Genomic DNA, 144179 nt, shown 5'->3' with positions numbered 1-144179 from the left:
CATGCCAGAAATACAAAACACAAAACTTTGGTCATTAAACTCTGTATTGTGCCTAGCTGATGAACATAAGTAATTTCTAGACATTTACACATTTACACTGCAAAAATCTATTTTTATAACGGTTACATCCATTATCTAGACATTTGTTGTATTAAAGTCTGAATTCATTCCACTGTTTATTCAAGTCTACCTTTAAAAAAATCACTTTTCTTCTATGCATTAATTCTTGATATTTTGATTCTGGTCTTCTGACTTTTTTTTTCTGAATTAATAACATTTTCAAAAATGTGAGTGCAACTTGTCAGTCATTTTCTTTCTAATGCTGTATATAGTTTTGTGAAAGCATTTGTACTCCTCTGTCTGCCTATGATACTGATACCAAGTTTAACTAAGTAGTTGGTGTGCTTGTATGGTAAGTCACAGATACCAAGTATAAATCAGTTTTTGAAGAATTATGGAGGATTTACTTTAAAACAGCAAGAACAAAATTCTCTGGAATTCTTTTAAGCATACAATACAGATTTTCTAGTAGAACAAAAAACATGGTACATACATGGTGCTGGAATCTTTCTACTGAACCTACAGAAAATATGCCGCCTTACTCCTCTAAAGATTTAAAGAAAGAAGTTTTCATTTGCCATAAATAACTTAGGTAGGATAAAATAAAAATCTATTGCCTTCTTTTCTCCCTCATCCAGTCAGTTACTGAACAGAAAATACTTTCTTTTCATTAGTCACAGAATCACAGAATCACCGAATCTCAGAATAGCTGAATTTGGCAGGGACCTCTGGAGATAATTCAGTCCAAACTTCCTGTCTAAACAGGGTTCACTACAACAGATTGAACAGGATTGTGCCCAGCCAGGTTTTGGGTAACTCCAGAGAAGAAGATATTATAACCTCTCTGGGCAGCCTGTTTTGGTGCCCTGCCACTCTCAAAGTAAACAAGTTTGCCCTCACATTCCGATGAAACTTCCTGTGTTTCAGTTTGTGCCTGCTGTCCCTTATTCTGTTGCTGAACACTACTGAAAAGAGACCCCATCCTCTTGACACCCACTCTTAAGATATTTGTATGCATTCATTAAATTCCTTCCAAATTTTCTCTTCTCTGGGGTAAACAGGCCCAGCTCTCTCAGCTTTTCCTCATTGCATCCCTGCAACTCAGACAATGCTTTTATATTCTTTCCAAGTTACCTGTCTCTTTTCCCCAGTCCATACACTTTATTCTTCTCTTTCAGTTTTGCTTGTCCACGCAGGTATCCTTCCCTTTTTTTTATTTTTTGGAGTAAGTGATGTTTGAATATTAAACAGCTTCCTTGGACTCCCCTGCTTTCTAGAACTCTAACCCAAGGGATTCCTCCAAATAGGTCTCTGAGAAGGCCAAAGTTACCTCTCCTAAAATCCAGGGTAGTAATTCTACATATTGCTTTGTTTCTTCCAAGCAGAACCCCCCAAACTCCATCATTTCACAGTCACTATAACCAAGGTTGTTCCCCCAAACTGCACATCCCCAACCAGTCCTTCTTTGTCAGTACAAGGTCCAACAGCACATTTCTCCTTGTTGACTCCTTCAACACCCATATCGATGCTCTTCAGGAGCCTCCTGGACCATGTGTGCCCAGGTGCTCTGTCTTTCCTGCAGATATCAGGGTGGTTGAAGTGCTCTATGAGAACCAGGGCCTGTGATCATAAGATTACATCCAGATATCTGTAAATGGCCTCATTGACTTCTTCCTGATCAGCTTGCCTGTAGTAAACACAGCAGTGTCACCCATGTTAGTCTGCCCCTTAATTCATTCAGTCAGGCCTATCAAATCAAACAGACTTCACAGTCAATTATCTTCAGTCTGCATCAAATTTATTTTTCATGGAATATAAATCATATTCAAAATATCTTCTCAAGTTTAATGTTTCTGTAGTTTTATATATGTTCTAGAAATTACAAAAATATACCGGTGAGTGACTACCCAGGGTCTAACAACTTTACTTGAACTACTTAGTTAAAAAAAAAGCTCTCGGTAATTTCAAGGGATGTTTGACTCATTTATTTTGGCCATCATGATCAAAGAATGGCATAAAGAATGTTAGAAATTGTGTGGTTCATTTGTGGATCAAGCCATTGAATTCCAGAATCAATTTGGTTGGAGAAGACCACTGAGATCATTGAGTCCAACCTATGACTGAACATCACCCTGTCAACCAGATCATGGCATTAAGTGACACATTAAGTCTTCTCTTAAACATCTCCAGGGATGGTGAGTCAACCAATTACTCATTGAGTAATGAATATCTCTCCAGTGTCACACTTTCTCATAGCTATTTAATTACGTTACAGAGGACGGATCATCTTCCCAAGCAGTCTAAGGTAACCTGCACCACTATAGTTAGGTCAGGCTTCTGTTGGGTAGGGGATGTGACTTTGATTTCATCAGGGTGTTGTTGTCACCTGCATCCATGTCTTGGGTGAGTGTTCAGATACTGGATATAAGGGTGCAGCAAAGGATATAGTGCCAATTTAGCCACCATTCTGTTGTAAAATAAGGTCTTCTGCACCTTGTTCCAATATGAGAGAAGGTATATTTCTGTAGCACAAGCTGAAGAGATCTGGATCTGGCCTGGTTCTCAGAACATTTCCTGGCTTCTTCAGGCATCTTCCATTCAGTATGGCCTTTATGGCAGTTCAGTTTTCCTAATGCATTTATGTACTTCTGGGCTTTACACGTGGATTTTTCATGGGCAATCCAGGTAGTGGATTAAATTTAGGAGGGAATTATCTGTGACAAAGCAAAACGCAAAGAGTATTTTTATCTCTTTCCCGAATCCAAACCCATGACCTTATCATGGTTAGCTCTTACTTTTAACCCTACACTGGAAATGGCAGAGAAGCTAGAATATGAGAGGTCCGACTAGTTTAGTGTGCTTGCAATTGGAAATTACGCTGTGAAGGGTTGACCCTCTCTGGATGCCAGGTACCCATCAGTGACACTCTATCACTCCTCTCCTCAGCTGGATGGAGGAGAGAAGGCATAATGAAAGGCTTATGGGTCCATAAAAGGGCAGGGAGAGATCACTCAGCAATTTCTGTCACAAGAAAAACAGACTTGACTTAGGGAAATTATCTTATTACAAAACAAAAATCAGAGCAGGATAAAGAGAAAAAAAGTCCAAATCTCCAGACACTTTCTGCCAACCTTTACCTTCTTCCTGAGCTTTAGCTTCAAATTCCCTACATCCTTTTGGCATAGCAGCATATGGGAAGAGGGAATTCATTATGTTCTATCTCTGCCACTCCTTCCTCCTCAGCAGAAGGGCTCCTTAACGTTATTCCCCTGCTCCAGTGTAGGGGCCCTCCCATGGAAGACAGTCTTCCAAAAACTTCTCCAATGTGAGTCCTTGTCATGGAATGCAGTTCTTCACAAACTGCTCCAGCCTGGGCCCCCTCACAGGGTGCAGTTCTTCAGGAACAGGCTGCTACAGTGTGAGTCCCCCACTGGGTGCAGTCCTTCAGGAACAGGCTGTTCCTGTGTGATTCCCCCAAAGGGTCACAAGTCCTGTCAGGAACCTGCCTCAGTGTAGGCTCCCCTCTCCACAGGTCCACAGGTCCTATCCGCAGTCTCAGAAGGTTGCAGCCTCCTTTGGGCATATTCACCTGCTCCAGTGTGGGGTCCTCCACTGCCATCTGCTCTATCTTAACCTCCAAGACCATAGTCTTCATGATGGACTGGAGGGGAATCTGCTCTAACAACTGGAGCATGTCCTCCCCTTCTTCACCTGTACTGGTGTCTGCAGAATTGTTTCTCTCACATATTCTCCCTCCTCTTTCTGGCTGAAAATGCTTTGGTGCAGGTTTACTTCTGTTTGGAGTTTTTGTTTGTTTTCCCTCTTATTAAATACACTATCCCAGAGGCACTCCCACTGTAGGCAATTGGCTGAGTGGCCAATGGCCAGTGGTTCTTGGAGCCAGCTGACATTGGCCCTGTCAGATACAAGGGAGGCTTCTAGCAGCTTCTCACAGAAGTGACCCCTTGAATCCCCCTGCTATCAAAACCTTGCCATGCATACCCAGTACATATGGTAACATTTTTCGAAGTTAATAAGCTGTCATAATTATTTGATCAACTTTTGATATCAATGAAATAGTGAAATAGTTCGGGTTTTTCTTTTTTCTTTTTTTTTTCCCCACCAAGTAGGATACATTGATAATTTCATCAAAAAGAACTGATTTGAACTAGGCTTGATTTAGTTTTACAGAGAACATATTTAATGAGTTTGCAAAGACCATATCATACTGCAGATTTTGGCTTTGGACAAGAATATTTCTACTAGAAATATCATTTTGACCAGGAAGGAAATGAAAATTTATCAGAAGAACAGAAAATGTGAAATTATAGTAAAAAGTGATAACTGAACATTTTAGTCTACCCTAAAAAGAACTTTCTAAATTTCTGTAAAAAAGACTGTACTCATCTAAAGATTCTGTAAAAAAAAAAAGACAAAGCCTTTGCATACAGACATTTAGTTTACAGCTTCACCATTTTATAGAATGAATGGTTCTGTATTAATCTGACAACTGTATCAATCTGGCAAATGATGAGTAATAACCTAGATTCAGGAATTTTTTACACTTTTACAGTACATAAGTATAAACAAGAAAGGACCACAGCTATATATAATGGAACACATAAACCCAACTCAGGTGAAAAGGGACGGAAAAGAGTTCAGAACTGACTTTTATTTTCTCTCAGTGGAATAGATGCTGTGGCAGGATCAGGAATCAACAGTCACACAATTTATACAGAGTTGTACAGGACTTGCAAGCAAGACATTCGATGCAGAATGTGAGGAAGCAAGAGATGAATGTTTATCAGTTAGTCACTTGCAGTGAATGAGAATCTACACCAAAAAATCTGTTTTGTGATTGTTTCTTTTTTTTCTTTGTGTATCACTTTGGATTATCTTTTGGAGCCCAAGAATTAAGCATTAAAGAAGTGAATTAGGCTAATATTATTTAAGAATTTATTAAGATGTAGGAAGGGAGTTAGGCATGCACTAGTTTAGGAACCTATCCCAAGAACAAAGGCACCATGGAAAAATGACAAAAAGAATAAAAGTAAATTTTACGCACTAAATCAGTCCATTTTTTACTAATCAAACTGTTCTGTACTAATATGTACCTCCACAGTGTTGTGAGTAAATGTATGTATACATACATACACTTTTATTTGTATAACAGTTAAAAAAGGAGTAATTTGGACGGGAATGACTAAAAAATTAGGCCAGTTTATAACTAAATCTTATTCAATCAATTCTTTAGCAGTGCAGTTAGTTCATAGTTCTTCTACTGAACATCATCACTATTGGTACAAAAGTATTACTCTTTAACAATTATATACTATTTTACCTGTGGTAGTGAAATCCCACAACTGAAGCCATTCATTGAGAATTGATTACTCTGGTTCTTGGTGACTCTTAGTCACTGGTCAAGGAGGAAATGTGTGGCAGATCTCTGATGATAAAAATCAGAACTAAAGCAGCATTGTATTCTCTGTTTTTCTTCCTAGTGATGTTTTTCTTCCTAGTGATGTAATTTTTTGCTTTCCTAGTGATCACCTTGATCTGCTTTTTTTGTTTGTTTTGTTGATTTTTGTTTTGTTTTGTTTTGAAGGGGGGCTGTTTTGGGGTTTTATTTGTTTTGTATTTTTATTTTGGTATAGTATGGTGGGTTTGATTTGGTTTTGGTTTTTTTTGTGTTAGATTGTTTGTTATGGTCTGAACAGTCTTTCATTTTGTGCATTAGATAGAACACTTATCCAATTCTATGAATTTATGATGAATACATTTTAAAAGAAAAAATCATCTGACATGAAAATTTGCTAAATTTCATTTTACTAAGCTTCAAATAAATAATACAATAGTTTTTGTTATAAACATGATTGTGTGTATATATATATATATAGATATTGTATATGTGAATTTCATTATGTACATTATTTTGGTCTACGGAGCGTTTCAACTGCAAAGACTTGACCTTTACCAGTAGAGTAAAGTTCTACTGGAGATTTTATCTTTTATTCCAATACAAACGATTGCTAAAAAAAAATAGTTTTAGAAGTACTGACAGAAGTACTTTTATCTGCATTAGCTGGAAATGGAAACCCTTTTCCAGATACTGCCTTTGACTGCAGTTTTTCTTTCTACTTTGAAGCCTAGTGAGAGAGAAAGACTGAATACCTCTAAGCTTAAAGACATCTAGGACGAAAAACTAGAAATCGAGATCAAAGGATTTCATTATAGTTTTCTGATCAATACAGTTACTAGAGGTAATACTTCCAAATGTTTCAAAGAAACACTGAAAAATAAATTTATTGTATTTATTTTAGAGAAACATCTGCCCCATATGCAGGCTTGAGAAAATTAAAAAAAAAATAATTGAAGAAAAAACCAATGATGATGCACAAATGTGTGAATAAACTTTGAATTTTTTTCACAAGTAAATGAAAAGCATTAACATTATACTGCCTGTATGACAAACTCCAGTCTTCTCAGACTAAGGCTAAATGGAGAGTTTCCACACCAGTTTTATAGAATTGGTGGAGATGTTTACAAACATATTTCAAGCTCAGAACACCAATACTTCTCATATATTACTAGGAAGAGTTTTAAAAATAAGCTCTTTGTATAAGGATTCATGACAGGAAATCTGAATTGAAATATTTTTATATCTTACTTCCATTTTCCACTTTTAAAAGAAGCATATCAGATATTTTGCTTTGCAAATGTGAATGCTCCACATATAAGCTGTTGACCTGTGTTCACTGTGCTCTAATGTCACACATTATTACCTGTCACACCCCAAAATCTGCCATTTACCCGAGCCAAAATCATGTATTATAATGAGCTGAATTCCCCATGCTACCTATGGAGAAGAATGGGAATAAAAGATGTATTAAAGAAAAAGGCAACTTTGGTATTTGCAGAGAATTACTTTCATCTACATATTCACTTGTATTTCTAAGATTTCATGGTGACAGTAGACAAAACTTCAGAAAATAGCTATGTCACTCACAGAATAGCATGTGAACAGTCTATGAATCAGAAAACAGACAAATTTGGAATAGTAGGTACACCATGTTAAAACATTCCAGTCTTCAGGCTGGAGAGGTAGGAGAGAGAGAGGGTTTTTTAATCTGATCTGTGTTAGCATAGAAGTTATTATCATAATTATTGGTCTAAATCCTGTTCTTTGGAGGTCTAGTACTGTAACTCAGCTAGCAAATACAATAGTATGACAAATATTTTCATGCATATTTAGTTATTTGATTTTTTGCATTTTTTAGAGATATCTCAAGATTTTTTTTTTTTTTGAGGGAGAAATCAGTAGTTTATATATGTCAACTCAAAGAATGAAACTTGTTCAAATTTATTCTTTCTGAAAATTTCAGTTGATATTATTGCAAGAATTATTACAATTATTTTTGGAAGGTTCATTTTATCTTGAGTGAACTTTCAGAACAGTTGTTTACCACTTGCTGGTTCATTTGACTTATTTTTCATATAACTTTTCTACATCTGTTTGGTTTTTTTTGGTTTACTTTGTAAGTTTTTTGGGGGGGTTTTTTGTCGTCGTTCCCCCCACCCAGACTATCCTTTTCACCTCCCTCATTTTTTCCTCTTTCCAGGCAAACTTGAGCTGTACTTCTGCTTCCCAGTGGTTTCTTTGTGAAATCCTATAAAGTTTGAATTAAACAAATGGGATTTGTACTCCAAAATTCATTAAGCATCAGTTTTCTAGGTATTAATTTGGCCATAAGACTAAAGTCTATTTCACTGTTACATTTCTGTAACTTTATTTTCTGGAAAGTAGGTTTTGTCTAAAAGACAAAATTATATGTGCTACCTGAGCTTAGGCCTTAAAAACCCACAAATACATCTGTATGTATATATATGCATGTGCATGCATGTGTGCATAATTAAATATATATGCTCGGAAGTGGTTAACATAGGGGAAGTTATTTGGCTTCCAGCTATCATGAACATTTCAAGCTATGTAGAGCTTTGCTATAGCCATGTTTCAAGTCATTTCTCTGTAACAAGTACTGAGAAGTCTAGCCAAAGTTTTTGACATAAAACATTATTCTTATTGTCACTTTATTTAATGTCTATCTTAATGAATCAAGACCTAATTGTTCCCAACAAGTTTCTCTGTGAGCATTCAGCCTTTCTGCAGCATGTCTCAATACTCTGCAGGTGGCTTACATCTTTAAATACCAAAGATTCAAAGATTTCAATGGATATGGTCATGTCAGTGACAGCTGTCTCTGTGTGGCATAAAAGAGGTTTATTTCTTTCAATAATGACTTTAAAGTGGAAGAAAACTAGATTTTCTGTCATTGCATTTTTATTTAGCAAATATGTCTGTTTATATCATATAATTACCTCAGTGCATGTGGTAAACTGTGAACGTCACAGCTGTTTACTCTCATTTAGCCCATTTTCTATTGTCATTTAGGTTTTCTGGTGGTCAGTTAGAACAACACCAGGTTCAAACATTTCTACAGAAAAGAAATTATTTTGATTTCCATTAGGAACAAAAAACGTTGGTCCAACTATGTTATAACCCAATTACCTATTCTGGAACTATTCTGAGTTTGGACCTACTAGATTGGAGAAGGATGGAGAGGTGGATAAAGATGAAAGTAGCTGCCCTTGTGACATTTTCAGAGATAGACTTGTGAACCTTTCTCCTTGTGCTGGCAACCTCACATGCTTTTTTAAATTTTTTTTCTATTTTTTCAAAGTAACAAACGATTGATTTCTGTAAATGATGAGTAAATGGCTGTTCCATGACTTCAAGAGCTGCTGATGTAGGCACCAAGGTGCAGATAGAATCAGAATGTAAGATCTGTCCCTGCCTGCAGAGTTTCCATATATAGATTCAAGAGTATAAATATATTGATACAGTCATAAAAATCCAGGAAGGTTTAGAAAGACAGTTTACAGGATGACTGAATTACTGGAAATGTAATGTCAAGAGTGCCACAAACTATGTACACATTGTTTTACTGTGGAAGTAAACATTACTTTCATCTCTTGGGAAGGATTACATGGAGATAGATAAATGTGAGTAGGATTTTGGCATAACAAAGAACGGTTGACCTCTTTGAAGAGAGTACACACAAAGATATCAGGAAATTGTCTTACATGGTGTCCTTCTGTGATGAATAAAAGGAACAGAAACTGAGGGTCCTGTACGTTGAGGGCTTATATACATACTTTTGAGACTTTTACTGAAGTTAGTATTCAATCTTTGTTATGAAAATGATCTTTGCCGTGTGAATAGTTTTCCACTATCATGCAATAAATATATATATATATAGTCCAAAAGTACTTGCAACAACTTCAAATTTTAAAGCCAAAGCAGAATCTTTGCTAAAGGGAAAAGTGAATACTGTCTGTATAGCTAGCTAGTATATTCTCCTGGAGTCAGTACTCAATGATCATTACAGAAAAAATATGTTCATAAATCCCTTCTTTACTCTCTGATTCTGAAAGACTTGCTTCTGCATTTAAAAAAATAGCTTGTGCTTATACAGCACCTACTGAACCTTTGAAGATGAAGATTTGTACTGCAACCATGTATCTGGGAGTGAACATCACGATGAATTGAAATCTGTAAAATATTTCCATTATATTGAGCTATTTTCTTTATTTTTCTTTGTTTATCTCTGCTGAAATTTGGAACTCATAAAGCTCTTTTTAATGCCATTTTCCTTATAATGTTAAGTTCTTTATCTCCTGATTTATCCCACATAAGTTCTCTTTTGACTTCCTAGTCCTGGGAAAATAAAAGCAAATTATGTAGAACGAGAAACTCTGTGAACTCTTGATGCACTAGGCATTTATGTGCATTTAGCTATTTACTTCACTGGCAGATCTGGGACCTCAAATAAATGTATTTAATAAATGTAGTACAAAACTTCTTTTCCAGTGTGTCATCCTTCGCACATGAAGAAAGGCTTCCATTAGGAATTATGATCTAATTTGAAACATGCTCTTTGAATACAGCAGACAGGAAGGAAAGAGAGCAGATGACAGTGACTGTAGTACTATTAGTTACCCTGATTAGCTGTGTGCAAAATTCAATTGTTTTGAATAGTTTGAAAACATTTTTCACATTTGTGAATTATTAAAAAGCCAAACTCAATTAGTTTTATTACTAAAAGTTGATAGCTTTTAGTTGAGTATCGCAGTGAAAAGACCAGAGGTCAAAATGTGAGAAATCCTGGCACAGGCAAACCTAGTTCTGGTAGGTCATTCCATGTATCAGAGTCTGCTTGGGAAAAAAGAATAAAACATCAGAAATGGGGATAACAAAGAGCATAAACTGAAATACAATTTCTGGCTAAAGCTTGCATTTATAAATTGTTGACTTACTTGCTGTATGTGTTTGCCGCTTCTTGCAGCGGGAAAAGGTAGAACAGAACACAATTTTTCCTGCCTACCTATGTCCTTCCAGGTGGGCTTGCCATCTCCAAGTCATCTCAGCTTCAGTAACTTTTCTGACTAGCAGAAAGGTTGGTCAGATCTTCCACCTTTTCAGACATTGGCTTCAGCACTCTAGGACTCTCCCTTACCTAATCATGTCCTCCAGTTTCCAGAGCTTCCCCCAGTTCTCATGTACCTCTTCAAGAATTATGAACATGTATAAATATAGCCTTATACAGTGATAAACCAGAGATCCAAAACAATTTTGCAACACTTCAGATTAAGTTTAATCTTTAATAGACTTGAAGTGTTACTGCTGTAGGACTTAATCCTTACTGTGCAGGTTTATGAAGAGAGGATCTGGCTACTTAGACATGTTCATGTCACAGATTTATAGACTTTACTCCTGTTGTATAAACTTGCCATTATTTCCCTCAATGTCCTTTGATATACTTTTTATTTTGGTTGGGGCAGACCCGTGGTGTAATGGAGAGCACTTCGGACTCTGAATCCCAAGGTCATGAGTTTGAGTCTCAATAGCGACCGTCCCTGGCAGTTCAATGCCTCCCTGCCATCTGATCCCGTCAGATCTCGAATGCTCAGCAGTGTCAGTCCTGGTTAGTACTGGGGGCTGCAGACAGTCCTGAGGACTTCACTGTCACTGTCCAAGCTCGCTTGGCCGTGGCAGATGGACCTTAGGACTTAAACTGTGGTGGCAGTTCTGCACATGCTGTGCCTCACCTGAAAAATCCACTGTGCAGGCTGGAAGGGCACACCCACGTGGGGAGAGCCCTTCCCAAATCTTCACTCGCAAAGCCTGGCCATACAATACAATATACAATATTTTGGTTACTTTAACTAAATAGTGAACTTAAAATAAATCTTTCATGAAAAAATAAAAGTATGAAATTAAACATTGTGAAAGTCCTGGTTACAGAAATAATAATGATGATAGTAGCATAAGAAAGGTCAAAACTACTAGATAAGTATTACAAGGTTATGTTCTGAATCAGAAAAAAATAGTATTTTAGTATTCTGATCATTTCTCATTTGCTTGTCTTGTGATATATATAATTTTTTTCTCCTCGCATCTAAAAGTGATGTTAAATATTGACAATGGACAATATCCAAAGGCAAGAAAGTTAAGAGCTGCATCTGATAAATGCAAACTTCAGGTGAAATCCTCAGAGACTAATTCGACATTCTCATCTGAGTAATGCTCCAAGAAAGTCAGAGTTAGACCTCTGTGCTCTTCACACAATCATTTAGAAGCATCTGTCGCTTCCAAAGTGCAACCCAAAAAGATGAATATACTGTGAAAGGGCTGACCTAGCATTAATCAATAGGAAAGGCCAAGTGCAAGGCTATCTATATCAATACTGTTGAATCCAATTTTAGAACTTAAAGGTTGGCTTCCTTGAAGGTTTATGGTGTTTTCAGGATGAATATGCTCATCCCTTTGGAACATACTGCTGCAAGTGCATATATTGAGCAGGATTTAAGTATGGTTTCCAAGAGATAACACTTCTGTACATTCAAATGTCATTTAATGAAGACTAGTTATAGGCTTGTCTCATTTTAAAAGGAACCAAACCATCTTTCTAGAGTGTTACCTAAATAATAGGTTGTCAAGTAACCATTGAGAGTTCAACTATCATGGAAAGAGAAGAAAAATATCTAGGCAGAGGCTGAAATCAGTGTAAAAAAAAATCAAAAAAGGATAGACCCGAGCTCTGCATCCAAGTTTCTTTCTTGATTTGTATTTTTGTATTTGGTCAGGGTTTTATTGGAAAACATGAGACTATCTGAGGAAGGAGAAATGCTGGTATAAATCACTTTGAGTTGAAAAGGTCAAGAGACCAGACCTCCCCATTTTCTGGGTGATTACTGAAATCTCCAGACTAATACAAAAGTCAGCTTTTTTTTTAGCAGGCTTGTTCTTGCCCCCCACAATGTCTTTGAACACAGATGAAGCTCTGCTTTATGCTAGGCTCAGTAATGTTGGTTTGAGTTAGAGGGAGTTTAGACCTTCTACATACAGACAGAGACATTGAATAAGATGGAAAAAAAATTTAAGCATTGCAACATAGATTATTGCCTGGGACTCAGAGTCCAAAAACTTGACTATCTTCCAAGTAAGGCAACTAGTAATGTCTCAGAGATGTGTCCCTTAAATCCCAGAGATCTAAAAAGTGAGATAAGTTGTATATATGGTAACACCAGAAGGTTATGCTGCCATTCACAAGGATTTGGACAGGCTGGAGAAATAGAACAACAGGAATCTCATGAACTTCAGCAAAGGGAAAAGTAATATCCTGCACCTGAGAAGGCATAACCCCACACACCAATACACATTTTACGCTGCCTGTAAAGCAGATTTGTAGAGATGAAACTTGGGGTCCTGGTGGACAACAAGGTGACCTTGAGCCAGCAATATTCCCATGAAGTAAAAAAGGCTGAGAGCCACTTGGGCTGTTGTCACCAATTGAGGAAGGTCATCCTTTTCCTCTGCTTAGTCCTGATGAAACACATCTGGAATGCCATGCCACTTCTGAACTGCTCAGTACAAGAAAAACATGGAGTTTCATGGAGTTCTTCTAGGAAAAGGCAACAGAAATGATTAGGATACTGGAGTGGACAGGTTGAGAGAGGTGCGACTCTGACTTGGTTATCACCCATGCATATAATCAGCTAATGAAAGAATTGCAGATATGGCAGGCAGACTCCTCTCAGTATTACACAGTGACAGAAGAGACAATGACCACAAACTGAACAATAGGCAGTTCAATCTGAATCCAAGAAAACCCATTTTTTTTCCTTTGAGATTGAGAAAACACCAGCACATGTTGACTAGAATGGTTGTGAAGTCTCTACTTGTGGAGGTATTCAAAACCTGGCTGAACATGTTCTCAGGCAATAACTGACTCTGCTTGAGCAGGTGGGTTCATCTAGGTTAACTCAGGAGGTTGTTCTCAACAGAAATTATACTGTAATTTCAAAGTTATTTTGCAATTCTATTGCCTCTTCCATGACCTGAATACTTCACAACTATCAGTAATTCAGTAAATCAGCACTTATTTCTGCAGATGCATTTTAAACAGCTTTCTGAAGAATGTGCACCCACATATAACACAGCAGAAATTAAATTCATGCACTGACTCACAGTACAGTTGCATTACCTAGTCTCAGCTTCAGAATGCCCATTTAGTAAGCACAGGTTTACAAAATCTGTATGTATTGTCTTAATAAAAATCAGACTAAAAAACTTTGCATCTGCTTTCTACACAGTAGTTATATTTATTTGTCTACATGAACATTTTTTATATTCCTCTCCAAATCCCAAAGTAGTAATTCCTTTTGATTTAAACAGACATTCATTAAAGAGGAAGGAGGTCACATTATGGAAATGCTTTCTAGAGTTTATATAGGAAAAATGATAAATGGAATTCTTCAAAAATAAATTTTATTACTGCTTTGATATTCCAAGAATTAGTGTTTAAAAATCAAACATGTACTTCTTCAAGAAATTCAATGAAAAAAAAATTATGATTATGCACAACTGTTTTTATGCTTTCTGATTAATTTCCCATAATGTTTACTCATAAATAAGATTTTAAATAATTTTAAATTCTGAGCAATACTGTCGACAGTATTTAATGTTCATTTAAATCAGTGATCCTTTTAAACTGGTGATCTCTAGTCCCTGATCTTTTTTCTTGGTGTTTTGTCATACGTGACCAAGAAGCATAAGGTCATATATGTTCTTTGATAGCCCCTTGTCTTGGTTTGAGATAAGCAACTGCCAACCCCCCCAAGCACAGAGAGAAAAGCCTCCCACTAGGGTTACCATCCTCTCTTCAGGAGTCTCTAGTTTCCCACTGGGGTTGGGGTTAGAATAGTGTTCACAGTCAAATCCACCCCTTGGTCTCATCCACCTACAGGTGGTCTGAGGCATCATAGGCCCATTGAGCCAGGAACAACCCTCCCCCAGCCAGTCCAGGGTGTGATGTTCTTCATCGGCTCGGCTCTTGGGCACATCAGCACTCACACGACGGGTTTTCAAAGATTCAACGGCAGTGTCCCACCACACATCAACAGCTTACACAGGCTTCTCTTCATGTCTTTCTCCTCGGTCACACAGAAGTACTACAGTTCACCATGTGACCCATCCCCCTTAGCAGCAGTCCTAACAGCTTTGGCAGCCTCAGAAGCAGCCCTGACAGCAGCACAAGCAAGCAGCAGAGGCAGGAACAGCCCCGGCGGCTCGCCAGCCCTGGCTCGCTCACAGCCCTGGCTCAGCTTGCAGCCTCTCACGGCTCACAGCCTCTCACAGCTCACAGCCTCTCATGGCTTGCAGCCTCTCACGGCTCACAGCCTCTCACGGCTCGCAGTCTCCCCTGGCTCGTTTGCAGCCCTGGCGGCAGCCCCGCCAGCGACAGCTCTGGCTCCTGCGGGTCACTCAGCACTGCAGGCGCTGGTTCCAGGCGCCGCATCTGTAGGGTTCTCTGCAGGGGGTTTCGCAGCTCCTCTTTTCCCCGTTCACTGGGGTCTCACAATGACAATCACGCTTCACAACTGTGGATAACCTTAAGAATAGTGTTCATGGTTAAATCCACCCCTCGACTTTATCCACCTACAGGTGACCTGAGGCACCATGGGCCCATTGAGCCAGGAACAACTCCTCCTCATGCCAGTCCAGGTGAGATGCTCCTCATCAGCTCGGCTCCCGGGCACATCAGCATTCACATGATGAGTCCTCAGGGATTCAAATCAAACAGCCATGTCTTGCCACACACGAACAGCTTACATGGGCCTCTCTTTTCTGCAGTGGCTACATTTACAGCAGGCACCAGTCGAGCTGTTTGAACTCACAAAGACAGTGAAACAGTGAAAACGAGCATTCAACAATAAGGGAGAGTTGTTTACATTTTCTGTTCTGGATGTACCTAAACAAGGCAGTTATCAATCTATGTTTCTACAACAATCCTCCCGGGAAGCCTGCCAAGATTCTGAGACACCCGCCAAGGTCCTCCGTCGCTCCCAGGTTTGGGCACCATTAACTGTCTTGGTTTGAGATAAGCAACTGCCAACCCCCCCAAGAACAGAGAGAAAAGCCTTCCTCCTAACACCAGGGAAAGGGAGGAAAAGAGAGGGGAAAGAAAAAAACCACTTCAAACCACGTTTATACTAAAACTACATATATTTTTACAGAAAGGAAGAGACAATTAGAAGAGAGTACAAATATACACTCACACAAGTCTGCAATAACAAATTTCCCACTTCTTAACGAACACACAAATTCTACTGTCCTAACTACACATTACTTAAGAAAAACCTTATTCCCCAGGGAGACAAACTCAAGCAGAAAGGAGAGACCCAGAAGAACACATTGTACTTTCCTGAGATACCCTGTGAGCCAGTGGTGGGCCTGGTCCTCTCCATCCCCCCTGGGGCAGCATCGTGTGTCCTCCCAAGAGGAAGGCTGAGAAGCGACTGCCTTAACCACTCCCACACTGGTTCCTACTTCCCTGGAGATGATGTCATAATGTGGTATGGAATACAAAGTTACTGGCTAGAAGAGGTCAGCTGTTAGCTCAGCCCAGCTCAAGTCAGCTGACAGCTTCGGCCTAGTCCAGACTTCAGAGCCCAAATTTAGGCCCACCTAGGTGAACCCATAACACCCCTATTTAGAGTTCCTTAAGTTGTTTTCCCATCTCTGTTGAAAACTTAAAAAATTGCTGTGGCAGTGTTTCCCATATATCTGATACTGAAAGAAGCTGGACATGCTGGCAAGGTTCCAGGACTGCCACTAAACACCTTGGTAAATTTAAATGTGAATATTCCCAGCAGAAAGTGATTCTATTGTCTATTAAAAAAGGTCAGCATGTTTTCTCCTGATTTCTTTTACAACAAAATGTAAATTATTTGTTAACAACTGCAAGATATGTTACAACATCTGTGATAAGAACAAGTATTTGCACTGTGCCATTTGATTCCACTTTATGTCAGATTAACATACAAGGTACCCTGCAGCTTGATATTTTCAGACTGTTGCACATACACTGCTTCACTGTATATGTTGCTGTTTACAGAACTGAGAAAACAGATTTACAATTTATATGTTGGATGTCGAGTATTTTGAGAAGAAAGAATGTTCGCTCTTTTATTTCTTTATAAACCAGAAAGCAAAATAGTACTCTACAATTACAACCTTCAATATGTAAACAACACATATAAAATTGTATGTTTAATTTATTTTTTTTCACATGTAAATCTGCAGAATGTAGAAAGACATAAAAGAATGGAAACAGGAGGGGGAAAGCTCTTAATCTGCTCTCTTCCAAATACTGTAGAGAGAGGAGATTACAGACATGGCTAGTTTATGTTTGGGGATGTTTGGAGGTTTTTTTTCTTCTTTCAAAATTTATTGAAAAGCTAGTGACAGCTTATTTAGAAATTGGAAGATTTTTAGAAATCAGAAGATCCTGGAATCAGAGAACACAATGAGCCAAAAGATGTATCTTGGATGACAGATATAATGAATGGGGCCTTCTAATCTCTTGAGCAGCACCAAAGCTGAGATTAGCTCAGCTGGTTAAAGCTTGGTTGTAATAATGCCAAGGTCATGGGTTCCGACCCCTGTATGGGCCACTGACTTAAGAGTTGGACTCGATGATCCTTGAGGGTCCCTTCCAACTCAGAATAGTCTGTGATTCTGTGAAAAAAAAATCAGGTTTAAAGTACTAGAAGGTGCTAGATAAGGCTGCTCCAGACTGGTAAACCCAAATACATTTGCCTCCTGTGTATGTATTCTCAAACATAGAGAGGATTTATCTATATTGAAAACTGGATTTCTATGAACCAGGATATTCAACCTGATCAATCACCATTTGAAACTGAACAATTTGCAGCACAATTGTGAAAATTCTTAGAACTGAGATTTCACCAGATCGTCCAGCTGCCTGATAAACATGTTCAAATGGCTTTGAATATTCATTTTGGTGGATGCAGTTTTAAAGAAAACAACTGCAAACAGATAAAACTATGTTTTGCTTTTTCTAAGATATGCATTTAAAGAATTTTTAGAATTTCATGGAAATGTGAGATGTGAAGGTTATTGACATGGGAGGCTATTACTTTAGGTGTCCAATATAAGGGTCCACAGAGCATGAATTTAGTATATTTCAAATGTACAGGGATTCCTGCTGTGATAGTTTTGATCCAGGCCTTCTTTAGTAACCAGTTGTAACTAAGAAAATGTCCATTTCCCAGGTATTCCGCACTGGTTTTTTATGTTGCAGGAACTGCCATTGTCTGCCACACGGGAGATCAGAGAGAGTGCTGGCCTTCTCTTGAGGGAAGTTGGTGAGATTGTACTGTGCTAGTTTTTTGGGGGTTTTGATTGTACTTGTCTGTTCTGGGTTTTTTGTCCCTCCTTTGTCCCTGTTTCTCTCTCCTTTTTCCCTTTTCCCCTCGAGAGCTCCCTATTGTATGTACAAATTGTATATATAATTGTAAATATCTGAAAATATATACATATTATGATATAATTCATTTTTATTCAGGCTTCTTTCAGGCTTTCAGGGGTTTTTTTGTTTGTTTTTTTTCCCCCTCACTTAAAAGAAGGAGAGAGGGGGAAAGGGACGGGACAGCTTGGCCTCAGCAAGGGACTCAGGCAAAACCAATACACCTGCTCTTCCGGATTTCTGGGAGGAGAAGTACAAATAGGTGGAAATGGTCATGTGTAAGAGACACTGTGTACTCTGACAAAACAACTCGAGTGTAAAGGAAGCCCTGGAAACAGAAGAAACACTGAAATTGAACAGTTATCCTAGTACTCCACTTCTCATCTGTGTTATATTAAAACAGGATGCAGCTGAATGTTTACAAATGCTTTTGAAGAGTTCACACAAGGAACACAATAGCTTCCAGAGGGACAGAGATTTCTGCTGAATTGTTTGTGTATCATTGTGACAGAAACAAAAGTATGATACACAGCCATATTGCTGAATGAAAGACAGATTGTTCTTTTAGAAGAGGTCCCCCCTCTGGCCTCACCCTCACTGTAGAAAGAACAAAGCTTTCATTCAAAGCATTTGATTAAAAATATAACTTGAAAAAAACAGGTCTAGAAATGAGAATGTTACTATGAATACTACCCAATAAAAGACCATGGCTAATCTTCTTTACATTATTTTCATTTCACTGCTGAATTATTAAACAGCAATTTTTCTACTGCTTTGAACTCTGAAATAGCATTTTCTGCAATACTTATGCTCTCTGATACACTGCATCAATCAAATCTAGCTGCCAGAGTTTTCAAAAACTTGTTGGGAAAAATGTGGTGATTTAACATGCTGCCTGTGCTGAACGACTTGACAAAACTGTAAACTAGTGAGAACATTTCCATTACAATTAATTGTCTACTATTAGCTTCCTAATGGAGTTTTGGTTAATTAACAATTATTTACATGTGAAATATTAAGGTATTTTAAACCAGTCTTTAACCCTCTCCCATTCTTCATTTGCCATAAAGCCATATGAAAATCTGTAAGTGAAGCTGTTGCTGAGTCCAGGATTTTAGCACTGCTTCTGCTCAATAATAAAAGCTAGTTGTAGCAGTGATCAGTACACTGGCATGAGATCACATACAGAGGAATGCTTCAAGGTACCATCAATCAGGCTGACATTTATCAAGTTGCAGAGGGAGTCTCCTTCCTTCAGTCAGGGTAATATGTTCCCTTCTGCATCATACAACATAGCTGCAGGCATGTGGCTGGTGTCCATGTCTCTACAATCAATCTTTCCTTCACAGGAATAGAAAAAGTTTCATTTCTAGGTAGGTTACTTGGTATTTTTTTCACTGGGAAGGATTTTTCCTCTTAATTCTGTTTCATCATGAAGAAGTTACTGCTAAGAGTCTAAATGTAGTTTTCACGGTCATACAATAAGTGAAAGTGATTTATCCTGCTATTAAATATGAAGTAGTTTGGATTAAAAATTATCTGAGAATCCCAGTTAAAATAAGAACAAACAAAGAAATCATGATTGGACATCTAGAACGCAGAAATCTAGTAAATGCAAAACCTTTGTATTCAGAAGTGTTGCAAACCAAATGAAAAATAACAGACTGAAAAATTGCTATTGACACCCCACTAGGAACTGAAGCTGTTGTATGGCTGTTTTCAGAGAATAACACTTGTGACTGATGTGAACCTGACAATAGGGCTGAGCAACTTGTGCATATAGGGCTATTTCAGCAGGCATGCTTCTTGGATCAGGAGAACTGGAAGCTGTGAGGAAAACAGAGCAAGACAAAAAAGGGATTGACAGGGCTGCTGTGAGGCTGGCAAGCTCATATATAACCTGCTGCCCAGAAATAAGGTTGTGCCAGTGGAATTAGAATCTTGCACAGTCTTAAACCCACTCTGAGGCTGTGTGGGGGTTGTAGGAGGGGATTGGGGGTGGTGAGAAAGGAGGTCAGATGGCTGCAGGCTGAGCAGGTGCCACCGAAGCCCTTGGCAGTCAATGGCCACAATTGCTGTTTTGCCAGCAGGACATGCGATACCTCGGCTGGGCAGGAGGACACATGGCAGAGTTGCCAGATGAATGAGGCTTGGAAGCCTGAAGGTGGGGATGAAAATCTGGAGCCTCCAGCCAAATGTAGGAAATTAGTCAGGTCCAGTCTGCATATAGAACATTGAAAGCAGAATTGAAGTTCACTCAATTTTTCTACCTAATCTTGTCTTTCATAGGCTATTTCATAGATATGCATTTTTTTCTTTAATGTGCTTTATTATTTTTATTTAGACAAACACAATAATTTTAACATAGTTGTGAAGATTGTTTAAGTTCATGTTAAAAATTTGTAGAAGAGAAGACAGCTGTATATCTTCAAAACATTCTTATTTTGCACAGGAAAAAAGCTTTCAATTTCTTTATAGGCAAAGCATACATTTTTCCTATATTAACACAAAGAAGCAAAAATGAGAGACCCAATCTTTTAAAAACAGCATGCATAAAATTTTCTTATTGTTTACTAGTGTTAATGTGAGTTGAGTTAAACAACAGCTGAAAACAGATATCTAAGCAAAACCTTAGTCAGCTAGCTTTGGAAATCTTGGCTTTAAGAAGAGCATAACATATGCATTCATCCACCATTAACGATTCTGGCTTACTGAATTGGCTGGACACAGTGATGGATTCCTGCCTTGTCAGCACTTGTTTCTGGAGGAGGAATTGCTAGAGATTTAGTTATACATAATCTGGAAACAAAAGACACTTTAACAGGATTTCATATCTTGTTTGTACTGCTTCAGTTAAAGCAAATTTTCAATCTTTTACTTGATTAATGTTAATCAGTCTGCTGGACTACTTTATCTGACTATACTTTGCTCTGACAACTGTATAAATATCGACTTTTGTGGAACATTCAAGAGTTTTGGATTTGATTCTCAAAGTTTGAGTTTCATGGTTCATCAGTATTTTCATGTAAGTATGAGCTATTGTATTCACACAATATAATAATAATGTAGTACGTTAGCTGTAGAGATACTTTTTTGAGCTCAAATCAGCTCATAAATTTATATATGTAAACAGATCATCAAAAATATATAAAAAAATGTAGTCATTATTGTAATGTAAGTCCATGAATAGAGCTGTTCATTGAATACATTCTGTGCACATTTTGTACAGAGTCCAGCCCAGTGACCTGAATAATGCCTCTGGATGGTGTTGTAATAAAATGTTCTAAAAAATTCCTGACTCTTTACAGGATTCTTCTATTTTCTTATTGCATATCCACTTCTGTGGCCAAATGTATAATGCGCAGTGAGCAACTGTGCTGGTTTAAAGGTAAACCAGCAGGAGAAACGAACCCAACTCAAAAAGAGATTACAAGTCAGAGTTACAATAAATAGATTTAATAGAAATATTACAATAAATGCAATGATACAGGAAAGATTGGTTTTAACCCACAAATCCCAGATGCATAGCCCAGCACCCTGAGGCATGAACAAGTGTTCATTAGCCCCTGTGCTGAGGCCCACATGGTCCCCCAATACAAGAGGAAAGGAAAACCCGGTAGTTAGGATGATGGTTGCAGTCTGGTCGAGAGTGGCAGTCACAGTCTTGTCAAGGTTCTGGTCCTCATCTGGATTGAATGAGTAGTACCAGAACTTCTCAAACTCCAAGATTATATATGTTTACGTTCAGATGGGAATGCTCAGTACCTCCCCTAGGACGAGGAGTTTCACAGTAGGTGATTTACTCTGAGTCTTGGGATGTTTTTGGAATCCTTGATGGCCCATTAACAGACATGACCCCTCAGGCTGGGTGTGAGGTGCTAATGGCTCCCCCCCTCCCCCCTCTCTCCCCCTCCTCCCCCGAGGAATTAACACTCCTGAGTCATTGGTGTGAAGAGAGGAACACTCCACTATCTCACAGGGTTCTCTAACACCCAGCCTGTAGCCTGAGGTGTCACGTGGCCCTGGGCAGCTGCTGCAAATTCCACATTGTTAACAGCTTGTTAGAAATGATATAGTGGGTGTAGAATACACAGTTTTGTTACACTCACACAATAAGAAGCCGGTCCTGGCTGCTCTAACAAGGACAGCAACATAAACAATAGCATATGTTCATAAATGACTGGCAAATAAAGTTGGAATTGTATTTAAACAGAGGTCACAAAGCCAGAAATCCTACACTGTATCTAGGCCTAGTTGGTTTGCTTTGAAAATTTCATTGTCTCATCTTTTGTTATTGTTCACTGAAAAGCGTCACAGGAAGTTTGCATATTGATGTGATCTAGGAATCATTTAGTGGTTTTTGAAGTTTCATTTTGCAAAAATTAACTTTGTCTACTTGGCGTATGAAGAAAAGTACAGAGACAAAAGCAATTTATGAAAGGGGTTAAGAAGAAAAGAGAAAGGCAAATATCACATTCTTTCTTTTTTCCATGAAGATCACATTTTTGAGAAGGCTAGTATATCATTTTCTCTCAGATGAGAAACTTAATTTTCTTTCTTTTGTTAATACAATGTATTCTCTTGAATACTCCCCTGAAAACTCACTCTTTCCTTCTCTCTATTGGGAAGTTAATCTACAACCTAATCCATTTTCTACATTAGAAAGGATGAAAGAATCACAGATTTTATTTACATTTTGCTCTCAAGTGGATGATATGTTCAGTCAAGGAGTTATTAACTGTTAATCAATAGTTATTAGTGTGGCCAGCAGAGTTAGGGCAGTGATCATCCCTTGTACTCAGAACTGATGAGGCTGCACTTTGAATCCTGCATTCAATTTTGGGCCCACAAGAAGGACATTGGGGTGCTGGAGCATGTCCAGAAAAGGGCAATGAAGTTGGTGAGGAGTCTGAAGCACAAGTCTTACGAGGAGCTGCAAGAGGAGCAGCTAAAAGAACTGTGGCTGCTTAACCTGGAGGAAAGGAGTCTCAGGGGTGACCTTAACACTTTCTACAACTACCTCAAAGGTAGGGAGGTGAGGGTTGGTATCTTCTCCCAAATAACAGGTGATAGAACAAGAGGAAATTACCTCAAGTTGGGCCAGGGGAGATTTAAATTGGATATTAGGAAAAGTTTCTTCCTTGAAGGGGTTGTAAAACATTGGAACAGGCTGCCCAGGGAAGTGTTGAAGTCACCACTCCTGGTGGTATTTCAAAGTTGTGTAGATGTGGCACTTAGAGACATGGTTTAGTGGTTGACTTGGCAGTGCTGGGTTAACAGTTGCACTCAATGGTTTTTTCCAACCCAAATGATTCTGTGATTCTATGATTTTTTTTCCCACAAGTAAAACCAAACTTTGAAGACCCCTTCAGCACTCCTGCATATAGGGTCCTTGCTGTGATCCAGCCTCATGACATTTATCTCTGTCCATGGCAGGAGGTGTTGGAATTAGAAGATCTTTTCGCTCCTTCCAAACCATGATTCTATGGTTCTATAGAGCAATCTTTTCAACTAGATATCACATTTGCTTTGAGCAGCTGTCCTCATGGAGTTTACCTTGATGGCAGATCCTTCAGAAGCACCCCACTTCTCTTTTCTTGCCTTCATCACTGCAAGTCCTTATGGAAAATCATATCAGGAAATAAACATATTGAAAAGAAGGAGACATAATGTACTCTTTCTTGTTAATTACTAAGCAGACAGATTTTTTTTTGCTTCCTTTACAGTAATTTTTCTTTGAATACAATCTTTTTTTGTCTCTCTACGAATTTCTAAAATAAAACTGAAAAACAGCTACCACCTGCTTAAAATTGGGTAGTTTCTTTGCTAGTGACTTTAAAGAGGGAGTGGGGAAATCTACTTCAAGACTCTATTGATCAAACAGCTGTTATCTCCTCTAGAAACTGTGATTCTGAAATGTTTGATTCTCTTTTCTCTCCTGTCCATTGGGTTAAATCTGGTCTTGCTTTGAGACCCAGTGTAAGATCTCTCAGGTTCTGCCTCCAGATTCTTACTCTCCTTCTGTCTTTTTTCTTCATTTGTAAAAGGCTTCATGCTTTAGAATTTACACATCTTATAAGTCGGTCCTCTCTAGGTAAAGTTTAATACATTTGAGCATGGCTAACTCATTAGTTAAAGAGTTAAAGTAACAATCTGAGCATAAATTGCACATAAACAAACTTGCTAAGTGTTATATTACACAGCTCATATCCACATACTAAACAATGCCTTGTATCGTGTTGGCATTTATTTTATTTTTTCCCTTCTGTAATTTTATGTAAAAGTCCCACACTTTTTTATCCCTTTCTCTTTCCATCTTTCCTTCTTGCTTTTATTCCCCTTCTCACCACTCCTTTATTTCTTTCTCCTTCCTTTCTCTTCCATTCTTCCTCACCACCTCTTTCCCCTTCCATTTCTTTCCTTGTGGGCAAATACACAGGTTCCACCGTGACACCTAGTTCTTTCAACAGGAATTCTCTGCAGCTTTGACAAACCCCTGTTCAGCTGACTGATTTACCATACTGCTTTGGATGTGTCTGTTCAAGAGTTAAACATGAAATAACCACTGGATTACATAGGCATGACAAAGACTGTTAGGGAATATGTGAGCTCAGTGTTTATCTGGAGAACAGAAGAATATAACAGTAGCAGCACTAGGTCCAATCACAGCTGGCAATTTGATTTCCAACACAAGCTTTTCTCACCATAACCTGCTCTGGTTACATCATTCTTGGTAGACCAACTCGAAGTTTAAGGACAGGGTAGGTATGCTGAGAAAAGCCAATACACTTGGATAACTTCATTCTGTCATAGCCCTTGAAATGGAATGACTGGACTGTTTTTCACTGATGATAGTGTAGACCATATGCAAGTGTTACCCATCTTGACTTTCTGAGCTCTTCTGTTTTGTATTTATAGTATCTACAAATGATTTCTATGTGAAATAATGTGGCAAGTAGAGCCTCTAAGAGTGGAAACATGGTTAATATTAACATTTTCTAATTTGTATTTTTTCTGATTATCTAAAACTTAGAGATAGAAGCTATTTTTTAATTATTGTTATTAAATATGATTTACAATGGACTAAATTACTCTTATTTCACTTTCCACCTCCTTTTTAAAAAGTAGAATACCCTAGGGCTCACACGTACAGAAATATCTTCCCTGTTCTAAAAGTTGTATCTGTATCCATTTTATTCATCTCCATATTTATCTCCATTCTCACCACCTCTTCTAGTGGGCACACTGCATTGTCCGCTGGATGGAAATAAAAGATAAGAAAGTAACAAAAACTCTTGCTCAGAAAATAAAAATAGTTATTTAGGGCTCAATATTTCAAGGGGATTGCTTGTGGGTCCGCACGACCTTGTGTTTGACAAGTTTGAATTTTGCATTACAAAATGTTTTGCTGAGAAAAGGATGTTTTTCAGCTCTGTTCTAGAGGAAAATGAAGTGCAAAGGACCTTACACACTCTGCTATAGTTCATTCTCACACTCGTATGAACACACCACAATTTTAATCTCACTCAGTTCTCTCCCTAATTCTTCATCTGCAAGAAGCCAGTTTTTATTCAGAAGTTGTTTTTTGGGAGCCTGTCTATAAATTTGACTGACTGAGTTTCATATCTCTGTAGTGTAATGACTGCACTAAATAAGAGATTCTAAGAGAATTATAGAGGCATCAACAATGTTAAAAATGGAATGTTAAGAATAATAACATACATGTAATTTCTGGAGGAAAGATTTCTATGTATCCTTCTGGAGTAGGCTCCGGACATTATTTTCTTTTACTCTCCCCATGTGGATCTGCTGATTCAATGTCTCCTAAAGGATGCTTTTCCTGCTAAGAATGCACCAACACATCTAAGACAAATTGAAATAGAAGTGGTAGTGAGCAAAGGTAAATGAGAGCTATAGTACAGTATGTAAAGGTATGTGGGGAGAGATGAGTTATTTTCTATACAAGTGGAATAAGGATACATGTGCAGGGTCTCAATATACAGACGGATGACAAAGTCAGGAAATATGTTGTACTTAAGTCTGTCATCACAGACGAGGAGGCAGTGAATGCTTTCTTCTTCCTCCATGTGTGTGGGAGAGCTACAGCTGGGTCTGGCACCTACAGATATCAAGTATTGTACAATTTTTCATAGCTGAAGCTGCAGACTAGAACTGTTCTCCCAACTGTCCTCAGAGGGATATGATAGTTTAAATATTGTTGTGGGACAGTAAATTTTTGTATGACAGGAAGGGATTTACCTGGATAGTCAGAAGGTCTTTCAATTAGCACCAGCTACCAGTGCTTCAACTAGCTTGGATCAATTATATCACCATGGTTGTATAGTCTTGATATCGTTACTGTAACTGCATCTGGCCTTGCTTTGATTATCCGACAAGAGTCATGAATCAAACCGCAGTCTCTCTTTCAGTTGGTTTATAGCCATAATTATGTTCCATGTATTTGTTGTAATCTACATGCCTGTCAGCTGGGAAGAAGAACGCTTTATAGAATTATTCTAGTTTTATCAGTTGTAGCAAGTGATCTTATCTCTACTGCCTTTCACTATCTGTGAAATTGAATCTATCTTTATACTTCTTATTTTCCTTTTTTAAGTTCAATCTAGTTAAAAGGAGCATCTTTATAGTCTCGGTAGTAAAATAAAAATTGCACGATAACTCAAAATATGAAGTAGGCTCCTAACTCACTTAACCTTTGTAAAATAAACCTTACATTACTTGCTAAATCAATCACCTGATACAGATAACTCTTTAAAAGCTCATCACTGTGTTTAAACCAGTTTATATACTACTCTTTACATTATGTTGCCATGAAAACATGCTAAGAAATAGTCTATTAAAAAATGAAAGATAAATTTTCATAACCTCTTTTTTTATCAGCATTTTAAGTCTTTGACCTGTAGTTGGTTTAGTTACACATTCATTATTTTCATTTATATGTGTACTTTCAAACTTATTAATTTTCTCCCAAACAAATTATGAGGCTATATATGTGCAAATTAAACTTATATCATGTATTATGTTTCTTGACACAATCAAAGGTGTGAGGGATTTTGAGACCTCCTATAAATGCCTTGTCCTAGAGTCTAAAATCAAATATAAACTTACATGTTCAGAGTTAAATGTTCATAGAGAACTACTGTGCCATGGACTTCATCTTTAGTTGATAGAAGTAGCCTGCAGGATGTGGCAAATTTCTGTAGTAAATTTTTTATCCACAGTTCACAGGAGATAAAAATTTACTTTTGGTCATTCCCAACTCTGGAGATGCCTTTTTTTACAGTCATACTTGCAGAACAGACCACACAGACAATCTGTGCCTTACTAACACCAAGGTAGGCAGTTAAATGCCACTCTGACTCCCAATCCCGTCAGATCTCAGAAACTAAGCAGGGTTCAGCCTGTCACCATCTTCACTGTCACAACTTCACTGTCACCATCCAAGCTCGCTCGGCCATGGCAGATGAACCCTAGGAGTTAAAGTGTGGGGCCAGTTTTGTGCATGCTGTGCCTCACCTGAAAAATCCACTCTGCAGTCTTGAAGGACACAGCCACGTGGGTAGAGGCCTTCCCAAATCTTCATTCGCAAAGCCTAGCCATGATGATGATGATGACCACCAAGGTCCAAAGTACAGGTAAAGGGACCAGGATAAAAAGTCTAAATCTAATATTCAGAGATGAGGATTATACTGAAAAAGAACATTTTACTTTAGTATTTTCCCTTAATGGGGCTTCTTGGAATTTTACCAAAATGTCTGTGAGTCTGAAGTCACAGTTTCCAAACTACAATGTCATCTTCTCACTAAGAAATCTCCACTTAAAGATTAAAATCTTTCCTGCTGTTTCTAGTAATTAAGATTCAAAAACATGATGCAATGTACAAAATAACCAGAAAACAGAAAAAATCACAATTCAGGAAATAATATTAAAAACCTAATAAATGTAAGCATTCATTGCGTTCTAGAGACATGATTTTCAAAGCCTTGTATTTGGTGTGACAATAATTACAAGTTCCTCCAAACCTTCTGCTGCTGATTGTCTGGTGCAACGAGAACTGACTGGAGAATCAATGCCATTCTGAAGTAAGTTTTCATGTTTTGAATTTTTTTTTCCTATAGTAGAACAGTGAAGATACCTTCCTGGAAACAGTGTTCTGAGAAAAATGGAATTTTAAGAAAAATTTTGGCTGAACTGTGAGCTGTTGGATTTGGAAACTGTAAGTGGCCTGGTGTTCAGCTTGAGGCTGGGGGATACTTTTCTGTATCTAGAATTGTATACTTCTATTTCAGTTACCTTTCCTGACTTACCAAGGGCATACTGTCTCATCCCAGATTAGGCTGAACTGGGAAAATAGAAGTCTTTGACACAGTGCTTTGCCCTCATTCCATTTACAGGAACTAACTTTTATGTGCTCTCTAAAAACCCTCCCAAAGAAAACAACTTGATACTTTTTGCATTTTATGGAAGCTTTTTAAACTTAAAAAAACTAAAAAAGGAAATATAAATAGCTACATCTACATGGCAGTGCAGATTGCAAGGCATTTTTAGGCTATGCTGTCAAATTAAACTCTTCTCACCAATATAAGTTACATTTTCATGTAAACAAATCTCTCTGTGTCTTGGGGCCAATCATGGCACAACAGCAAGCTTAAAAGTATTTACAGGATCAGCTGCCATTAAGCTTCAGACCAAAAGTAACAAAACCGGCAACAGACATCTTGGCAAAATAATGGCATAATTTTAAATAGATGCAAATATGCAAGGATTAAGAATATTCTGCAACTGTTGCTGAAATGGGAAGGAATTGCATTTTATTGTGGGTTTTGTTTCCAGTAACTTATGATCTCAACTGTTTTCCACTACCTGCTCCAACTACATATAAAAAATATCTTTTTTGACTTATGGTCAATTAAACAAATAAATGTTAGAGAAAATAAAATGAGAATCATTGTTCTGAGCACAAAATTCTTTGCTAGAGGATAGAGAAATGTTTTAAGCATTTGAAGTGTATAAGATACTATTTGTTGTTCTTGTGGCTATTAATACAAAGATAGTCAAAGAACATTTTTGACATAAGAGAGATAAACCATATCTGTGAACTCATCTCTACTTGTTGCTTATCCTTTTTGTTCTTCACTAGTCCATAGTGAAGAATATGCCAATATGAGAGATGCTCAAATTAGAAAATTACTTACAGAATGTGTCTAACCTGTTGTATTAAGGCAATTAGGAGGTGATAAAGGATAGTCTTTCTTCAGGTGCTCATTTATTTGGCAGAGAAGTAGAAAAATTACTAATATATAATTCAGAAAAATAGGGAGGATAAATAAATTAATTTAGCCCTCAAAAAAATCCAACTCCCAAAAATAATTTAGAAGGATCACTGCAACATGATAAAGAAGATGGTGACAATAGAGTCTACCAATACATGCACTAACATCTCTATGATAACTGCCACTTTACTCAGTAGAAAAATTCTAGTTTGCTATATATTTGAAACTCTTCCCTGTAACTTTTTTTCTGTATCCCACTGTAATACAGAAAACTCAATGGATTTCCATCAGCTGCACAGTAAAAAGCTTTAAACTTTAGGACCCTGCCCTTATTGTTACTCACTATAAGGTTACCAAAAGTATGCAAGAATAAGGGAACAGAAAATTAAAATTACAATGTCAAAAAAAACCCAACAATTTTTCTTCATCTGGGAAACAAAGAAAACATGAATATGTCTAAGTTACACTTGAGAGCTTACACTAATCTGCAGATATAAAGTCATAGAATCATCAAGGTTGGAAGAGACCACTGTGATCATTCAGTCCAACTGTCAATCCAGCACTGCCACTGTTAACCCCTAAACTACTGAACCATGTCAGATCCAGAGGGCTGTTAAACATGTCCAGGGATGGTGAATCCACCAACCTATCCCAGTGCAGCCTATCCCAATGCCTGGCCACCCAAACAGTGAAAATCTTTTTCTAATGTTTAATCTGAATCTTTCTTCTCAGCTCAAGGTCATTTCCTCTGGTCCCCCACTGTAGACAAGATAGAAAAGACTGGTCCCTACCTTACTGCAACCTCCTTTCAGGTAGTTATAGAGAGTGATGAGGTCTGCCCTGACCTTCCTCTTCTCAAGACTAAACAAACCCAGATCATCAACCATTTCTCATAAGAAATGTTTTCTAGTCCCTTCATGAGTTGACTTTGTTGCCTTTCACTGGACATGCTACAGGACCGCAATGTTCTTTTTAAAGTGAGGGACCCAGAACTGGATACAGCACTCAAGGTGCAACCTCACCAATGCCAAATACAGGGAGATGATTCTTGGCCTAGTCCTGCTGGCCACACCATTCTTGATAAGATGCCATTGGCCTTCTTGGCCACCTAGACACACAGCTGGCTCAGTATTCCCAAGTCCCTTTCTACAGCACAGCTTTTGAGCCACTCCTCCCCAGCCTGTAGTGCTGTATGGGGTTGTTGTAACCCAAGTGCAGGACCCATCACTTCACTCTATTGAACCTCATGCAGTTGTCCTTAGCCCAGTAATGGAGTCTGTGTAGATCTCTCTGCAGAGCTTTTCTACCGTTGAGCAGCTCAACCCTACTACCCAATTTAGACCCCTCTGCAAGTTTACTAAGGGTACACTTGATCCCCATGTCCAACTAGGTTTAGACCCTTTAATCACAACTCTCTAGGCCTGGATATCCAGCCGGTTTTTTACCCAATGAAGAGTCCACCCTTCTAGGCCATGAGCAGCTAGTTTTTATAGGAAGACATTGTGAAAGATGGTGTCAAACACTTTACTGAAGTCTTAGACGACATCCACAGCCTTTCCCTCATATCCTAAGTGGGTCACTTTGTTGTAGAAAGAGATCAGGCTGGTCAAGCAGGACCTGACTTTCGTAAATCCATGTTGTCTGGGGTTGATCACCTGGGTGTCCTGCATATGCTATGTAATCATACTCAGGATGATCTCTTCCATAACCTTGCCTCAAACCAGGTTTAAGTTGACAGGCCTGTAACTCCCCAGATCATCCTTCTAAACTTTCTTGTAGATCTGTTGTACATTTGCTCATTTTCAGTCAGCTGGAACTTCTCCAGTTAACCAGGACTGCTGGTAGATGATTGATAGTGCTTTGTCAAATTATTTTTCCAGTTCCCTCATTACTCTGGGATGGATCCTATCAGTGCCCATAGACTTCTGAGGGTCTAATTGGCCTAGGAGGTCACCAAATATCTCCTCCTGGATTGTGGGGGCTTCACTCAGCTCCCTGTTCCTAACTTCCAGCACTGGAAGCTGAATATCCTAAGGACAACTGGTCTTGAAATTAAAGACTGAGGCAAAGGAAATGCCTCAGTCTATAAAGAATCACATAGGTTTATTTATTCTAGTTTAAGAAATATTCTTACAAAAAGGTATCTTACAAATTAACAATTTTCTCCAATTATGTTTGCTCTAGTTGCAGTACAAGTTTGTCATTTTAGTAGTACAATTGCCAGTCTGGAATCCAGAAAATCTGAAGTCATATCCTTGTTTGCTATTGTCTTGCTGAAAAATCCTGTGAAGTTTCTTGCCCTTTTCTGTGACTCAATTGGTAATAAAAAACATTTCTGTAGTGAAGTTTGCAGTACAGATGTTATTGTATTAAATCCTACTCTTGTGCCATATTCAAAACAATTTCTACAAGTTTTTTCTGACAATACTTGGAAAGAACAAAGTATTTATGATGACCATATTTACCTCAGTCATAGCAATTACATCTTTGAAATGTTCTACTGGACTTCACAAGACTTTCTTTTACTGATCCATGTTCACAGTAAATATTCTCTGAATTCAATCATTGAAGTCAACATAGCTAAACCAATATACATCATTTTTTAATATTTTAGATAGGAGATTTCACTTGCCCCTCAGCAGTTTTGATGACTAATACATCATCATGGGCTGAACAAATTATTATTAAGGCACACATTTCTGGTTTATACTTTTGCATTCTACACTTATTAAAGCTCCTACTTCAACTGGAAAATGCTAATACAGTGAAGCATATGCATGTGTACTTTTGCACATACACATATTTTTTAATATTAGAATACTCAGTCATGCATTAAATATTTTTAATGTGTTCTTTGAGTGGTTAAGAAATACATTTTGCATTTGTCTTTTTCAGCTTTGTCCCTCTGAAGCCTCAAATAAAACATTTCTATTAACATATCTACTATACCTTGAGGCTAAAACTTCTAAATATTACATTAGATATGCAAGACTTTTTTAAAGGTTTTTAAATGCTTTTATTTAGTATTGCATTATAAACATTTGTGCAGCATAATTTTTTTTGCTAAAAGAAAACCATATAACCGAACGTGTATGTTGATTTGATATTAATGTTCTTTATAATTTGATATATTTTTTGTAACACAAAGGACAAAAAACCCCCCACATAATTTCTATTGTAGAATATTGTTTCTGTTTTAACTCCCATTATCCCACAGTGTTGAAGGACCTGAGCACATGTCTTGAACCCAGAAGGAACTGATTCAGCCTAAATTAACTCTGTGTTAAGATCATATCCTCTTTTAAGCTGATTATGCCAATATGAGAGATGCCCAAAGTAGAAAGTTGCTTGCAGAATGTGCCTAACCTGTTGTATTAAAGCAAATAGGTGATGAAAGATAGTCTTTTGTCAGGTGCTCATTTACTTGGCAAAGTAGGAAAATTACTAAGACTTTAGCTTTCAAAGTAATAATCATTGACTACCCCAAAATCGTGTTTCTTTAAAAAAACCCCAAATATTATCAGTGTTCTACAAAAAGGCTAAGCCAAAATTCAGTATCATAATCTGCATCCTGCAGGTAGGCTTCATTCTACTGCTCTTGGATCTCAATAGTGACTTGAGCTAAGTTATTCTTCCTATAGTCCCTTAAAATCAGTAGAGAGAAATATATAAACTCACACAGTACTCTTACCTGACATGTTTTGGACAGCATTTTTAAAAGGAGAGAAATTGTTCATGTCCTTCCCTGACTAACCTACTGTGATACAGGCAGATATAAGTATTATAAAAACTCTGAAATATGCAAGTCTGTTGGGTAAAAGCATGATAAGCAGTAAGTACAAAATATATACCTAACACTGAACACCAGCTGCAACAGCAACAGTTTACACTGTAACACTTTAGTAATTATTCAATATAATTGGCATGAAATTTGCAAACTTGGCTCTAAAGATCTGGTAAACTGGATGTAAGAAATGAAACAGCTGATGGAGATAGAGAAACAATAAAGCAATATATGCCATTTAGACAGACTCCTAGGGTATCAGGAGTTATAATGCTGTAAAATTTTTAAAAATCGCAAATGTTTGTTATTTACCATGTCTTAGCTCATCCCAGAATTAATTTTTTAACTAACAGGGAGTGTGTTGTCAACAACACTGGCCCCAAACTTCTTGTGAGAAGGCAAGAAAGAAAATAAGTTTCTGGACTGTCTCAATTTAGATCATCTTTTGATAGTTCTCTATCTAATAAGTTAGGAACAGTGGTTGTCTTTCCCAGGACAATGGACTCTAGGTTTGTCTTCTTATTTATTCAAACTGTCTTTGTCTTGTTGATGTCTGCTAGTTTTGAGAGGGGGCTAAGAGAGCAAGACTTTGCTTTTTCCCTTTCCAAAGCCTTCAAGCAGAGATACCATTATGCAATGACCCAATCTTCTGAGATATCCTTTGAAGTAACAGGTCCTTTGTATTCGTCTTCTCTAGACAAACAAAAAAAATACCCTTTCTTATTCTGTGGAAAGTAACTCTTGTATATGAAAGCTTCACATCTTGTTTTATAAATCAAAATGGCCTGTACTTGTCAGAGTCAATAAGTTGAGTAGTTTCTGTAAAATACTTTCTGTTGTCAACTTGATGAGTTGTCTTCATCTGTTGCCTGACTCCATAATAAAAGGTCTAGGATCCAGGACAAGAGCAGAACTAATGTAGAAGTCAGAGGCTTTTTTTTTTTTTTGCCATTTAGTCTGTTTACAAGATTCATATGCCAAAATAATTCCCTCATAATTTTCAACATACTATATATACCCATATACATTATTTTACTTCTCATATAGATGCTAATCCCCTTTAAATGGAGTTTCTGGTCTGCTACTCAGAAAGTCTACATCTTCACGTAAGTTGTAGCATGGAAGAGTTCCCTGTTATTTGTGGGAGACAACAATAAAATAAGTTCAGGTGTGTGAAGTTATATAGTGGCATTCCTTTATTTGAAATTCAGCCAATAAAAATTTGCTATCAAAATATTTTTTGATTATTATGACACTTAACCTAATCATGTCTAATCAACTATTTTTCCAAATCTGTGATTTAGGATCCAAATACATGACCATCCCAGATCACAGATTCCAGAGGTGGAATAGGTAATGTTCTGTAAAACATAAAAAATATTCCAGGTTTTCTGAAATTTCTTCATTTAGGCTTGGTTTCTTGATTGCTTGGGATTTTTTTTAAATTTTGTTTTCTGTTTTGATTTGGGCTTTTTGTGGACCTTTTAGTTTTGGTCTGTCTTTCTTTTCACTTATTTGCTCCTGATGTTAAGGTTTTTATCTATTTTCCAGAAGCCGGAAATCATGTCTTTATTTTGGTGTGATTTTCACTGAAATGTAAAAATAATAAATCATAATTCTGTATTTTTTTCATCAGTTCTAATATGAAAAATCAATACCCCAAAGTCATAAATACACGAGACTACTCATTTTCTCTATGTACTTATTCATGCAAAAATGTCTTTAATCAAATCTAAATAAAGAGTATAAGAGAAACAATATATGCCAATGCAGATCTGTTTGAAAGGCCAAGAACACAATGTGATTTATCATTTGGAAGGTAATGAGAACTTTAAAATGCAAATGAAAAATGTGTGAAGAGAATCGTGGTAGCAAATATATAACACTGCAAAATCTTGTTTGGTTTAGGACACAAACAACTTTGCTAGTTCAGAACAAATATCTACATAAATTTTGAAGAGATATTTGAACATTGTTAGCTGTGTACTGAGAATACATAATTTGAAACTGAAGATTAAACTACAAAAAATTTCCTTGGCACACTTGCATTTAAATAAGAGCTTATAATTTACATAAAACATAACTACATTTTTAATATGTAAAAGGCACATTAATCATGCAAGTGCTAGAGAATCCTTAGAAGAGTCACATTACTACATGTCAATGTAAGAACTATTTATAGACACACTGATTGTTTTAATTTCACAGTAAACATAAACTGTCCCAATTTAACCAAGTATTTAATAATTTAGATGATCACATGCCAATGGAAATTAATGTTTTTATTTCCCTGACAAACACACTGATCTTTAAAATGAGAAGCAATCTCTCTCCTTTATTGGCACTGGATGAGGAGATTTTAGCATTTGATTGTGTGTCAAAATTTTCATTTAATTATTTTTCCTGTTTTATTGAAGAACCCTGCCATGTTCCTGCTACTTTACATTTGACACAGACAATAAATTCTAATTCAACTCATAAATTTCTTAATCTTAAACAATCCTAAACTAATCATAATATGTTTAAAGTAACATACGAGCTTATAATGGTTGTCATAGATCTGAACTGGGACAGTTCCGTTAAAGAATGCTATTTGCAGTCTCATGTGCCATCAAGGGATGCCACAATATGTGCACTTCTGGGATTCCTCCAGAAACTTTTTAGATTGTTCACTGAATAGTGCAAATAACTCATAGTTTATGTTTCTTGTGAGAAAGTCTAGGAATGAGGACACCTCAAGAACTGAGGCACAGGAATCATTAACAAAAACCTCCTCAAAATTTAATTTCTGAATTGGATAGATATACTAGGTGGGATTTGATTGCTGTTCTACAAAACAAATGCATGTGTGTCACACAGACATCCACAGTCACACTCACTGTACAGAGCAAACACATCTGTCAAGGTTTCTTGTCCAACTCTGACCAGTAATTTCAATTCAGGAGAATAACACTTGCTACAGCTGGCAAGGTATTTAAGAGTGCACAGAATTAAAGAATGGTTTGGCTTAGAAGGCACCTTAAAGATCATGTAATTCACACACCCCTGTCACGAGCAAAGACATCTCCCACTAGATCAGGTTGCTCAAGGTCCCATCTAACCTGGCCCTGAAAAATTCCAGCGAGGGAGCATCCATAACTTCTCTGAGTAGACTGTTCCAGTGCCTCAACAGACTCATGTCATTTTACTACTATATGCCCTTGTAAACAGTCCCTCTTCACCTCTCTTCTAGCCCCCGTTTAGATACTGGAAGGTATAAGGTCTGACTAGCTTTATACATAGTATTTCTACTCTGGACTCAGTTTTCAGCATGGTTTTGAATGTGTTCCCCTAAGGTGGAGAGGGAATAAAAAAGGCTATTTTGCATGAAGGTGTTTGAGACTTACAGTTCTTTGAGGATGAGTTTTTTAACTCTAATAATTTAAATTTGAGCTTTGCTAAGTGTGAGACTTCTATGTAGAACAAAACTGTCATGTACCAGTCTAGAATTTAGTTTTTTTCTACGAAGAGTCTTTGAAATATATAATTTTAATAATGATTTACACATTTTAATTATGATTAAGATCATTAATTTTCATTGTAAGTTTCCTCTGTTTTCTCCCCCAAACTAGTTTCAATCTCATTAATTTTCATAAATATTAAACCAAATGCTTCATTTGTAGTAAACTTAGATTTTCTTTTAGTAACCTAAAAATAGAACATAATAATATCCTGAAAAGGGAAGAAACAAAGAAATATGCAGAAGATACATACATTGGGACAGATTTCTATTATATGTTTTAGAAATAACTTTACTCAAAGGGTATTCAGTCTACCCCCTTAGAAAATCATCTGATTTCTTACCTGAAAGTGAGAAGGAATAAGATGTTTACAGTTTAGAGATTAGCAGGAAGTCAGTTGTGGAAAAAGATGAAATTTTGCAGTAGGATCCTGAATAGGTGTGTTATGGGTTATACTTCCTTTCTGCCTTAGAGAGGTAAAGGGGAAACCTTTGGAGCCCTGGACAGTGATGTGCAAGAGAAAGGATTTTGGTGCTCTTAATAAGCATAGTCTAGGGAAATGATCCAAATTTAATTAAATTAAACTACTGAATTTGAGACCTTCTGTGAAAACTCAGAACACGTTTAATACATGGAAAGACTTTTTTTCCATAGTAGTCAATAATTACATCTTTAGCAATTATTTATGTCAAGCCTCATTACCATGAAAATTAAAACTCATTTAAGACATGTGAAAGCTGTGGCTTTAAATTGTTTCTTATTAGTCACATAAAGCTACAAGTTCTGTAGTGTTTTCAGTTTTTGAGGCTTCTATTTATTACTTTAGAAATGTATGCTTCAAAGCATCACTGTTATAAATGCTGCATGATTGATGAGTAGATTGCAAAAATAAGACTATAGTATCTCTGCTAAAAGTAAAATGAAACATTGCCATTTAAAAAGAAATTAAGTATGAATGGAAAAAGTAGGTAAGAATTTATCATTTAAATAAAATATAATTTTCTATGAAATTAAGATACTTTATAAAACTTGAATTTTATTATTTTTTTCTTTTTTGCTTCCCTTTTAAGTGGTTCAAACCCAGCAGAAACACTGATGAATAAAATGTCTAATTTTTTCCTATCCATGTTCTAGGAATCATAGTGACGGTCTTACTTTTAAAGCTGAATTTTGTTTAAAAACCAAGAAAATGCACATGCCTGGGTTTTTTCCTGATATGAATTTGATAGGCTACATGATCCTTGGTCTAATTTCAGATTGAGGTGGAGTCAAATTTATTTTGAGACTATTTTTTTTTTTATTTTTAGACATTTCCATAAAAAAAAGACAAAAACCTCTTAAAAAGAAAAAAAATATTTCAGGACCTATGTCATTGTCCCTCTCTGTTATTTGCTGGAAACATCTGTCTGATGGTACCAATGTGTGGCAGATAGGCCATGCATTCTTCTTAGACACCTTCTCCCTTACTAATGTAAATGCATAACTCTTCAAGATAACAACTTCCAAATTATAGAGACATCAATTTGACAGTTTGGCTATTCAGTGGATAAGGAATCAGCTGGATGGATGCTGCAAGAGATCCGTGGTCAATGGCTCTACATCCAGATGGAGGCTGATGATGAGTGTTGTCCCTCAGAGCTCTGTCTTGGGACTGACATTTTTTAATATCTTCATAAATGGCATAGACAGAGGGATCAAGTGCACTCTCAGCAAGTTTGCAGATGATATGCAGCTGAGCAGTGAAGTTGACACAACAGAAGAATGGGATGTGCTCTAAAGGGACCTGAACAAAATTGAGAAGTTGGAAAATAAGAACCTCATGAAGTTCAATAAATACAAGTGCAAAGTGATCCACTTGGCTTTGGGCAATCTCAGACACAAGTACAGACTGGAAGACGTTGTTGAGAGCAGCCCTGCAGAGAAGAACTTGGGGACTCTCATGGACGAAGTGCCAGACATGAGCCAACAGTGTGAGCTTGCACCTCAGAAAGCCAAGACATTCTGGCCTGCATCAAAAATATGTGCCAAGCAGGTCAAGGGAGGTGATTCTGCCCCTCTCCTCTGCACCTCTGAGACCCCACCTGCAGTACTGCATCCTGGGGTGCTCAGCACAAGAAACTGTGCCAATCTGCTAGAGCAAGTCTAGACAAGGGCCACAAAAATGATCAGAAGGCTGGAGAACCTCTCCTATAAAGACAGGCTGAGAGAGTTGGAAGTTTCAGCTGGGAGAAGAGAAGGCTTTGAGGAGACCACATTGCGGCCTTCCAGCACTTAAAGATGGCATATAAAAATAAGGGAGGGGGACATTTTTTGGGCAGAAAGTGACAGGAGAAGAGGCAACAGTTTTAACCTGAATAAAGCTAAGTTTATATTAGATATTAGAAGGACATTCTTCACTGTGTGGTTGGTGAAACACTGGAATACGTTATCCAGAGAAGTTATAGATGCTCCACCTTTAGAGGAGTTCAAGGTCAAATTGGATGTGGCCTTGCACAATCTGATCTAATGAAAGGCATCTCTGCTCATGGCAAGGGGGTTGAGACTAGATGATCTTTGATGTCCCTTTCAACCATAACCATCCTATAATTCTATGGCTCTCCTCTTGAAAGCAGTGAAAAGTTGTATGGAAATAGAATTGAAGGGATAGAAAACAGTAATGCTAGTAATTCTACCAACAGGAAGCAAATGCGTTGCAACCTTTTCTAGTGATATGTTGATTGCTAAAAACCTTGAGAATTAAATGATCCCATATGCAATGGGACATCAAAATATCATTAAAACATGTATTCTATCAAAATATTTTGAAAAGAAATTAAAAGGAAAAAAAGGAAAAATATTTTGTGACAGAGTACAATACATCTTCTGACTTACAAGACTCTTCAAAGTGTAGTGGTTATCTCTGAAAGTTTTTTTAGTGTATGTTGGAGACATCAATTTTTTCCATGGGAGGGCTAGCTGTGTTCAGGTGGGTTTTAAGCAATCAGTACTTTTATATTAAGAGAAGTTCAAGCTTTGTCATAAGATTAGTTTGAAGAAGAAGAATTATTACTATTTTTTGCCTCTTTTAAAAAAATAAAAACTACAAAAGTAATTCCAGAGCTCAGATCCACAGTTTTAGTTTATGAGCTGAAGTGAATCCATTGATCTGTAACATTTTTATTTAGTAGTTATATGGTACATTCTGATATGCTCATGAAGACAAAAAAGGTCAAAATTTGTTATTATATCCATATCCAATTTCAATAAAATTATAATAAAGGATGAGTGAAGAAATAATTTCATTTTCTTATATTCTAACATTGTGATTGTTAGGATAAGAAAATATGATTCTTTGTACCCAAAATTGCTTGACTAGTTCTTAATTAAAAATGTGGATGTTCTCTTGGATGCTGTAATGAACAGATGCTCTCAACCTGGTATTTCAGATGATTCCATTAAATATAGTCATGAGTACATACATATAATACAAACAAAACATAAAACGGATGCAGAAAATAAACTGAATATTAATGTGTTTTTGAATATGTAGATCAACATAATAGGGTGAGAGAGTAGAAAATGAAGAGAGACTAATTCAGTTGAGAAATACAGTGTAAACTTTAGCAGAGAGTATAATTAACCTTTGGGAAGTATACCTATAGAGCTAGAGGACTTTTCGTTAAGTGAAATTTTAAAACTGAAATTGGTTGAAGATTAGCTGTGTTCTTAAGTACTGTACTATAACTGTACTAGAAATTAGGGTCATGGCGCAAGAATTAATGAGTGTAATTATTTTGTCTGCTTTATGCCACAGATCAGAATTCAGAGTATAGTTCTACCTGATTCTGACTAAAGACTAAGGTAGCTGATGACTGTTTCATAAGTATCTGCAATTGCATTATTCTGAACAGTCTTTGCAAGTCTCTCACTTGAATTTGAGACATTCAGGTTCCATAGAAAGGTGTCAGTACCCTGTAGCATCAAATATGCCATAGTTTGGGTTTGACTTTTTAAAATAACATTCTCCTAATGATGTAGATCTACATTTTGGTGTAAACTCAGCCTAATAAAGCTATCAGTCTTTCAATGCATAGAATACTTGTCAAGGATTTGTATTTTATTGTTAAAAGGAACCTTGTTTCAAAGCTGAGATTATCTTCTGTTGCTTTTTAAGCCTTAGGAAGTTTTCAGATCTTTAACTACCATGCTGGTAGCACTGCAATGCACAAGAACAACTAGGAGACCATCATCTTCTGCTCAGTATTTTGAACATCAAACCCTGGAATAACTAGTGTTTTATGATTGTGTAAGACACTTTTACAGAACATCAGCTTTGATTCATTATTTCTCTAGAATAGAAGAGAAATTCCAGATGCCAACTTTAATTTTACTTTTCAAAATGTTGATCAAACCACAAACTACTAAGAAGCATTTGATTATGCCAAGCAAATGCTTTGTTTAATAGCTGACGATATAAAACTAAACATCATTAAATAAGAAGGCAAGATTTTCAAATAGAACTACTGGAGAACATTAATTGCAAGAATGATATATTACAGGGATCAATAGTAGCAAGGCACAAGAAGAATGATAATGGAAAATATCAATATAGAAATATTAGATCCTTTTTAAAGTCCATGAGGAGAGGTAATTGTACTTGGTGTTAGACAAGTACATTTGGCAGCTTTGGTTTTTGTTGTTTTTTTTTAATGGTGAGGGAAGACACCATAAGAGACACCACATTTCAGATACCTTATTAAAGAGATTATACTCAGCAGCAAACACAAATAATTTGTTATAAGATTACATGTGTGATGTTATTAGCTGAAAATTACAAAGAAATATTTTATTTATTATTTATTAGTGTCTAGAGTAGCAAACTATAATTAGGACCAAATTCTCAAGATTAATTTAGTAACTTGTTCATTGATATGTTGTTCAGAAATTTTACAGGTCAGGAGTTGCAGTGTTACAGGTAAACAGCAACTACTTTTTCTCAATGTAGCTGGAGCTGTACTAAGCTCTTGTAGTTGGATTCTTAGGCTTAGTCTTACAAGAATAACATCAGTTGACAAAAGTAAAAAGGAAAAGCTATTATACAACAACACACAATAAATTCTTCCTGAATATATTTGAAGAATGGAAGGAAATATATTTAAAGAACTGTGACTACATACAATGGCAGTAGTGATAATTGCAAAAAGGAAGTAATATTGCTAATGTATTCCTTATGAGATCAGTGGTGCCAACTTTTCAACTACTCTCCTTAATTATGTCTCAGATTAATATGGTCCATACTCACAGTTAACCAAAAGAAATAATAAAAGTAGACAATATTATTTACTAGCAATTCCTAAGCATTAAGCTAAAAGATTTCATTTGTTTGCAATGGGGAAAAAAAAGAAAATTTTAATCATTTTTGGTTCAGAACGTGGTTTCAATATACATTCAAGCTGATTTTTATGTTCAATTGCATGTTTCTTTTTATCACGAGTAGAAATATGCTAGAATTTATATTTTTGTATTTATTTTCCTCAGGACCAGGCTAAAGATATGGAATTCAAAAGAATGAACAAAATACTTTTATTTTCATTGAATCCTATAGATAACACTTAGTGCAGAAAGACTTAGAAGAAACTTTGTTTTACCAACATTCCAGTTAGCCCTTGGAAAATCTTGACTTTGCAATGTATTCTAGCAAAAAATTATAATTTAAAATGTTGTTTGATAGTTGCTATGGTATTTCAGGTGTTTAGGGCTTTTTAATATGGTCCAAAACCTGATCACCAAAGTCTATAAAATAATAGAAAATAAAGAAAGTTTTGTGTGCTACTTAATGTTTATCCACAATCAAATGAAAGGTCAGAATCCTAGTTGTGGTAACCTCTTAATTTCTAAACCACGAGACATAAATTGATTTTATATTTTTCATGTGTGTATTTTGATTTGCTTGGTTTTTCTTAAATTGCCTGTAAGTATCCCCTGACAGCTCTACATATTCAGATGAGAACATTGATATTCCATACTGTTTATGAAGGGAGCTGGTAATTGTTTTCCGTGTCTATGGTTTTCAATTACTTTCTATAACTATAGGCTGAAATGTGACTAAATAGCTGACCAGATCTTAGTGGCTTTTCAAAAACAGGGCTTAGCTTTTGCAAGAAAATATATACTTTATTCTTTATTAAGCTCTTCTCAAAACCTGGCAGATATTTTTCCCTACTTCATTACTCTTAGCAGTCTGTTTTAAAGCCCAGACCATTCATACAACTGCTTGTAGCTCTGCCAATCTCTAATCATTTGTCTGATGTTTCATGTGGTTTAGGTTTCCCTCAGGTTAACTGTTTTTTGGAGATGTTTCAGATAAAATAGTTAAGCTGCTTCCAAAATGGGCTAGCAAAAAATTTATTGCTTTGCCCATACATAATTATAACAGGCAACTCTGGCTACTTCTCTCCACATTCTGGATTGGAAGCATAAACCATTCAGATCATACTATCCACCATTAGTAAACACTATTTTATTTGAGAATTTTTGAAGTGAAGCATCAAGGACGTACCTTCATGATATTAAAGAATATTATTTCATACAGAGCAGTAAAACAAAAATTCTTCTCTTTTTCTTTCACTTTTCTTTTTCTTCTACCTTTTTCCTCTACCTTTTTCTTCTACCTTTTTCTTCTACCTTTTTCTTTTTCTTTTTTCCTTTTTCTTTTACCTTTTTCTTTTTATTTCTTTTTCTTTTTTTCCTTTTTCTTTTTCCTTTCGTTTTCTTTTTCCTTTTCTTTTACCTTTTTTCCCCTTTCCCTTTCCCTTTTTCCAGGTATCGTTAGTTATAGTAAAACACAAAATATTTGAGGACCAATATTTCTGATGACATATTTGTTCTGTGTGGCACATCTTTGCAAAACATTTGTATTTACTGTACTCTCTCATTGCCACTCACTCTCAACATGTTGTGTACCAGGACCCTCAGACCTCCTTTATGCAAAACTCTTTCCTAACCAGTTATCCCCCAGCAGGTACTGCCACATGAGATAGTTTTTTCCCAGATCTTAGTATTTGCTTTTGCAGGAATTCATTAATATTTTGCCAGAAACTTTTCCAACCTGTTAAGATCACAGCCTTATCCTAAAGCAGATCAAATGTTACCTAGTTTGGTATCAGCTATGAGCTTGCCTTCTGTAACATCATGGTGATCGATATTGCAGAGGTTTAACAGAACCAGCACCCTAAACAATACCAATGATAATTGGGCATTAGCTTATCTTCCTTCCCCCTGCTGATTACAATCTTCTCAGTTCAGATGTAGAGTCAGTTTTTTACACACCATTCTTAGTATTACTCTCAAAATCATCTCTCTATAATTTGATTGTAAGGATACTCCAAGACACTAAGTGGAAACATTCTAATATCAAGATAAATAACATCACAGTACTTCCCTCTTCCGTTCAGGTAGTTGTCTCATCAGAGAAGCCGAAATGCTTGATCAGTTCTGTGGATGTAATTTGTTAGAAGGGCAGCAAAATTGACGTACATTTCATATATCTAATCTAATTATAGGTTATGGCTTCAGAGTTTCCCTTGAATAACCAGAAAAAGAAAATACTCTTGTAATATTCTTTTATTATGGTTATTATAGTCTGTAATCTGGTATGGGGAAATTAATTTGGCTACCAAAACTGAGTTCAAGACAGTGTAAGGAACCTGCTCCAAAATAAAGGTAAAGTAATTCATACAACTAATTTTAAAAGCACTTTGTCAAAAACATTCAGATAGAGCTCCTAAGATTAATTAAAAAGTATAGCTATTACCTGAAAGGAAATATAACTAACATCTCATATATTTAATAGAAATAAAAGATTCTTAATACTCATGTTTTTGTAAATTTTACAATGCTAGTAAAATACATTTTTTTCTCAGTTCATAATTCGTTGTAAATATCACTTAAAATGCTAATTAATTCTAGTCAAAACCATGCTAGAGAAAGGACTGTAAAATTAAGCATCATGAGTCTAAAATTAAATGCATTCTCTAAGTCACAGTGTGTATGTTTAATAATATTACTTTTGAATATCAGGTATTATAAATATTATGCTGTTATGTATTATAAATTTTACTTATGTTAAATATTAATTTTATTTATAGGATTTTGATTAATATTAATATCACAGCACAAGTGTTTCTGCTGATTAATCTCCCTATTACTATATACTGATGTTGATACTGATAGATGTTTACAGGTATTTTAAAAAAACACTATACTTAATCAGATATTATAGGTTTGCAAGTTTTTTGGGCAAAGATTGGCAAAAAAAATGTAGAGACATCCAAGGGAAAATAAATAAAACAAATTTTCACAAGTAAGAGTCTGCAGAAACAATAAATTCCTGGAACTGATAAATTCCTCACTGTCGTGGGTTGAGCTGACAAAATGCCAACTACCCAATACAGAGAGAAAGCCTCCCTCCCCCTGCTGAGAAAAGGGAGAAAGGAAAAAAAACTTGGAGGCTCTAAGATTTAAACTTAAGCTAATTATATATATTTATACAGAAAGGAGAAAATTAAAAGAGAACTACAATATAATACACACTTACACAAGTTAGCTATAACAACAATTTTCTACCTCCCACCAAAACCAGATTTCATTAGTCTAGATTCATAAAGCACTTCAAAAGACACTTAGAAAGGAACAGAAAGAAAGAATAACAATAAAACACTTACTTTCCTGAACTAAAGCAAAATATGAAGTAGCGGTGGCAGGAGCAAGGCCCAGCACAGCAGGACAGATGTAGCATGTCCTGCCTCTACAGAAGCCATGATGCCTACAAAGAAACCCCTCCTACTCCACGGTATTTATATCTCAGCTTTGCATCATCTGGTGTGAAATATTTCTGTGGTTATTAGAGTCAGGTGATACCTTTCTCTCCTAATCTGCACAGATTCTCTGAGACTGTTAAATTGAGGCCTAGCTAAAATTAAAGCCAAAACTTCCACACTCACCCATGAGATTAATCAACACATCAAATGTAGACATAATGCTGTTACCTACAAAAATAGTCCAGTGCTTTGCTTGAGAGTGTAGCTGGGAGTTTAGGTTGTCCCATGTGAGTCCCTTGTCCCAAGTCAGTTCATTGTTTCATCTAGTCAGAGACAAGGTGAGGAGTTTGTAGACCATGGAGGGAATTAAGTGTACTGTGTGCACGCAGTCTGACATCCATGATACTCTCATACTGAATGACACTGTAATTATAGGACAAACTTGAATCTTACATGTGCATCTCACTTATTAATTTACTAGAGTTCTAAAATTTACAAAAATATGAAGATTTAAGTGATGGTTTCAATGTAGTGTTGGGGACATTCTGTCACGGACTGTTTCCAGAACATTGTAGGGACAGGACTGGACTTGGTTTGGCTATTCAGGGTCAAATGCTACCCTAATGAGCCTCGTATCCTGCAAAAGTTCTCCATTGTTTGTCTCTGGATTATGCAACACCATTATCTCCATTCTGTGAAAATATCTTTTACTTCAGACTTTTTGAACCAAGAGTTTCTTGGGTTACAATTGTGTCAGTCATGACATAGGAGTGGCCTAGGGAAAAACACTGTTGAATATTTGCCACAACACTGTTGTAGTGGATGCCATTCAGCCTCAGGGACAGACAGCTGCTCCAATCCCTACTTTATTTGGTAAAAGAGCAGTTGCATCCTTTCATTTCTGGAGGACAAGACTTTTGGTTACTGACAGGATGGTTTTTCAGTAGATTGTGGTAAATGACACTGTTAAGGAACTGTTAACCTTCAAATTTTGTTATGCATTTGCTGTTGTCCTGGGTTTAAGTAGGTGTAGGCCTAAATTTGTGCTTCAGTTTTAGAGTAGGCCTTAGATAACCTGCTGACAGATGGCTTCTACTGGCCAAAGGTATTCCATACAATATTCCAACATCACCTCAAATATAAAAGCAGGTGTATGAGGGGCTTAGTTCAGTTCCTCATGGCTGCTTGTCTGGGAAAGACATATTGTGTTTTTCTCCTGGACCAGGGCCTGCCATCACTTGCTGCCATGGTATCTTAGGAGAATAAAATGTTTGTAATTAGTCCTCTCTCTGCTTGGGTCTGTCCCTCAGGGGATTGAGCTCTATTGGGTGATTTGTAGCTAGAATAGTGGGATTTGTGTTTGATAGGGAGTGGGGAGCTGTTATTTGTTATATCTAACTTGTGTAGGTGTGTGTTATATTGTAGTTTTCTTTTAATTTTTCTGTATAAATATGTAAATCAGTTTTAAGTTTTAGAATTTTTTTTCTCCCTTTTCTTGATGGGGGAAGAGGCTTTGACTCTGTATTGGACAGCTGGCGTTTTGCCAGCTCAACCAAATACAGCTGTGCAAATAGATCTTTGTTCCCTGTATGAGAAAGTTGTATATGCTGCTGATTTCTTCTTTATCCATCAATTGTTGTTACTATGAATCAAATGTTTTGAGCTTTCAACCTGTATTCAGTCAAGAATATACATTTTTAGCTATTTTTTGATAATACTGGATAAAAGCTTCAGGAATCATTTGAATGAAAAGTGTTATGTGAATGTGAGGTCAGTCTTAGTCTTGTATAGGAATATTAGAAACTATGAGAAATTGCATTTTCCTCACTGTCTTTCATTATTATTTTATTTAGGTGGCTATACCTTTGCAAAAATTAAATACTGAGCATTATTGTAAAAATTAATTAATTAGTCAGCAGTGCTAGTACTTGGCTTGCCTCATGATGTCCTTCTGATCTTCTCTGAGTCTCTTCTAGAATTTTGTGGAAATTCACTGTTATATTTCTAATTTTAAAGTATTGTTGTGCAAAATAATGTTTTCCTACTAAAATTACAGGCGAAATTTCTCATATTTCTTAAAAGGGTCCATGACTTTTTTATGCCTTGTTTATTGAGGTATTGAACTGAAGTGTTCTTGATGACAGCTTGAATTAACTGAAGTGGAACTGTTGCCCAAAACAATTGACCTCAACATTTCTCAGAGGATTTTTTTTGTTTTGTTTTTGACTGTATTGATAGGTTGGTTGGAAACCGGAGACATTTCCATATCAAATACTGCATGAGTCTGAAATACTGCATGGCTTCTGAAAGCCAGTGACTAGCACAAAGTGCTTTGCATGTTACAATTATCAAATAGCACTGTGATCAACAAATTTTGAACTGTTGGCTTTTCAAGGACAAGTTTCTCTGAAGACAAGCATTTGAAGTTGAAATTACTTGTAATGCATCTGACCCTTTGCCTAAACTACAGTTGTAGCAAATAAAAAAATAAAGATCTATAATTTCCCTGTGTTTATCATTTATTTCATGAACACAGAATGTTTATATCTAAAGTTACTGCCTGGTAGCTAAACAGTCATTCAAGAGAGGTTTTATTCATTCTCAGCAGATTTTTGACTGCTGGTGATTCTGCTGATAGTCAAGGTATTTAGAATTATCTTGTTTAGCATCTCTCACATTCTCATGTAGTAGACTCAGTGTTCTGGATAATGAAGATAAGATTGCTATATCAAGATTTTTAAAAGTGGCTAGTTATTTTGTATGAGCCTGTAGTAACTCCACACACCTGGTTTGGTTCTTTGTTTGGTGGGGTTTTTGTTTGTTTGCTTTTTTGTTTTGTTTTGTTTTAAATTATTTATTTTTGCTAGCTTATTTTTTGGGAACTGTTGAGCAAACCTCTTTCTCTGAATGTCAAGAGAGACCTTCAAAGTTTCAGATCAGAGCATATAAATTTGCTAGTAGATTCTCGGGATAGTGGTTCAAAAGTTACAACTAATTTAATGTTAAAAGAACAAGTGAGAAAAAAGAATTTTAAGATCCCCTGGGGAAATCAACAGCTTTTCACATAGAATAAAAAAGTAAAAGGAAATCAATATAAAAAGTACACTAAAAGAAGAAAAAAGTATAATGCAAATTAGATAGTAAATTGCAGACCTGTTGATAGCTTGGACATACTTATAGGTTGGCTAGTGCAAGCAGAGAGTGAGATTAAATTATATTAGGAAAATCATTAAAAAATGAATGATTTTGATTATATTGAGTTTCAGTATTTAGATGGGAATTTACCATGGTCTATGTAAATGCTGAAGAAATGTCTGGATCTATATATTGTTCTAGCTCTCAGTGAACCTCTGAATGAAGAAGCACTGACATATTTTTAATCTAGAAAATTACCTCTGTTATTAAGTAAAAATATAAATGAGTATTCCTCATATTTTGAGGAACTTTATAGGAAAATTGAAGGAAAAATAGTAATAAAAATATTGAGTGATTAGCAATTCTTTAAGTGAATCATAGAATCACAGACTATTCTGATTTGGAAGGGACCCGCAAGGATCATTGAGTCCAACTCAAGTCAATGGCCCATACAGGGGACTGAACTCATGACCTTGGCATTATACAACCAAGTTTTAACCAACTGAGCTAATCTCAGAGTCAACAAACTATAATATTTAAAATATTGCTGAAAAAAAGTCTGTTGTTCAGTTTTGTGTGAATGGTGATTTCTTACAAAATTTATTGTTTTCAAAAAGTTCCTCAAATGTGGCTCAATCCCACTGCTCAAAAAATTCTAGGAAATAAAGTGTCCTATCTCTACCTGTATTGTCACTGGGTCATTTCTTCACTTTGAGGGGGAGAGAAGCTAAACAAGCTAGATAAAAAACACTGTTCAAAAAAGCATCTTAAGTCACAGCACATAAAGAGTTTTACCACTGTCATTTCTGTTTAGCAATATGTTAATACATTACAAAGTGTTTACATTATGCAGTCCAGACTCTTAGGGTCCCAATTTAAGCCATTGGACACAGAAAGAAACAAAGGAGAAAGCAGCTCACAGGAATGCCTTATACTGGTCCAGTCTTTTTCTCCTCATCATTTTGGGAAGTTGTAGGTTAAAAGAAAAAAGGAATTGTTATACTATTTTTGACCTAACATCTCACAAAAATTCAACAGGAAAAAAATATATGCAAAATTATTTCAGGAGTTGCAAAATATTGTGATTTTCTTCTAGAGTTGGAATCATGGTGTTCACAGAATCTATTTTTAGCCTAAAAGAGTTGAACTGCAAGACAATAGAAAGAGTTAGTTATTTAAGGGTGATTCAAAATGGAAAACTGATGTGGGGCCTTCAAGTTTTTCTCTGAGGAATTGTCTCTCTAAGAAGCATAGAAAGCCTTGGAAGACTTATCTTCTTAAACCAAAAGTTTTGGTTTCTTTCATCTGGGAATGTTCTTAATATCAACAAAATTATGAATTATTGATCAAACTTCCATCATTATCAGTGTATTCCAATACCTGTCTTCCAACCTTTGACACTGAAAAATAATTTACAGAGAACACTATCTTTTGAGGCACTAGGGGTTTAGTTTACTGCAGTAGATCACATAAATATAAACCTTTTACTAAGCCTTTCAGTAAACATTACCTATTTGTTAGGACTAGCACAATATTGAATTGTGCATCACTTACTCCCTTGGATTTAAAAGATATGCATTTGGAACTTTCTAGAAAAGAGTCTTATAAAATGGTAACAAATAAATATATGTTTAAATAAATATATGTTTAAATGTTTACTTGGGAAAAAATTTTTCATTGCATCAAGAAACTCAATTTGGACAGACAATTATCATACTCTTCAATAAATCTTTGAAATTTTATGTAAATGTAAGAAGGAAGTACTATTTCATGTTATAGCATGTATTATCCCACTGACATACAAAAAACCCCCAGATATGAGGTACAAGCATTCAAAATACTCTGCATGTTTGGGATTATCACTTTTAATCCAGTTTGATAAAGCCAAATCTGTATATTACATATTTGATATGGATAATAATTTTGGGGGAAAAGCTTTTCTTAAGTGTATGACTTTATTATCAAACTGTTCACATTATCCTTTGTAAATATCTGAAGGCAGAGAGAAATTACAGCAGTTTCAGACTTCAATAGCAATTTAATCACAAATGAATCAAGAACAGTTTAAGACCTTATGGTAATGAGATTTTACTGATGGAATTTTATTGTTCATTTTGCATAAAATCCATGTTCACTGCATCTACAAGTGACACTTCATTGTCCTAGTATCATCCAGAACAGGATTAATTTTTTTACAATAACTGGGAGGGGGCATGGCAAGAACTGTAATGTTATTTGATACCACAATATATCATTGCTTGGGGTGGGTGAAAGGGACTCTCTCTCCTTCCAGGAAGAGAGGTGTTCCTTCCTGTGGACAAAGACAGTAGGCACAATGTTCCAGTATTTATTTTTATTGAATTACAGGATATTCTAAGTTGGAAATGATTCACAAGGATCATCAAATCCAAATCTTAAAAGAATGGCCTATATGGGGGTTGAACCCACAACCTTGACATCATGCTCTACCTCACTTAGCACTATGGTCTGACCAACTGACCTAATGTCAAGGGTCAAGTTGACAAGGTTTTTTCTGTGTAAATTGTTCCTTTGTCTTATACGTTTTGTTATTACTATTGGTGCTGTTCCTGTTTTCTTAACTCATTGCTGTTTCCAGTACATTTTTCTTATCTCAATCCACGATCTTCACCTTTTGGACCATCCATTGGAGAGTGGATGGGAGTCATTTTAGTGGTCTTTTCAGCAATGAATACTAAATGGGAGAATACCATTCCTAAGCCATGACACTTACAAGATCCATTTTAAAAGGTGACAACTGGGAAATTTAAGAATTATCCATCTTGCCTGAGATTCCACTGAAAAGAGACTGAATTGTTTGTCCAAAAACTAATATTTGTGTGGGTTGAGCTTGGGGTGTGTTTTGTTCTTGGTTTTGGTTTTTTTCCCTTTAATATCAGTATTTCAGGTAGGTAAGGTAAGTGAAGGTGAAATTTGGAGTTTGGGTAGTGGAAGGAGCAGAAATTTTAGAAGGCATTTGAAAGCATTGCTGAAAAGAGTAAAATAAAGTACAACTAAAACACACACAAAAAAATCCCAACTATTCAATTCATCTAATAAAGTACAGTGTTTCTGAACAGCTCAGACTTCAAGTGACTCAGTACTGAAAGGAATGTTCAGAAGTATTTTTCTTACACAAAATTACTTTGGGGGCGAGGCTGTTAGGTTAGAGCTTTGAGAGAAGTTTAACACAGAACTTTAATCTTTCATTGCTGTATGTTTGATATGTTAGGAGAATTTCAAGTCAGTGTTTTATTAATATGTGGGAGTCATTGCCCTGATATGCTTCTGGAGATAAATATTACAGTTAATGTGTGTCACTGTTGTCCTCATTCTTACAATTAGGATGTGTGATTTTTGGGGAATGCAGTTTGTTTTAGGGGCCTGAGAAAGAAAGTTAAAAGAACAAAATAAATTTTGAGTACCACTAAGAACAAAAAGAAATACTAAGGCACTAGATGAGGGAATCTTCCCAAAATGAACCAGTTTCATAACTAAATTTTTCTAATTCATCTTTATTTTTTCTCCTTTCTCAGAAGAGAATCAGTATTTTCAAAATAACTGGCTATTTTGCTAATATGAAGAGTTCCTTTACTCTTCTTAGATCTGTTGAACAATACATTAGCAACTGGATTTTCTCTGGAGCAGGGAGTTATATCACATATCTGAACACGAGGTCACCTAATAAATTTCCCTGGCTCTTTCTATCTTTACATATTTAGGAACTGCAGCAGGACATTCATAGTGGTACAGCACATGACCATGACTTCCAGTATCTCTGTGAAAACTAAATGTAAAATATTCAAAGGAATTAAAGAAGGAACTTTCTCACTTCCAAATTAACAGTTCAGTCTTACACTACAGTTTCATTTTAGTACTTTTCAGTATCTATAAAGATCTATCAAGCTAGCAACAAAGTACATGCAGTGTGGCAAAGAACATCACCCTTTGAAGGTACCATTAATATGAGCAGTTCTTTTCTAATTTCAGTAGCATGTATAGGTGTACTTAGACTGAAGGATTTGGATGACTTCTTGAGTTCCAGTGTCATTCAAAACATCAAAAGAGGCTTTGCCTCCAACACAGAAAAGGATCAAACATATCTGTTGTTTCTAAATGATGTTTGTTTAATGTGTTCTTAAAGATCTCCCATAATGAGGACTCTACAACCTCTCAGGCAATCCTTTTTTAAGCCTCACCAGCATTACCACTAAAAAGTTTTTTTCCCCTAATGTTTAATTTATAAGGATTTTTCTGCAGTTTAAATCTGCATTTTTTATCTTTTCCACTATAAATATGAAAAAACCCACACCCAAATATTCACAGGTGCCTTTTACATGCTTCAGAACAGTTATATCCCTTCTTGATCTTCCTTAGAATAAAAATTTTCAGACAGTATGTTTTGATAATTTTAAACAATCTCTTGTGCAATTTGCTTAAGAAGTCCACGTCTTTCTATATTACTTTATTTGAGTCTTACTAATGTTGAATAAAGCAAAGTATTACTTTATGATCCTGCTTGCTGCACTGTTGTTTACAAAGCCCAGCATAGCTTTTCAGTAACATAATTTCATTTGTCAGCTTGTTGACAGATACGATCTGCTCTAACCATTGGATTAAATTTAGCTCATTTTTTACAATCTTGTGTTTGTTTAGTCTTCCCTCCTACATGGGGTATCTTACATTTTTCTTTCTTTTGAATAAAATAGTCTAGTACATGCATCATTGTGTTTGGTCTTGGTTTTGTTTTCTTTCTCCTGCCCTGCACGTGTCCTCCCATCTAAAGCTATTAGTCTCCCATGTAAATCTATTAGTATTTATTCAGCCTTTTTCTTAATAAATCTCTATTTTCTTTCCTTTGTTCTTTGTCACATTCAAAATATTTAAAGCTGGATGTTCTTTTATTTTGCTTATTTGTTTGTTTGTTAATTTGTTTCTAATTAAAAAATTGCAATCGAGCATTTATTTCAAAATTTAAATTAATAACAGTAGTCGACTCAAAATCCCACATAACCTTTTCAAAAAGACATTCATTTATGACTTTTTTCCAAGTCTTCTGAAAATTCACCCGTCCTTCCTAAGTTTGTAAAGAAAATCACTGCTAAACTTAGATTCATAGGACCATAGATTCAAAGAATCATAGAACAGACCAGGTGGGAAGTAACCTCAAAATATTTTCTGATTAAACCTTTCATGGGAAAGGAAGCCTAGATAAGATGATTAGCACTTTGTTCAATGATATCTTGTAAACCCCAGTGATAGTGACTCTATGCCATTTCAACAAATGATTGTTCTTATCATAATTTTTTTTTTTTTTATGTAGGGATGAAACCTCTCCCAGTGCAACTTTCACCTATTGCCCCTACTCACCTCAATATGACTCCTCTGGAAGAGGGAGCCTCCATCCTCATTTTAGCTGCTCTTTAAAAACTGAAATACTGTGATTAGGTCTGTCCTGAGCTTTCTATTCTCTAGGAAGAAAAGATCTAACCCTTTCAACTATTTCTCACAGGACACGTTCTCAAGGTGTTGAACCATCTGTGTGGTCCTCCTTTGGACTTTCTTTAGTCTGGCTATGCCTTTCTCAGTTTCTTCAGCCAGATGCATAAATGTCACACAATTAAGTGGCTAGCCAACTTGAATACATTGAATTTATCTAAATAACCTGTCTTACCTGTTCTGGTTTTATAATTTTTTTTCTGGTCTTCTTCTGCAACTAAGAATAATTGCCGTATCTCATTTCAGTCAGCTTTTAAATAAAAAATAATGGAAAATTTTAGTTCATATCTTTGGCAGCAACTATCAATAGCTTTCCTTCTCCACTGAGTGGCACATGAGCCTAATTCTAGCTTTCCTCCTGCAACTAATTGGTTTCTGGTTATTGTTGCATTTTTTTTGCCTCATTTGATTTTGTATCTGAGCTTGCAGTAAACATTTGCAATCATATTTCTAATCTTTGTGACTGAATTGCATAGTGAACTCAACTTTTGGCTGAATGTTCTTTTATTATACTTTCAAAATTTATTCCAGATTTGTTTTAGAGTCATCCATTTTAACAATTTTCAAAGAAATGTATTCTTTATTAAGCATATAATCAGACTTTTAAGAATTATTATTTTTATAGAGTTCTTCTTTCTATATTAAATTCCATGGAAGCCCTCATTTTACTGTCACCATAACCCAAATAACAATTCACTCTGAAATTTGAAATTATGTCCTCCCGATTGGTAAATTTGCTTTGTAGAAACAATTCAAACCCAGTTGTCCTAACCAGACTGAAGATTAAAATTCTTTCAAAAGTGCATTCCCAGACCTTACTGGATAATCCATTCTCTTCTCAAAACATAATTAAGTAAACCTTTTTCTCTTTCCATAACCCCACTGTCATCAGTGACTTCTGCCTTAGAGTTTAGAACTCACAAAGCTGGACATTGTACAGTAGTTTGGCTGACTGCCCTTTTTAGGGAAATTTGATATATGATATACTAGGTATTTGGAATAAGATGTATGTTATATTTCCATCAAAGTTGTCAGAACTCATCTCCAAGATGTATAGATCAGTAATATACAAGGCATGCCAACCAGAGATTGAAATGCCCAGATAGTCAGGCAGGAAAATTGGAAAGCTTTGTATTTTGGGATAGCTTATACTTGGTCTAATTCCAGTATAATTGCTTTCATAAGTGCTAAAAATACTGACAAGTCTACAAAAATATTAAAAATGAAAAATCTTTTCTCTAAATTTTGTCTATTTCAGCAAAATCAGATGGACTGAAACAGGGTATTAATTTTTATACATATTACCTGTTAATTTTTGGGTGTTGAAATTATTAATACTGGTAATATTATTCGGCCATTGACTATTACATAAGTGATATATATAGGTGAAAAACATTTTGCGTATAAATATATATTTCATGTAAACACAACCACTTTGTTTAGCTCAGACCTCTGTAATGCATTTTTCTCGCTCAGCAATGAGCACAGTCATAGTATCAGTAAACACAAGTGGAAAAGGGAAAGAATGTGAGAGGATAATCTCTTAACTATAGGGGTATTCTAAAAGATTGTAAGACTTCAGGCTGTTATTCACCATAGCTGCTAGATATTATCTGTCATAGCTTGTTAACCAACAACAACAATCATGTATTCCTGATTAAGATCTGAATAAAATTGTGAACAGAAAGTTGGTACAGAAAGGGAACAGAAAAAACTGCCAGCAATGCTGGGACAAATGTATTTCCTATGGAGAGAAAAACTAGTTTCTCAGGGACAGATAATCTATGTGCCAGACAAACAGTTCACAAAAATAGGTTGTTTTTCATCCCTCTGAATCTCCCAGCTTAGAGGTGAGTACTGGGTTCCAGGTGTATTATTCTATGCTTATGTGTTTCCACACTGAATGGTTATTCCGGCAATAGGGTGTGACCTCATTTGACAGTGTGTTAGCCATGCATAATCTGTTTTCATGCAATCTATGCCTTAGCAGAAGCAGTCATTGAAGCAGTTAAAACTAAAGTAGACCCATTGTTTCCTTTTATAGCTGAAGGAGACAAATCATATGTATTGGAAAATGGAACCTAGAACAAAAATTGTGGCTTAATTCCCTTTCTACAGAGAGACACATAGGTAATTTATGGCAGTGCTTCCATTGCTCAATATTCCTCACTAAAAGCCAACAAAAACATTTCACTGAGAGGTAAGAGATCCAAATTCCAATTTCTATTACAGTCTAATTCATATATCAAAATGTAGTTGCAGAAACAACTGGACTTGTTGGTATACCAGTTTGAGGTCTACTGTTCTGGTATGTACTCTTTGCTCCTTAATTTTTCTTTCTTTTTCCCTGGTGAAAAAGGATAAATGTCTCTGCTTTATTCCAAGTGACATAAAAATAAATTGCAGTACTTCAGTATTTTTTATGAAATAGAACTCTTGTCCTCTGATCAGCTGGGTAAGTTTCTCAAGTTGATTGTTGTGCTTGGTCTTGCCTCTCTCATCATAGTTTTGGAAAGGTTTATTTTCTTCATTATTGTCCTAGGATGAAAAAACAGAAAATTTAAATAAATAAAATCAAGAAAAGGACATGGACTGCTCCCTGGCAAATTGTTCTGGCACTAAATTTTTTCAAGAAATCTTGACAAGAGGCATTCTTTACTATGGTAGCCAGTGCCAAGTCCTATCTCTTCTCAGGTCTGTGGCTGCAGTTAGAGGTAAGCCTTGGCAAGCTGACAAATAAAAATTAAAGTAGTAGAAGAACAAATTAATTTCTTAGACCCTTATCACTTCCAGCTGGCAGGGAGTAGTAGTCCTAATGAGAAAACAGAATTTAAAAGTAATGAAGCTCCCTGATTTCAGTTGTTTACTTTAAAAGATCTCATTCTGCAGAGTGCTTGTTTTCAGTTCCAAGTTTTAACAAGAACTGCTTGTGTCACTGTAGAGCTAGTATTATTATTTTAAATTATAAACTTTATAAAAGAAGATTATCTTAGTTCCTAAATATCTGTGTTCATAAATCTTTCTAAGATAGACAGCAATAAGAAAGGAAGTAGACATGCTTCAAACGCGCCCTCTTCTATCTTTAAAGGAAAAGAAGTATTTACTTCTGTGGAAATTTTAACATACTGACACTAATAGAAGCTATCATATAATTAACATAACACACTAAAATTAGTAAAGAAATTTATTTAAACATTCAAATTTATTTGTTTTGTTTTGAACAAATTTAAAGATTGTTGACATTTTTCCTTTCTTAAGATGTAAATGAGCCAAAATTTTAAAACCAAAAGTCGCTGTTCTTTTTTTTCCTCATTTTTTCCTATCTTTAACCAACCAAGCTCTTGTAAATCTCAAAATTTGAGCATACTGAGAAATAAACATAAACAGGGCTGTTAGCAGCAGCATAAAGTCTAGCCGAAAACTAGACACTAGTTGGGTATAATTAGAGATGAATGCTGGGGCAAATACTTCTTAACATCTTCATTAATGACACCAGTGATATGACCAAGTGAATTCTCAGTAAGTTCACAGGTTAGACAAAACTAGGAGGAGGGGCTGATGCACTTAGAGTTGTGCTGCCATTCAGAGGGACCCAGACAGGCTGAAACGAGAAGCCAAGAAGCTCATGAAATTGCGAAGAAAACCCCCATGCTGTCATACACATTATGCTTAATCATCTGGAAAGCAACTTAGTAGGGAACAACCTTGGGGTATTGGTGGACAAAAAACTGACCACAAGCCAGCAGTATTCCCTTGCAGCAAAGAAGGCCAGCGCCCGCCTGTGCTGCATTAGGCAGAAATTTTCAGCAGGTTGACTGAGGTGATCCTTCCCCTGAGTGATGTGTTCAGTGCTGTGTGGACACAGTACCCAAATGTGTGTACCCAGGACTGAGGTCCCCAGTATGAGAGACAGGGACAAATAAAAGTGCATACTGATGTCATTTATGGCTAGTTGCATGCTTAAAAATCAGGTAGAAAAAAAGCTGTTATTTTCTGTATGTTTAGTACATACGGGAAAAGGGAGAAGATGTAAATATTAAAAACAAAATTACTTTTATTCCAAAATATTGTGCTTCTGATAGAGTTTTATTTTCATCTTATCTCTTTGAGGCAAATACATATGCAAGTGAAAGAGTCTTTTATTTTTCCTTTTTATTTAAAAATATAAGTGTTGCAGAGGCTTGCTAATTAAAATGGTAATTGTCTGTCACTAAAATAAGTTAGTTACAGAAACTTGTTTGTGTAGACTGATGAGCAAGCTAAAAAAGTCACCTTTCAGAAACTAGCTACTGCCAACATTCTCTTCGTACATTGAAAGTGACTAAGGATGGAAAGTTCACCAAAAAAGCTAGTCTCTGATTTTTTTTTGGTCAAAATCCAAAGTACATCATACTTAATTCTTAAGCCAAAGAACTAAAGAAGAAAATAATTTTTAATGCTACCTTTTAAAATGTACTTACGGGTATATCTTAAAATTTCTAATTGTGTGTATTAATAGATTAGTCCCTCATGACATATTTAAAAATACCCTACCTCCTACTAAAATCATTAGAATTAGGTATTATGCTAGTAGGCAAGATTCTGAGTACAAGGAAAGAAATTCATGTATCCATCTTGCTGTCTAAATAACATACCAATACACCAGTAGGGAGTCTTTTTTCCTTATATTTTTAATAATTTCCTTCCTATATTAAACTGATGTACATACTCCTCAATTCTTAATTATGACAACAGTTCAGTTGATTATAAACTCATTGTAAGCATTATAAAGCAAATGAACATTTTATTGATTTAAGTGATTTTATTTATTTGGTGGATTTCTTAGTGGATGAAATTATTAAACTTAAAGGAAATAAAAGTTGAAAAGCTTGGAATATCTGAGCTCCTGGACCAAGTCCAATGCAGAGAGACAAAGGTGATTAAGGGACTGGAGCATCAATTTTCCAAGGACAGGATGAGGGAGTTGGTCCTGTTCAGCCTCAAGAAGATTTAAGAGAGAGGGGACCTCACCAATGCGTACAAATGTATGAAGGGAGGGTGTCAGGAGGATGAAGTCAGGCTCCTTTCCGTGGTGCTGAGCAACAGGACAAGAGGCTAAACCTAATGTCCAGAAAATTCCACCTGAACATCAGAAAGAACTTCTTTACTGTGCAGGTGACAGTGCGCTGAAGCAGATTGTCCAGAGGGGTTGTGGTCTCTCCCCCCCCGCAGACACATAAGAATGATCTGGGTGCAATTTTGTGCATGGAGGGGGTTTAGACGACCCAATATGGTCCCTTCCAACTATACCATTCTGTGATTCTGTGATCTGAGTGCAATTGTTTACTGCTAGAATTAACCAGACATGTGAAAACAGGTTTAATATTCATATTCAGTTCCCTGAGTTTAGACAGCCATATATATAGCAGATTTAGATAACCAGACTACTGGATATCCTTTGTTGAACAAATATCTATTTTTCTAACTGAATGATGAATTGTCTTTTTGCTCAGAAATGCTGTGAAATACACACTAAGTTAACAGATTTAATATGCAAATGGTTTCCTCCTGTTTTTCCTAGAAACACAAACTGATCTTTAACAATAGCCTAGAATAAATTAAAAAAAATCATAGATGTGATTATATTCAGAATTTTGTATCAACACAAAAGCTCAATTTCTGAGTCAATGCTTCCAAACCTGTTTTGATTATATGCAGTCCCCAGGAAGATATTTTTACTGGAAAAATGAAAAAAAGCTTTGGGGGTTTCCTTTTATGTGTCTTGGGAACATAAAAGATTTTGCTGAAGTATTTTGATTCCTAATTAATTCCTAATAGAAAATTGAGCAAAAATATACTAAATTATTTTTCAAGGCCATATACATTTTATGTTCCATAGTTGCAAGTAACAGATGAAGCAGAAAAACCTGTGTTGTTCACACGCTCTAATTTTGAATAAGAATATAGTAACTTCTTCTGGGTTCCCAGGAGATATTATTCTGTTGGTAAGTTTATTCCCTTCTTCCATAAAATCTTTCTTCCAGGTCTTTTTGTCTTTTTACCTAAAACACACTCTACTCCTGAAAAGAGCAAAAAGAATGTGAGTGAGTTTCTAAAGAGACACATGAATTAAATATATCCTTAATTTACTATATACTCTAAAAGACAGCCTTACAGCATCATCATAACACGAAAACTCTAAAGCAAGATTTTTCAGAAAGCCACTTCCACCATCTCAGAGGTCCCTTTGGAGTTATCAAGTAAATTAGTTGGTCATGTTATTACTGAAAATTGGTGCTTTAACAGTTTTATAGAACATTTTTAGTTATTTGATCAAATTACCTCTTTTCGATTCCCAATGCATCTTTCTGCAGATATGTTTTCAGAGAAAAAGCAGGATATAAGTTAGTGCTTTAAAAAGTAACTAAGCAATTTGAGTTATCAATTAAAAAATCACGTCATAAAAATTATAATAGTCTGTGTCATCACAAAATTATTATGCAGGTTTTGCCTAAAATATATCACCAACAAGATTTTCATAGCCACTTCACAAATTTAAAAAGACTATCTAAAGAAATTAGAAACTGCAGAATTAAACTAGAAAGGAAAGATATGAGGAGAGAGGTCCAGAAACTCATACATAAGCCTAGCCATCCAAGAAAATATACAAGAACTGTATCCTAAAGCTGTAAAAACCTGCTTTGTGCTGAGGGATTAAGGGTGATCTTAAAATCGGTTACAACAGAGTAGTGGGTGTGAGAATGAAGTTACATCTTAAACCAATATCCTATTTTCAAAGTGATTACATAAATTCACCCAAACACTGTTGGAAAAAAATGCCATGCACAGTAACAAGAGGTTTCAAAAGAACTTGTAAGCTGTAGAAATCCTTTTAAGAAATTTAGTTCTGCTAAAAAAAGGAAACTGATAGTGATATGCAACTATTTCAAAATGCTTAGATGTGGTGTTCTGGAACAATTGTCGTTTCTTATATTTGTTGGCAGATATAGATCATTGGAGAAATATTTTAAAGACAAACTGAGACCAATCCACTGAAACTTGAAAGTCTTTGACTGACAGCTTATGTCAGTAGTGGGTAGAGGAAAATGCGGATTGTGGAAGGGGTCATCATGGAGGACTTTCTATCCTTCTGCTAACTTATGGCTACTTGCTCATAAATTCATTAATTGCTCAATCTCCTAAGAAATATGTATTTTTAATTTATGGATCAACCAGGATTATTTCCCTAGAGTTGTATGCTGTCAAATTATTTTAGAGTTTCCAAGGGAGACAGACTCATTAATGAATGGGACGTGGGAGAGCCAGATTTTCCTCTCTCCTGATTAAAAGTTTGATCCAAAGTCTGTTTTGCATGGGATGTTGGATCATTGACTTCAGTGCCCTTTTAATCTGATTTTTTTTTAATTCTTCCACCCATTATCTACTAATTTTGCATTTGATTTCTCTTAAAAATTATGTGCTTTATTCATTTAGACATCAGGCTGTTTAGAGATCTTGTTATTAAGCCATATAGTCTAGTTATGTGTTTGTATAGTAACTAAAACAACAATTTGAGAACTGTAACTGCAGTTAGAACAGACAATTTTAAAAATTTCTTTGGTTTGGCTGGAGAATTCAGGTACTGCAGTGACAAATCAGAGGCTTTGTCATAGGATGTAATTCTAATGTACTGATGGACTGTTTGTGCAAGTTCTTGAGAATATCTGAGATTGTGACATTACTATTGTTTGTTAATTTTCATTACAACATTTTTCAGACGTTCAAACCACTGAAGATCTATTTTACTAGCAACAAAACAAACAAGCAAGAATGTGGTTTCTTTATTCAGTGTGTAGTTGTCTAAGACAAGATGAACATAAGGTTAAAAATCAAGGGTGTAGAGAAAAACCTAAGCAAGAAAATTTACACATCAGAATAATGTGACAGCCAGAAATAAAGCTCCATCCACCAGAATATACTCTGTCTCATTTGCTATTTTTGTTTACAGGCCAAGAACTATTGATACTTAGTATCACCCTTTAAACTTAATAATTTTAAAGTTCAAACTAAATGATGGTAACAATGGATTTTCTTTTAGTAAAGTTGCAGCAAAACAGAAATAATTTTTAAATTAATCTGACATGAAAAATGTTTTTCTTTTACTTTAGAAAATTATATTCAGAAAACTAAAATACTTTTGAAGAAAGAAACTTGAACTTGGTGCATTGTGTAAATATTCTTAAGAAAATAATTTCACATTCAAGATTAACCTAGGCATTTTCCGGTCATCAAGAGAAACATTTAATGTAGGCAATTTCCCAAATGCGTAGTAAGATATTTAATCCTGATTTCTAGACTAAGGAGCAATTTTGGATTTCAGAACTTAGCATTGTAAAACTTCGGGCTCTACCAACTTTCTTCTCATTTTTGGATGATCGTTATACAAGGAAATATTCTTATAGCAGAATCTGACTTCTTTTGACACACCCTTTTCTCAGTCCTATTCAGTCACAGAAAAAGACAGGTTGAAAGAGATGTCTGAAAATCATCTAGTCCAAGCCTCAGTTCAGAGCAGAGCCAAATCAGAGGAGGTTGCACATGGTCTTGGGCTGTCAATTTTTAGTATCTTCAAAGATGGAGATTCCACAACCTCAGTGGACAACCTGCTACAGGCTTTGACCAACCTCACAGTGAAAAAAACTTTTCCTTACTATCTGTTTTGGAAACTTTTATGACTAAGTTTTGTCATCTCACAGTAAACATCCATGAAGGAACTGATTAGTGTGGACCCAGATGAGGGCCACAAAACTGATCAGACGAATACCTACCCTATAAGAAAATGTTGAAAAAGTTGAGGTTGTTTGGACCAGAAAGGAAAAGGTTCCAGTGAGACCTGGTTGTGGCCTTTCAATACTTAAAAGTGCCTTATAAGAAATATGGAGGAAGACATCTACCAGGGCTTGTACTAACAGGACAAGGAGCAATGGATTTAAACTAAATAAGGTCAATTTTAATCTGACATAAGGAAGAAATCTTTTATGATAAGGTAGTGAGACACTGGAACAGGTTCCCTGGAGAAGTTATGGGTGCATTGGAAGTGTTGGATGGGGCCTTGAGCAACATAAAGTAGTGAAAGTTGTACTTGCCCATAGCTGGGGAAGTTGGACTAGATGATATTTAAAGGTCCTTTCTACCCAAGTCATTCCATGATTTTATAGGAGGTACAGTACACCCTGTACTAGATAGCTGCAGTAAGAACCTGCTGTAGCTGTCTTTTTAGTTAAGGATAATGCCTGCTTTCTCCAGTCTTCTTGATGATTTTCAGTTTTCAGTGTATGTCCTTTCTTGTGGCTTTCTTATTTCTATGACTTCTTTATGAAAATAAATGACCAGACCTCTCAGGGTTTGCTCTGAGTCACTTCACCTTGACCATCATTTGAATGCCATAATATTTTCTGTAATCTGTATTCAGTGTATGAGTATAGTTTGGGGTTTTTTTAATATTTGAAACATTGTGAGTTTTTCCATCTTGGATCCTTTTGTTCTGCTGAGTATTTTAAAACACGTGATTATTAAACTGAGCCCTTTTACTTTGTCATTTCGAAAAGTCTATTTTATTTTTTGAAGATTGAATCTGAAGAACCATTTTGTTATCTCCTTGTTCAATGGATATTTCAGTGTCTTTTAAAATATTACCTATTCTCACTTTGAAGCATATTTACTCTATATTCCTTCTTTCAGTTAATTTTTCTTGGCCAGTATCCTCCTTTCTGCCATGATGATGAGAAAATAAAGTCTTCATTACTAAAAATGAAATGATTCTAGATTTCCATAGTGTGGGACAGCAGAATCTGTCACCCTTTATCATAATAATCATGTCTGTATACTAATTATGATCTGATCTTAAAGCATGCTTTCAGAGTCTGATTCATCTTGAATTTTTCCTAATTAGTAACATCTGATCCAGTAGTAGTGCCCATTATAAATTCAACTAATTTTCTTAGTCAACGTTGAAAATCCCAAAATGTTGCATACCATGTGAGACCCTTGAAACCTTGCAGCCTTCCTAGTGTTTGTTTCATTTTGCAATCCTTGAATTTTAACTTGTGTATTATATTACTTACAGATGTCTAGATTGAAACCAATAAAAAATATACCCTTTTACACTTTGGATAATGCATCATCTTTATATGTGCATTTGAAAGACACTAACCTGTATTTCAAGTATTGTTTAGAGAGTGATAATTATAATATGTCAAGATGATTGTTCCTAAATATATTTATGTGAATAATGTGACAATATTTAATGTTGTATATTTTATAAATCAACCCAATAGCTATCCATGATAGCATTAGATTTCATCTGGACTTTGACTTGATGACTGAGATAGATTTAAGGTGCTTAAGATTTAAGATGCTTATATTTCTCTCACTGATAATCTAGAAATTAAACTACTTTCTCTACAGCTGATGAGTCACTTTTAGTTTGGTATTTTTTGCAGGACTAACAATAGAAAAGTAAAATTTTCTACTATAGGCATGAAGTCTAAAATAGGAAATGCTTTTGTTCAATGAGACATATGATGATAAACATGAATAGATCTCAAGAGAACTTTTAAAGAAAATTCTTCAATTTTTGTTATTGCAATTTTTTTGACTGCATTTCAATATCCACTCATTTTATTTACATTCATCATCAGTACTGTGAATTTGCTCGTCTGTAGACTTGTTTATTGATTTAGACTTTCAGTACGCCTGCTATTTTGAAACGTCTTTTAACAAAGAAAGAGAGCACATGTCAGGCTTAGTAAGTCTAGCTTTGTTTTATCATCAACTATAAAATGAATTCATAAGACAACACAAAAGTCTACTGCAATAAACATGCTTCCACCACCCGGACAGAATTTAAAAAACCTCGGAGACATTTTCAATGAATCCAAACCATAAAAACCTTATTATCCTCTGGTGTTTGTCCTTCCTGTTGCTGGCTCTTTTTAATCAGAAATACTTCTGTTGAACCATTGCTTCTTATTATTTTTGAAGAGATTTAATTAATAGAAACATGTACAGTTAAAACTGGGCAAATACTTACAAGCAACGTGAATCGCGGTCGGTAATGAGTGACTCATGCATTTCCCATATTAATTAGAAATTTTGATAAGACAAAGTAGATGTTCTTGATGTACACAAGCCAAAACGATAATGGAAAGCAGTTATATATATATAAGTGTATTTAATTTGGAAGAGGAGTTATCTTTAAATCTACTGCAAACACAGAACAGTAAATGAAACTCCCATTCTCCCATCCTTCTCACATTATTGTGCACATCAAAAGCATGACTGAATAAATTGTCAGAAGGATATTAACTGCTTGAAAAAATGAGAAAAAAAAAAGAAGGGAAACTGGACTGAACATCTGTGGTAGATCTGAGGGCAAAAACATGTTAAAGTTGACAGGCAGTTACCTCTCACTCTGCCTTTTTAGTGAAAAGGTGTGTTCAAGCTGGCCTATATGTATATTTACACTTCAGAAAGGTGAAAATCTTGGTGCCGTAGTTAGCAAAGGTGGCATGGCTAATGGAATTCAAACAGAATGTGGGACTTTGCCTTGGCAACTTTTTGCAGTGGCAAAAAGAAGGCGGCAAATACAGCATTCTCTCATTTGCCTCTGTGGGTTGACACAGCATCCAGATGTCGTGCATACACCTAACTGGAACTGAATGTTTCTTAAGTGCTCTTTGCAAACTGAATCATCACCAATTTTGCTAATATTGACAACATTACAGAAAAGAAAATGTAGAGTAAAATTTATAAAAAAAATTAGACATGCCAAATCATATTACTTTTTCATCCCATGTCTTTCTTTCAATAGAATATCATGTTACAGCAATGACCTGAAATCTCTTTCTTGCACAGAGGTCTTGCAGTTATTAAGGAAACCAAGAGAATCTGAACATTTTTTACTTGCTGCTAGTGCACAAAGATTGATGTACCACAAGTCCTTTATTATATCAAAATAGAAAGTGTCAGGAAAGGATAAAAATCCACATTGACAAATCATTACCAGGAAAAATAAGGTATTAAAAATCTATAATATTTTAAACTAGATTAAAAAAATAATTTTCATAGAACCATCCATATAGGTTTATTTTTTCTTGTATCCTCCATATTCTAGTTTTATTCTACAACACAGGTTACTTTCTTCAGAAAACCCTCTGCTAATTCACAGAGCCCTTTCCAGGTGTCATATGAACTTCAATGCAGATTCAAAAATACAGTATACATGTTGCAAAAAGACTATTTCCCCCCAGCTGTACTCCTGGCCGGGCCTTGAGATCAGCAGAAAGCTATTCAGTAGGTTCTAACTGAATTTGAAATTCTTTGATTTTTTTTTTTTCTGGGAAGTATGATGTGTCAGGGGGCTTTCAAGGCTACGAAAAAAGAATTGAACTTCAGCGTGATGAGGTGGAATGTGCATGTAACTTCAACTGGTCCTAGATCATATTTCTCACCACAAGCACATCAAGAAAATTTTTCTTGTGAGATGGTAAACATTTCTACTTTGTAGTAATTACATAATAAACCTATGCCTGGAATTCTGATTATCTCCCATTCCTTACACACTGTCATTGCCACTTTATCTATAAAAGAATAATTTTTTCCCAAATTATCTTACTTTTACTAAATATACCAACATATAATGATGCTACTATATCTTTTTAAGGCTTATAAAATGATACATATAGGAATGTGCAAATACAAAGACAGCTAGAGAATATTCATTCTGAAAAACAGAAATGAGAGAAAAAAATAAGATATTATTTCATTATTTATTTATGACTGAATTTTCACCTTTTTTTTGTTTGACATTAGTACCATTGTCATTGTCACATAAAGAAAAATGTATACTCAGAGTAACAAAAGTATACCATAAACTATGTTGTTGTTTTCTGTTCTTCATTCATTGGAGGAATTGTTGTAAGGATTGTGTACTCATGTCAGGTTGTAAAAGCAAAGCCTCGAGTGTTGACAGTGATATGTATTTCTTTCAGTTTACTTCTAGCTTGATGTAAGAAAATCTGTTTGGGGAATATTTCTCATTCAATATTCAGAAACCACGTTCTCAAAACAGCAATAGTGTACCTACCTGTGAAAAGCAAAGTGAAAATTGTAATCTGTGATGACTGTAATTGCTTACAGCAAATGCATCCTCAGAAGTGGCAGAGCAACTTGAAACCTCCAGTGTAATTGCTGTCTTACCCAATTACTGACCTACTTCACAGCTTAAGAAGACAGAAAGTCCTCCTTGGCTAATATGCTACATTTCAGAAACTCTTCAGTTCTTCACTGAAGCATAAGCAGGGTTGGAGAACATTACATACATGAAATAAATAACCATTCTATAGGAAAAAAACTCCAAAGGAAATTTAATTCAGCATTCACCACCCAGCTTTAACTGGGAAGTTAAAGTACTATAGTTCTATTGGTTACTAGCAGTTGCCTAAACACAGAACTTAAATATTAATTTAAGAGGGGTTTTTTTGGTTGGTTTTTTGTTTTTTTGTTTTTTTTTTTTTTTTTTTTCCAGATAGCTCTAAAGAACTGGATAATTTGTAGAAAATCAATTGAAAAGTGACAGTTCTTCTGAGTACTATAATATCATGGGTCACCCATATGTCATTCTGTACCTATCTCTGCAATTTCAGGAAGAATGTATGCTTGTACAGGTGCCATTACTTAAGGACAACCGCCTTCTATTTGGTAAGAGATTCTAACAGTAGAATCACATTCTACTCAATAAGAATATATTGAATAAAAACATAAAAACTGTAGAACAAGGAAGACTTTGGATGATATTCCAGAGGGGTTTTTCATACAGACTTATAAATCCATATCTTAAAAGTAATCAGGAATTTTGTTGTTGTTTTGTGTGTTTTTTTTGTCCTATTATTTTGAAAGACTGTTTCACAATGCCACTGATTAGAAATCTCTTTTCCTTGTTTTCTGCCTAAAGGTAGACATTGGTAGTTTACATGTATTTTGGGCTGTGTAACACAGTTCTTACTACTTGTCTAGATATCAGTTAATTATTGGGTAGCTAAATAAATGAAACTGTGATGAAATTCACTCATTTATTAGATGATTTATAACATAGCAGAGACTGGTCAGATTCCCCTATTGGTCAGATGACCCAGCTTACCCTATTAGCATAGCACTAATAATTTAGTGATTTCTACAGAAATAGTGGAATATCTTGAAATATTAGACATAAATTTTATTTTCTCACCAATGTTTTGACTTCTATGGTGCAACTGAACAGAGTTCAGCAGATCTGTCTCTTACCAAATTAATGTTTTTGATGCAATTTTATTTAGACACTGTAAAAAAAAAGAAAAAGTCTGCATTTTTTTTCTCACAGAGAATGAGTCTATAGTTTTCCTTTTCTTCTTTTTGTTTTGAAATTACTTTGATAATAAATCCAGTCTTTTTATCAAAGCTACCATTTGAGCACCCTCTGCAATTAACTTAATCAGAGTTCAATCAAATTTCATTAGACTCTGCCACTCTTGTACTTGCATCAAGAACAGAAGAACAGATATATTTGGAAAAACAAATTGATAAAGGGTTCTAACTGTAAAAGTATAGTACACATAATTCCATGAAATTTGATATGTTAAAACGAGTCTATCGTAGAAAACTGGATTTTAGTGGTCTTTTATCATTAAGTTTGAATAATAGATTTCTTTCACAGATGCACATCCATGATGAATTTTCTTAGCTCTGTACAGCTGTCAAACATTCACAGAGAATTTAGAGAAGTAAAATTTATTTTTTTTAAATTTTGGTACTGCAGTGTCTTAAGGCAACATACTCAAAATTAAGAGATTGGTTCTTTCAAAAGGACTAAGTGAACTATTCATCAAAATCTGACCACCAGACTTTCTAGTTCCTTGAGAATTGGTTTCAGCACCTGAAGATAGCTTGTAGATCTGATTAGTTTTACCACTGATCTTTTAAAAATGCTTTCTAGATGAGAGCAAAACAGATACAGGAAATTATCTATCAGTCCTAAATGTTTCCTTCATGCTTAGAAACCTTCCATCCTGCTGGGTTCTGGGTGAAGGAGACAATTCTCGAAGATTCTGACCTTCTTGATCTGATTTAACTCCACCATAATTCAAAAATGAGTGAAAGCCATGCCAGGCAGATTGGAAGAATTCAAGCTCTAAATCTGAAGTTCAGTCCTTCTCTCAAATATCTCAATATAAAATTGAGGGCATATGAACAAAAGTATATTTTGTGAATATTATTGTACAAGACTGTTCACATGGTAATTAGGAAATACATATTTTTAACGTTAAATATTAAGTCATAGAGTTTAGGAATTGAATTGAAGAAATTGCACTTAGATGTATATTCTATGACTTCATAATTCATAATTCTGATAGACTAATACATATTATTACCAAAACATGTGGTCACAGAATCACAGTATCACAGAATGGGTAAGGTTGGAAGGTACTACAGTGGGTCACCTGTTCAAGAAGGGCCATCCTAGAGCACATTGCACAGAATTGCATCCAGATGGTTCTTGAATATCTCCAGTGAGGGAGACTCCACAACCAGTCTGGACAACCTGTTCCAGTGTGTGGTCACCCACACAGTAAAGAAGTTCTTCATCACATTCAGGTGGAGCTTTCTGTGCATCAGTTTCTGCCCATTGCCTCTTGTCCTTTGGCTTGGCACCACAGAGCAAAGCCTGGCTCCATCCTCTTGACATCCTCCCCTCAGATACTTATAAACATGTATGAGGTTTGCTCTCAGTAGCCTTTTCCTGAGGCTGAGCAGCCTGACCTCGTAAGAGAGGTGCTCCAGTTCCCCAATCATCTTTGCTGCACTCTGCTGAACCTGGTCCCAGAGCTCCAGAAATGGACACAGCACTGCAGGCATGGATGTTAAAACTTTTCATGTAAACTGTGTGAAGCTGGACTGCTTTTACTGGACAAGCTGAATGCCTCTCATAATTACCTATGTCATTGCAGAGAAACTGTTACACTGTAACCGAAATTGAGGTAAAGCTTTAGCAAATGATGTAATGCTAAAGATGACACTGAATTTCAGGTTTATTCTCGTTTAGCTTATGCCTTCTGTTACATAGTTCTTAATTTCATTAAGCATGTTACTACCAGTAGCTACAGCAGCACAACCAGTTTATGCTGATTTAAGTGAGATCTGGATCTGCATAGAAAAATGTGATATGGTTTGGTATTCAAAGTACAAAATCTTCCCTCAAGAGTTTTAATTGCATTTTCTCATTTCTGTCTAGGTGTCTATTAGTCACAATTTTTTCATATGGCATTGCAAAAATTTCTGACAAATATTTTCACATCAAGTTCACCAGGAAAACATGTTGTATGTTTGTTTGTTTGTTTTCCAATAAAAATGCTTAACATGTTGAAAATTATTTGTGGCTTTATGAGTATATCCACAACAGTCACATACTTCCTATGGCAGAGTATGTGTAAGTAACCTTCCTGACCCCTCAAACAGAAAGTGTTCTTTGATATTGTTAAAAGATTTAATGAGACTCTTTTTTCCAGAAGAGACAGTGCAAATACTATTTAGGTGAAAATTCAGCAGAGCTGTAACAAGAAGTAATACTGACTCACTTTTCAGTTTAGATTTTATATCTAAAATTCAGTCTTTAATATGGCTACTTATTGCAGCGTTATTTTTTTACTCTTAATTATATAAAAGTTAAAAGCTTATTTTTTAATAAATATTTAAAAAAATGCATACCTACAGTTGTTCATTTATAACACTTAAAATATTAAGCCTTTTTCTTGTTGGTAAAATATTTAAAGAAATAGAACATGATCTCCATTTTTACTTTCTCTGCTTTATAGTACTACGGAGGTACTCAGACAGTTAGGTGGCATGTTGTGGGGGAAAAGGCTGGTCCAATAACTACCACACCATGTAAGAAAATTTGGAGCTAGATGCTTCTTTGGCACAGACTTTCACTGCAACCTAGTAAGAACTTACTCAACCATTTGAATGAAAAATGATTCAAATCCTTGCTCATCAGACCTTCCTATAAAATAAGGTTCAAATACAAACCAATATCTCGCCAAAAATTCAAAGACTGAAGCAAAAATTGAATTTTTGCTTGATGAACTCTCATTTTTTGTATTTATCAGCGCTTTTTATGCCTCCCATTTTCCTGTTTATTCAACATTTCCATTAAAGTCAACACTGATAAAGCTGACCTTTACATTACTATTATTATTATTATGGACTATTCTGGCTGCCTAAAGTTCATTCTGTGCTTATTGAGAGGTCTGTTTTTTAAAAAAATGGCCAACTGTACAAGGAAATACATTACTATCCCTGCTTTAACACAAGAAAGCAATCTATAATGCTTCTATCTTCAAAGAATACCATCTGGTTTATAATAGATGTTTCATGGGTTTTATGTCATCCTGCCCAATGTGCTTCTCATCACTCCATCATCATAATTACCTTTTCAATTAGAAGGTTTGTGTTTCTACAAGATTAGCAGTAGCTGAATCAAATTCACTTCGCTCATGACAACAACCTTTGCAGTAAATATTGCTATTAAATAACACAAATATAAACAACAGAAAAAAGAGGCTTTTGGAAGCAAAATTTCTTCTTCCTACCTTCCCACTCAAGTTCAAGGTAAAGTAATTGTCTTTTTTTTTACACTAAGTCCGTATATTTTGAACATAAATGACTTTGGAAAAAGACTTACGCATTTTTACCAAATTAATTTTCTATGGTCATCAAAGTTAGCACAAAATATAAATTTCCTAAGTTTAAAAAAGTAGACTATAAAGTAGTCTGAATAAAAATAAGTCAATTAGTTTGTATATAGGCTTGTAGTATTATTAAGAATATAGGTATTGTATCCTGTATGAAATTCTTTGCAAATAGTACTGAAGAACCATATCAAATAGTAAAAGTATTGAGAAAAAGTAATTTTAAAAACTTAATTTTTCTTCCACCATGAATTTTAACTTTATTAATTATTTACTGTATAGAACAAGACCTATGGTTTTAGTCTTAGATGTTGCTACCTAATAAAAGTAAATGAGAAGCAGATAATACAGAATTTCAGTAATGAACATCTTGCTGTACATATAGTTTTCTCCTGATGAACTCACTGGGAGTTCTGAAGCCTTAAATGGGAGCTGACTCATGACCTTGTTTTTTGTAGGATAAATCTAACAATAAAGACTCAAGAATTCACCCATATATCATTATAGAATAATAGAATATGCTGAATTGGAAGGGTCCCATCAGGATCATTGAGCCCAGCTTCTGGTCCTGCACAAGACACCCCAAGAATTACACCATGTGCCTAAGGGTGTTGTCCAAATGCTTCTTTAACTCAGACAGCAGGTTTGGTGCTGTGACCATTTTCCTGGAGAGCCTGTTCCAGTGCTCAACCATCCTCTGAGTGAAAAACCTTTTCCTGATATCCAACCTAAACTTATCCTGACTCAGCTTTGTGCTGTTCCCTTGAGTCCTGTCACTGGTCACAATAGATAAGAGATCAGTGCCTGCCCCTCCACTTTTCCTTAGGAGGATTTAGAATACTACAATGAGGTCTCCCTTCAGTCTTCTCTAGGCTAAAGAAACCAAGCGATCTCAGCCACTCTCTTAAGGCTTCCCCTCCAGACCCTTCACCATCTTTGTGCCCCTCCTTTGGAAATTCTCTAATAGCTTAACATGTCTTTTATATTGTGGTGCCCAAAACTGCACAAATATTCAAGGTGAGGCCGCCCCAGTGCAGAGCAGAGTGGGACAATCCTCTTCCTTGACCGGCTGGTGATGCTTTGCCTGATGCCCCCAGACACGGTTGGCTCTCCTGGCTGCCAGGGCACTGCTGACTCATATTCAACTTGCCACTGATCAGGCACCCTGTGTCCCTTTCCACAGTGCTGCTCCAGCCTCTCATTCCCTGGTCTATATACACAACCAGGATTGCCCCATCCCAGATGCAGAATCCATCATATATCCACCTTCTGGATCTCTCCTTTCGCAACTATCGTCTCATATAAAAAAGTCAAAAGAATTCTTGAGTAGCTGTTTATGTTTATTCAAGGTATTTTGAATATTAAATGAAAGTTGATTTATAACACCACGTGTGAAGAGGGAAGCTGCCATAACTGTGTATGTGGGTATTGTACTGTTCATGATTTTTTTTGGAAAAAAGTATTTAAAAATAACATTAGCACCACTTATCTTTTTGTGTCTATGTAGAAATTATTGGTTATTATTATTTCACTGGAGTTTTAAGTTCCTTTAAAAATAAAATTGGAGACACATATCATCTTGTCTACAATGTGTATGTAGATTACTAATTTCATATAACCAGTATTGAAAGTGTGTACTACTGGATTCCACCAGATATATTTCAATAGTTAGATCCTGTTTGTGAGTGATCTTGGACATCCTTGCAAGGAAAAAGCTCTGTGCTCTGGATCCAGGACCTCAGCACTGTGTTTACAAGGAATCTGCAGTGTGCTATAGAGATGCAAGGGATAAAGATAAATCAATTATCATAAGTAAAAATAAAATTAAAAAAAAAAGAGAGAAAGTAAAAGAATAAAGTCCTGTATGATTTTGCTACTCTTTTCAGTTCACTCTCACTGCACTGATACATCAAGAGTTATTATTAGAAATACTTTGTTTACAGTTATTTCAAATATATTTAAATTGAAGAGCATAGTTTGACTTATACTTACTAACTTTAAGCTTACACTCTTAATGAGAACTTTCAGGTGCAAAGAATGATAGTTTTTAGAGTTGATGCTGGAAACTAAAATGGAGAGGGAAATTTAGGAACTCACATCTGCCTGGCAAAGTTAGGAGGAAGGGAAATATGAGATATGGTAAAAAAGATCTTCATATACAATTCCTCTGGAACATCAACATCCTATACTGTTTAACTTTTTTTTCCCTACTGCTTCTTTGCAGTCTATGTTCTGCTTAACTCACTCTCCTGAAAATGTTATTGACTGTATGTGTTTCCCTGTGGTAAAAATCTAGCATACATTCCGATGTGGCAGAAGAGCAGATCACTGTGGTTACATGAGAATAGTTCCCTTACTTGTTTGATATAATATTCTGGACTGCAAGTAGCTGTAAGCTGTTGTCTGTCTCACATTTTTCTTATATACATCTCTGGTACACAACTGCATTTCTTAAATGAAAATATTGCATATAAACATTTTCAGGTAGAAAAATCAAAAACTACCTTTGACTTGTTCACTTTTTTCTCATATTCATTAAGATTTTAGAATTTTTCATTTGGATATTTTTTCTGTCTTTTTAAAGAAAAGACTCTCATAAGTATTGAAAGGGATGGATTGATCAGAATGGTTTAGTGATATTTATCAATTAAACTTCCAAGACCAGTTTAATACAAAAAAAAATGGATAGAGAAAATATTAGATTGAAATTTTGTCAAATTCCTTCCTTTTCTAATTTATTTTTTCTAGTTTTAGAAAAGATCATTTTCCAGCAAGGAGCTATTGAAAGTCTCAATATATTGCACTTGTTAAGGCTCAAATTTTAGGTGATGTTTTAGTGACTCAACCTGACATTTTAATTCCAAAAGACATAGTGTAATTAACAAAGTAAGAATATATTTAAATATGATCTATTTGCTTCTGTCTTGTTATTTTACACATAAAGAAGTCACTTACCATCTCTACATACTCCTGCGCTATTAATGTGGAGATAATACTCTCTTTTTTTAATACAGTAAAATGCTCATGAGAGTTTTTGCTGTATTGGTGGTGATCTTCATCTTATTAAAGAAAATTTTTAACATTAAAAAATATCAGACTACTTATTTTTAAATTTCTTTGTTAATCAACTTTAAACAGTTTCCAGTATTGACCAGTTAAAAATTCTGAACTTGCATATTCTTGTGTTAACTAAGGAATCTGTCACACTGCAAATGCTTGAGAAGCACTCACTGTTTGTCTTCAAAATCTCCCGGGTTGTCTATGTGAACTTAAAGATCCTCTTGGAGCTTTCTATCATTCCTCTTGCAAAATATTGCAGGGAGTTACAGTCCCAGTACAAAGCACTGGCATCTGACACTCATGTCAGGGGCAATCCCGGGAAAGTTTCAAACATGTTGACTTAAATTTGTTTTCTTCAATTAAATAAAATGAAACAAAAACATTTTTCTGCTACTATGAAATGCAGTTGGTTTGCAATTCTTACCAGATTCACTTGATTAGTTTTGAACTATTACAGTATTTCAAGAAATTTCAGGTTGAGCACTCTTCAGATCATTTCAGATAACTTCAACAATATGACCACATTTTGTTACTATCAGACCTAGTTGGCAAAACTTAGTCTGTGTGAGAGGGAATGCCCACACTGAGAAAATACAGTGAGCTTAAGAGGATATGAACATATCCTTCCCATTTCTTCTTACATCACAAGGAAAAAAATTTGTCATAATGCTAAATGAACATTTCAGTCAGTCTTTCACAACCTGGAGTTTTGAAGCAAGAACTAAGTGTTACCATCCACTTGTTTATTAGTCATAGGATGAAAAATTAATTACTAAGGTAATTCCTAATGGATTTACCTGGAATTAAAATATTTCTATCAGTCACTTTTGACATCCTAAATACACATTGACAATCAGTGCACTGTATACACAGCCTACAAGCACCAGAATAAAGACAGAGAAAGGAATAAGTAATTTCTAATGCCTAGGAGTGTCTACAATTTTTTTAGGTTAACAGTGTAAACTAAGTCTGCTTATTGTTTCCAGCCATTGGATATCAGATTGCATCACAGTGCAGGCTTGGAGCTCACAAATCAGATTCCTCTTAGATGAAACTAAACAAGATAATGCACCCCAGGAGCACACCTAATGCATTCTTGGCATTAATGAACATTCATCTCTTAGGATCAGACATCAGCTAATCTGAAGAAGTCCCCTGAAAAGCAGATGTTTAATATTGGATCTCCAGCACCATCTGTTTAGCTGTATAGATCTTTTGCTCAAGGGCCAAACTAAATTCTAATATAGATATATCCTGAGGTTTTTGTTTTCTTCTCCCTCTATTCTTTTCACCCAGTCCCTTAACATCTGTTTCCATCATTCCACTTATTAGATAGAAGAACACTTTGTGTTACATAACTTTATGCACGGACACAGTTTGCAAGTTATTTCTGAGTCCAGTGATGCCTAACAGATCGCATGCACTGTTCAGACTGTTTAGCAGCTTGGATGCAGCTCAGACCTCTAAGTTTGCTAGTCCATCCCCCCATATAATCCTGCTGGTCATTCAACCAGGATTTCCATGTCTTTGACTAAACATAACCCATATTCCTCCCAGCTGGCTGGACAATCAACATACTGAAACTATTTTGAGAGGAGGTAGCAGCAATGGAAAACAGCATCTGTATTATTTTCCAATCATAAACTCATATCACTGTTACAGTTTCCCCAACTTTTTTCCTGTTTGTGACAATGTAGGAAATAGAAAGGGTCAAGATGTATTACAGGAGTTAGATGGGAAGCTGTCTCACCTGGTAAATGACATCAGTACTACCTCAGCTGCTGGTTTGTGTGTGAATTAATTACTAAGTCTTTTTGTAATTTTGGACTCTTTATGTATTTCTGTCATGTTTTGTTTTGCAGAGGGCTTTTTGTTTTGTTATATTTTGTTTGTTTGGGTTTTTTTAAATTTTATTTTTGATGGGAGTTTTATTTTTGTTGCTGTTGTTTTTATCTGGGCTGTTTTTTACTTGTTTTTTTCCTGATGCAAAATGAAAATTTGTTCCAAACCTTAACTTTTGTTATGGAATAAAATTGTTGCTTTTGAGGAAGTCTAGTCACAGATATTACAGAAATACTCTGTATTATATAAAAATATCTATGGCTATGCAATAATTATTAGTATTTAATAATAATGATGATGGTTATGCCCCCTGCCTAAGAAAGAATTGTTAAACAGCAAATGTCCATCAAGTCTTGACAATTGAGTTATAGTTTCATTGAACATTATGAGAAAGATAATGAAATATATTGACCTTAACAAATGCGAATAACTCATTGTTATACTCACTGGCTATGAAAAAAAATCACAGAAAAAAGCTACAGTGATTGAATTCCCATGCAATGAAGGTGTAAAGATCTGTGACAACCCCAGATAGTTTGTCAGTTTGCAGTTCACTCCATATGATTAGACATAACAATATGTTGTCCTTTTTTAAAAATAACAGAGGAGATGGTCTAGGATATTGACTACTTCCTGTTATGTGTCCATCAGCCTGGGAAGAGAAAAAAATTAAAAAAGAATAAAGAAAAGAGTAAAATATTTGAACTAAATACAGGAGAAGAAAAGCTGATTTCCCCCCCCCCCCCGCAAGCTACTCTTCTGTGCATTGTAAACTATAGGCAAACTCCACTCTGAAAGACAGGGTGCTGTCTGGTTCCTATTGGCCATTTTTAACTCTACATAGTGTAAGTTAGATAATATCTCTGTATTTTCATTTATGCAAAGAAATAAAAGCTTCTGATTGACCTTTGTACCAATATGCATGTAGGGTTTGTGTTTTTTTTAGAAAAGCATTCCTGATACGGTTGCTGGTCTGCTCAGTGACTTGCTGGAGGTGATGGAAAAGAGCTAATGGCACTAGAAGACTTTTTGTTACATCTCTTTCAGGTGTTCCTGCACAGCCATTTTGGTCTACTGTGAGTGAAAGAACAAGGATAAGGAAAAGATATGAAAATAAAACCACCACAGTGATACTTGGTCAATAGACGGATGGATCTTCAGTTGTATGAGATGCATAAAAGAGGTAGGCACCAGGTAACAGACCTTTGGAGAATTTCACAGTTAAGGAGGATTTACCTGATACATTAATGATAACAGCTTTTTCATCGTAGTCTATGCACTCCATGAAAGTCAGTGTAATTTTCTGTTATATTTTCATGTAAATCTGTGGTGCAGCTGTCTTCCTACTGCTCACTTGCTTTTAGGGTCTTCTGCAGCAGACATTTGGCTCATAGCTTTCTGTTCTAGTTTTCCGTTATCATAGAAAGTTTTGGATTGGAAGGGACATTAAAGATTATTTAGTTCCAATCTTCTTGCCATGGTTCTCCATCACGTCAAGCAACTTCTGCTCTTCGTCCTCCCTACCTGTCCTTCCTAAAGAGCCTGTATCCTTCCATTTCTTCATTCCAGTCATGAGTCATTCCATCACATCTTCATAAAGCCAATAAGGTGGTTGACCTGGTGATGTGTGCATGTCTAACTCCTTGTTTATTCCCCATGATGTGTACCTTTGCATAAATGCATTTGAGTTGGGCCCCTATAGAAGCTGCCTTACTGACGAGTGGCTGCAGTTCCTTTGTGCTGCTCTTTTGGTGCTCTCCTGCTAGTCTTCAACCCTTTGCCAGGCTCTGGGCACCTCATTCGAGCACTGGAATCAAACTTGTAGAAATGGGATGGATTGAAGTTCCTTTTCCCACATCAATTTTAGTTTAAAATCCTCTTCACCGGTTCATCCAGTCTATGACCAAAGATTCTCTTCCCCTTCCCTGACAGATGGACCCCATTTGCCTCCAGCAGAACAGGTGTCTTAAAGCAAGCCCCATTGTCTAAGTAGCTGAACTTCTGGTTGTGACATCTGTCATTGTTGCTTCTCCATATATGACTGTCCCTTTTGATCTCCACTTCTTTGACTAGAAATATTGATGAAAAACTGCCTTTGCTTCAGGGTCCCTTATCACTGCTGCTGGGGCTCTGTAATACTACTTGATACTCCTCAAGCTGCTCCTGGATATATCACTGGCACCCAAATGAAACAGTAGTGGGTAATAGCCAGTGGACTGTATGAGGTTTGGTATTCTCTTGATAACATCCCTGATACAAGCCCCTGGTGAACACCACAGTCTCTAAAGAATGCATTAGGTCAAGAGTTGGGTGCCTTGTCAGAAGTCACCTACTTACTATCACCTCTTGCTTTTACTTAGTTGTGACTGTTGCTATATAGGGAGCAGATTCAGCCGCCTTAATCAGCTCAGCATCTCTTCTCTTTAGTCTGCAGAGTGGCAAAGTGGTTATCCCATCCAAATGAACTTCAATGGAAAACAATTGCACATTTTCTATCTGAAGCTAAAATACTGTGAAATGGTCAAGTAGTAAAATACTTGTCTTACATCATTGGATATTGACATTCTTTCCTTTGCCTTTATAATCTCCTATAGAAAGCAAAAAATAGGATTTAAAAGGAACAAATTAGTACATTTTCCTTATAGGAACCATTTATTATCTCTCATATAAAAGAAAAAATGGTACAAAACAGTGCTTTCACATGTAATATCAAAATAATTCTTTGAAATTTGTTATAGACTGATGAATATATAATGAATAGGAATATATTTTCATTTTATGAGATATTTGCAGTTTTCTCTTTTACTGTGCTTTGATTAAACACTTGCATTGAAACAGCCTTACAAACTAATTTTTCAACTTTACCCAGACTGCCATCTAATGGTATTGTTGTCTCAGATGAAAAAAAAAATAAATAAAAACCCACAACACTGTGGGTCATATTGAAGATTTCATTTTAAGATACGAATGAATTACATCACTATGTTGGAATGCAGCCAGCAATTAGTTCCGTAATAGAGCAGTGTAGAAATGAAGTGATCCAGTCTTTATATTGTTTTCTCAATGGATTAATTAATCATCTGCTATTTTAGTGAAACAAAAAGACTACAATAGGAAAATAAAATAAGAATAGTGGTAGTATAATCTCACTGTCTTTTCCTTCATCATCCTTTTTTCTTCCCTTTCAGATTGCTATCTTTTCCTACATTTCTGAATGTTGCTTCATGCACAACATAAATTTCAACTCCAAGGATCTATATAATTGAAGCCAAAGACTAATCATAAAATTTAAACTTTCCTGACTTAGTTTGTTCTGTGAAACCTTTAAAGCCTACTGTTAATGATGACACATGGTTCCAGCTGGTGAGTGGATAATAGATATCTAATGACTTGCTTCAGGTTTGCACAGATTCTTTTGTTTTGGCATCCTATGTCTTGTTAGAGTTTGCATTGACTATAAATCTTACATATAATAATGCCTCTAGTAACATATCAGGCTCACTTGACAATGAGACAAAATTCAGCTTGGAAAGCCTTGTACTAACCAACACCTTAGCCCATTATATTCCATTTATTTTTACTGCAGTCAGGGAGACCTAAATTCATCTCAAAACAGATTCTGATTTCAAAGAAAAAATACACTGCTAATAATGCACTTTATGTTGGTCCCCAAATAGTGGTTTCAAAAACGAATTGATTTTTTTTATCAGATGAAATTTTATTTTTCTCAATATAAGAAGTGCATTGTTGAGAATGAAAAGGTACACTGCAGGGCAAACAAAATTATTCAGGTCTGCAAGTCTGAATTACAAATTAAGGGTTTGCCTGTGTATTTTAGAAAATAGAAGTCTAAGCAAAGACCTTGTAGACAGGGAAATAATATTTTGAAAGAAAGGGACACACTAACACTAGCATACATGGAATGTTTAATAAAAACATGTAAATAGAGTGTAACTGGTCTAAATGAGAGAAGACGGCAAAGAAATTATGTAATCCACAACTTGTACCAAATGCTTACAACCAGTCAGTAAAATAAATCAATTTAGTGAAGTGATAGACCCACAGAAAGTGCAAAAATGCACAGATACCTCATTGATGTAATAATGGAGAAATACACCAAGATGTTGCATACCAAGCTGATATAGAGATGATCCTCTAGGTGTCAACTGCTGCTGGACAACAAATTGTATATGTGGAACCATGAACTCCTTTGACTAGTATATTGCACTGTTCATAGGTGCTTAGAAAGCAAAATAGAGGATGAAAACTTCAAGTGTAAATTATTAATTTAAATCCAAATGTGACTGAAAGTTTCCACTTGTAACCCGTCTGTATGTTCAAGCATATTTCATCCCTGAAGCATTCACATTTTATGATCAGGATATTGAACTGGAACAATCCTGCTCCCCACTTCTCATTTTTTTCATAATCAGTACTTCAGTTTGAGTCTTAATAACTTTCATTCTCTTTCTTGCTTCTTGATATAGAGTGAAAACAAATAAAAACGTCAAGGGTTTTGGGTCCTCTTTTCCCACATATGTATTCACAAAAAAGAAATTGTTTTTCAAATTCAACAGAGAAATTTTAGGATAAAAAGCTTGACAGCTGTAAGCTTTTTCCCTCGGATATAGTGCATCAGAGCCAAAGAATTGCAGCCATCCCACAAGAGCAATACAATCTAAACCTTCTTTTGGATTGTTTTTCAGAATGAAGAATTTCTTGAAGAAAAGTTATAATTTTCAGCTCTTGGACTGCATATCTAAAACTGCAAGCTATCATAGATATGAACATGTTATGAAATTACTGGATCCATTCAAAATTATTAGTTTTTCTCGGACTTTGTCAGTGGAAAAAAATGCAGTCTAATGTAATATATTAAATAAAAAATATGCAGTCTCAAATGCTACTTTTAATTCATTTTTATATACCATTAAGACCATGCAAAGGAGAAACAGAATAAAAATAGATGCAATGAATTTACCAGTGGATAATTTTGTGATACGGTGATTTTATCAGTCTGTTTCTTATAGTCTGATAGATATTCTTGATGCATAAGACTGTGATATGATTTTTCAACTTCACTTTGAAGTGCGACAAGATCTTGAATGACATTCATAACTTATTCCAGAAATGTATAGGTTATTTTCCTGGACTACTGGTCATTATTTTACTGGTCTTTAGCTTGAAATAGTTCCTAGAGAAGACTTCCAATTATCTTACCTTCATATCTGTTGAGCTTTTCATCTGTATTATCTTTCTAAAGAATCATCACAAAGACCAGTGATAGCACTAGCTACTTATATAAAGTTTGCTGCAAAAAATCTGCTAATTCCAGTTCACAGATGATCACTATTTTTTCCCTCATAAAAGAAATAAAAGAGAAGTACAGGACTTTTTTAATAATGATGTTAAACTTTACATTTAAGGGTGTTGATCCTAATTTCACACTTTTTTTTTAATCTGCTGTCCATTGTTTGCCATTTACTTTAACACTAGTTATGCCTTTGAGCACAGGTAGGAAGTGAAGTGGAAATTGTGTCGGCATAAAAAAAAGGTTGCACAAGAATTTCCATGTATGTGTGTCTAATACTGCATAAACGGTCTCCTCTTCACATTTTTCACAGACTTGAACATAACATTGTTGCAGTCATGGTCAGAATGCCTGTTAAAGAACACAATATAAAACCAAGACCAACCAACAAACAAAAGCTAATTTATTGGGATCTTTTGAATACTGTAATGGGAATTGAATTCTGTGACAGCAGGATTGGTTGCAATCCAGAGGGTGATGGGAATCTTTGTTGCAAGAGTCCTTGTGATAACATCCGTCTGGACTGAGAGGGCCTCCTCAAATCGCTGATCTGCTCAGTTCTTATGTCCAGCTGGCCCATGGTCCCCCATGACCCCTCAGCATATGAGTTATTCACTTCTGCTATTTATATAAAACCATGTACAAAACATCTCTGAACTATCTCATCTATTTAAAAAGGATTGTCTTATGTTAACATTTTGCATCTGCAAGAGCAGTTTCTACTGGCTATTTACAAAAATAATTTTTATGTAACATTTTCATCAGTTTTATATCAGGAGTGGCCTTTAGCTGTCTCTGGCCACATTCTTCATCCAGAGGGTTAATCAACATAGCAACCATGCAAACAGTGCCTATCAGTCAGTGCAGGTGCAGCAGAAACTACCTGAGAAATCTTCATGACTGCCTGAACTCAGGTTGTTGCCAATGAGTCTTTGCTTCAGGCCAGTTTGTTGGCTTTTCTATGCAGACAAAGTGGGGAGCTCCTACATCACACAGGAAATTAATAACTAAGTGCAGTGGGTGTATACACAGGCACAATCCAGATAACCTGCTACTCCCTGGCTGTAGCTTAAATTTTGTAGGTTTTATCACAAGACTGTCTTAAGAGATGGCTGTCTTCTTCAGTGTAAGTGTTTTGAAACTTGATTCAATGGCTGTCATGGTTACCACACACACAAAAATAAAATCCCCTATCTGTATAACATGACTAGAACTTTTATAGTTTTATACTATAACTACAAAGATTAATAGCGATAAGATGCATCTCTAGAAAATCTATTCCACTACTAATATCTGCATACAAGTAAAATGAAGGATTTATATGTATGTCTTGTCCTTGGAACATATATAGTTTGAGCAAACTATAATTTAATGACAAGCAATAGAGATGCTTCTCTACAAATCCCATTAATAATAAGCTTCAAAAACTTCAAATAAGCTTCAGGGATACTAGCATGCACATATATTTGTTCATATGAGGTTACAAAAATAGGTGTACATAGAAATAAATAAATTATTAAATTCAAAAAGGATTCAAAGGCTATCACTTCAAATACCTTTTATGCTTGCAGGCTCACTTACACTGATGTCATAAGCAGCTTTTTTAATATTTTGTAGCTCCTCTAAATCATGGTATGCTGTAAATGCATACTTAAGGGACTATTTGGGTTATTGAATGCAGAGGGTTTAATATTTTCATGATGTAATAATTTTGGTGCGATACAATAATATTACACCAACCATATGCTTTGTCATATGTGTTTATCTAGTCAATCAGGTCAATTTTATTCCATTTACTTCTCATTGTATATGTTACATTGAAGACAAACCCAAGTATTCAAAGAGTACCAAAGTTATCGTGCACTAAAATCCAAAATATGAACATCATTCTCTTCTATAAAGTGCTAGAGCTTCAAGGAACTATGAGATAATATTTTCACCAAAGCAATATAAACCTCACAAATAGCTAACATCCAAATATCACTTTCATCCACTTCAGTTTTTAATTTTGAATGTATTAGGCTTCTCTCTGTTGATTGTTTTTCCTGTCCTCTTGATGATTTCTTTATTCCAATGTCTTTATTTTTAATGCAATTATTTAATTTGTCATTTCTACAAAGATGCAACTGATAGAAAAGATAAGAAACTCCCCTGTGTATTTTAACAAACATTTATTTTTGATTGTTAATTTGGTTGTCAATCACACTATGATTACAACATATATGACATCAACTGAAGTCCTGAAAAGAAAAGATTAAAAATAGTTATTGTGGGACATAAGATGAAGATTCTGTGGATATAATGTATTGAATCCCAGATGTACTTCTACCTCTCATATATTTGGAGATCACCCTAGTCTGTGCATTTAGAATTATTAAGTGGGTAAGAGTGAACATTTTTCTTGCATGTGCCCCACAGATAAATTGTTCAATGAATTTTACCTTTTTCCATCTCATATGAATATCCTGGTAGTAGGGTGGTACAACAGACAAGACCTTTGCCACAAACTTTGCCTGACTATTTGGTGCATATTTTCTTGTTGACAGTCTTTTTCCATGTATTTCTCTTCATAGTGACTCTCCCATATTGATTCAAATCCCAAATATTTCATAGTTTTTCACAATGTTTTTGTACATTTTAATTTACTTTTCCCACTTACACAGCAGTCTACAGCATTCTTTCTATATTTTTGAAAACAAAAAATCTTTTCACAGAATTACTATTAAAACTTTTAGTCTATTCAACTGTCCAGTTCAGATCAGTTCAGATCAGCTCAGATCAGTTCAGATTTCCTGCCCATGTACCAACATTGTTTATACTTATCTCCCCGATAATATCTATTAAACATTTACAGGTTGAATGAAAAGGCAGGTATTGTTTATTCATTAGTTCAGTCCTAATGTTCTTATCCTTTGTAACAGGATGATTTTTTTCCTTACCTTAGATATTTAGTTCTCATTGTCTACTTATCCCCTGATGTCACTCAGAATAATGCTCTACATCTGAGATAAATATAAGTTGCACAATTATTTATCATCTCTCTGAAAATGTTTTCTGCTCAACCATGACCAAATGTCAAAGTACCTGAGAATTTGGAGACATGCTCTGGCATCTTATTAATTTCATTGAATACCATCTTACTCCTCGAGATGTCCAGCAAATAAATTATATAAAGAGAATATATACAGAATATATACAGTAACTGCAAATAAGTGAAACAGAATATGGCCTCAGTAGAACATGTTGCCTATTATCCAAGAAAAATATTTGATAAATATTTGTTTGATTAGCTAAAAACTGAAAGTAATGAAAATGAGTGTTAACATAATTTGCAGATGGATTGAAAGAAAAAGTTTAAGATTTTTTTTCTCATGAAGTACTTGGACATCTGTGTTTAATGCGAAGAACATTTATCTTGTTGAAGTTGTCTCTGTAAAACTGATTTGCATTTTATTATTATTAATTAATGGATGGGTGAAATCTTTCACTGTTCATTCATATAACTATCCTATTAAAATTAGTGTTCTCCTACCTGTTTTACATTAACATATCCCACTAATTTCAGTGCTAAATTAGTGAGTTAAGTCTAAGGAGACTGCTATCATCAATAAAGTGAGACATATGTGGTACAATGGTGCAATAATAAGTAAAAACCCATGGAAAGGTTATAATTACTATATTACAAGAGCTAAGTGTATTTTCTGAGAAAATCCTGTAGGTTTCAAGATTTAAAAAAAATCATCTTCTAAGTGGGACATAAGCCTTCAAAACAACATATATGACAGATTTTAGTTCTGCATAAACTTTGGGTTGGCCTCCTTCAGAGAGAGGTGTTTGTCACTTTGTCCTTACAAATGCAAAACTACCCTTGAGTTCATTGGGAATCGGTGCTGATGAAGAGCTTTAGATTTCTGTCTATTGAATATTGATGTTTATGATAGTAGCTTAAACTGTAAGATAAAGTCACAGTATATTTTTAGTTCTACCACAGTAATTCTGGGCATGTTTTCTAAAGCTATAAAAGGGCTGGTCCATTTCCTTTCCTCATGAGCTTCTCCTTGCTCCTCCTCCCAAACAAAGGAACTTAACCCCAAATCCAAACCACCCAGCTCAGCCCTTTCCACACATTCCCCACCCCCAACCCCGCCACCTCATCCCCTAGAAAAACACAAACAAAAAGTTCATTATAGTTTCTGGATTTGACTGGCTTATGTACCCTTTTGTAAAATGTTCTGCTGACAGTCTTAATTTTCAACTCATTATCAGTTTTACACAGCCCAGCATGTTGAAAAATACTGAGTATTTAGCAAAAAATTTTCTTTCTTCTTAAGGAGGAACCATAATGATACATTCTTACAATGTAAAAGGTTCTGTAACCACACCATTCCTGGTGTAACATTGATAGACTACATTCAATAAATCAGGTTCAAAGCTCATGTGGAAATGACAATGCTTGGGCTGTGTTAGATTTTCAGCTGTATCTGTATGATGCAGAGTTCTGTTCTGCACCTCAGTGTTTCCTAGTTACAAGATATAAATAAGGATTAGACAACAGTGGCATTTAAACCATGTGCTTTAAAATGTGTTGGCATCACAACTTTTAAATCACCAGTCTCTGGCAAGATGCCTCACAGCAATATGTTGTCTTCTGCTGTCTTAGGTGTGTAAGACTAATAATTCTTCAGTAAATTTCACTATTATGTTTAGTGCTATGAAGCAGGTTGAAATAAAGGGCAAGTGTGTTGCTTACCCTTGGTTACTCCAAAAACTACTTTTTAAACAAACATTTTGTGGTTGGGCACAATCTCAGAATTTCACTGCTGTCATCTGTGGTAGGGAAAAAAAAAAAAAAAAGAGGATTGATCTAGGGACCAAGCTGAAGTCCTTATGGTTGTGGCCTGTCATTGGCAACTAACCTAAAGACTAAGAGGAGCGTGAAATCTGTGAACACTTGCAGGGCACACTATGAGAAAGACTGCCTACTGCCCTTTACTCATGAGGACGTTATGGTTGTCCTCTTCACTGAACAGACTCATCATGGACTGGGAAATAAACTGTACCAAGTAAATCATAAAAAAATAGATTTCCTGCTCTTTGTAACAGACTTTAAGGTTTTACCTCTTCTTGGAGCAACACAACATTTCTCTGTGTACTCATTTATCAACTACTATTTCAGATACCTAAATTTAGGCATGTAACTCTAAATTTATTTATTTTCTTGAAGTCATATGTATATAGAAAATTTCCAACAACAGGTTACACTTCCTCCTCATTCTGCACAAAACCCAGAATAGGTGTTATTAATCCCATTGGCAAACACACAAGCTGTCACTGTTCATAAGGCCAATCTGATGATGAGTATGTTATCGAAGTTGAAATGATGTCTGCTATAAAAGGGAGATCATCACTACTGTGCTTTCCACACTGCTGTGACAGTATGTCTCAATTCTGACATTGCTCAGTAATGAAGCACTGAAGCTGGTCTCACTCACAGTCTGTAAATCAGTTCTGATCAGAGAGACAGAGAGAACTTAAGCAAGATTTTACATTGTTACAAAATTTTACTCATTGATTCCACTTAAGTCTGACAAGCACTAGCAATGTTTAGTGTTGCCTGATACAATTTTAAACAAAACTTGTTTATTATCATAAGCAGAAAACAGAGCATACAGAAGGTAGAATGCAAGTGCCAGGTATTAAACAGTGCTTTGTCAACTCACGATAAAATGTCAGCAAACAGCATTTTTTCATGAGATTAAAAACCGCTGCAACAAGAATAATTTTGGTAATGCTCACTAAGGACTTTCAGAATGTGCACGTTATTTAGACTCTTCTTTGCTACTTGCAATTAGCTGTTTTGAAATGGTAGGTGTTCTGGTGTGTTCTCTTTCCTCCCTATTCCTTTTCAATTTATTTCCCCAGAGTGTATGGGTTAGGTATAGCAGCTGGCTGTCAGTATGACTTGCTTTTTACTCAGGTGTGCAGCTGAGCTGAATAAAGAACAAGGAGAAAAAGTCAGAAAAGTTGTCCAAAGTCAGTCACTGCCACAACTGAAACTGAAACATGAAATCTTTACACCCAGACTAAATACTGAAGGACTTGCCTGTTTTCAATTTATTACCGTACATTTTGGAAACTTTCTTGCTATTCAGTTACATTTGACTTATACAATTCCTCCGGGAAAAGTGATGGGTAGTCATGAGGAAACAAAAAACAAAGACCCCATACTGTGAGATAGATATTTTGAGTTACTCTAAACAGAAATTTCTATATTTTTGTATATGTGACTCTTGTTGTTTCAATTCAAGATTTGTGAATTCGCTAGAAAACAGTAAAATGGGTCTAACACAGGCATGAAGACATAGAATAGGGAACAGGAAGGAGTATATTTTTGGGTGCTTCTCTATACAGATATATTTTAATATATCTTAATTAATGTGATTCAAAGAATATTATTTTAAAAAAATCAAACCATACATCAAATGAAAAACAAAGGGGAAAATTCTTTTATACCCAAGTAATAAGCTGATATTTCCTTACATTGAGTGAAAATGTATGGTTATTTCACTTTTCACCTCAGTTTAGTGGTCTATGCAAAACTGATGAAAGTTCCTCCTTCTGGTTAATAATAATGATATTAAACAAGAAATGATCCAGGATATACTCTTGTGTTATTCTACATTACCTGCCTTGATGGAGGAGTGTGATCCACTAACCAATAAATTCTGAGCCTGAACTTGGAATCAAGTATTTGCTCATCTAGTTGTTCACTCATATAAACCATAAAGTCTGGCTTCAAGAATATTTTCGGAAACAATGTTGAAAGCCTTACTGATCAAATTGGATGCAATCCAATGCTTTCTTTATCATAAGAGGCAATCAGATTGGTCAAGTATGATTTAGCATTTAGAAATCCATGCTGACTACCCCCAGTCGTCTTTTTTTATGGCCATAAATTTGTTTCAACATGACTTGCTCTATGATTTCCACAGGGAGCAAACAGTGACTGGCCTTTAATTAGCTAGATTGTTCTTTTGGATTTCTTGAAAGGTGGGTGCAATATTTGTATTTCTCCAGTTATTGGGAATATTCCCACTATCTCTATGACCTGTTAAAGATGAATGCAGCCAGATCTCCCAGAATCAGTGGATGCAGACTTTTATTTCTGTATACTTTCATAGGTTCAACCCTCTCAAGTAATCCCTGACTCAGCTCTTAGCCACTGCTGGTAGTTCTCAATCTTGGAATCTTTCACTGATCACAGGTGCCTTAGAGCCCCTCCTGGTGAAGATTTTAGGCAAAGAACGTATTTAATGATCTCAAGTCTCATCTGTGTCTTCTGTGACTAAGTCATCTGCAGTCTAGGTTTTGTTTGAATAGTTTCAAAACTCTGGTGGAAAAGGCATTATAACCTATGAAAAGTCTATGCAGACATCCTTAGTGAGCATATATTGCAAAGACCGCTCAAATGCTGTGTCTGTAGCTACACTATCATATTGGTGGCTAATTCAGTTATACCTCTAATCCAAGCAATGCTGAAAACCAGCAATATTAATTTAAACCAAATGGAGGAAAAAAGTGTTTGAGATGTCTCATAATGACTCTAACAGTAAAGACAAATCTTGCAAATATAAAATGTTCAGTAAAAACACACAAAAGAATGTTGTATTCTGAGATATTGTTGCTGAGCAACAAAGCAGTACCATATATAGACATGACCAGAGGATAATTTGAAGATATCCTCAGAATGGAAAAGGAAGGAAAACACTCATTAGGGATTGTAGATACAATTGCAGCAAAATCAAAAATATCAATACACACAATGTCATATGCAAAATTAAGATTTTGTCATACAAAAGGACTGAAAAACCTCTAAAAATAAACATACAAATAACATGCAAGCAAACCCCCCTCCATATCTCAACAACAATATCCCAATCCCAGCTATCATTGATAAAAATGTAAATTTTGTACCATGAGAAAATATTCAGATTAATTCATACAAGGCCATCCAACTAAGCAATGGAAAAGAATGACTAATCTTTGCCTGCCATTGAGGACACTCTAGAAGATTTACCAGATTAAACTGCTGACTGTGTGCATTTTTATATGCACAGTATCAGTGTCATTGGAACAGCTTGGCAATATTTCACATGCCTCTTGACAACTATCATTGGGGACAAAGGGCTTTGGGTATTAAAGGGTCTGGTCTGCAAGGCAATACTGGCATAAAATAAACTAGGCTTTGAAGGAAAGTACAAGGATTTGGATTATTACAGATGATATTCTTACCAAAGTTAAAGAAGAGGCAAATCTAATGGTGTGGAGATGCAACTGCATTGGGCAGCTTTTCAGAAAGCATTTCCACTCAAACTGAACCTAAAAAGGCCTACTGCTGCTTTCTTCAGGTACCTTTTGATTCTGAAAACTCCTTTAAGATACTAAGGACCATTGGAAATATATCCAGGCCAGAGGACAGAAGAGGAGGACAGCAATTTACTTTACATAAAATCAATCAAAAGCCAGAGAGTATTCAAGTAACACAAAAAGAGTAAAACACAGGAAAAATGGGAAATCAGGAACCAATATTTAATGAAGTAATGAAATGCATATGCGGGTCATTGATCCTTAAGTGATATAATCAGACTGGACCGGTTTTTAAGAACTCTGAGAAAAGGCATTTAGAAAAATAAAAATGATGACATTTTCTAGTTACAAACAAGTCTAGATAACATTTAGGAAAGTAGCTTCTCATTGCATTCTTCAATATGGAATAATTCTACTTTCCTTACCTTTGGGCACAGGATATTTTTGCAGGCAGATCCCATGTCATTAAAAAGCACCATGAGGAATCCACAGCCAGTGCACCCAAGAGTGTTCCGCAGACATTACTGAGTATTACGATGTCAGAATAAGCTGCTACTCTGGAAAGCTATTCTGTATATTATGCAAGTGTTCCTGAATGTAGCAGAAATGAGATGGCTCTGTCAAAAAGGGCTAAAGTTTGTCAATATGTGAACAAGAAAATTGACCAAACAAACAACAAAAAACCCAACAATGACAACAAAAAATATAAGAAATACTAAGAATTGATATTAAACCAGAAAATATAATTAGTCAAATTCCCAAATCTATAGTGTTTCTTAAACATTGTTCATAGTTTATATCAGACTGTCTCAAGAAGATGAAGCAACACTGGATCTGGAAAATGTTCTAGGGTAGGCTGCAAGAGATCAGAGACATAAAACACCAAATAAGATGTAAACGTGGAATAATGAGCTCCATTTTAAATCATGAATGGCATACAGTTGCACATAGGGAAATGTTCTTTTTTCTTATAAAAATAAAGGGAGTGAATTTAATTAAAAATATCAGTTTTAAAGAAAATTGATTTTTTTCATATGATGCAATGTAATTTTGTAGAACTTATTTTTGCATGTTCTGGAAAAGCCAATAGATCAAGAAATTGAATACAAAAAATAGCTTTTGACTGAAAGTGAATTCCAAATTACTGCATTCTGGAAACTTTTAGTCCAGGATGGACTTGTTTTCAAACTCTTACTAACTGCCATCTTGCCCTTCAGCTGTTGCACTAATCACCTTCATCCATTTTGGATGCAACTGGCTCTTCTAACCATACATACACTGACTGTAAGATCTAAGCACTTCAAAATAACCTGAATTTTGTACAACAGAGAGTGTATTTATCGAGATTTTAGGATTGACTAAGCTGAAAGAAACAAATGCCATAGGACACTACTATCATCAAGAAAAACAAACCTGTGTGTAAGAAGCAAAAGTGGGACTTCAGCTCATCAGAAACTTGACCTGGAACAGCCCTAAATAAGCATAACAAAATAAATGGTTTTCTAATCTTTAATTCTTGTAACAAAACATAAAAATATAAACTTCTATGATGGTAATATTAAAAATAGAAATAATGTCAGTGTGCAGTGACAAAACTTTCTTTTTTCAAGTAGAGTCTATCAGAAAACACAGTATTGTGTAACTTTTTTTCTCATTTGTACCTTTACAAATACCAATTGACTCAAAAATTACTCTGACTGTAACATCTCAAAGTTTCTAAACCAGAAATAGCAACATGAAAAAGAGGAGGATGCAGAAACACATTTTATATGACAATTGTTGCTAGGGAGAGTGCTCCACTGGGATCCCTCCCTAAGCTTGTTTGTCTCACTCTGCCTGGGATTTTCAAAGAGACAGTTCAGTGATATAGGGGAAACTCAGAGTGATTCAGGTTTTCTGTTTGTTTTTCCAACATCTTTAATTTTGCAGCTATGGAATTTCTAAACAGTAGGTCAAACCCTCAGAGGATAGTAAGTAGTTTTACAATTTTTTTGAAACATGCGGAGTTACAGCAATTTTGCAGCCCAAGGCTGGCAGCCTTTAGTGTCTGCTGAGAACTAAAAAATCCCTGGTGAACTCAAAACCAGTCAATTAGGGTCTGACTGGATTCCTGCTCTATTGATTCTTGTGTTTATGATTGACTTGAGGTAAATTATAATGTCTCAAAAACTATTAATCATTTTACTTCTTTCTGACTGATTTTCTTACCTTTAAAGTTCTAGATTTTCTTTTGATCCCTTTTCCCCCACTCTCTTTATTTAATTTTTGTTAGTTTGGGGTGGTTTTTTGGTGTGTTTTAATTTGGTGTGGTTTTTGTTTGTTTGTTTGGGGTTTTTTATTATTCTTTTCTGTCTTCCATCCAATTATACAATTAAAATATTTTAATGCTATCAAAACACAGTGTGGGAAACTCAATAAAACAAGCCACATATTTTAAAACTGGTTATGTTAGCCTAACAATTGTAAAGTGCAAATTATGTGACTACATACTTCTCCATTCTGTTTGACAGGACCTCCAAGTCCAACACAGTTTCTGTGGAAGATAACAAACACAAAGAGCATCCATCATGTTCCATATTTAGTCTTGTTTGATGCCTCACATATTTTTAATTACACATATTTCTCTGTATGGTTGAGTTGCAACTTGCATTGCAAAATTACAAAGCAGAAATGTTGTGGAGAAAGAAAAGTACAGGAAAGAGAGAATAAAGTTCCTTGAAGCATGAAATAACTCACTTGTCCAAAAGGTTTTGATCCAATAGCATGTGCCATGCTGAGCTCTTTCATTATAGGTAAAAGCCTGTCTTACTAAAGCATTTTCTGTGTTTTTCAAAGCATATTAAGAAGATACCCTTCCTCACAGGTGCAAATGGTTTAAAATGTGCTCTGCTTGACTGGTTTTTTAAATTCAGTTTCTCTCTCTGATGTTTTTTCAGGTTTCCTCAGTTAAATGTAGCTTGGTTGGTCAACCTTCATATTGGCATTAAATCTCAGTACTAATATTATATGCTGTAACACCCTTGATAAGACACATAAAAGACTAACTTTTATGGGCTTTCTTATTTCTAAATGAACTCATGAGACCTGTAAACTTAAAATACTCAGAGATGAGATGAGATGCATGATATAAATCTTCCAAAATACTGTAACTGATCACTGTCTGAAAATATCCAGAAATATTTGGAATCATTATTCTTTTTTGAATTAACCATTGATTGACATTTGTTGATATCTATTAGAAATTTACAAGAATCAAAATGCTTTTCCATCAGACTCAGACCTTAAAAGGTTATTTGAAGCTCTTAGAAGAAAGTTATAGCTGGACTACAGATATTTTCCTAAACTCTTATATTTTTACTAATGACTCTCTTAAAAAAAATAAAATACATTCACTGTCTAATTATAACTGTAGAAAATCAAAGACAATAGGTTTTGTTTGTGATACTCTCATAGAGGCTGAATAGCACAATGTATCAAACACAGTTTTTTCAAGTTTAGTATCTTCACTGATGATCTGAATGATGGGATCAAGTGTGCCCCCAGGAATTTGGAAGGTGACACCAAGTTTGGTGGGAGCGCTGATCTGCTGGAGGGTAGGAAGGCTCTGGAAGGGGATCTGGACAGGTTGAATTGATGGGCTGAAACTAATGGCATGAAGTTCAACACAGCCAAGGTCCTGCTCTGGGGTCACAACAACCCCATGCAGCACTCAGGGAATAGTGGCTGAAAAGTTGCCCAGCAGTAAAGGACCTGGGGGTGCTTGGTCAACAGGTTGCTAAATGTGACCCAGCAGTGTGCCCATCTGGCCAAGAATGTCAGTGGCATTCTGGCTTTTATCCACAATAGTATTGTCAGCAGGACTAAGGAAGTGATTGCCCCCCTGTACTCTGCACTGGTGAGTCCACACCTTGGATACTGTATCCAGTTCTGGGCCCCTCAATTCAAGAAAGACATTGAGGTGCTGTAGCAAATCCAGAGAGATGCAATGAAGCTGGTGAAGTATCTAGAGGGTAAATCCTATGAGGAGAAGCAGAGGGAGCTGAGTTTGGAGAAAGGAGGCTGGAGAAAAGGAGGCTCAGGGGTGACCTTATCACTCTCTACAACTAACCTGAAAGGAGGTTGTAGCAAGTTGAGGGTTAGCTTCTTCTCGCATGCAACGAGTCACAAGAGGACAGAGCCCCAAGCTCCAGCAGGAGAGATTCAGGTTGGATATCAGAAGGAATTTCTGCCCCAGCGTGTGCTCCTCTCTCTGCAGGTCTGTAGATCCAGGCCAGGATTCTGCTCCAGCATAGGCTTCCCATGGGTTCTTAGACTTCTTTCAAGCATCCACCTGCTCTGGCATAGGCTCCATGAGCTGTTGGTGATCTCTGCACCCCCATTAACTTCCAGGGTCCTGAGGGTACACAAGTACTTCACCATGGTCTTCACCATGAGCTGCAGGGGAATCTCAGCTGAAGTGCCTGAAGCACCTCCTCCCTCTCCTTCTTCAGAGACCTTGGTGTCTGCAGAGTTTTTCCTCTCACATATTCTCACTCAGCTCTTCTCTGGCCACAATTACATATGTTAGAACAGAGGTGTTATTATCATTCCTGATTGGCTTGGCCTTGGCCACCAGTGGGTGCATCCTGGAGCTGGCTAGCATTGGCTCTACTGGACATGGAATTTTCAGGAACAATGAGTAAGAGGTATCATGTGATATACAGAAAGCCATGTAAGTCAAGAATTTAAACATCAAAGTTAAAAAGATTCTTTACATGGTCATCCCATACCAGGTATGAATAGTAAACAATACAGCAGGATGAAGTGAAACAAAAAATGGTCAAAAGGAGAATCCCACAATTTCTAGATTGGTTATTTTTGCACTTCAATGGTTTTGTTTCCTGCTCTGGTATTTCCCTGATTACTGGCAATTTTCATTTTGAATGTTGTAAAGGAAACACAGTTATAGCAGTCTGGTCTTTCATCCAGTTCCCACTATGCACAATTTAACAATATTTTATAAATCCAAGAGATGAAGAAGATTTCTACTGTATGAGGAACATAACTGGTATGCTGTTGTTATGACTCAGTAGGAGGTTTTTGCAGATTCTCTAGCAATTCTCAATGCTTCATTTTTTTTTTAATACATTGGAAAGAACAAGAAAGTGTTTTGTAGCTAACTGAAATGTTGAAATAAATTTAAACAAATCAGGATTATGTCAGACTCATTAAAATGTTAATTTCAAAGTCAGATGAATTATAATATTTTAGATTTTTGAGTTATCTCTGTATAAGAGCAGCCTCTTCATCTATCAGACTATCACCAAGGCAAATTTTATTTGAAGACATGTTTGAGAGATTTTTTTCTTAGCTTATAGCAGACAGCTTTGGGAAGTGAAAGGGAGGATAGGGAATATTTAACTATGACTGCAGCAGCAAGAAGTTCTTCTCAATGAAGAAAGCAGCATTTAGAGGAAAGCATAGGGCTTATTTGTATTACACATATTCAAAATAATTTTGCGGAAGCATATAGCATATTATTTCTTTTTCTTTTATCAGCCTAAATAAAGTTGTGGGATTTTGATTTCTTTAGGTTTTTTGAGGTGTTCTTTTTTTTTTTTTCTTCTTGAGCAGGTAGCCAATAGTCTGGGGTTTGTAGGTTGTTTCCATTGGTAAGAAAAATTACTAAAGGAGCTTAGTTATTTTCAGTTCGGTGCTCTTGATTTTCATAAGTCAAATGTCCTTATTTAGCCAGAAGAATCAATTTACATATTCTCAGTTTTCTAACCAGCCTTTTCAGTTAGTACAAGCACTAGTCCACAGTTGCTTTGGTCCCCATCAATCTTTCATTTCTTCTGATTCCCTGTAGCCTTTGGCATCCTTTCACTTACAAACACATACTATTACATGGGTAGAATACAAGTGGTACAGCTCCCACATATTTTATACAGCTTCAGGGAACTTATTCTGAACTTCTTCCCAGATGTTTTATTGAAGTCTGGTTTAGGACAGTGACTGCAATATTTTCAGCCACTTTGCACCTGTGTGCTGTTCTAAATGCTTCCTCTGTTTAACCAGGCTGACAAGTAGATCTACTGATGCCAGTGAGATAAGTCATTGCTCATTTAACAAAAGCAAGAGGACAGCCAGCTTTCAGCTTTCTCCACTGTTACCACTGCCAGTTTCTACTACTATAAAAAGTAACATGTAGGCACTGGGGCTATGCTGGTTAATACTGTTCAAGGAGGTACAGCATTTGTGCTTGTCAGGACAGAAAGACAGAGCCTTGGGCTCCTTCCTCATAGCTGCCATTTGGAGAAGTTGTCTTTTAGTTGTGAACAGGGAACTATCCTGTAGTGAAACAGTAGAAACATAATTGAAATGGAGGAAGAAGAGAAGGAGAAAGGGAATATTTGCTGTCCTCTAACATGAGCAAAATAAGCAAAGAAAATATGGCTTCCACATTTTCTTGTCTGAGAAGTCTGGAAGGATTTTTACTGTAGGTACAACTATTTGCATAAAAGATTAATGTAATTCTTCCACATCTGAAAAACACAATTAATATTGATAAACAACATTTAAACCACATATGCTGGTAGAGCTATATATCTTATTTGAAAAGCAATATTTTAATTTGATAATGTATCATAGTGTGTCCACAGCCTGAAGTTACGCTGCTGATGAGTGGAAGACCTACAGCTTGTGTTTTACACCACAGATACGGAGACAAATTCTGTGTCCAGAGATTGAAGTTGTTTCTTTCTGGAGTCTGAGGTAGTATATCTACTCTGTTTTTCATTGGGTGTACATGCTAATATTTTGGCGGTGGGAGACTTCAAAGATGGCCTCTGTTAGAAGAGACCATGGGCTGTCCATGCTGGATGCTGCCACTTTCAGCCATCTCTGCAACAGATACACCACAGGACAAAGATGGGTGGAAAAAAACACAGGGCAAAACACTGCACAGCAGTGTGTGAAAGAGGAATGAAGAGAAAAAGGACAAGAAACAGCCTTGCAAACACGAAGTTCAAAGTAGGAGAGGCAGAGGTGCTCCAGGTGCCAGAGCAGAGACTCCCCTGCTGCTTGTGGAGAAGACCACAGTAGATCAGATATCTCCCTGAAGACAGTGCAAAAAAGATGTGCCAGAGTAGATGGATATTTCCTGAAAAATCTGCAGCTCAGGAAGAGCCCATGCTGGAGCAGCTTCTCCTGGCAGGAACTGTAACTAGTGGAAAGCACACTCTGAATCAGGTTAATCCTAAAGGACTGCAGACTGTGGAGAGGACCCAAGTAGGGGCACTTCTTGAAGGCAGGCCATGAGAAAGAATCAGAGCTGGGGAAAACTTTGAGAAGGAAGGAGCATCAGAGAGAAAGTTTCATGGACTTACTGCAATCTCCTACTGCTCATCCCCAATGCAGCTCAGGGTCCAGGGAGATGGATGAATCAGGACTGAAGGAAAGGCAATGAGTCTGGGAAAAAGAGCTGAGTGAGAACTGTTTGGGCTTTGTCTTTATTTCTCAATATCCAAATCTATTTTAATAGACAATCAATGAAATTAATCTGCATCAAGTCAAGTTTTTTCCCATGACAGTAACTGGTAAGTGATCTCCTTGTCTTTATCTAGACCCACAAACACTTTCCTTTTGTTTTTTCTGCCCTGTGCTGTTGAGAAAAGAAGCTGGGTGAACATCCAGCATCCAGACAAGGTCAACACACCTTGCTGAAGTCTAAACGTCTAAGCTCTTTTACGTCTCACTTTGTAAACAGTGGATGGAAGCAGGTACCTTTATAAGGAAATGCATCTGACCTGTCTAGGAGTGAGCTGCAGTGACTGTTACCTTGAGTGACTGTTACCTTGGGAGTGACTAGCTCAGTCGTAGAGACATCTCCTTTTCTATCTGTTTTTCCATCTTTTAAGTCCTGGATAACAACTGTGATGTGCTGTCAGAGACTATAAAGTCTTTAGATTTTAGACTTGACTAGGTTTGTTTCCTAAAATAACCATTAGCAAGAGAATAGTCGCTCTTCTTTCTTTTGCAAATAATTTTCACACATTTTTTTCTGAGTTTTGTGTTGGGTTTTTTTGGTTTTGGTTTTGCTTTTGTACCAGAACAAAGAAGAATCAAAATGGCAGCCAAGGGCTTTTGAAAAAATGTTTACAAAATTTTAAGGGTTGTATTGTAGTTATATATCCCTTTTGTCCATGTGGACTGTACTGCACTCTTCTTATTGATCCTAATAACAGCATTCTTTTCATTAGTATGCAAAATAAAAAAGCATTTTTGTCCCCCTTTTCAGAAATGTGAATTGTTTTATGCTTTTGGCTGTTTTTCAACCCTATTATCATACAATAATTGACTGGTGACAAGAATTTCATTTCTCAGTGGTGTTTTAAGTAATCTGTAAATTGTATTACTAAGCCTTACTCATTGCATCTGACACAATTTGCATTTTGACTGGTTGGCCATAAAACCTCTCTTTTGAGATTTACATTGCCAGAAATGTAACAGAGAACAAGAATGGCTTCCTGCCAATCAAATTATAGAACACTGAAAAGGTCAGAGTTACACAGTATAGAGACTGTACTGGGTATAAAAATTCTCTGATGTTTCATTTCACTGACAAAGACTCTAATAAGAAGAGGAAACAGTGCAGGATGGATCAGGTTTTTTAACCACAGTGTTTATGAGGGTGATACATGAAAAACAACCAAAGAAAAAAAACACCAAAAGCCCCACCCCTTCTCATTATAGCTAGATTTCTAATGTATGGAGTTCTTCAGTTTAGAAAATTCAAATAAAATTCCTTAGGGTCAGAATGGTTCAGGCAGCTCTGGGTTAGAAACAGAATATAATAATTCTCTACACTGGAACAGAATGTGAAATTAAATGTAAAAGAATATGAACAGATCAAAATGGTAGGTAATTTGCATCAGACAGTTTCCTCCTGTAATTGACTCTGTGCTCTGAAAATCTCAAAGTAGTTGTTCTAGATACCACTTCAAGGTAGGTAGAAATCAAAGCTCAAAACCCTGTCCACACCAGATGAGTAACAAAGTAGCATTTCAGGAAAGATGCCATGCCTGGTCTTAGGGACCATATTGAAATCAGTTTGTAAGTTGGTTACTATTTGCTGCTTGGGGATTTTTCCAAACATCATATAAACTAGTGTCTCAATGATCACACAAAAATAGTATCCCAGCTTGACATTCTAACTCCAGAGTGTTTTATTACCTTATTCCCAATGTGAAATGTTTACATAAAAAAGGGATAAGTTGCTTTTAATTTCTTTTGGGTCATATGATTGTGTTTGTTATGGGGCAGATCGTGTCCACCATCTCTTCCTCATCTCAGATAAGCTGAAGTAACAGAAAAAGTGATAAAGCATTAGGTTGTCTTTCAATGTGGCCAGCTTTTTCTATAGTAAAAATTTACTCAACTGGAACAGACAGTTTAGATTTAAGATATAATAATAAAAAGAAACAAACCCCAAAACAAAACAAAACAAAAAACATACACAGGTGTTATTGTGATGATAGTCATGAATTCGTCCATATTTGAAGCTGTTGATAATTGCCAAGAAAATATCTTCTGCTTCCTGTAATATGCTTTCTGTAGTAAGCTTATGCTTCCTGTGATTGTGGAGTCCAGTCTTTGTTTACAGTCCCTGATAATTTGATAGGAAATATCACGTCTGAAAATAGTAATAAAACTGACATTCTTCATTCTGAACAGGCCCACCCAAATTTATATCCTTCAAAATATTGGTAACATTGATGTAGAACTGATAATTGTAGATGGATATATTAAAAATAAAAACAAAAACAAAACAAATGAACAACCAAATAAACACAAAAAACATTCTGGGGGGAGAATAACACAACATTTGGCCTAATTTTACTTTTGGAACCAATTTCATTAAATGAATATAAGGTTTTGTTGAATACATTTGAGAATTCAGACCAGGTCCTATAAGTTCAGTACTTAGATAAATAATATGATAACATTTTAAACTAAACTGACAAGTTCTGGCATGTTGCAAGGTTACAGTCTATTTTCACTGTGCTAACATTCATTGCTGTTAAAACTGACATTGCTCCCATCTCTGATGAAGAGTAATTTTTCAATTAATTTTATTCCATTACAGAGAAACTTTTCAATATTTAGTACAGAAAGATTAATGGCAGTACATAGGCAAAGCATTGGCCACACAGAGTATTTTTTAGTGAAATATAATATTTCTTCTACCTTTCTGTCTCATTAATTCCTTCCCTCCCTCCCTCCCTCCCTCCATCTCTGTTTTTGAAGATGTATTGAACATAACAAAATTACAGAAGCATCCATACATTTAGTTTTCAGATTACCATGACAAAGGAAAGTATCATGATTCTTAAATACAGAAACAGTTGTCAATATTAGACAATATTTTCCTCCAGAAATTTTCAGGTGTAAAAAAGGAGATACAAAGTAAACTAATTTTTTCATATGTGACTCCTTTTATAAACAATAATAAAAGCCTATACCTCTATGTCCATAGTGTATGAATTCTGAGTTTGTAGGGAAGGTATTGGATACAACTGTTGTGGTTTAAGCCCAGCCAGCAAGTGAGCCCCACATTCACTCACCCTAAGCATTCACTTACTCTCCCCACATGGGATGGGGGAAAGAATTAGAATGGTAAAAGTGAGAAAACTCATGGGCTAAGACAAAGACAGCTTAATAGGAAAGCAAAAGCTGCACTCATAACCAAAGCAAAGGAATGAATTAATTCCCCAATTCTCTTGGGCAGGCAGGTGTTCAGCCATCCTCAGGAAAGCAGGGCACTGTTATGCATAATGGTGAATTGGGAAGATCAAATTCTATCACTTTCAATGTCCTCTCCTTCCTTCTTCCCCTGGCTTTATATGCTGAGCATGATGCCATACATAAAGGAAGTTTCCTTGGGTCAGCTGTCCTGGCTGTGTCCCCTGCCAGGTTTTTGTGCATCCCCAGCCCCCTCACTAGTGGGGTGGAGTGAGAGGCAGGAAAGGCCTTGACCCTGTGTGAGTGAGTGTAGGGGTGACTGTATGTGCATCCCTTAAGAAAAGCAGTTTAGAGTTCTCCCTTAAAAAGAAGAGAGCTACCTGTAGTGTGTGTGTGGTCCTGTGAGCAATGAGATGCTTTGTTGAGTGTGAGGTGAATAGGCTTGCCAATAATGTCATGACATGCTGGATGTGAGAGGATATAAAAGGTGTGGATGTTACTGAGAATAGAACTACTACTAACTACTATGATCTATGAGCTATGACGAAACTGTCTGTGAAACTCTCTCTTAGCTGAACCTGTCCTAGATGAAACTATCTTGAGTAAACTCTTGTAAGCCTTCTGATCAAGCTTCTGATGCCTGCTGTGCCTGAGCTCTTCTGACCATCAATCACATTGTCCCCTTACTCAGTATAAGTGTGACCCCAAAAAGTGAGCATTGCTCAGCAATAACAAAAACATCCTTGTGTTATCAACACTGTTTTTAGAACAAATCTGAAACACAGCACCGTCAAAATACTGTGAAGAAAATTAACTCTTTAATCCCAGCAAAAGCCAACTGAACTACTCTTGCAAAAATATTCATTATCATTAAAAAGGAACCAACTTCCGTCTACCAGGCAGGGGACAGTGTGCAGTAATATATGATTGCAGTGAAAAACATTGTCTGCATGTGAATCAAACTATTAATGCATTTCATAATGCCCCCTGTCTTTATTCTTTTATTTTTCAGCCAGGGAACAAAACATTTGGATGGGGTAGTTATTCACTGTCCATAGATGGCCTGATGGGTCCTAGTAAGTTTTACGTATCAGTTGCCTTTGTAGATCACTGTAGAGTATGATAATGCATGCTGGTGCATGAGTGAATCAGTCTTTGGCATATTAAAAGGAGAGAATAGGAGAACAAGGTTTCAGTGATAACTAATAGTTTATTTCCTCACTTGGCTGTAGCTAGGTGGTATGAAGACTTTCTTGTCCGCTCTCTTACGACCCTAGAAGTTGTAGGTGGAAGAGTATTGAAGGATGAGAGTCTATTCAGCAGGTGACCAAAGTGTTTAGACACAAAGGAAAGTGTAAGAGAACTGGTATTGTTTTTCAACAAGAGAAGTCTAGAGGAGACTTACCAAGGTCTACAGCTTTGTTAATTACAGGTTGTAGAGAATTGACAGACTTTTTGAAGGTATGAAGTAAAATTACAGTAATCAATAAGAACAACTTGCATCAAGGAAAGTTCTCATTAGATATATACGGGAAAAAATTTACATGAGGATCGTAAAATACTAGAACGTGTCATCCAGAGAAGATGCAGTACTTCAGTCTTTTAAGGTACTTAAATTCAAGTAGTACAAGGCTATGTTGATCTTGCTCTACCTTAGGGCTAGAAGTAAATGACATCCAGCAATCCTTTCAAATTTGCATTCTTCTATGATTCTCAGTTAGCAGGTAATGTTGTAACATTTATTTGTCAGTGAAAAAATGCAAGTTATTTTCAGTACAATGTCAGAGTCAAGAATATGACTGCTTCTCAAAGTCATAGAAAAGCAGTGAGTTTTGCTGGTCATTCCTTGTATAAGAATATAGAAAAGTTGATGAAAAAAAGTAAAAAAGCACAACGTTGTACAAAGTTAGAGAGAAAATAATCTAAATTTGTTGGATGGGATTCATGAAAACTGTTACACGAGTATGTTTTACTTTCCTTGCGATAGTCTGTGCTATTTAGGTTGAGCTATTTATTTCTCTTGACATAATCATTAGGAAAAGAAGAGAGAGCCCAGTTAAAATGTTCCATATAATCTGGAAGCGATTGGTACAAACTAAGCAACTCTGACCTTTCTAATGTTCTGACAGTCAGTTTGATAGCCTTTCTCAATTCTCTTTCTTCAGAGCATCAATCACCTTTGAAAAGCAGAAAGTAAAAAAAAAAATACTACTCAGCTGAACAAAAGGTGTAGGGAAAGAGTTAGTTTTGACTGCTTGTAGTTATTCATGTAATAGTTCCCTTCATGACTGCTGGAAGCTTGCACAATTGATTGCTCGCTTAGTGGCATTACGTCTTTACTCAGAACTGCACTAACAACTCTAATCCATGCTTAAAATTATAGTCCTGTTTTTAAAAGTGTTGTGAATGAGCACCTGGTGGATTGCTTGAAATAGACATTTTTAGTTTGCTCGTGTTGTTTTTTATAAGGCAATAAGTCTCCATTTGAAATTGTAAATCTAAATGTGTTTTAAAAAAATAAAACAAAAACAAGTAACACCCTTTTGCAAATTGAGTTATGGTTGGGCATTAGGAACCAGTTCAGGTTTCTAAATTCTGCTGAGGCAAATCTATGAGCTCTGTGATAAATCAAATATAGATTATAATGCTAGAAGGGATACAAAATATGGTCTACAGTAAAAGCTGGGATTAGCATTCTCAAGCACTATTGAGAACTAGAGAAACAATCCATCCAATTTTTAATATTGTGTTTGATGCACCATTAGAACTCTCTGTAAGCTAGTCTGATGGCTAATTAGCTCGTAATTTAAATGTCCTATTATTATCTGAATTTGCTTAGCTTCAAGTTTTAGACACTGCAAATTCTTAAACTTCTGTGGGCAGAGAATATCACTGAGTTTTGTGTTTATACAGTGAGATTTAGAGTGTGATTCATCTCAACAAAATTTATCAGTGAGACTCAGTCGGAGTGAAGAACGTTAAATTTATGTGTGAATGTGTAAGGGTCTGTAAGTGAGTAAGATTTCCAAAAATCCTGGCTTTAGACAATAGAGTAAACAGCACTTGGAGGTCTATGTCACTAGACGGACTATAAGTTGAGCAAAATTGCTCTTCAGGCTCTTTTGACTGTGCTGTTCAGAACTCTATTGACAACAGCCAGGTTTTAGACATTTATGCAAAAGTACTCACCTGTTTTCAGTATCTTAATTTGTGCTTGAATCACAATTTTTCTTAATATCTTTCTTTCCATTGAATGCTGGTAATGCAAATAATTCATCAAAATCTGAAAAAAAGTGGTGTATCTATCCTCTGTCATAAAATGTGTCAAAAAAAGGACATGCAGACACCTAAGAGAGAGCAAAAAGAAGAGAAAATACTTCCGTAGTCCATAAATGTCAGCCAATAAAGTCCTCTGGATGAACACAATATAAAAAAAGACTGTAATATTTTGTGGGCAATAATGTATGTCAAAACTCATTTTCTAAGGGAAAGTCAGTTCAATTCTCAACCATGTAGAAACTAAGATATCTTTTAAACTCCATAGAACTCACCAACAAAGCACTCAAGCCTCTATTTAACTTGAAGCACTTACATATTTCCTTTAAAATCCAAGAGTGCTGAAAGTTAAGCAGATGGTTAAGTTCTCTACTGGACTGGGGTCATTGCTTGTACTCCAGAGCATATGTGGGATCATGATGAAATGGACTGAAAGCAAATGAATGCAACTAAACTTCTGTGTATATGTGGTCTCCCGCTTTTGTTTAATCTACCTTCGTACTTCTTAGATCTCGAGGGTTGCCCGTAGCATCTGCTCCACCGTCTGTGTCTTGTATAGAAATCTGAAATATGCCTGCTAATAAGCTTCCACACATTAATGATTAACATATAGAAGTTCAGGAATCTTTCAAAAGAGGCACAAAAGCACTGTGAAGTTCAAAACTAACACTGATGAATGACCTTAAACTCTAATTATGTTGCTTTCTGTCTCCTATATCGTATGAGGGCACTTTTACTTCCTTGATTGAGGAATGGAAGTGAGAGTTGGAGGGACCATAAGGCCAGGAAGGAAAAGGAGAAAGATTTGTTTGTTTGATGGTTTAATTAAGAAATGCATTTTTTTTCCTGAAGTTTATTATGAAGCCAACCTGCATTTATGAGAGAAAAAACTGGTGCAAAGGCCTTGCTTTGTTGCAACCTGTATTATAAACAAGAGCGGAAGACAGACTATGTTTACACAAGGAAAGCTGAAAGGATAAAGGTAGAACTAGTGGAGATTCACACACAACATTCTTATATGAATTTATCTTCTTATAATGAAATTATCATAATAATTGTTGAAAATATTTCTCAGGCAGAGAGGACTTTCAATCAATTACTGTGCTGAAAGTGATATAATTTCTTTTAATGGTTCAGAACAAGAAAAGAAAAGAGGAAACGAGCAACTTACTGAATTCTGTGTCTTCCTTTGTTAGAAGTCCTAGTTCATATTCAGAAGCAGCTTTTTATTTTTTTAATGTATCTATTACAGTATTTTCTTTTTTTCTTGAAAAAAGAAATTAACTGAATCTTCTATTTCACTAAAAAATAAACCAGTTTCACTGAGTTGGCCTTTATCCTAGCTGCAGAAAACATACTTTTCCATCATCAGTTTTAGGTTTTAGGTTTAGGTTTCAATTCTTTTCATGCACTTGAAAATAAATAAACCAGAGCAATTTACTAATATTCCTTCCATGAATATGAAAATAAATAAACCAGAGCAATTTACTGATCGTTACTGTAGGGTCATGGTTAAAGTGCAGCTGGGATAGTCACATTTATCCTGCTTCTAACACTTTCAGTGTCATCAGATAGATTTTTGTTTTGTCACTTCATGTCTCACATTGTGGTTTATAATTATCATATCTTGTGGATTTATTTTATTTTGTTTTGATTATTACAGGAATATAAAAGACAGAGAAAGTTACTTCTTTTCTGCAGGATTTTTTTTTTGTGGGGGGAATACTAAATAAGATTATCCATTAAAAATGCTTCTAAATTGATTCTAATGAATTAGAAATTAACAAAATCTCTCATAAGTTTCTGATCTACTGAATACTGACTGACATAAGATGTGAAATAGGCCCTAAGCAGCTCATATGTCATGCATAAACAGAATTAATTTTTCATTACTTCTGTGGGATCTGGTTGTTGTTGTTTTTCACAACTTTCCACTGTATTATATGCTCAAATAAAACAGGAGTGTGATTATAAGAGCAACTGAAATAAATAAATTACTAGTAAGCATGGAAAATGAGAAAATTAACATAAATCAGATCAGAATTATTTTAATGGAAAGGGTAATAAAAGATATAAAACATTCTTACAGAATCTAGCTGCCCTTCCTTCTGCTACATGCAACTTAGCCATCAGAATTTAAGTCTTTTTTTTTTTTTTACAGATGAATTAGAAAAATTTGGATATTTTTACTAATTTCCTTTAAAAAAGTGCTCTTTTTCTCAAAAAGCTAAAAAAAAAGTTAAAAAACTCTAAAACAGGAAACAAATTCTCAAAATTGCATTCATTGAGACAATAAAAAAAAATTAAAACACCCAGAAAATGATACGACTAAAAGGGTTAAAATTCTGCTCTTTAGAAAATTTTCAAATGTATTGTGAAGATAGAACTTAATACTATGAAGAAGAAGCAGGAGACTGCCTAATTACCAATTTTTTGAGTGCTGAAGTTCAGTGATATGACAACCTGATTATAGTGAAGTTCAACACATATGTTGTCTCCTTGATATATTTTAATTACCTTATTCAATTGCCAAATTAATCACTCTAAGTTCTTGATTGCAATAAGGGTGTGATAGGTAACTAACTAAGTTGATCTTTCAGATGTACATTTCCAATACAATGGTACATTAGTTTGGAAATCATGGCAGATGTCCTGGGAAAGCCAAAAAGAAACAATGGACTGCAGTTTATGTAGTATTTTAAGAAGTAATATTAATTCATTGTCTGAATCATTGTTGAAAATGTCTTCTTTTTTATTGCTACTTCATGTTTCTTCACTTTCTATCAACTCAGATCAGGTATGTATCAAAACAAATATTTCCCTATGCATTCTTAGTGCACAGATGAAAATGCCATTGACTACAGAAAGACCTACGAGAAGAAGTCAACAAGTACAGTAATTTTTAAAATGGCTTTTTTAAATTCATCATTTGCTACTACATACAGATTGAGACTACTACTTTTAACATGCCCTTTTATGTTTTGTTTGAGTTAAGAAGTCATGTTGATTATACAGCTTCTTCAAGTTTCCTACAGAAAGGCTAATTTTTATTACTAATAAAATTATGTATCCAGAAAGACATTGAATATTTTTGCTGATAATAAAAGAAAAATGATTTGTAAACACAAAATGACGATTGCAAGGCACATACAGTTGCTCCAAGATCAAGTTATTATTTTGGCAAATTTGTATAAATGTAACTTGAAATCTGCAAAACTGAGGCTTGATGAAAAGACAAATATTTTCCCCATTTTTTATGTTATTATCAAAATTGAGTTATAGCTACTATATTCAACTTAATGTTGAATAAGAAATCCCTCTTTAGTCTGTAGACAGTCATATGTCAATTACATTAAGCTTCTTAATGTGAGCCAAGTGTTTGTCACTTATAAAATATTTAAATGACTTGTCATTATCATTTAGGTTCCATGGAGTCATTTGATTTAATATAGTCAGCATTACCCCCCACTCATTGTTGCTTAATTAGGTTACAGTTATAAATTGTGATTTTGAATTTTCTTTTTTCTTAGTCAAAAACATCAACAACATCTGTCTGAAGAGTACATTTATGATTTCTGTTGCAATTAATGAGAAGATTTTATATATATAAATATATATATATGTGTGTGTGTGTATATATATTTATAGTAGAGACAAGGATCAAGTCCTTAGTTATTTTCCATTGATATGCATTTTTTCCCCCTGATGGTTTCTAAAACAAAAAACAAACCCAACAACCCTATAGGCTAACCCTATAGTTGAGGCAGCAGCTGTCATCAGCTCTTGGTTTCCATCACTTCAAATGAAGAAGTGTTGGCAGTACTTGCTTATAAGCTCTTACTTGATTCATAAATTATTCTGCCATTAATGCCCAATCTGCCCATTCTGTTATTGTAATTTGGGAAAATGATGACTTCCCTTGTCAAATCAAATAGATATAGAGACAGTAACAGACAAGATCTAAGTGGAAAGCAACAATGACAATTAATATTGTTGTATAATTTTTGCAGGGTCACGAAATACTTACTTTCTTCATCTCTCCCAACGCCATTTTCTGTTTTGCCACATAGCTGTGTTTGCATAGGCAGATATATTTCTCTTTGTGGAAGTACTCCAGGTAGCTCCCGATATGTGACTGTCTTAACAATGAATAGGACAGTTTAATGCCTTGTAAAACTTATTAGCCATCATGTAATGCTATTCATTTAGTATCTTACTAGAAACAAGACCATCAGTCTCATAGCATGAGAATTTATCTCTTCCGCTAATGGCAAAATCCATATGTAGGTTTTATCTTGAGCTACCATTATGCTGCAGTATTAAGGTTTGTAAGCTGTTATTTTTCTTCCTGACTGTAACACCATGAATTAAATACCTGATAATAGATGACTCCGCAGTGAATGCATCATAATCTGGTATAGTTACACTGAACAATTTAAGATGAATAGCAACATAATCTCAGAAATATTCCTTCTATATCATGTTGCACCTCGTCTCTAATGCAATAAGGTTAGCACTTACTTTGTGTTAGAACTCAGGCTTCTGTAAGTGCTCTTAAGCTAAAAAGACTAAATAATTGTTCTGTTTCTGAGGATCCATCAGGGTAGTGATGGCTGGAGTAGAAGGTTATGAATGAATCTGAGAGTAAACCAGTATTTCACCAGACAATCACACTACTTATAAAACTACATACCACAATTAGATTTAACATAATCCCAGCTCCCATTAGGACAGGAAGATTGCTTCTTTCAATAGTTGTTTGTATAATAAGTTAACTCTGCATAATTTGAAGTTAACATTATTATTAGAGCTGTTTGAAAAGGCTTTAAAAACATAGTATTTTTATGTTTGTTTTTTTGTTGTGGTTTTTATTTTTTTCAGAATTGCACAATGGTCCTATTAAAAGAATGATGTTATGAATTTTACACTGAGGCATTTTCCTATTTTGTTGATGAAGAGCAAGTTGTGGAAGGTAAGATTGTTCGAAGTGAGAAAACAGCACAAGTAGGAGTGAGCATATGAACCTTGTGTCGTTTTCAGGAGGGATTACTTTTGTTGGGTTTTCTGTATGTGGTTTAAGGTCATGATTGATCAATACAGTTTAATCAGTTCAAGGAAAAGTATATTGTTACACAGCACTAAGATGAGTTTAAACTGCTAAAAAGACAAACACACAATGAACAACAAAAATGAGTCTTTCGTGCTCCTACCAAAATCAATTTCAATAGCAATCACTTCCGTTGTAATGGTATGCTTGTGTTACAGTGAAAAGGTCAGTACAATTTCTTGCCTAGTTAACAATGTAACTTTCAAGCTTCCCTGGGCAGAAGTCATGGTCACAGTGTCTGGCAAAGTCATTTTTCCACAGACCTTGTGTTTGTCACATAATTCTCAAGGGCTGAACAGTTTGTCTGTAGCATTCTTAACTTCACAGCCTGCCTTCTTTTGTGATTTCTTTTAGCAAACTGATAACTTCTAGTAATTAAGAACTGACATTGCTCAGCAGTTATTAAAAAAGGCTGATTTTCACATTGCTATTCCTAAACTTTTCACCCTTAAACCCTCTGCATCTTTGTTACTTCAAGAAGAAAATGCTATCGCTCTGTGGTTGCACTATCGCCCCCTCTCCACCCAAAAGAAAAAGTCCTTTGAGCAGTAATTAAAAAAAAAGAAATCTGGAATGTAATTAGGTAGCATGCTCATTGCTTGTGAGCTGATATCTCTGTTGTGCTACAGAAATCAAGGTAAAAGTGAAATAAGCAAGTTAACTCCCAAATACTCACTTCCTTTACAAGTGGAAAGGATCATCAGTATGATGAAGAACTCTTGTTAATGCAAATATATTCTTTCTTTTAGCCCTGAGATAAATGAGTAAAAGCAGCTACTACCTACAATACAAAATATTAATTTTTTTCATATTCATTTAGGGTAATGTGTGAATTTTCTTCTGATTTAATTTTTGTTATCACTAGCAGATGTTAACACAGTTAACAAAGTTTCCAGTGAAGCACTGGAAGAGAATCCGAATTCTGAGAGGTATTCTGTTGCCCATTAAAATCAGCTTTCCACTGATTCCAAAGAAAACAAGTCAGATCTCTAACTCATTAATGTAATAGCTAGAACCAATGTGGATGAAACCAGATTTTTGTTTGAAAAATACTGATTTCTATTATCAAATGTCACAATTTATATGGTGGTGTTTCAGAAATAAGATTTGCAGAGAATGTTGACACATTCTGGCTGTTAAATGTACTACTCACTCTTGCTTTAGTTTGTATGCAGCTATGTTATTAAAAAAAAAAAAAGTCATGTGTCACATGTTGCATATAAAACCTGTATTCTTTCTAAAGAATGTAGACTCCACTCACCATCTATGAGCCATATTAGCCAATATTTATGTAAGAAACAGACACACACAATACCCAAGTCAGCGTAGTATTATTAACATTTTTCTCCTGAAACAACTGAAAACATTTCAAAAGAACTTCCTCCCCCCAAAAATTCTTCTTCTGCTAAATACATTGAAATAAACTCTATGAAGAAAGAAGGGAAAAAAGAATTAAAAAGAGTAAAAAGAAAAAAGATATGAGGAAAAAGTAACACTATATAAGAACAGTATATAAGAAATGTTTCACATACAATGACAATTACTGAATTTCCAACTTTTGTAACCTTTTTGTAGCATATATCACAGTAATTTTTAGGAAAAACTATGGTCCAGAATGAGGTACAAACTTTAAAAATATCGCCCAAGTTTTATCATTTACAAGAATATTGCAAAACTACAAAATATTTATGAAAGAAAAAGATGTTTCCTCCCTTGGTTTCTGGAAAATTGGTCCTCAATTTTGTCCCACTGATCTATGACTTGCAATTAGAAGTTATATCACTGGATCCACAAGTTTTTGCTACATTTCTGTTCAACTTCTCTTTCTTCCTTTCCTGTAATCTTTTACCATCTCCTGCTGCTTTGGAGAGAAAACTACCACTTTTCCTACCTATTTGCCTTTATATTACATCTATTCAATTGTGTTATGTTCCCTTCAATTGCTTTTGCCACTTGCAGTCTTAAGACAGGAAAACTGGCTCCAAGACCATATTTCAGAAACAATTTAGACAATCTTCATGCACTGTTTTCTGAAATAGTAGCACAATCTGTAGATGCTACAATAGCACCTGTAGGTTCTCAGATGTGATGTGTTCCATGACAATAATATTTCTTAAAATCCCGATGTCTCCCATAAATATATCACTCTATTAGAATTTTCTGACACTTCATAACCTGAAAAAAAATGTTTTCCAAAGTATATTCATTCTATCCAGTGACCAAGCCCTGCTAATACTTGCTTGGTGCTTGTACAGTAAGTTCCCAATCTGAGCAAGTATGGATACAGCTATGATAATATTAATGACAGAGAATGCCACATTGACTACAAACTAAGTATCCAGATTCATCAGTTTTCAGGTACAGTTGGCCTGGAAATTTTGTCTAGAAATTATTCTTTATTTTCCCATAAAAGTTAATTCTGTGTCATTTATGCAAGCAAATGACAAGGGTTTTTCTACTTCACCAAAATAAACAGAAAAAAATCATTAAACCTTCTGGCCAGATCCCAGACCTCTGAAAAAGGCCCAGGCTGGATGTTCTGTGTGCTCAGGCAGCAGAGCTGGGTTAGCCAAGAAGCTGCCTTGCTGTCCTTGAGATGGGTTTAAAAGGCTAGACACTCCTGCACCCCTGTAATGAGCAGGAGCAGAGAGAGCCCCACGCACCTGTGACATAAGGGCTTGTTTCTTAGCTCCACCTAGTGGAGTCTTGAAAGGTCTTCTCTGGAAGTTTGGGTCATTTCAGTACATTTGTACTTAACCCATCAGGATATTTACCTAGTACTAGTCGTCCTTTGGGTACTTCAGCCAGCTCAGTCTTGCTAGATTTGTGTTGGTGATCTCTCCCTCTGTGACAGTGGATATCAGTTACCCGCAGTGCGGGCTCAGTACTTTCACTATGAAGGTTGTCTGATGCTCAGAATCCCATATATTTATTTGGATTGTTTTGAAAGTTAAGAGTGTACAGATTCAATATGTTAAGTCCAGGTAAAAGGTTCCTGAAATACAGGAATTTGGGAAGAGAAAAAATAAGCAGCTTTTTTAGACATCAATAGATTCTTCCTCAAACATTTGGCTAATACTGTTTGAGATCAGATCCCTAGTGGCTTTTGCATAGCACCACTATTTTTCTGAGAAAGTGGAATTTAAAATTGTAGCTTTGAACAAACAAAACATAGCTCTTGCTGCGTGCATGTGTAGTCTTACAAATCATATGGATTACAGTATGCAAGGAGGGACAGATTTGCAGAAATAATTTTTAACTATGAAAATGCCTAGCATTTGAAAATATTAGGTACATTAAGGAGGTATGCAGTAGCTTTCTCTGTGCACAGTGTGAAAAAATTGACCCTTTTCAAGAATTCAAGGGATACATTTTTCCTGCAATTCCTTCAGTCTTCTTCCAAAACAGGCTTCTTCTTACAGATGAGAGTGAAGCATCAGGACAGGGAAAACTGGAAGGTGTATGTGCCTCTGGAAATGTCTGGAGGCTTTTCTGCAATTTCTTTTTGGTTTTTTTTTTTAAGTTCAATCTTCCCTCTCTATCAGCCTTGTAAGTCCTGTGTGCTAAATGAATGTATGTCCTTAGAGTATATAGGGAGAACACAAAGTAGTACAGATGATGTCATAGTTTTCAGACCTGGGGTTTCAGAGCCTCTTCATGTCTCTGGAATTATTTCATTGAGCTGAAAATCTCACTGTAGTAATAGAGTATTTTTTATTTGAATTCCATTGAAATTTAGAATATTTCACGAGTAAGATAACTTTAAGTATCCAAACTAAATTATTTGACACAGGACTCTGAATATGCAGTGCTTCTGAATGTCAGCAGTGACTGATGCTGTACATTCAGTCCATGTCACTGACCAGACTCCCCACAAAGTCTTGCCACAAACCAGTTATCTCAATATGTTCTGGTCATTTTTTCCACGGGCAAAATTTTTAATATGTCACCAAAGAATAGATCCAGACTTTTTAGTCAAGCATCAACCCAAATTGGAGTTTGTGAGAGAAAATATGTTCCCTGACTGCAGCAAAACTACTTTTCCTTCATGTCACACAAGCTGAATTTCCTCAGGGACTCCCAGAATGTGGGCCTTTTTTCTTTTCCCAAATTCTGGAAGTCAACCAAGGGTTGCAGGGTGCTACCATTTGGAGTCAGTCTGAGAAGCTCTTTGTCTCTGCAAAGGCAACAACTAGGTCAATGGTAACTGCAAATCCAAACAGTTTATAAGTTCGAATGCAAAGCTGAGACCTATGATTCATACGAAGAGTGGAGGAACTTGTTGTGGGTAGGGGACCCACAGAGGGACGGAGAGAATAAGACCTAAGCCTAGCGGAAGGTCCAGCTGCAGCAAAGTCAAGAAGTCCAGCTAGGTTGAGCTCATAAAAGAAAGTCTTGAGGAATACTGTAGTATGTAAGACTTACATTAACATGTAACATGTTCTTGCTTCTAACAAGATTACAGAGCAGAAAGAGTGTCATGCAGCAAAGACCATACACTATTATCTAAAATATATTGACTTGTTGAATCCTCAGAATAAATAAAATGAGAATAAATTGGAAAAGTTGATAAATATGATTAGGTCTTCAGGAAGAAGGGAAATGGAAAAAAAGAGATAATCAGATATGTCTTAACTCATATTCATAATTTATTGTAACAACAGCCATTAATTTGGGATACTGTTTAAGTTCTCTGGGTGCTCCACATTAAGAAATTAGTGGAATGAGTCCTTTTTTGTGTGAATTTGCCTTTTGTCTATGTTTGGCTGTTCTGTGGCACGCATTCAGGAGTGCTTGCATTCAATGTCCTGGTCAAAAGTCACTCATTGGTTCACCTCTGGAACACCCCCAGCAACACAGACCCAAGGACTTCCAGCAATTGGCTCTCTGTGTTAGTTGTGTGTGCCCAGAGGCAGCACCTGCTGCAAGACGCTTTCCATCTAAACACACAATATGGAAATAAAGTCTTGGAGACATAATGGATCATAGCAAACAATCATGATCATTTTTTGAACATTTCTGCCATAACCATAACAAAGTCTTTATACCTATGTGTTCAAGTTAGGGGAAAGTATTTAGGAGTCATCTTGCATCCAGAGTCTAGCTATGGCTGTATCTCAACTTCAACCTAGCTAATAACATTAACTGTGTAAACAGCCATCATCTCCTACAACAAAAATGTCTCAATTAATACAAACTAAATCAAACAAAAATCCCTGAAGAAATTAACTGGAAATGAAAAATACCAGTGCTTCATTAACACAGAATTACAGTTTCTAGGTGATGTCTTTCGGTGTGCCACATAAGTTCAGTTCATTAAAATGCAGGTTTCTGAAAACAAACACAATCAAAAGATGTATTTCTGCCTAATTTTGTCATTTTCAGTAAACGCCCCTGACACAATAAGCAGTATATACATACCTTCTGTCTTTGAAATGTATGGAAAATGAAGGTACCTACAATTGCCCTGCATTCAAATATTTAGGGTAAATTTAGACCATACAGTGGAACACAATGTAGTTTCCAAGACTTGCAGAGAAAATAGCCAGTATAGCTGCATAACCACTGCAGTCTGGAGAGAAAAGATTTATTATTTCAGTGCAGGGTTGCGTGAATGAAGCTATATTTCTTCCAGACTGAATCTGGCTGCTATCCAGATATTTCAAGCCCATTGTACCCTCCAGAACTTTGTAGGAGCGCATTAGTGAGCATAAAAGCCCCACAGACATCGCCGCAGTTTAGTTCACACAGATACAGAAAATCTTTCCAGTCCAAATTACTTCTATTTGTTAACCTTCTTACCCTCATACTGTGCAAGTTTTCTTGTGGCTGAAAAGCTTGAAATAACACCTACTAAACTGAACTAAGGAAATATTTTGGTCTTTGAATTACAACAAATGACCCATGTAAGAATATTTATTATTTATTATGTTATATATGCCAATTTCTTGAAAAGAAACAACATAACATTCTCTTGATCAAATTCATTGTACACCCATCAAAATATGAAGTTGAAATTTCCAAAATTATTAATTCTGACTTAAGTAAAGAGGTCAGAAGAAGTCCAGAGTAGAAGTCTAAAAATAATTAAGTTGCATGTTCTGTGGCTATCTGTGGGTATATTGTGCTGTGCCTGTGAAACTGTGAGGTTAACAACATTAAAAATAACAGTATTACTGATAATATCTTGACTTTATTATTTTATTTTGTATCTTTTGTAGAAAAATGTAGAACTCTTTAAGTTCTTTTTTCTTTTGTGATATTGTGCGCAAACTAGCAAATGTTTGCTACAAAACAGTCCAAATTCTGCATATTTAGAAAAAACGTTGATGTATTTTGCAAACTATCAAGAATTCAGTATTATACATGTTGGTGTTTAAGTTTAATTATATTTTCAATTGTTGTAAATATTTAAAGTAATTTAAGTCATCTATTATAACTAAGGATTTTCATATAAGCTTACTGAAGACATGCAATATGCAAAAATAAGCAACACTTCATTTTTTAACTAGTGTTAAAACAGAATATATTAATATTTTTTCAATACAAGAGAAGCACTTATATGTATATGCGATTTGTTTACATAGTTAATTGAAAACAAAGATGAGGTAAGAATATGCCCCTCAGGAAACATAGTAAAAAAAAAGTCACATTCAAATTTAAAGTTCAAATACAAAGTTAAGTCACATGGTGAATAGGTAAGGTACCAACACAGGGGAATGACTGCTGAAACCATATGCATATCTGGAAAGGTCTGGTTGAAGCAGAGACACCTGGAGACTGTCTAAATCCTTCTTACTTTATTTGGTAGATAGCTTGCTTCTTGCTGCAGGGAAAAAAATAAAAAAGTCTTCTGTTACTTTCCCTAAGGCCAGTGACAGCATTTTCAGAGCCTTTGATTTGTTAAATCCAAAGGTTGCCTGAGACACTTTCCTTGAGACTGTACCTTTAGCAGGGAGTATTCTGCAGAGGGACTGACAGTAGATCCATTCTCCTTCCTACCTTTGGTCAAATCCTTGTAGAGCACAGTGCACACATTCAAGGGAACAATGACGTCCTCGTTCCCTCCACAGACTGCAGCTGACTGATGGATCATTATCTGTCTCTGCATGTTCTGCATATCTCCACCCAATACATCTTATTTACTTTCATGAATAAATTACAAAAGGCAGCTCAGACTTGTCACATCCCTGCTTCAGAGTAAGTGCTCTGAAGGAGTCTGGAGAGCACAGTTACTTCACTGGAAGAGACATTATTACAAATGTATCCCCAAATGTGGTATCAGGTTTAGTTCTTAAAGACTAAGGCACAAAGGTCACCTGTGACTGTCCTTGCCTATTTGCAAGCCTTCTGTGATTTGTAGAATTTTGTCATCTAATAAATTGAATTTTGATAAGACAATTGGTATTTCTTCCTCTCATGCATATTCCCAGCTCTGAGCTAGGTAGAATTATTTTTTGAGTCTTGAATACCTAAAATGTTCACATAAATATTAAATATGAGGGCTGAACAGTTCCCCCTTAAACTTATACACTTTAAGAAAAAGAAAAAGATATGAAAATAAAAATCATTACTTTTTAGGATGTTAGGGGGTTTATACTTAGAATAGGTTTGGGTTTTGGTTTTGGGTTGCTTTGTCCCTATGATTTTAAGTAGTGAGAAATTACAATATATAGAGAGTTCTGAGGATTGCATTCCTGGAACTGAAATCCTTTAGGCTGCATTACCCAGCATCTATGAAAAATCAACATTTTAAAAATTAACCACTTAGTTGTAGCCTAATCTCATGGGCTCCAACAATCTCTCAGATAACTAAGATTCTCATTGCTGTCTTTTATAGAACACTTAAATTAAGAAGTTTCCCGTAGCAACAAGACTGCTGTTAGCTCGTGGCAAAGACTTGGGACCCCATACAGTTATCAAGGCTAAATATTAACAAGCCCCAACTGAAGTGAGATAATCAGGGTTTGATTAACCTGTCTAAACTAAGAATTCTGTAACAGGAGGGCTGAAGGAAGGTTACCAATTAGTGGAAAAGCAACAACATATGAGTAAAAGTGATAGGTATGTTATCTGTCAGCTGGATTTTGGTGGTGTGGCTATATTTGTTTTTTGACATAATATATTCAATTATTAGTTTTGGGGAGGTGCAGAATAAGCTAAACACAAAGGGCAAAAAAAGAGTTAGTTATGTACCAAATGTAAGAGATGGAATTAAATTTTGTTTTACAAGGTTGTCTTACATGTTTGAGGGATATGCCTGTGCTAACTTCATACAGTTCAACAAGGCCAAGTATAAAGTCCTGCACCTGGGTCAAGGTAATCCCAAACAGAAATACAGTCTGGAAGAAGAATGGACTGAGACCAGACCTGAGAAGAAGAACTTAGGTGTGTGGGTGGATTAAAAACTCAACATGACTCGGCAACGTGCATGTGCAGCTCAGAAAGCCAACTGTATCTTAGGCTGAATCTAAAGAAGCATGGCCAGTTGGTCCAGGGAGATGATTGTGCTGCTCTGTTGTGCTCTCCTGGGACCCTGTCTGAGGTACTTCATCCAGCTCTGGGGTCTCCAACAGAAGGAAGACATGGACCTGTTGGAGTGAGTCCAGAGGAGGGCCACAAATATGATCAAAGGGCTGGAGCAGCTCTCCTATGAAAAGATGCTGAGACTTGGGGTTCTTCATACTGGAGAAGAGAAGGTTCTGCGGACACCTTACTGCAGGTTTCTAGTACCTACATGGGGCCTACAGGAAAGCTGGAGATGGACTATTTACAAGACCATGTAGTGATAGGAAAAGGGATTATGGCTTTAAACTGAAAGACGGAAGATTTAGATCACATTAGGAAGAAATTCCCTACTGGGAGGGTAGTGAGGCACTGAAACATGGTTCCTGGAGGAGCTGTGGATTTGGCATACCTGAATGTTTTCAATGACAGGTTGAATGGGGTCCTGAGCATCCTGGTCCAGTGGAAGATGTCCCTGTCCATGGCAGGGGCATTAGAACTAAATGATCTTTCAGGTCCCTTCCAATCCAAGTCATTCTTTGATTCTATGATTAGGTGGCTTTCTGATTTAGGGTCTTCAATTGAAAAGAAGGTTCATAGTTGAGGAACTGAAAGTTGTATCAAATCGAGGAAAGAGATTAATAAAGTAATAATGGTCTGAAAAAGGTATTTTTAATTTCTTCTCAGAAATTATTTTCTGCTTTGTCTTTTGCTTACACTAGCAACACAGCAGACAAAAATAGATATTTCAAAAGAGATCACAATATATTCTAATGTTTCAAAATCTCAAATGTCTTTATTTTGTTAAATATAGTGTAGTATAAATCAACAAAACTGGAAAATAAATTGTTCTAATAACGTTGAAGTAAAATATTTTGATTTTGTTTATATAGTCTATAAGCTAAATATCATGTAACTTTTTCCTGTGAATCATATTGTCAAAGTTTGACATATTCTCTCAAAAAAAAGTTTTACATAAAACAGCTCTACTTGATGGACAGCTTCTTCATCAAAAAGAAAATTTCATTTGTTTTTTTTCTGATAGGAGTTGTATACCCAGATTATCTCAGAACTAAGAATAATGAAATGTCGTATTGGCTTGAAAATTGATGGGACCAGAGCAAAAACCTGTTTAAAAATCAGAAGTATATAATTATAGGAAATTATCAAACAGTTAATGTAGTTTGTGATTTTGGTTGTATGTCAAACATAAGTACTTTCCTAATGTCTCTGTTCTTTAAATTAGAGGTTGTTGTTGTGTGCATGTTCTATGATCAATTGAATCCAGAATTTTATCATAGGGATTATCAGCAGCTCTGATTTACTTCAAGCCTCTCCCTCTTAAGACATTCTTTAAGGTTTTCTTATGAATCCCTCATTGACAGTAACTGCCACTTAACTTGGATATTTTGAGCCAAGCCCAGTTGAGTTTTGTGTTTTCTTACTCCATGTAGTTCTCAAGGAAAAAAAAAATAATTTTATAGGCTTAAGTTCGATCATTATATTTATAAAAAATAAGAAGCCTGATAACATGTAAGTAATAGACATAAGGCAGAACATACTTTGGGGCACTGTTCTTCTATTACTTTCCACACCCACCATGTAATAACTCAGCAAGGATGGTAAAAAAAGCAGTTTGTGCTTTTATTTTCTTAATTGAAAAATTGATTGTTACTGTAATATCTTTCCAAGTGGCTAAAAGACTACTGAAGAAAAGGCACAGACATCACTGAAACCTGAAATGCACCTCAAATATTTGCTTACATTCTTCTGTATTTAAAAGTTTTTATTTATTACCCCTTGATTGCCAAATATACAAATACTTTAAAAAATAATTTAATTTTAAAAGGAAAATATTATCACTTTGTTGTTAAATATATGTATTAAGAAGTCCTCAAATCCTCCTACCAGAATATTGCATTATATCAGGATATCAAGCATCCATTTTGATAATTGTTAATAGAAAGATGCATTAATGATTTGGATAAAATAAAATCTTTTCTGAAGTTTCACCCACCAGGGAATATAACCCACATGTACTAGCTAAAGGAAACCATACAACAAAATGTAGTAACAAATCAACTGCTCAGTGGAAAATCAATAGCTCCTTGAAAATTGCAGCTACTTAATTTGTTTTGTGCTCCAGCCTGTTTTTCAGTATTGTAGAATATTAGTACCTCACTGCTTGACCCTCCAAATGTGGCAAATTGTATCTTGGAAACCTCAGAGATTTCAAGACTTGAATCTGAAAGAAGAGAAGCACTGAGCAATCCCTGCTGATTGCCAGAGAACTACCATTCTTAAATACAGGTCACGAACTAGTCTTCCCAGAAAAATCTTGCAAGTAGTGAATCATGTTCTTAAAGGTCTTTTCCGACATAAATGACTCTATGATTCTATGATTTTGCTAGAAGGCAGGATATTGACAGTGGACATGAGAATAAGACAACTTCAAAGAGAAGGTACTGGGGTTTTTAGTGAACTTTTATGAAAGCTTGTCAAGATTTGTACCTTAAGGAAATAAAAATTAGAAAATAATTATTAATTTAATATTTTTTTATTGACTGAGAACTAATTCTATGTTTGGCTAAATCAAATAAATGGCATATTTAGTCAATCTGTATGTCTGTGGATAAATGTGGCTATAATAAATTTATCTTATGTAATTTGTATAGTTGAAAAGGCAGGCATTTATGCTCCCAGTAGGAATTCAGATAAAGCTGGTTAAATGATATGATGGACCAGGACAAAAGAGTCTACTTCATATCATATCCCTCGACTTTAAGTTTACTGTATCAAGTTATGATACAATTCATGCCTCCCTGACATTCTACATTAGCGTAACACAGCAACTGAAAGATTTTCCTTTCTTTCCTTTTTTTGTAATTGTTTTATAATCCAAACTCAACAGCAGCTGCATTAGCTAGGAGCTCCCATGTTATCTATACATATACATTCACTCAGGATAGTCACTGGAGACTATGTCAGGATCACACATTGCAGATCAGTGCAGGTTACAGGCCACGTACATCTACACCTTTGGCTAAATAAAAATGTGATTGCTATTAAGGAAAAATAAAAGGTGCTGTGAAAATTTTCCTTGACCTGAAGCTCTGTAAAACTTAGATTGTAAGTAAGATTTTAAAGATCTAAGGTTATGGAGTCTTCATCCTCTCCTTCTTTTCCCCTTTGTTTATCTGTTGGTTTTCAGAGTTTTTTTTTGTTTGCTTGGGATTTTGGGTTTTTTTGGGGGGGGCTACGGGGGGTTGGAATTTTGGTTTGGGTTTGGTTTGGTTCAGTTTTTTACTGCTGTAATTTTCTTATCTATTTGTACTCAATTTCAATTAAATGTGGGAAAATGAGCTTTTTGGGTTTTCTGTTCCAAAATATTGTGCTCTTTTCATTTCACATTCATATCTTAGCATTTCAAAACCTTCCTTAGCTAGGGACATCATTGGCAAAAGATAAAGAAACACCTACCAACATACTAACTTGAGCAATTATTATTGTTCTTAGCTTTCGACAATTCTTCCAGTGCAGACCAAATCCAACACAGCAGTCATCATAGCTAGAGGAAAAAAGTTGAGCCATACAGTTCTCTTTAACACAATAAAATAATTATATTTATAAAATTATGAAAATATTTGGTTTGTGAGCATTTTTTCATAATTTCTAGAATTTTTGTTAATTCTTAAGTGAGCAAGATGGCAATGTTTACACCTATTCACTCTCCAGCAATTATGGTAGTGTCAATTGTTTAAACATCAGGTTTTTGCCAGTCAAGATATTCTACACAATTGATCGGGTTAAGGTATAAAACTGTATAATTTCTAAAACTGTCATGGAAGGAATCCTGACAGTGGAGTAGACAAGCTGAAAGATGAAAGAGAGCTTGTGTCAGCATCTTTCCTTACACTTGCACAAGAATATTGCATGTGAATTTACCTTTTGCTGACATAAATAAGAAACAAATTCACTGAAAATGAAAATATATCAATAGTATAACTGAAGAAAATTAATTCAAGAGATGGTAGACCATGCCAAGCTCATTTCTCTGGTAACATCAACTCTTGCAGATCAAACCTGATCCTATAGTATTTTCATTCCTTCTGCTCCTCATAGAAGGCTGTTTGGTGGTGAAATATCTTCTGGATTCAATCTTGAATCTCAACCATATTGTTTTATATAAATTTATCTCTTGAGATTTTTTGCTTCTGTTTTATTTCTGGACAACTCCAAAGTAATTCAATTGTACCCACTCATGATCTTCTTTAAAGCTAATCAATTTCTTTTAATGTTCTTAAACAAACAAACAAACAAACAAAACCAAAAAACAAAAAAACAAGTTGACTATTTAACTGATCATCCTAGTGAACACCTTTTCATTATGCTCCAGCCTGAATTAACCTTTGATTGGTGCAAAAGAATGTCGACACATCCATCTCTCTTAACAGCTTTAGTTACAGTGACTAAAACCACTAGAAAGTGGAAGCCTGAAGAAAAACCCACAAGTGGAAACACTGAATACAGAGGAAAATATCCACTCTGAGCTCAGTAACTGACAAAAAGCACCTGATTTTACTGCTAAAATGGGGAGTGTAGGTGCCAAGAAACGCCACAAACCAACCCTCAAAAAACTTTAAATTTCGTCAATAACTAGTAGCTAGGAGCCATAAGCACTAGAAACCCTTTGGAGTAATTAACAAATCCTCCAGCAACAATTTACCCTATCGTTTCTGAAAAAAATGTCATACATATGAAAAAGCTAAAATATTTATTTTCTTGAGGCTTTTATGTATAAAGCTGTGTGTTTTAATTCTGACATAAAATTTCCTAATAAGGTGCTAATGATAAATGTTTCTATGTTAAACTACATTCTTTTAAATTCCTCTGAGCAACATCAGCTCTGCTCAGTAATAAAATTGCAGTAATTGACAATAATAAAATAATATAATAATATAGTAATAATTGGTATGGATGTTCTGAATTACCAAGCTGATGCTCCTATCAGGAATTATTATTAATTTCCCCTATGCTCAAAGAATTTGAAATATCAGGTTATAAAAAACTGAAATTTAGACTAGTTTGATTTAATTCAAATATTTATACAGATATCCATATCTATAAATGTACTTGGATATGTAAATATGTATTCAAATACTATTGGCATATCATTTCAATGTAGGTATATACAAATGCACACATGAAACAGCACTTTAAAGCACAAAAGTAGCACTCAGTCAGTGAAACAGACAGTAGTGACAGTGGTAAATTCTGTGGCTGAACACTAGATCGAGATGGACAGGGGGATTCTCAGGGCCAGGGAAACCTGAACAAGAGCTGAGACCCCTGCCAGGAACCAGTATGTCTTGTGGGAGGCTGAGACAACCTGGTGATTGCCAGGAACAACAGCATCAGATTGAAACTCATCTCAGAGCTACCAGTGTTTCAACAGAGAAAGTCCTGAGATGTGTGATGCTTCCACCCAGATGTAACTGGTAAGGAAGCATCTCAGTACAGCCAGTAAATTGCAGAGAGTGTACAGGCCCATTTCTGGGAGAAAAGGTAAGTACTTGCATAAGGTATGCACAGGTTGATGACCTGTTATGTCAGGGGGCTTAGTTGTAGGGAACAGTTAAAAGGGTGAGCAGTATTAGGGGAGCTGAGATAGAAATACATGGGTAGTTTCAGAACTACACATCTGTAGGGGATGCCCCAAAGAACGAGGCACCTTGCTGAATCACATGGACTACACTGCAGTCTCCATCCCCCAGCACCAGAACCAAAATCAGGTATGAAGCTTTAACAGATAGAGGCATGCATGATCAGGGGCTTCAAGGAGAACAGCAGCACACAGTGGAAATTATGAATGCTGGTGTTAGGTGACTCTCTGTTAAGGGGCACTAAGGTGCCCATCTGTTGACCTGACAGTCATGAAAAAAGCTGTCTGAAAACAAGGTACCCATTTAAAGTTAAGGCTCTAGATGCCTGTTAACAACAGATACATGCATCTGAGTAGACTATATCCATTTACTATAGATTGAGAAAATTAATATTGGAAAAATTCCCTTCTGAAGATTTTTATTTATCTCTATTGACTATTTAGACAATCTATGAACTTAAACTACTCTTACAGCATAAGTAAATAGCTGAATTCCATCCTAGCTCTTAAAGCTCAGGGATAAGAATTTTCTCTGTAGAAAAGCTAGAATCATATACAAGAAAAAAGATGAGGGGATGTGGGGAAAAAAAATCGTGGTCCAAGGGATCCTCCAGAATTTACTGCAATGAGAATAAAGAGAAAAAAATCAGTCAGTAGTACACTCAAAATTGGAGTAAATGTAGCATGATCTAGAGGAAGGGTCCTCTTTTATAAAGAAAAAATATGGAAAAAGGATTACAGGAAAAAGTGCCTGAAAGTTCTTGTAAGACAGAATGAGTAGGAAGTAAAGAGACTATTAGAAATTGCCCATACAGAAATGGGTTTTCTGAACACGAAGTGTGAAGGATATTTGTGTCATCCTGTTTAACTAATATCAGATTTTTAAAAAATCTTTATACTACTAATTCCCAGTCTGAAATTGAGTACAACAGGATGAGATTAATCTCATCCAATCTAATCCATCTAAAATGTAGACAACTACTTTAAGCAAGTACTATTTACACCCTGGTGTGGGAAACTCCAGAGTCATCTCTCCTGTTTTTTTCAGCTAATCTTTTATAAGATTATTCCTATTCCCTATGCAGAGATTTCAGACACACCTCATAATTCTTAGCTAATTACTAACGTGACCCTAACAGCTATGTCAATTTTGCTTTTCAAAGAAATGAAATATGAAATATCACTTGGTACTGCTTAATGCACAGGTGCCTTGAGTGACTCACTCAAGATTGTAAAGAAGCCTATGGCAGAGATTACAGCTGATCTCACTTCTGCACCTCTGGGTGATCCCTCAAGCATAACAACTTTGTGAACTCCCAAAGGTGCTGATGTGCTACTATGCTAGTCAACCTCATGAATGTCTTTTTTTTTTAATGGCTGAACAAAAAATGTCGCCTACCTTCAGTACAGAACTATTTCTACAGTCTTGTTTGTGCTCAGGAGAAGCACTATTTTAAGTTGTTCATGCAAACAAAAATTCAGTAATATCTGTCTAGATGAAACCTTCTCCAAATAGAAGACCAAAAAATTTCAAAACTGCTGAAAGGATTCTGATTTTACTGTTGATATCAGCCACTTCAATTTACCAGAAGCCTTCCTCATCAATGTGAAGTAAGTTAAGTTCACAATTTTTAGTTTTTCTTTGCTTTTAAGACACCCATAAAGCATAAATTGTCACTTGTCCAATTTTATTCTTTCTTAGTATTTTTAAAAATATCAACTTAATACTGGAGAGCCTCAGTTACATTTTATGTTTACTGGAGCTTGTATTTTTTCACAAAATTAAAGGCATAATTACTTTTAATTTACTTGCATAAACCATTTTCTAAAATGATATGCAGATATTATTAATGTTAATTTTTGAAAAGACTCTCCAGTTTCTGTGGTAAATGTTAGACTGATAAGTCTCCATTTTCTCTTTTCTCTCTTGTCTATTCCTTCTCTCTGAAACACCATTCTCAAAAAAATAAAACCTCAACATGGAGATTGAATTTCTTAAAATTAATAAAGCCATGATATTGTAAATAATTTTATGAAAAATAACCTTGGCTAAGTCAAGTCTTTTTTTGGCAGACTCTCAAATTGTTCATCAGAGGACCGTCTATCAACCCTGGAACAACTTAGGCAGAAAATAAGTGAAATAAATTTGAGAATAGTCAGAACAAATATTAAAGACTTAGTAATACAGTGCAAACATTGAATTCTAATGGACAAGTATTTGAATGGGTATTTTTCTCTTCCCAAGTACTGATAAAATATTTTAACTTTTGTGATCTGATTAGTAAATTGATTTTAAAATGTCTTTTATTTTCTTGTTTTGATTTTTCTCTTATTAATTTGCAAATATTTTTCAATTAAATGATGTAGAAAGCCTAATCATAACTGTGAACATGGGTCCTGTATTGATACTATATATGTATATTTATGTATATATATTCATGTACATATAAATTATCAGCCGTGGCAGATGAACCTCAGGACTGAAACGGTGGGGCCAGTTCTGCGCACGCTGAGCCTCACCTAAAATCCACTGCGCAGGCTGGAAGGCACACCCACGTGGGGACAGCCCTTCCCAAATCTTCGTTCGCGAAGCCGAGACACACACACACACACACATATAAATTAACACACAAATGCACATGTAAGACATGCTCATTTAAAGAGTCATCTTTCAGGTAGAACATGTACAAATAAAAGCATAATATATTAAATTTAATATTCATAAGTTACATTTAAGCAAATTACAGAGCAACTTGAGTGTGAAGTCAGAGCAGCACAGAAAAAGCAGAAGTATGGGGGTGGGGTTTTTGTTCTTTCTCTAGCAACAAACCAAATCAATGAGTCATACAGGGTCATCTTCATACTTAGTAAAATTAGTGTAGCATCCTGCAGGAAAACTTGAAGGGGCAATTCACTGTATTATTCTTCCCAGTGAGATTACAGAGATTGTCAAATATTGCTTTGTAGTGTTGGTCCAGTGGGATTATTCAATAAAAATGCAATGGGATGGGAACAGTAGAATGGACTACAATACTCCTTATCTTCTTCAGCAGCCCAGCTTGCCACCTATGAATAACTCCTACATGGTCAGTTCAATCAGTTTAGCAAAAGCATATTTTAGGACGTGTGCATTATATCTGGCTCAGATTGAGTTAATATTCTTCATAGTAGCAGATATGGGGCTGTGTGGTTTAGACTTTTGACCTATTTCTCTCTCTGTCCCCGCAGTCAATAGGCTTGGGGTGTGCAAGATACTGTGAGGGGACATGACCCAAACTACCCCGAGGGATATTCCATGGCATGTAACACAGTGATGAACAACAAAACTGTGTCAAGTTTAGACTGATGGTCTTTTTTCCAAAGTGGCTGAGGGGACTGACTGGACATTGGTTTGCTGCTGAAAGGTGGTAAGTGATTGTCTTTCCATTATTTGTGTGGGTTTTTTAATTTTTTTCTTTCCCTTTAGTTATTAAAGTATCCCTATCTCAGTTTAACCTCAACGACTGTAGAGTGAGCAGGACACTGGGTGGGGGCTTAGCTGCCAGCTGGAGTTAATACACCATGGATGACAAAGAAAACTTGGTTTTTAATGTTCTGATGAAACAAAAAAGATGTAAAAAGTAGCTGGAAGGAAAAGTTAGGGTGAAAAAATAAAGCAACAACCAAAAACCCAACCCAACCCAAACCAAACCAAAATGACATAGACTGTAAGAAGTGGAACAATGAGATTTAGATTTTCCACATCAGTCCTGTTAACTAATGAAAGATTTTTGCTAGGGATATCCTGGATTTTTTATAACATTCATTTACGGAATCCAGATTTAATGACTGAGTATTTTGCCTACCAGAATCATACAATTGTTTTTAGAATCAGTTGTTAAAATTACAGGGCCTGTAATAAGCAGGGAATTAAAATAAATTCTTTCTCATATTATTAGTCACTGATCCTAGGCTTTTTCAAATACATCTCAGCACTAGTGTGGAATGGTATTCAGAAGATTCAGGTTGCTCAGTTATCCTTTTAATGACTATCACATATGTTTAATATTTCTGCAGCTGCTTACAAAACATTACTTATCTTTTGGCAGAATTACGTATCAGTAGGTTGAAGTATGATAACTTATATTTCTCCTCCTTTGATTATAGATGTTTCTGACAAAGCTTTGTTAGTTTTAGTTTAGAGTCATCATTTGATGTGCACCACAGAATTTATGAATCATACAAACTTTATGTATCATGCAAATTTGTTTCCTCAGCAGATAAAAAGAATTCTCAAGTGCTTCTGGTGGTACCTCTCAAGCTGTTTAACTGGGGAGGATCACAGCATGAAACACAGTGAACTTATATGTGTGCACAAGTGTGTTTCAAGAACAATGAAAATATCAGTAATTCAACATCCTCGCAATGCTAACAATAAAAAAATATTTAGTAGTTATACATTGGAACACAGGAAAAAAAAAAAGAGAAAAAAATTCCAAAAGATTTTGTAGCTTGCTACTATGTGAATCTTTTTATACTCATTATACAATGTCGCAGCACATCCATGCAAGCCTGACGGGAGCCTGCAAAATCTTCTCTGAAGGTAACTGGCAGATACATGAATGCATAAGAATATGTTTACTGAACCTGCTTTTCAGCTCAAAAAGCCTACTTCACTAACATCATGATGGAATACAGAATGTAACTACACTATCTAACAACAAAAATCATATAACAAATCATCCTACAAGAAAATCATAGACAGGGTACCAGAGCCTTCCAACTTCTTCTAACTGTAATTCTCATTTATCAGATCTTTCCAGTGCCATTCAGCATGGAAGTCAGAACGAAGCAGCGAAGTTGAGCCTGGGAAGGAGGGGAATGAGGGAAAGGTTGTTTAGTTTTTGTCCTCCTTTCTCATCATACTATCTTACTTTGCAATAAATTACATTATTTTTTCCTAAAATAAGTCTCTTTTGGCAACAACAGTGATTGCTAAGTGATCTCCCTGTCTTTATCTAGACCCACAAGCTTTTTCATCTTATTTTCTCCTCCTATCATGTTAGCAAGAGGAGTCAGAGGGAAGCTGAGTGGGCATCTAACAGCCAACTGATGTCAACCCACCACAATGAATGAGAAATGGCTAAGTTAAATGCAAATGATAGAAGTAGAAAAAGAAGTAACAGTAACCTGAGTTACTCTCTCCAAAGCATTCCTATTTTATTCACAGAACACTTTCATATTGATTGCCAACCTGAGACCAGAAGGTGGTATGAAACTCACCCTAACAAATAAAAATAAAACTATGTTTGGTATGTTTTATCAACAAAAGAAATGGATTCTGCTTTACTTCAAGAAATTTGATTTGTTTCATTTTCAGAGCAGGGATACAAAATGAATATAAGGACAATGTAGGCCATTACTTAAAAAATAATAGTAATCTCTTTGGCTTTACCCTATTGTCATCCTCATTATCTCAATGAGATACCACAGGTTCTCAATGAGTTAATGTTCTCAAAATTAACCTTTCTTAAATATCAAGTGATTTTACAAAATCTCTCAATATTATAACTGCTCTTATTACAACTCTACTAGTTTAATTTAGCTAACTTTTGAGAAAGACACCACTTTCTTCTTTTCCACAGTTTCTTAATCAAAAACAATTAGTGAGAAACTTATGCTGATTTCGTATCCTAATGATACATAAGAGCATAATATCTGGCATAGGTCACTAAGCCTCCTTTTTAAGACCCATCTATAAGGCATCAAGTACATTTTGCTTCAATATAAATGACAGAACAATGTTTTCTTTCCTAATGTCATATGAGTCATTTTAATCTGCAAGTTAATCACTTAATGCTAATGTAGCACTTCCCTCTTCCTACCAGCTGTGATCTTATGGCCTTTTTACTGTGTATCAGTACTCCTCCACATTCTTTCTTGGGTTCATTTTTCTCACAAAGTTTTTTCTACCCTGTAGTTGTCAGGAAACTTAGAGTTAGATGCTGATATATTCCAGTCTGTCGATCAACATGCAGAAAACAAGTGTACTGTGACAAAGTATTGCAGTGGAACCAAAATTCCCTAAAAAAAAGAAAAAACAAAAGAGCCCAAACCCCTTTGTCCTGAAGAAAACAAATGGTAAATATATGTGAAACATTAAATGAATGAGTAAGAGATGAATGAGGTATATGACTATACAGGAATAAGATAGTTATAAGGTTTATATGACAATAACAGCTACATTTAAGAAATCATGAGAATTTATCTACGCTGTGCTTTGTGGCCTTTCCATTATGTGGGTAGGAACATTTTTAACATGTGCAAGAAGCTGTTAAGACCCTGTGTTCACTTTGACTGTAGACAGAAATGCATATGTGTTTAATAGTTGCTTCTTCTTGTGAATATATAAAGTTACTTTATATTTGGGCAATCAGTCAGAAATTCCATTACTCTAAAGGCCAAAGAGTTTAGTTCTATTTAGTCTGGATCTTCCAATGTTAGAAGCTCTTTTCTCAAGTGAGCTAGTTTCTTACTTCTAAGTAGGTGATACTTTTACTTCTAAGAAAATTGTGCCCCTAGGCTGATTCAGCTTTTCTACCACAACATTGAATATATTTCTCAATATATTAAATGAACTACTGAATATTCATATATCATAGCAATATGTGCATATAACAAATTCAATGTCAGCATCTGGCAGAATTATTTCTTGCCTTTCTTCCTTTTACCTTCTCTTTCTCTGCCTTTATTCTCCACTAGAAAGTTAGTGATTAACATAAAAACAATTATCTGGTTTGCATAAGAATGAAACAAAAGGGATCTGTAAAGTACAATGCTTTTTTTTTAATTATGCTATCAAAAGACACCTTCAAAATGCTATTAGAGTGAATCAACAAATGAATCATTTGTTACTTCTCATCTTCAGGGAAGCAAGGAACTGCTAAAACTTTCAGTAGAGGCCAAGTTCCCCAGAGCTTTGCCATATTGCGTGCAATGATAAAGCTCCAGAAAATATACAAAGAAAGATGATTAACAAGAAGAATAAAACTGTGTTCTTGGTCCTGTCACCAAGACAGGGAACCTCTAAATCACAAGTGACACTAATATTCATAAAGTCCTTAATATGGTAGGCTCTTCCATGACTACTTTTACTGTTGTCAGTGTGAAACCTGGTTTAAGTTCCTAACATGTTCCCATAAGTACCTTTGCAAAAATGTTGCTAGACTGTCCCAGCAAAATATAAGCTACCACTATTCAGTATCAGCTCTGATAATCACAACAGTTTCTCACACATATTTGTGCAGTGAACATTCTATATCAGGTAAAGTAACACTAAGTTTTACAGTATGTTGTATCATATGACAAGATGTTTTCAAATATCATGTGTTATCAAACCTATAATCATATTTTAGAGATAGTAAAATATCTGGTGACCAGTATTAAGCCATATCAATTTACTTTAAAAAAGTAAAGAAACATAAAGATACATTGTACAGGTGAAACTCTTATTCCTTGAGATGTTTGAGAAAGAAATACTAATGATTACTTTTCTCCTTTATCCCCATATACTATATATTTGCTGCATATAAAACAATTTAGGCAAATAAACCATGACACAAAAAACAGTGGCAAGTAAAGAAGCAACCAAACTATGAAGAAAACCCTTGTGCATTAAAGAAAGTTAAGTATGTGTTTCTAGTTGCACATTTTTTCACAAAGATCTAAAATATATTTCTTATTACTGCATTACACTAAACATCAAAAGATAACTATTTTAGAACCACAGAATCTCTTGACTTCAGTAGATTGAGTTCAACAAAATTTTAGTAATAGTTGAGAGGTGAGAAGAATGAACACATTTGAATGAACCAGTGAAAAAGGATGCTTCAAAGTGATGAAAGATTTTATAAGATTAAATCTTCTGATTTGAAAAGAAAAAACAAGACATTTTCATGGTAGTATGAATGACATACTTTGCCAAGGCACTTAACTGACAGGATTACATTCTTGGTTTGGGTAACTTTACAGATAAAGTGGGATGGTCCTGTGCAGGGTCAGGAGTTCTACATAGATGAGCCTTGTGAGTCCCTTTCAGTTCCAGAGATTTTATGATTCTGTGATTTCTCATGATAAGAACGGGATACGTTTTACTCCTCCTGGCATGAATATAAACCAGACACTCTGAAGGGACCTATCGAACAAGTTACCCCAATTCTCGATGATCTGAGGGAAAGTGTTAGGTGCTTTGTCTTATATTTTGAGCTTTCTTCAGAAATATTTATCAGCACTTACAGCTATAGGAAAATTGAATTCTCTTATCTACATAGAATTTTCACCTGGGTCATGAAAGTCAGTGGTGCCTAGGTTGATTAGATTTGGACTTCAATTAACCTTTTGATTTGCAGGTTACCAAATTAGTAATTAAACCTTATCACACTTTATATATATTTCTGGGAATAATACTATTGCTTTTTATTGTAATGTAGGAATGCCTAAAATTGCAGTATATTTCCCTTAGAATACTAAGCAGTGTCCTAAAAACAAAACAAAAAATCCAAACGAAGCAAAACTCACAATTAAACAAAAAGGAAACAGCCTTGTCTGAAAGAGTTTGCAGATTTAACAAGGAAATGTATTTCCAGCGGCTGCTATGGTAAAACAGACAGCTAAACTATGACACAATTAAGAGTCACCATGCATCTTTTCTCTCTCTCTCTCTCTCTCTTTTTTTTTTTTTAAAGACAAATCAAATGTAAAGCAAAGAGGGGAGTGTTGCACAACTTTTGATCCTTCCACAAAGGATCATCCATATAATGGATGAACTATGTTACATATATATAAATATGCATGCATTTTTCTAATGAGTCCATGAAGTTATTGAAGAATTGATGCAACAAGCATCAATGAAAATTGTCATAAGTAAAAACTGCTCAGTTCATGTATTTTAAAACAAAGTGAGATCAAAAGGATTTATTGATTTATTAATGATACAAAATTAGCAGTCAATCAGTGACTCATTCAGGATTGACATCAGCAATACAGTATATAAATCTCCGTATTGTAAAGACACAGACCTTATAACCAATTCTAAAATGTAGAGCTCACATCCATGCACATGTACACATGGAATTGCATACACATTGTCTTGCAGGCAGTGTGGGCTACAATGACACTTCCCCACACACACACCCTTTTCTGGCTGTATGGGTTCTCCCACTTTCATACACCTTCTGTAGGAGATAGGGCTGTTCCAGCTTTATGTGTACATGTACTGTCCCCCAGTGAGGCCATATTCACCCATGGATCCCAGGATTCAAGTTGCCATGGCATCTGGTGACCCTGGCTGGCCATTACAGAGCTCCTGATGTCACTGAGAGATTTCTAGCAGTGCATTAACAGATTTTGATAGCTGTTTGCATTTCTAGGTCTCTCCCTCACAAATTTTACATCTTAAAATTTTGCAAATTCCTGTGCCTCTTTTATATTTCCTTTCCAGTTCAATAACTCTCCATTTCTAAAGTCTCATTGTAATACCCAGACTACTCTAAAACATCTAGTAGTCATCTTCATATTTAAATTTATCAGTTTAAGAAACGGTACTCTCAGGAAGTTTAGGATGTCCCTTTCACAACCACTATTCACATCCTTGTCTTAACAACTCCTATTAGCCAGGCCAAAGGTGGGCAGTGAAAGTATCCCACAGTAGTATCTGGCATTACATGTAAGAAATTACTTCAACCTACCTTGCATGTAGAAAAGACCGAAACTTTAAAGATTCAGTTATATTCAAAATCAACTAGAGATTTATTTTAGTATTTAACCAACTAGTCCAAGACATATGAAAAAATGCCATGAGTATTCTCTTCTTATTATTGAAGATCAAATCCCAAAAATCTCCCTCAGTAAGATTTTGCTTAAACACTGATCTGAGTTGAAGGGAAAGGAATGACAAGGAGATCCACGTAGCTTCTTGCTATACCAATCTTTCAGACACAGTCTATGAACCTATCACCAACATCAAATTTGCTGAACACTTCTTTAGCCTTGATGTTAGTCCTCAGGCATGTTGCAGTAACAGCCAGCTCAAAGAAACTTCATGAACTTTATCCTAAATCCAAATTTTCTCAAAAGTTCAGATGCTCAATCTAATCATAAAAAAAAGAAACAAACAAAAAATCCCAAAAACCCCCAACCCCCCCAACAAACAACATTTTCAGTTTATTATCATACAATATGATTGTATTAAATAAACACTAAATCCTTCATAATATAAATATTCATACTGAGAATGGATAAAGAGGATCAAAAGTTTTTGGTTTTTTGATTGATTTTTCTGAAAATAATAAAAGCTTTTCAACTCTGTAGAAAATTATTGGTATGGAGAAATTCATCAGGCAGACACATAAAGCATTTATTCTGTCTGACATGCACCACTTCCAACAATATTTTAGGATAGCTGAGAGGTCACACTCAGAGAACCTCTAAGCAGTTGAATAAGAGCTACTAATCACATAGGAGTGTACTTCTTACTTTTTCTCCTTATATCTGTTTTCTAGTAACCTTCACTCACTCGAACAAGTTGTAAAAATATGCTAATAAATTATATGGCACATACAATTTCAGTAAAACTATAATAATAGTCAGCTATCTTTATAAAAGGGGATAGTATTTGGAGTAGAATTAAGTTGAGTAATCAGATACAGAACCTTTGCTATTGCATACATGCATTAGTAGGTAAATCTATGTTACAAAGAACTAACAGTCAGAATGGAAATATGCTTCCTTTACAGAGCTTGTAATCTAAAAGTTAGACTCCAAACTGAATAAAATAAGTTAATGGATAGGCATTAGTAGGCACAGAGAACAGAAAATACTAAAAAAAATATACATAAAGCCACTTCAGGTCCTATTTGAGGTCCTGAGTATTGCAGAGACATTTGAAAAAAATCAGAAAAAAAATAGAAACCACCATTTTATTTTAAATAGTTGTAAAAATATTTCTTAAATTTTGATGATGACAGAATGCATTTAATTCAAGAAAACCACTTATTAAGTTATGTAACTTAGATTACTAGATGTAGAATTGTGGAGTGATCTCTTCAAAACCATATTTGATACACCTTTCAGATAAAATCTTTTTGGTCTTCCAGAATTCAGACCAACAAATGTTAACAGTAAGTTAAATTTCTGTAAACTGTGACCTTGTCCTGAGATTTCTGTGTAAAGTTCTATGATTGCAACACTGTTCATTTACAATTATGCAAATCTCATTACAACTAACAGTTTTATATAAGGATATCTCTGTGATATATTAAAGACTATATTTCAGTGCTTATGGTATTACTGGTAGATAAGTTTATTTCTTTTCTGTTTGTCCTAGTGTCATTTTTAACTTGTGGTGACTAATTCTTCTTTTCTTCAAGGAAGATTACGCAAGTTAAAGCAGCTGATATGGCTGTATTACATCTATGCACAAATTTGGCAGCAACTACCAAATTCTGAACAAATTTTCATGATACAAGCTAGCAAATTCTAGTCATCTCCTTCAGGATATTATCTGACATCAAATTGATCAGGAAATACAGTAGCATATTCTAAGTGCTACTACCTATAACATTTTATCATCCTGGCTGTCGGCAAAAAAGGATGATCCAGTATACTGTAAGTGATATGGGGAGCTTTCTAGGTAACATCTAGTCCAAATGTCAGTTAAAATGATGCACTTTTCTTGTACTGCAAACTGTAAAGCAGTTGCAGTTTCACACAAAAAATGCGTTTTAGATTTCTGGCTTTTTAATATTTGAAAAATATGCCTACAATAGTATAGTGTGATGTATTGCAGTTTCAAATGCTATGTAACCTTAGTTAACCCTACATGTTCTTCTATCATGTATGGCAATAAATCAAAAGACAGAATCCCTGTAAGCTTCTTTCCCCAAAGAACCCTATTTTTGCTATTACATCCTACCTAGCCTCTCATCTTACTCCACTTTTCTCTCTTACTTTCCTTCTCCTCCTCCTCCTCCTCCTCTCCTCCTCTTTTCTACCTGACACTATACTCAATTACTTCAAACTTTTTTCTTTTGTTCTTCTGAAACAGGAGGTAGAGAATTAATTTTTCTAGATGTATGAGGGATAGGTGTTACTGAACACAGTAATGTAAATTAGTTCTATCAAGCTCTTTGTTTCACACAAAAGACTTTTTATCCTATCAAATTTTACACAATTTGAAGTGTAGAATTGAACCACAAAAAACATACTTTGAGTATCTGAACACTTTTTGCCACTCATCATCAGTAAATGAAGCTTACATTTTAATTACTTTTTTTGTGACTGCATGTTTGTTATGTCTTAAGGTGTCTTTACTTTATCATCTGATATGCTCATTCAGTTCAAATAATTACAGTGGATAGGAACAGTGTGTCTCCAAAACATAGGCAGATTTGGAGTAAGAGTACTTTGCAGATCGAAATATAGATGTAAATTCCACAAGTGTGTCCAGTCTTTTCCAGCTCTATCACAAGATTGATGTATAGCTCTTCCCAATACCTAGAAACTTATGCATTTTTACAGTTTTTAAAGAGGAAATCACTTTTTCATCTTGATACATTGAGGAAGAGCCAGTATTTATTCACTGAGCTATATCAAGGCTACTATTGAGGACTGCCCCTCATATGCTGATAATTCTGCCTCCTAAAGTTTCTTCTTGTCCATGAAATCCTCATAGCAAGAAAGTGAAGGAGTTAGCTTTCTCAGGCCAAGCTGTAGTTTTATATGTACACTCCAGGTTGTTGAGAATATGATGTAAAAGTAGACAGGCTTAAGGCTGAGTGGGTACAAAGGAAATAAATCATAAACAATTTAAGCTTCATACTGGAACAGACTCAGTGTCATTAATCATTCAGTCAGAGACATTAATAAACATTCAGGAGTTGAATGAATAACTAATGCCAAGAACTGCATGTGTGCCAGACTCTCTGGTATCCATCCTGCAGCAGAAAAAGTCTGGAACAGAACTACTGGTAGAATGGAATGTTTATACAGTAGTTTAAAGGTTTAATTTACGGTACCCATACTTATGTATTTATTTTGCTTGTTTGATTGTGGCTTTTTGGTTTGGTTTTGGGTTTTTGTTTTGGTTTTTTGTTATTGTTGTTTGATTGGTTCGTTGGTTGGTTTTTTTTAAGAACAAAATAAAGGTTAGGTATACACAAGGGCAGGTTAGAAACTGGAACTCTTGGAAAGAGAGAATGCAGTCACTCTGGACCTGCACAGCATTCCAGCACAATAAAAGGAGAACTACATATGGCATGCATACTACAAGGAAAAAAAGACATAAAATATTTGGAAAGAAAAGCCTTCTTGTATTCTATAAAGCTACTAAAAGACAGAGATGTATTAATTCTGAAGGAATTTCTACAAAGGTTATGGAGGATCTACTAAAGCTAAAAGCACTGAACGCAAAATTGAAAGGAAATTGTAGTTCACTTTTCATTACCTATGATAGGGAATATAACACTCCTTTCCTGCAGGTTGAGAATTCCCTTTTTTTTTTATCTACCATGTATGTTGTCATACTGAACATGTGGCATAATAATACTTATGATTGGTGTAGAGTTAACCATGCCACAGTAGAGGTATAGAAAAAAAATTGGAGCGACAAGTTGCTCTCTGTACCTGTATTGAGTTTGCATGGCAAGATTTTGGTAGAAGGGTGTCTACAGGGTTGTCTTTGTGAGAAAATGCTAGAAGCTTCCTCAGTGTCTGACAGAGCCAATGCCAGTTGGCTACAGTACAGACCAGCCCGTGGCCTAGGACAAGCCCATCAGTGACAGTGGTAGCACCTCTAGGACAAAATATTTGAGAAGGGGGAAAAAAAGGCTGCACAAAGGCAGCTGGGAGAGAGGAATGAGAATATATGACAGAAACAGCCATGCAGACAACTAAGATCAGTGAGGATGGATGGAGTGGAGGCAGAGATTCCACTGCAGCCCATCTTGAAGACCATGGTGAGGCAGCTGTGCCCTTGCAGCCCATGGAAGTTCACAGTGGAGCAGAGATCTACCTGCAGCCCTTGGAGGACCCAACAACAAAACAGGTGGATGTGCCCAAAGGAGGTTGTGACCCCTTGGAGAGCCCATGCAGGATCACGTTCCTGGCAAGGACCTGCAGACCTGTGGAGTTCACACTGGAGCTCACACTGGAGCAGTTTTGATGGCGGGACTTGTGATCCTGTGGGGTGTCTGTCCTGGAGCAGCCTGTTCCTGAAGGACTGATCCCCATGGAAGGGACCCACACTGAAGCAGTTCATGAAGAACTGCAGCCCATGGGAGAGACTCTCATGGGACAAGTTCATGGAAGACTGTCTCCTGTGGGATGAAACCCCACACTGGAGCTGAAGAAAAGTGAGGAGAAAGGAACAGGAAAGACCCAATTAACTCACCAAAACCACCATTCTGTGTACCACTTGGCTGTAAGGAGTTAGAGAAGTCAGGATGACCTTGAGCTCAAGAAGAAGAGAGGGTGGGGAGAAAGTAGTTTAAAGATTTGGTTTAACTATGCATATGGGGAAAGTTTAATCCATGTAGAACACAAGTTGTATAAAGGTTTTACAGAATCAAGATCTCAAAGACACTAGAGAGGCGGTTGAATTAAACCATGAACAAAATCTGGCCTTAGAAAGGGTACCACTAAGTGACCGCTCTGATACAGACAGTGAGAAACATATATAAATATATATACATGCAAATAGAGGATTAACTCAGGTCAATACAACAGGAAATACAAGAGGAATACAAGCACATTATTAGTAATAGTAAAACAAATACTTAGTAAAAGACCATGAGATGAACAAAGTCCTAAAGAATCAACCATTTCTTTAAAGAATTTGTGGCCTAACATATAGCAATGGTGGCAAAGGCCATACCTTGAGTGCCAATAAAGTTTGCTTCTCATTATTTGACAGTCATTATATAAAAGAGAAAATAGCAAGAACACACTAACAGAAAACATTATAGGAGAAATAAAGTGTTTGGTGGAGGTACCTGAAAGTTATTCCAGGTATAAAAACTAAATATAAGCATAAGGGTTTATGTAATCAGTAACTAGAACTTTCACTGCCTTTCCTGGTAAAAGGAGATAATTGTCAGAGTCAATGATATAGTACCGAAACCAGATTCCTGGTTCACAACTTCCTGTCTGCTTAGTAGCCTTCCTGTTACCCTGAAGAACTCCTACCTTTCTTTTTCCCTCTATTTTTTTCAAATCAAATAACTGTGTTGAATATTCTTGTATTGGTAATTCCAGTTAGGGAAAATTTTCTTTCTCTGGCTTTAACTTTCAAATGATGCTTCCTTTTTCAAGATGACAGTTTTTTCTTTCAAAATACGACAGTGGTATAAAGCAACACATTGGTTCCTCTGCTTAACTCTGGTGAGAGTAGCTGACCCCATCTTCTCTTTTAAACTGCTACTGGTGTTTTCAAGTATCACCTTCTTTCTGAAGAATATCTTGCTTGTCTTCTATGATTGTAATTTTTTCAGAACACTGACCGAGTAGATCCCTGTACCAATTTGATTCAGTGGTAAAACTTAAATGTACTTTCTTGAGGTCAGGATCTTTCTATCAATAGGCATAAGACAATACAAGGAATGGGATAATAGCAAATGCCAGTCTAATTGTCATATTTATTTTAGTAGATCTACAGAAAAATGAGCTGATACTTGAAACATTGCAAGCAGTCTTTTAGGGCCAGAATTTTTCTAAAACTCCTTGTTCAAAGTATTCAATGACAGTTGCGGTAAGACTTCTGAGCACAAAAATATGTAATGTTCATAGGTATAATCCTTACAACAGCTTTGGTTCTGTGAGGTGTCGGGATTTTATTTAAGCAGACATCCTGTCGAGGTCAGCCTTAAACATTTAACAGTTTCACATGCAATTATCTGACTCTATAATTTAAGCTCTTTAGACATACAACTCCGTCAAGACCTTATATTGTTCTGATTTAAGCTCATAAAGAGTTCTCCAGTGACTTTGCCATTTCCTCTAAGAAAGAGCTACATATCTCTTCTGGGTGATAAGATATACTCTTTAATTGCTCAATATGATGAGTTATGGAGGAAAAATTCCTTCAACAAGGAGCAGGCATCCCTCAATGTGAAAAAAACCTAGCCTACCATTTAGGACTCAGAACAAGGAGTGATAGATCTGGTAGGATTAGATGCTCCAAAGGAAAAGAAGCTTGTGTAGATTCACAGTCATACCTGAATGAGTTTCAGGCCTTGACCAGGACAGTGTTTGAATTACGACTCAGGCACTGGTCTTAGAAAAATGTTGGCTGGAACTGGACTAACCTTACATTAGGAAGCCACAAAATGCTAATAGTCAAGTTAAGCTTCATTGTTGCCCTCCTGCAGTCTAGCATCAAACTTTAATCACAGGACCTTTTAGTTAATCTATTTATATTTTAATTAGAAGGGAAACAGATACGTGTTTGCATAGTAGGTCTAGTGGGAAACATAAGGAATTTATCTTAGACCATGGTTTGTCTCAGTTCACTCTTCTCTCAGGCTTTCCTGTGAGAATGTGGGAAAATATTCATCAAGCTGAAACATCCTGCCTGCAACTTTCTTAACTGACAGTGACAAATAACGCGACTATTACTGCCTGGAATTCCCATGTGCTCCACCTAACACAAATGAAGACGTAGTAGCTATGGTATCAGATCTAATGTCTACCAGACCAATTATCTTGACTCTGCCATTGATCAGAAAAAAATGTGTAGTAGGTAAAACAAAGGGTGAGCTGCCACAATCACCAGAGTCCTGATTCCCTAAGATAACATGATGGTAAACCGGTGCTCTGGGCTTGGGCCTCCCCATCCCACTCCCATGGGACAGCAGTGTGTCTTGTTGGGACCACAGCTGTGAAGCAACTGACAAAACCACTCCCACACACTGGATTTTACCCCTTTTGAACTGATGCAATATGGTATGGAATACAATATTATAGGCTAGAAGAAGTCAGCTGTTAGCTAGCTCAGCCCAGCTCAAGTCAGCTGACAATTTCAGGCCTGGTTTGAACTTTAAAACCTAAATTTAGGCCCACCTGGCTAAATCATAACACAGTCCTATTTTAAAACCCGCAGAGTGGATGGATGATAAAACACTGCATATAATATTAAGGCTTTTAGTTATTGATATGTTAGAATGTATGTAAAATAAAACCTATAGTACTAATAGATGTTTAGAGAAGGTAAATACCATTACTTGTACTGTTACCCACTTGTATGGCTTTTGCTGAGATGTAAACCATTAAAAAACACGTTTCACCTGCTCTTGTTTTCATGCCACAGGAAAATGGTAACAGCTTTTTAAAAGCATTAGCATGTGAATCTTGGACACTTGAGGATCAAAGAAAGGACTATGTCCTGGTTTGAGGGGAAAAACCAAAATGTTTACCCACAAGCGGGGAAGGGTGCCTTCTCCACAATAATCATGTCACTCTTTATCAAATTTAAGAAAAAAGGATTTTAATACAAGAAGAATAACTGTCCCTAACTGATATTTTTATATATATATATATATATATATGTAGGTAAAGGCATAACTATAAACAGACCAGAGCAAACCACTTCCCCAACACCACAGAGGGAAAAAACCAAAGCCACAACAAAACCCAGCAGGTTTTCCTCTGGGAGGAAAGTTATACTTAGGCAGGTTCAATGTCACAGCCCGGCTGGCTGCGGAGTGAGTTTCCAGTCCCTCTCCAGCGAGACAGATGAGTGGTGAGCTCTCAGATGAACTCTGTCTCTTTCCCCTGTGTTCCTTGTCCAAGAAAGCAGAAACACGAGTGGCCAAAAGCAGTTCAGGGCAGGCAGCAGCAGCGAGGGGCCAGAAGCAGTACCGGGCAGTCAGCAGCAGCGAGCCGGCTTCTCCTCAACCCGGCACGCACACCCAACTCCCAGCCGTGTGTAGTCCCCAAGAACAAAAGAGACAAACCTGCCCCCACCCAAGTGATCATCAGTTAACTACTTTTTCTGTTAACTACTGGCATGGGCAGTTAGTGGCAGGGGAGAGAATTTACATAATAATTCCAAACTACAACAGACTAGTACACCATCCAGGAAAGTTCAGAAAAATTGTAAGACATGACTAGACAGCCACTGTTAAGAAAGTCTTGCTCTCCCAGAGATTCACTAGTAGTTAGTGGTTATTTTTACTAGAAAAGCAAGCTCAAGACAACAGTAACCCATCAAAAATTGTTGGTTTGTTTATTTTCTCTCTGTTTCATTTTCATGAATATCATTGACTTTTTAAACATGTTCATACTTATACTACAGAATAACATGCACCCATTAAAAAAAATCAGGCTTAGAATCATAGAATCGATTGGGTTGGAAAAGACCTCCAAGATCATCGAGTCCAACCCTTGGTCCAACTCTAGTTCATTTACTAGATCATGACACCCAGCGCCACGTCCAATCTGCATTTAAAGATCTCTAGGGATGGTGAATCCACCACCTCTCCGGGCAGCCCATTCCAATGCCTGATTACTCTCTCTGTAAAAAATTTTTTTCTGATATCCAACTTAAATTTCCCCTGGCAGAGCTTAAGCCTGTGCCCCCTTGTTCTATTGCTGAGTGCCTGGGAGAAGAGACCAGCCCCCACCTGGCTATAACTTCCCTTCAGGTAGTTATAGACAGTGATGAGGTCTCCCCTGAGCCTCCTCTTCTCCAGGCTAAACAACTCCAGCTCCCTCAGCCTCTCCCCATAGGGCTTGTGCTCCAGTCCCTTCACCAGCCTTGTTGCCTTCTCTGGACCTGCTCCACCACCTCAATATCCTTTCTGAACTGAGGGGCCCAGAACTGAACACAGTACTCAAGGTGTGGCCTCACCAATGCAGAGTACAGGGGAAGGATCACTTCCCTGGTCCTGCTAGCCACGCTATTTTTGATACAGGACAGGACAGTTCAGGCTGAAGTTCCCACATTATAAAAGAAATGCTCATGGAATTTTTCAGGCCTTCTAATTAAATTCATCATTGATCAACACCTTTAGAGTTAATGTAAATAAGCTGTAAAGGCTCCATATAAGAATTTGAAAGGATGGAACCACCAAGTCAGGCCAAAGATTTAACCTTGTTTCCTTTTTACAACAGCACCAGCAGATGTATTTCTTGAAATGTGTAAGAGGGTAAATATAAAGGGAGACATGCCCCACCATATCCTTTAACTACTTGCAGTAAACAATCACCATGTTTAATAATCTGGAAGCACCTCCTTCTCATTAATTCCCTTTTAATTTCATTTATATTTTTTTAGATTTAAGCATGTGAAAACATACAATATGAAAAAATACTTTTTACTGTATTTCTTCTCCTAGTAAATTCATTGTGTGTATGTTGATTCTTGCATTTGACAAAATACTGATTGTTGCTGATTCAGATTCTTGATAACCTTCTTGATTTTGCAGACCAGCATCACATCTCAGTTTTCACTCATCTATTTTATTTTCAGGATGCCCCATTTAATCTTAACGTAATCTTTACTTATGCTACACTTCCAGTTATCTACCTTACCGTCTTTTCATTGTCTTTCTGTCCTTGGGTAACCTTGAGAGATGGAATAATCAGAATTACATTTTCTATTCAACTTGTTGATACATTAGGGGTCTATATAGGGAAAGAAGGATTGTTTTGGGGTTTTTTTTCAGTGTACATAGTGTGTTGCATAGTGGACCAATTTTCACAAGATTATCTCTTTATGTCAGAATAAAAGAGAGAATATTAAATACATGGTAACTCTAAGAGTAAGTTTTTACCTAGTTTTTATAATATTTTGGGGTTTTAAAACCAGGATTTCTTGGGAAATAGAGCCGAGGGCAGAAAATTAATGGCAAATATAAAAACCAGCCTGGTCTTTTTACTCACAAGCAAAATCTATATCATAAACAATGTTAACAGTCCCTAAACTGAAAGCAATGAGTAAAACCCACAGGAACTGATTGAAGAAATTTCTCTGTGGGGTTCATAGTAAAAGAGAATAGCACCATACAGAAAAAACTAAATCCTGAACTAAGGATATATATATTAAAGAGACTAAACGAATCAGTTGAATAGAACTGACCTACAGTTGCTGCAAATCCAACTCATTCCAACATCTAATGAATTCTAACCAAGTTCTTATCTTTGAGAAGATGCTTCTATTATGGCAAGCATGTAATGTTCATAACAAATTATACATATTAATTTATAACATGTTTATATTGGATATTGTATTAAGTATATTGATATATGATAAATTACATAGACAATAAATTCCATATATTACTGTTATATTACCTTTCAATAATATTTATTACTATATATCCACATAACATATTCATGTATATCCAAACAACCAATTTTTTGGCTTCTAGATTCTCATGTAATGTTTTACTTATAATTTATGAGAGATGTAGCGGTAAAATTACTCTAATGATCAATAAACTTGTTTATCCTTCCAGTACTGACTGTGCTGTGGCAGCTCCAGTGCTTTCCAGCTGGTGGAAATCTCAGCTGGCAATATGCTTCCTGGTTCAGTGTGTACTCTCTCTTTGTGTGTGT

Source organism: Pithys albifrons, chromosome 4, assembly GCF_047495875.1.
Source record: "Pithys albifrons albifrons isolate INPA30051 chromosome 4, PitAlb_v1, whole genome shotgun sequence".
NCBI classification, from domain to species: domain Eukaryota; kingdom Metazoa; phylum Chordata; class Aves; order Passeriformes; family Thamnophilidae; genus Pithys; species Pithys albifrons.
The sequence above is the reverse complement of the archived record's forward strand: the minus strand, read 5'-3'. Positions refer to the sequence as shown.